General features: G+C 38.9%; 6 protein-coding genes and 1 long non-coding RNA gene across 15 annotated transcripts; 4 read left to right on the forward strand and 3 right to left on the reverse strand.

Moving 5' to 3' along the window:
- Positions 1-689: 689 nt before the first annotated feature.
- Positions 690-13804, forward strand: LOC128508168 (uncharacterized). 2 transcript variants are annotated; one of them, XR_008355885.1, is made up of 7 exons: positions 690-4075; positions 4987-5062; positions 5178-5231; positions 8228-8377; positions 8640-8711; positions 9141-9355; positions 13427-13804. It is a non-coding gene; the product is annotated as an uncharacterized LOC128508168 (long non-coding RNA). The 2 variants fall into 2 exon arrangements; XR_008355882.1 differs by having other exon boundaries at positions 690-5062.
- pex3 (peroxisomal biogenesis factor 3) lies at positions 7060-18328 on the reverse strand. The gene is made up of 12 exons (XM_053479375.1): positions 17478-18328; positions 16871-17002; positions 16679-16760; positions 12189-12232; positions 11968-12089; positions 11784-11850; positions 11631-11685; positions 9173-9323; positions 8578-8648; positions 8208-8333; positions 8014-8110; positions 7060-7922 (listed from the first exon to the last, which is right to left on the reverse strand). The coding sequence occupies exons 1-12, from the start codon at positions 17548-17550 to the stop codon at positions 7839-7841; spliced, it is 1104 nt and encodes a 367-aa protein (XP_053335350.1). The 5' UTR covers positions 17551-18328; the 3' UTR covers positions 7060-7838.
- Positions 18329-18672: 344 nt separating this feature from the next.
- adat2 (adenosine deaminase tRNA specific 2) lies at positions 18673-22747 on the forward strand. Its single transcript, XM_053484609.1, has 7 exons — positions 18673-18790; positions 19514-20624; positions 20721-20825; positions 20926-21076; positions 21397-21503; positions 22205-22277; positions 22356-22747. The coding sequence occupies exons 2-7, from the start codon at positions 20517-20519 to the stop codon at positions 22454-22456; spliced, it is 645 nt and encodes a 214-aa protein (XP_053340584.1). The 5' UTR covers positions 18673-18790; positions 19514-20516; the 3' UTR covers positions 22457-22747.
- Positions 22748-26378: 3631 nt separating this feature from the next.
- On the reverse strand, positions 26379-39988 carry aig1 (androgen-induced 1 (H. sapiens)). The gene is made up of 6 exons (XM_053485954.1): positions 39842-39988; positions 37554-37709; positions 34599-34700; positions 29078-29193; positions 28354-28517; positions 26379-27053 (listed from the first exon to the last, which is right to left on the reverse strand). The coding sequence occupies exons 1-6, from the start codon at positions 39980-39982 to the stop codon at positions 27019-27021; spliced, it is 714 nt and encodes a 237-aa protein (XP_053341929.1). The 5' UTR covers positions 39983-39988; the 3' UTR covers positions 26379-27018.
- Positions 39989-44099: 4111 nt separating this feature from the next.
- hivep2a (HIVEP zinc finger 2a) lies at positions 44100-91369 on the forward strand. 3 transcript variants are annotated; one of them, XM_053488103.1, is made up of 9 exons: positions 47370-47486; positions 47790-47849; positions 76361-76465; positions 82169-87113; positions 87286-87437; positions 87858-88033; positions 88213-88308; positions 88390-89309; positions 89446-91369. In XM_053488103.1, the coding sequence occupies exons 4-9, from the start codon at positions 82404-82406 to the stop codon at positions 90115-90117; spliced, it is 6726 nt and encodes a 2241-aa protein (XP_053344078.1). In that variant the 5' UTR covers positions 47370-47486; positions 47790-47849; positions 76361-76465; positions 82169-82403; the 3' UTR covers positions 90118-91369. The 3 variants fall into 3 exon arrangements, with proteins under 3 accessions (XP_053344069.1, XP_053344078.1, XP_053344060.1); XM_053488094.1 differs by lacking the exons at positions 47370-47486; positions 47790-47849 and adding an exon at positions 44100-44361; XM_053488085.1 differs by lacking the exons at positions 47370-47486; positions 47790-47849 and adding an exon at positions 58712-58889.
- A 5750-nt stretch (positions 91370-97119) lies between these two features.
- Positions 97120-114476, reverse strand: coq8aa (coenzyme Q8A, genome duplicate a). 5 transcript variants are annotated; one of them, XM_053479464.1, is made up of 16 exons: positions 113826-114043; positions 112756-112792; positions 111578-111777; positions 111052-111378; positions 110813-110879; positions 108155-108229; positions 105938-106063; positions 104266-104351; positions 103575-103715; positions 102914-102995; positions 102631-102724; positions 101552-101693; positions 101094-101201; positions 100238-100303; positions 100046-100132; positions 97120-98467 (listed from the first exon to the last, which is right to left on the reverse strand). In XM_053479464.1, the coding sequence occupies exons 3-16, from the start codon at positions 111734-111736 to the stop codon at positions 98174-98176; spliced, it is 1854 nt and encodes a 617-aa protein (XP_053335439.1). In that variant the 5' UTR covers positions 111737-111777; positions 112756-112792; positions 113826-114043; the 3' UTR covers positions 97120-98173. The 5 variants fall into 5 exon arrangements, with proteins under 5 accessions (XP_053335439.1, XP_053335456.1, XP_053335443.1 ...); XM_053479481.1 differs by lacking the exons at positions 112756-112792; positions 113826-114043 and adding an exon at positions 114389-114476; XM_053479468.1 differs by lacking the exon at positions 112756-112792.
- A 10456-nt stretch (positions 114477-124932) lies between these two features.
- itpkb (inositol-trisphosphate 3-kinase B) lies at positions 124933-142856 on the forward strand. Of its 2 annotated transcripts, XM_053486938.1 has the most exons (9): positions 124933-125339; positions 127058-127111; positions 127321-128511; positions 136541-136640; positions 137735-137948; positions 138058-138262; positions 139909-140010; positions 140334-140405; positions 141076-142856. In XM_053486938.1, the coding sequence occupies exons 3-9, from the start codon at positions 127510-127512 to the stop codon at positions 141280-141282; spliced, it is 1902 nt and encodes a 633-aa protein (XP_053342913.1). In that variant the 5' UTR covers positions 124933-125339; positions 127058-127111; positions 127321-127509; the 3' UTR covers positions 141283-142856. The 2 variants fall into 2 exon arrangements, with proteins under 2 accessions (XP_053342913.1, XP_053342922.1); XM_053486947.1 differs by lacking the exon at positions 127058-127111.
- Positions 142857-144179: the final 1323 nt, after the last annotated feature.

The following is a 144179-nucleotide window of genomic DNA, read 5'->3' on the forward strand; positions in this document are numbered from 1 at the left end:
TAGATAATAATGTAAATAATGAATCGTCATTTGGAGAAAATTGACGGTTTAAGAACAAGGCTGCTGTAAAACTATATATGAATAAAGGAAAATGTCTGACTATTAGTTTATGACCTCAAGCTCAGGTTCACTTGGGTTAGGGTGCAGCAGGACAATGATTTAAAACACACCAGCAGGTCAACCTCTAAATGACTGAAAAAACAAAATAAATAAGGTATTGGAGTGGCCTAATCTGGTTGCCTAGTCTAAATTTAGTCCGGACTTTGAGGCTGAATTAAAACAATGCAAAGAAAAGTGCGGCAAAATTCCACCACAGCAATGTGAAAGACTCAATGACAGTTATCGCAAAAGCTTGATTGCAATCATTATTGCCAAAAGTGGAATTTAGTTTTGACAGCCTTTTTTTCCTTTATTAAATGAAATCATCATATCAAAAGCTTTGCATGTATCTATGTGTAATATTAAATTTGTTTGATGATCTGCATCATTGGAGTATGACAAATATGTAAAAGAAAAAATACAAAATCATAAAATGAGTGAATACTTTTTTACGGTCCTGTGTGCGTGTGTGTGTATATATATATATATATATATATATATATATATATATATATATACACAGAAAGAGAGAAAGTCCTTTAGGAAAAAAAAAGGAATCTTGTATAAGTATTTTTTTATTTAAGTTTAAAATTTAAAATAAATGTTTAATTATACATTATACATGGTAATAATATAATGACATTATTAATAATACATAATAATACTATAATATTATAATAATATAATATACATCATACTATTTTTCTTTTCCTGAAGTGTGTATACATAGTTTAAGGCTGATTTTTTTGTGCTGGAGGAATAATCTATAGGCATGCCATAGCTACTCTCAGATGCATCATGAAGTAAAAACACACTCTGGTTGGGGTGCTGTTGTGTTAGACGAGTTACCCGTTAATATAAACCTATCCCAAGATAAATAAACTGCAAATGAATCAGCAGTTGTGGATGCCGAGCGTCACGGTTCTGGAATCAGGATGAGCGTTCCTTCTCTAAATAATAACTGCTCAGGTCTCATTCATTTGCACCATGCACATCAGCTCTTGTCAGAGTTATTTATAAACCCTGCGCTTATATCAGCTCTGCCTCAGACCCCAGAACAGCCACTGACACCCTTTGTGTTTGTTTACTCCTGGCTTGAGCCATGGTTACAGGCTGAGTAGAGTTTAAGCCCAGACATGCAGACAGAGGGAAAGCCATAGGCAGGACTCCCGATCCCCACATGGACTCTGACCTCATTTACTTCTGCAGCTGTGGCCCTGTGTTCTGCTATATCTGGCTTCAACAGCTCCATTGTCAATGCAAGCCAAGAAGTGAAACATCCACAGCACCTTCCGCCCTAATTTACAAAGGTTTTACATCATTCCAGCTGGGTTGGAATTATACAGAAGTGTGACGAGATGCTTTGGCATGTTTCTTAGGAATGTGGAATTTGAAGCAGTCTGGGTTGCATATGCATCAGTATCTTCTCTGAATAGCATTTCTGTTAATGTTGCAACAGTTCCCTATTTTAATTTTTGCCACATCAGCATATTTTAAACCTGTGCTGATTGGGGTGTTCTGAAGAAAACTCAGTCGAACAAGGTTCAGAATAGGAACAGAAGACACAGATCCTGGATCTGATACATTAATGAGCATGTAATGGGGCCAGGGGTAGCTTGGTGGTTAAGGCATTGGACTACGGTTCAGAAGATCCCAGGTTCAAACCCCACAACCACTGTTGCCACTGTTGGGCCCTTGAGCAAGGCCCTTAACCCTCAACTGCTCAGATGTATAATGAGATAAAAATGTAAGTCGCTCTGGATAAGAGCGTCTGCCAACTGCCTAAATGTAAATGTAAATGTAATGAAACGTATCTTATATCAGATGTATAATAAACATGATGACAATTTACAGAAGACCACCTGCAGATGATTTCCATCAGTGTACTGTAAAGTCACCCACTGAGCCTGCATCACATTGGGAAAATCACATGACTGCTTGTAATGCTTGCTGTTTCATGCAGAATTGATACACTGAGCAGGTAAATGATGCAAGCCTCAGACCAATCAGCTCGATCGACAGAGATGAGATCTTCACCCTGTTCTGTGGTGTGACTCCAGCATGCGTCATAGATAAATAGTTCATGCTAATCCTTTCAGGGCTTTCAGGATCTACCAAAAAAAAACAACAACAACAAAAAAAAAACCAGAACAATATGATGTTCTGTCAGTATTTGTTATTTACTGCGATGAAGCTGAGGCTTGTGTGTCTTCATGTCTTTTTAGTAAACATCTGGAAGTACTTTTTTTACCATTTATAGTAAGTGGAATCTCATCTCTTGCATAACCTGTGATCTTTAAGAGAATGCAAAGTAGGCATAGTTTCCCCGAGGAGTGTTTCCTGATTGTGTGCACTGTGGCATTCCGCTGTGTCATGAGCTCATGCTGATCCTCAGATTAGGCCATACTGTAATGCTAGAAAAGCTGACATTCTGTGTTACAGGTCTAGTTGTGTGAGTCATCATTATGAAATCTGATCTTGCAATTGGATACACCATTATGGCATCACTGACTACACTGGGTTTCAAAAGCCTCCAGACCTCTTTGGATTTTTGAAGATTTCACGGCATTGGAGATTTATAGCCAACTAAATAAAATGCCGTTTTCTCGTTCTTATTTTTACCATTATTTATACTGTTTGTAGAAGGACGCAATTATAGTCTCAAATCTTCTTGGGCGAGTCTCTACACAACTAAATTTGGGCAGTTTCCCCAATTCCTCCTGGCTGATCCTCTCTGGCTCAGTCTGATGGGATGTGGAGTGCCTTTGAACCTCCATATTTAGGCTTCTCCACTAGTTTTAAGCACTACTTGGTGATTACCAAATGTAGCTGCTTGAATATTTAAGAATTCTTTTCCTTATTATCTCAGAGTCCTTTAAGTGCATGTTATAGGCCTTTTACCTGAGTAATGGCTTACATCTTCTTGCAAGTTCCGTTAAGGTGTTCTTGGTGCTTTCTCTGACTGAGTTTTTTTAGGATGGTTACAAAGTAGATTTTGAGGTTTCATGGGAGTGTAGGTCTTGTGACTATCACATCTCACCCACAATCTCACCTTTTCTACTGTCCATCACTGAAGCTATTCAGGTAAAAAACACGTAATTTAAGATGTATTTGAGATCCTGAATCAATCTTTTCCAGACTGGAGTAGCTACTTGGAAAGACATTAAGGTGACATGACTTAACTTTAAGACAACTTCATCTGGAGACTAAAAATCTTTGATATACTTTGATATTATTGATATATACACACAGGTTTGTGTTTTTCTAACTAATATTCAATCAGTTGACTTTGCTGCAGGTGGACTCCAGACAAGTTCCAGGATCATATCAAGGTAAACCAGAGTAAACATGGTGCACCTAAGCTTGACTTTGAAGCTAAGACTTATTTAAATAATAGAGTTCAGGTTTATATCATCATTTTATATTATCTTTACAATAAAGGACAATAATTATACACAACAAGAAGAGGTATAAAGATGTTCTTGAAGTCACTGTAGGTATTTTTTGTTTTACCATGGGTTTACCATGATTGAATCTTGTACTGCTTCTCAAGAAAGAAATTAATCATGCATTATTTAAACAGGAGTTATTAAAGTGACTCCTGAATGTGTTGTGTCATGATATACAAACAAAAAACCTGATGCAATAGCATGTTTGTGATTGCAAGGAATCCATATCAAGAGTTTCAGTTACTAAAACACAAAAGGTTCCAAGGTGACGTCATGATTACAGATCATGTGACCAGGTAGAATTTCCTGTTTGTTAGAACCTAAGAGAGAAGAAAAAACATATTCAGTACTCAAGGGTTGGTCATGTGATAGTGTTGCACCAGTGGAAAACACGCTCGGTGTGGTGTTTACACTCAAAACACAGCGTCAGCATGAGCACTGCAGTTTCTGGGATTAGTCAGACTCCTTCTGAGTCATCTGTATTATCACCTGACCACAGAACTAACTGGGACAAAAGGCTTTTACTGGTAAAACATTAATATAATGATTATCATGTTCTGATAATCTTAATTTGTTTTCTCTCAGGGATAGCTAGGAAAAAATTTAAACAAACATCTAAAGGGCACACACATCCAGACTGTGCAACAGCTTTTTTCCACAAGCCATCCGTCTCCTCAACAAAAAGGGACTGAACTGATAAACACACACACACACACACACACACACACACACACACACAAACATTATCACTCAGCTTAACTCAACTACATCAATACATCAAAACACTGTGACTGGACTGACAAATCAACACAAGCGCAGACACACTGACCCACACAAACTATCGTACACACATCTGTAAATGCCTCACTGTTTATCTCTTCTGCACAATATTCATTACTTTTTTTGCACAAATATCAATTCTTGCTGCTATGTTTTACTACCTCTTTACCATATTTTATGTTTTATGTTCTGATATGTCGTTGTTGTCGCACTGTCACTTTGTTGTTGCTCGTTTTGCACATCTGCACGTGCACTTTATGTTGTTGTCTGTTGTCTGGATAAAAAACCTGTAGATAGTCTTTTAGTTAGTTAGTCTTTTTTTTTTTTTTTTTGTTAATTTATGTTGTAATTTATGTTAGGAATATCTGTCTTGTCCCTGCTAGCCAGCTAACTAGGCCCCCTAGCTAGCTAGTTTAGCTTCCCTGTTAATTTATGTTGTAAGTTTATGTTGCATGTAGCACCTTGGTCCTGGAGGAACGTTGTTTCGTTTCACTGTGTACTAACTGTATATGGTTGAAGTGACAATAAAGCCTACTTGAACTTGAACTTGAACTAAAGAATATTTTGATGTTTGCGTAAACGGGCCTTACTCAGGAAAAGAAAGTGGAACCTGACAGACCTCCTGCTGCTCATCCTCCTTCTGTTCATGCTTCCTTAGGTCAGACCTGTCAATAATTATTAAAGCTTCAGGTGATCTGGTTAATATGGAAACCTGCGACAAATGCTACAGCTTGGTAAAGTGGATAAACTTCACTGGATACACTTCTCCTGCATTACCGTTTCTGGACATGAACATAATCTGCAGTGCAGATTTATTAATGTTAATACGTGTTAATTATTTTCTTTCAGATATTAATGGTGAACTTGCACAATGATTTAGCCCATATTTGACTCTGCTGCAAGGTAAAACACAGCCACACTGAGACAGACATACCAGATTTACCAAAAACACCTTCTCACCACTCTCTAATGAATTTTAAGACAGATCCACAGGCAGTGTTTCTAAGGAATACTATTACACTTCAGTGAATATTAAAAGAAACAACTGATTCGGTCACATTCAGTGCAGCCATATACAGTGGTGTGAAAAACTATTTGCCCCCTTCCTGATTTCTTATTCTTTTGCATGTTTGTCACACAAAATGTTTCTGATAATCAAACACATTTAACTATTAGTCAAAGATAACATAATTGAACACAAAATGCAGTTTTTAAATGATGGTTTTTATTATTTAGGGAGAAAAAAAATCCAAACCTACATGGCCCTGTGTGAAAAAGTAATTGCCCCCTGAACCTAATAACTGGTTAGGCCACCCTTAGCAGCAATAACTGCGATCAAGCGTTTGCTATAACTTGCAACAAGTCTTTTACAGCGCTCTGGAGGAATTTTAGCCCACTCATCTTTGCAGAATTGTTGTAATTCAGCTTTATTTGAGGGTTTTCTAGCATGAACCGCCTTTTTAAGGTCATGCCACAACATCTCAATAGGATTCAGGTCAGGACTTTGACTAGGCCACTCCAAAGTCTTCATTTTGTTTTTCTTCGGCCATTCAGAGGTGGATTTGCTGGTGTGTTTTGGGTCATTGTCCTGCTGCAGCACCCAAGATCGCTTCAGCTTGAGTTGACGAACAGATGGCTGGACATTCTCCTTCAGGATTTTTTGGTAGACAGTAGAATTCATGGTTCCATCTATCACAGCAAGTCTTCCAGGTCCTGAAGCAGCAAAACAACCCCAGACCATCACACTACCACCACCATATTTTACTGTTGGTATGATGTTCTTTTTCTGAAATGCTGTGTTACTTTTACGCCAGATGTAACGGGACACGCACCTTCCAAAAAGTTCAACTTTTGTCTCGTCGGTCCACAAGGTATTTTCCCAAAAGTCTTGGCAATCATTGAGATGTTTTTTAGCAAAATTGAGACGAGCCTTAATGTTCTTTTTGCTTAAGTGGTTTGCGCCTTGGAAATCTGCCATGCAGGCCGTTTTTGCCCAGTCTCTTTCTAATGGTGGAGTCGTGAACAATGACCTTAATTGAGGCAAGTGAGGCCTGCAGTTCTTTAGATGTTGTCCTGGGGTCTTTTGTGGCCTCTCGGATGAGTTGTCTCTGCGCTGTTGGGGTAATTTTGGTCGGCTGGCCACTCCTGGGAAGGTTCACCACTGTTCCATGTTTTTGCCATTTGTGGATAATGGCTCTCACTGTGGTTCGCTGGAGTCCCAAAGCTTTAGAAATGGCTTTATAACCTTTACCAGACTGATAGATCTCAATTACTTTTGTTTTCATTTGTTCCTGAATTTCTTTGGATCTTGGCATGATGTCTAGCTTTTGAGGTGCTTTTGGTCTACTTCTCTGTGTCAGGTAGCTCCTATTTAAGTGATTTCTTGATTGAAACAGGTGTGGCAGTAATCAGGCCTGGGGGTGACTACAGAAATTGAACTTGGGTGTGATAAACCACAGCTAAGTTATTTTTTAACAAGGGGGGCAATCACTTTTTCACACAGGGCCATGTAGGTTTGGATTTTTTTTCTCCCTAAATAATAAAAACCATCATTTAAAAACTGCATTTTGTGTTCAATTATGTTATCTTTGACTAATAGTTAAATGTGTTTGATGATCAGAAACATTTTGTGTGACAAACATGCAAAAGAATAAGAAATCAGGAAGGGGGCAAATAGTTTTTCACACCACTGTATGGCTATTGTTATTCCAACTCACCAAAGGACAAAGGGTCATTCATAATTTTTTTATTATTCTTCATTAGTTTCAATAAACTTAAGATTGATTTAGTACATCTTTCTCTTTCGTTGTTCTACTGAATGTATGTGCTTTTCACATTAGCTGAAAAGCATCAGGTATTTGTTATTACAGTCAATAACAGGCATCTTGAGTGACACCTATCCTCCAGTGTCGCTTCAGTTGGATAGGTAACCCAGACTGAGCTTTGTCTCAGATTCCAGCTGAAGAAACCATACTTTAATTGGAGATGATTTATTCAGTCCAGAATTTTCACATTTGTTTTTTTAACCAATCATTATGTGAGCTCTGGAGCTGAAAAAGGACAGAACAGACCAGGATAAAAAATAATTTTTTTTTAAAGAACTAGGAAGACTTATTCGTCAGACCGTTCTACATTTTAACTGTTAAAAAAAAAAAAAAAAAAGTTTGGCTTCAATGAGCAGAAAAGATATTCTCATGGTGTCTGTGAGCTTGTGCATGCTTTCCTCCGGGTGTGCTACATTGCCCCACTGTGTTACATGAGCCTTCCTCTACGGGTGTGGATAATGTGTGGGAATCGGCCAAATCTTGTGAAGTTAGGAAGTAAATTATTTAGGATTAAAAACAGATCTCCAGGAATTTACAAACAGTATGGGGGGAAATAAGTCCTCCAGGTTTATTGGGAGAAACTGAAATGCCTCCATGACACTGTGTTTCTCCATGTGTACCTTCTCCCTCCAAGAGGTTAAGGCAATAAAATGACTCTACCAAGATCTCTTTCTAGATCCTCTGCCTACTTCTGCAGCTCATGAGGGTTACTGAACGCTTCATAAACGTTGGCTGCAAATTCTTTTACTTGCTCTGTCGTTAAAAGATCCTGCAACATAATAAAAAACAAACTGTTAATGATGACGCAAGATTATCATTTAGATTACAAGGAACTCTCAGATTGGGAAGGACAACTGCACCTGAACAAACTGACTGGGGGTTTCGCTGCATATCGAGTGGATCTGTCCATTAGTAATGGGGATTATTTTCGCCAGTGGAAGACTTACATGTAAAAGTCTGAAAGAGAGAGATATTATAGGATATTATAAATAAAAACAATTTTTTTTTTTTTTAATGTGAATAAATAAGTAAACGCACAACTGATATTCCTGACCCTTTGTGTGTGTTGCTCAGGGTGGGGTCTGCTTGGGTGTTAGGACAAAAGAATTCTGCCATGTTGTCAAGAAAACGGCTGAAGCCCTTGTTCAGACACGCACTGAGTATCGTACTGAAGTCTGGGCTAATGGGATGAAATTCACAACGCTCAGAGTCAAAATCACACAGGTATCAGTATCCAGACAGAAAATCACATAGGTCTTAGCACTCAGAGAGAAAATCACACAGGTATCAGCACTTAGAGAGAAAATCACACAGGTATCACTACTCAGAGAAAATCACACAGATATCAGCACTCAGAGATAAGAAAGTAAGGTGAATAAAAACTACACTGAGTGAGACATCACAATCCTTCTAGGGTTACGTACTTCTCCAGCATGTCCCTGGTCTCGTTCAGTAGTTTTATCGTTGTCTTATCGCTCTCCATTAGACCACAAGCCTGCAATACACAGAACGCGTTCACTGAACTATGGGACTCACAGACCAGGTGAAGATCTCAGAGGTAAGTGCGCAACACTTATTGCTTAGACTACTACAACACACATACATTGGAGGGGTCTACCTTACAATTTATCATTCTCTCACTCCCCCTTCTTCCTCCCACTTTCACTCTCTCTCTCTCATGCCCTCCTGGGAGTAAACTGAGTTTGGGGATAGAACGATGAAATGAGAATTGGATCGAATGAGACTCTATTCACTCAACCCACAGAGCACTAAGACACCCTAATGTGTATACTTATCTACATGGAAGCCCTATACTTGCAGGGGTTTTTCCACAAAGTTAAATTAATTACTTCTAATGTTGTTGGTACTTCTAACAAAAACACTTAATCTATTGTTATATTAAGCAACAAAACCTGAACAGAGACCGTGTCAAAACTCTGGGCCAGAATTACAGTAATTTTAATAGTAACCGCTGCTCTTCTTAAAGTGTCTTGCAGCATGTAACACTTGTCTGAGTACCTGCTCAGGTAGCGGGTTCTCCTCATCCGGCATCATGTAGCAGGACAGCGCTCTGAACCGGGACGGGTCTGAGTTTTCCTCCACCAGCTGTCTGATGTGAAAGATGTGCTGCTCGAGCTCTTGCAGAGACATACTCTGCTTCAACGAGATCCTGAAACCAGAGCATTCAGAATGATAGACTGCGTAAGTATTCACTCCACCTATTCCTTGTGTCACAATGTGGAAATTAAACACTGGACAAAAACAGCACATAACATTAAATCAAAGGAGAAAATACATCTATACTTTTTCTATAAACTGCACAGGTTTTCACACCATCTGAGAAAGGAGCACAGAGTTCAGCGCTGTGTAATTAAAGTCTTATGTTATTTAATGTTCCAGGAACAGCCCCAGGGTTTCTTAATGTGTTATTTAAGCTTGAGAGAACGAAGAGCGGAAAAGACGTTGTACTGTAAAACCCTGACTGTACAAAACATACATAGCACCATTCTCGCATAACTGACATTGTTTGAGTAAGGACACTAAATTTCTAATGTCATCATGGCCCTTAGTTTTTTAAATGTGTTTACATAATCGTCATCATAAACACATACAACAGATTAGCGGGTACCTAATGAAGAACACCTTTTTCACCTCAATTACACTTTATGCTTATCAAACATGACCTCACATTACCCAGGGATCCTGTCCCTTGGTTGCCTATAAAAATTTCATACAAGCATCCATGAGTCGGTTACACTTATGTACAAAAATCGGAGTGTTTTGAGGCTTACACTCTAGGTAGTTTGATAGCAGCTTTGTGAAAAACAGAGCTCAAACGTATTTGTAAAAACATGATTTCTGTATTATGCAATGAGAAAAAATTAAGTCAATGAATAAAAGGGAGAAAAATTTCCAGTATTACCAGTACACTGGCAGAATCAGACTACTAATCTCCACTAATGTTCCACATATAAGAAAAAATCAAAACATGACATCAAAAAAGTTACTATATTACAATAACACTAAGTGATGGACAGTTAAATGTTATACAACAGTGGCTAATAATACTTTTAATCAGAAACATCTGGAATGAGAAACAGGAATTGGAATAAACGGATTGATAAAGTGGTGCTGCCACCTTGTGATGTAATATTGCATTGCAGTTTGTATGCGTTAGAACACGTCCGTTTCACAGTTACAGTAGAACCTCGGATTATGAGCATAATTCGTTCCGAAAGTGGGCTCGTATTTTAAAACACTTGTAAAACAAAGGGAATTTCTCCATAAGAAATAATAAACACTAAAATTATTCGTTCCACAGCCCAAATAAATAAATACATGAAAATAATTATTAGAAAAATATAAAGTAAAAATAAAACAAATTAACCTGCACTTTACCATTAAAAAAAGTAAAAATGGCCTCCAAGTGGCGCAGTGGTAAAGTGCTCGCCATATTATCCGGGGATCGTTGGGTCGAACCCCGGGTGATGTTGTTTTCCTCTCATAGCCGGAGGCACAGAGAGAGCTGAGAGCCGAGCTCTCTCAGAGGGGAGGGATGAGAGGTACTTGCGCTCCCACATTAATCACGGCTCTACAGCCAATCAGGGGCGTCTGTGAGCTCGTGCACGCGGAAGGACCTTTCCTCCGAGTGTGTTACTCCACCCCTAACGGTGCGTAAGCAAGCAGTTCGAAAAGATGCGGTCGGCTGACGTCACACGGTTCGGAGGAAACACAGGATAGTCTTCGCCCTCCCGGCTGAATAGTAGTAGTAGCATTAATGTGGGAGCCCCCTAGTGGCCCCCAGGAATTGGACAAGACTAAATTAGGGAGAAAATCGGGAAAAAAAACAAAAAAAGTAAAAATAAATCCCTACAAATAAGTGTTTATGCACGCAATCGCTGTCTATGTGTGTGTTTGTGTGTGTGTGTGAAGCTAAAGTAAGGGAAGTGGAAGAATTAGAGTTTTATGAGTTTTTCACACACAGCCACACACACACAGACACACACACTAACGGAAACACGTTAATGACACTCGCATAAATGTAAAGTAAAAATAATACAAATTAACCTGCAGGTTACCTTTAAAAAGAATCACGACAGAGCAGTGTTTCCGTGAGTGAGTCAGTGTGTGTGTGTGTGTGTGAAAGCGAGGAGAGGAGGGGAGTGTGCGCGAAGGTGAGAGGAGGTGTGTGCTTGTGTGTGTGTGAAGGGACACGGTGTCCAATGACAAAGTGCAGGCTGATACAGAGAGGGAGAAGGAAAATGGATCTTTAACCTCTCTAATGAGACTTGCTCTTGCTTTACACACGCACACGCACGTGTTATAATAAAGAACACAGACGCGCTGTACACACACGCATACAAACACAAAATGAAATATGTTTTACGCGCACACACGTGGTCACAGTGTTATAGTATAGTAGAGGTTCTACTGTATACGCAAAATAAAAAATAAATAATAATAATAAAAGCCTTACGGTCCCAGGATCTCCTGCACTGCTTTCTTCACCATGGTTATCAGCTCAATCAGACCTGCACTCACAAACAGATCAACACACATCTAAAAATTATCTAACAGCAAAAACAAATAGAACAGGTATACTGATGAGATAACAGCCAGGCGCTCTCACCATCTCCTAGAAGGTGCTGGATACTCGACAGGTATTTCTGTTGGACTTCAGGAGGAGCCAAAGGAGTCTGAGACGGACACAAAAAAATTCACATCTAACTTCACAAAAATACATCTAACTTCAAGTTCTTCAGGGGAATAAAGTAAATAAATATATAAATAAATAAATAAAGGGTCAATTTTACCGTTCCATTTTTAGTGAGAGAGTTGTCCAGGTACAGGTAGCCTCCGATGATGTTGAGCTGAACGCGGAGTAACACCACCAGCATGCAGGTGCTGTAGACGGCCACGATGCTCCGGGTAAAACCTGGTTGGTGAAGACAAGGCAAGGACAGCAATCATATGACTAAAAGAATTGTTGTGCATTTATTCAGGGATTCATATAGTAGAGTAGATTTAAACTTACTGATTGTCTTAAGATCTTCCCAGATCTCAAGCTTGTTAGCTGGCCTGTAATAATAACAATAACAAAGTGTTAAAAAAAAATTTAAGCTTTAACTGGGTCATAGTGTAAAATAAAGGTAGAGTGAAATGCTCAGTATGGATGCATGACTGATTAAGTGATCAGATACAAATATAATATTAAACATTAAATTATGTTAATAATTATAAAGTGTGTATATATTGTACAGTGTTTGTGTAAGCACATTTACACCAGTTTACAAACAATAATGTACTTTCGCACTTGCATTAAAGGTGCAAAGAGATAAGGCTCACTTACAGGAGCAAACCTATTGGGAGCCAGGGCACTGGGCATAGCAGGTATTTTCAGGGCCTTTGGCCAGCATAGGTTTTTAAACATAGTACATGCTGGAGCTAACAATATACGTCTTTAATCGGTCAGTAGTAACTTTGTAGGGGGGTTTAGATTACAACAGATTATAAACTCTGAAGCACTGGATGTCTAGGTGGCGTTTCAAAAACAATGCAGGCTTTATAGATAACTGGAGTACATTTGATTGACTGGCCTGTAAGTCCATCATTAGTGTCCATCCCACTGCTCTCATTTCTAGCAGTATAACTCATAGCCTCAGAACTGCCTGGTTAATCAGTGACTATGCAGCGCATAGGTCAGGGAGCAGACAAACAGATTAACCCAATCGTCTACTAGGTGCAGGTACTCATCAACTCCAACATCAGGTTCCACCAGATTAAGACTGTGTCTATTCTCTAAGCTAAACAAAAATATAAAAACACTCAAAGTCTGTTTTAGTAATTTAATCAATATAAAATTAGACCACACCAAATACACATACAGCACCTGTGATCTTAAATTAGGACTGTTAATTATTAACTATAACAATTATTATTAATTATGATCTCTCGCATCTAAAGCGCTCATTGTTTATGAAACTATCACTGATCAGGACTTTTAACAGAAACATGGATTAAACTGAATGAGTATATGGTATTAAAAAAAGCTAGTCCTCCTGGATACATTTGCAAATATCAACCTAGGCTTAGCAGTAGAAAATGACCTGTCACATCTATTTATAATGATAATTTAACTCACTCGCTTAGCAGGAGGTAGTCTGAAGTCTGAAGTATCTCAGATCATTATTTCATTTCATTCTAAGTGTGTCTTATTAATAACGCTTATACAGTGCCGCGCTACCACATCAAATGCACATTCTTGTCATCTAGAGCACAGAGCTTCAGTAGAGTTATCACCCAAATCACTGTCTGATTGCACAGAACTCGATCAGAAGACTGCATGTCAACATTCCATTTCATTCCATCTTGGATAATATACAATGGGTAAAGAAAATAATCATCCCTATTAAAATAATCATATTGTATTGTTTGTAGCTCCAGTTAAACGAACATTTATCTTAGAGAAAAAAAATAGCAGTCTGGAATAACGATCAAACACACAAGGATCCTAAATTATGGAAAAGCTCGATTCTTATGTAAAACTGTAGCCAAATTACTCAGGAATAATACCACCACAAAAACCTGCATACCAAACCATGTAGTATTAAGGACGTCATGATAAAAATTTGTATTTATTTATTTATTTATTTTATTTATTAAATATGACTTGAGACATAAAATTTAATGATTAATGATTTAGCCACGCCTACTTCGAGGAGACTGCTTGTCGTTATCTCGTATTATAAAAACTAAATTGGGCAGATCTTCTTCTTACAAAGCCCCAAAGTTGAGAGATAACATTCCAATTAATGTTTGGAAATCTGACACAGTTTCAATATGTACATTTAAGCTGATACCCTATTTACTAAGTCAAGCCTTTCGTGAACAGATTTGTCTTGAGGGATTCACAGACGTAGAGTATTACAGTGGTGTGAAAAACTATTTGCCCCCTTCCTGATTTCTTATTCTTTTGCATGTTTGTCACACTTAAATGTTTCTGCTCATCAAAAACCGTCAACTATTAGTCAAAGATAACATAATTGAACACAAAATGCAGTTTTTAAATGAAGGTTTACATTATTAAGGGAGAAAAAAAACTCCAAATCTACATGGCCCTGTGTGAAAAAGTAATTGCCCCCCTTGTTAAAAAATAACTTAACTGTGGTTTATCACGTCTGAGTTCAATTTCTGTTATCACCCCCAGGCCTGTTTACTGCCACAACTGTTTCAATCAAGAAATCACTTAAATAGGAGCTACCTGACACAGAGAAGTAGACCAAAAGCACCTCAAAAGCTAGACATCATGCCAAAATCCAAAGAAATTCAGGAACAAATGAGAACAAAAATAATTGAGATCGATCAGTCTGGTAAAGGTTATAAAGCCATTTCTAAAGCTTTGGGACTCCAGCGAACGACAGTGAGAGCCATTATCCACGAATGGCAAAAACATGAAACAGTGGTGAACCTTCCCAGGAGTGGCCGACCGACCAAAATTACCCCAAGAGCGCAGAGACAACTCATCCGAGAGGCCACAAAAGACCCCAGGACAACATCTAAAGAACTGCAGGCCTCACTTGCCTCAATTAAGGTCAGTGTTCACGACTCCACCATAAGAAAGAGACTGGGCAAAAACGGCCTGCATGGCAGATTTCCAGAGCGCAAACCACTTAAGCAAAAAGAACATTAAGGCTCGTCTCAATTTTGCTAAAAAACATCTCAATGATTGCCAAGACTTTTGGGAAAATACCTTGTGGACCGACGAGACAAAAGTTGAACTTTTTGGAAGGTGCGTGTCCCGTTACATCTGGCGTAAAAGTAACACAGCATTTCAGAAAAAGAACATCATACTAACAGTAAAATATGGTGGTGGTAGTGTGATGGTCTGGGGTTGTTTTGCTGCTTCAGGACCTGGAAGACTTGCTGTGATAGATGGAACCATGAATTCTACTTTCTACCAAAAAATCCTGAAGGAGAATGTCCAGCCATCTGTTCGTCAACTCAAGCTGAAGCGATCTTGGGTGCTGCAGCAGGACAATGACCCAAAACACACCAGCAAATCCACCTCTGAATGGCTGAAGAAAAACAAAATGAAGACTTTGGAGTGGCCTAGTCAAAGTCCTGACCTGAATCCTATTGAGATGTTGTGGCATGACCTTAAAAAGGCGGTTTATGCTAGAAAACCCTCAAATAAAGCTGAATTACAACAATTCTGCAAAGATGAGTGGGCCAAAATTCCTCCAGAGCTCTGTAAAAGACTCGTTGCAAGTTATTGCAAACGCTTGATTGCAGTTATTGCTGCTAAGGGTGGCCCAACCAGTTATTAGGTTCAGGGGGCAATTACTTTTTCACACAGGGCCATGTAGGTTTGGATTTTTTTTCTCCCTAAATAATAAAAACCATCATTTAAAAACTGCAATTTTGTGTTCAATTATGTTATCTTTGACTAATAGTTAAATGTGTTTGATGATCAGAAACATTTTGTGTGACAAACATGCAAAAGAATAAGAAATCAAGAAGGGGGCAAATAGTTTTTCACACCACTGTATGTTGAACTGGTATGTTTGAATGCGACCTTTCACACTCTCATTATTTCTCTATCTCTGTCTTTCTGTGGAGCTACACATGACAGTTCTGTGCTGACAATGATCCTAATCCCTTCTGGCCTATGGACCTGTCTGACTCATCCTGGAGCCCCACTTCTGGTTGGAGTTCTTGCCACATGGAGGCCACTGGCTTGCTGCTGAGGGTAGTTCTACTTTCTGACCATAGGCTCGGCTAATGCAGGCAGTTTTTCTGTGATGCTTATTACTGCAATCACTCAACTGTTTTATTACTAAAGTTCCTAAAGATTTTTACCCTAGTGACCAACAAAGAAAGATGACTTCCTTCATAGTAACTTAAACATCTTTCCCAGTATAATAAACTTTCGATAGTTCTGTTTCTGACAAACTGATAGTTAAAGTCTATACTATTTTCTGTTTTAATGTTTTAATTCATTTCTATAAATGTTTGTTACGCTGACCACTTAACAATTACAAATATTATTGTATTGACCACTGTCAATACAATAATAAAACAAAAATTAAATTAAATTAAATTGATGTATTTGCATGCAGCACCCAAAAAACTCCTTACAAAGAAAAAAGCTAGAAGCACAAAATGAGCAAAAAAGTGGAGATTATTTCAACCCACTAAAATGAGAATAATAATCAGCAAGTGCTAAATCCTAAATCAACTGAGGCGAGTATGTTTAAACAGAAAGGCCAACCAGCCCATTTATACACAGCAGTTTTTTTCTTTTTCTTTTTACCAACATCAAATTTTATTCGTCTTAACTTATTGCCTTTATTCATATCATAAATAAACAAATAAAATAAAACACTAAATGTTCTGGACAGTGCTCCGAGTCCCCTGAAAGTGATCCGGTCGAGGTTTACATAAGTTATTTGTGTAAATGACTTGTGCAGGCCTTAAACATGTTTGATAAGAATGGCCAGGCCAACATCAGGGGACGTTTCTCACCTTGATTTCAGCAGCGCCGTGAGACTCTCCGAGTTCAGGTGATGTATGATTGCCTCTCTCAGTGTAGGGAGCAGGGACAACACTGCAAACAAGCAAGCAAGCAAGCAAGGAAGTAAGGAATAAAGCAAAACAATCAAGCGTTTATAGGAGAAGGCACACACAAACAGGACGTCTGCGTGGAGCGAGTCTAACCCGTCATGTTGCATGTCCTCTGGTTACTTTCGAAGTGGAACTGCCTCCGAGCCTGAGCGATGTACTCCGCCGTCTCCCGCTCCTGCATCTCCTGGAGCTTTCTCTGGGCGAACTTCCCAAGCAAGTACACACCTAACGAGTAAAGTAGCAATAAAGAATATTTATTTTTCTTGTACATAATATCCAATATTAAATAAATAGCCTCAATTAAAACCAGAAGCCACAGAGTATCAGCTCATAGACATGGCCTTGATAGTTACCGCCATTCCTGAATACAAATACTGACGTCACAAGTGTATTAAACGTCATACTGTTTTAATGTCTAGAATAAAAGTCTGCACTGATTTTCCCACGTCAAGATAGAAACAGGGGATTAAGTTCATTTTGTAGCTATGTCAAGAAACACACAGACGCTACCTAGTAATCCTTGCAGAAGTCAAAACACCAAGTTACACCTAAAGCTCTTTATTATTTCTATTAGGACAGGACAGTATATTTCACCTTAAACTAGCAGAGCAGTTAGCGACATGTAGCACTAAGCTTTTATAGGCTAGCTAGGTAGCTAGCATTCCTCAGTGTGTGTGTGTGTGTGTCGGGGGTGTGTTACCTCCAGCAAATGCGCCAGCGAAAATAAATTTCCTTTTATGGCGCTTAATAAAGTTCCACGTAGAAGACAACATTATTTTTTTTACGAAATAAGAGTTTCTGTGTTGTTCACACAGAACTAGCAGCTCATCTGTCACCTCGCAACATGAGCAGAGGGTTGCCAGATCCCTGTAAATCCGAAACACACGTTTTTAAAATTCGTTTTGGAGGTCAGTTCATAGGAAATAATGTAAACGCAGATAATCTGTTTCAGGCACCTAAACATATTACCAATATTAAAAAAAAGAGTTGAAAATCACATGGCTTTGTTGGTGTCAATTTGCTTTTTTGTCTACTAACGCAAGCAAGTTTTGAATGGCTCCCAGACATGCGCGCTACTTTGGTTCGGTTCGGATGCCAAAAATGCTTTGTATGCTGATGCAAATTTCTTGAAAAATTTATAAGGGAAGGCAGTCGTATGCCGAGGTCCCACAGTTATTCCGAAACTAAAGTGTAACTTGTATATCTCCATCTAGTTTATTTTGTATCTTTACAGTTTTCCCCTCTCCCCAAAAAAGATGTGCCTATTTTATCTATACCAAAAATACTGAACATCTGAATATCTTCATCGTCTATAGTGGCTCCCAGGAGATTTTGGACCCGTGGCAGTGTACACGCTGAACTCCACGCACACCCCAGGGGGGACTCGACCCCCCAAATAATTAAATTATATTCCTCACAGGATTGATAAACTCTATCTATCTATCTATCTATCTATCTATCTATCTATCTATCGGACTGTCTGTCATTGCTAAAGACACTGGTTGTTTACAGAGCTCAACATTAATTTTTTTTTTGTAAATATAAGTAATATTCTCATTTTCGGAGATACTTAATTTGTTTTTTTTTAACCTGTATTCTGTATACCCCATTACCTATATTCCTTATAATCATTTAAATTAAAAGGAATAAAAACTTGAAATATCAGTCTGTGTGTAATAAACTTAGATAATATAATAATAAAAAAGTTTCACTTTTTAATTAAATTAATGGACTTTTTTGATTATATTCTAATTAATTGAGATGCACCTGTATATGTGATAAGTAAAGGTGTAAGGAAAGATTTGGGGAATTATTGAACTACCCTGATCTGGCAACCCCCCAGTCACCAGTCTTTTTAGCTCCTCCCTTACTGTGAATGGTGCAGCATGCAGACTTTTAAGCCGGGTCTCACTACAGAAAATGTGTGCTTTATACCAGATATTGCGCTAAAAGCAGAACGCGCTGATGTTCTTTACACATATAGAACTCCTGATGGATGAATTTTGACTTTCAGTGAGTACTTTTCTACTTTTTATAGAAAAGTATGTGGACCCCATGAGCATACCCACATGTGTCCATTTCAAACCCATGGACACTAACACAGAGTCTCTTTTCTACTTACTGTATGTTACCACATACAACTCTTCTGGGAAGGTTTTCCATTAGATGTTTGGATTTGCATAAGCATCAGTGAGCCCGGACACTGATGCTGGAATGTCGAGGCTGATCCAGCTTCAGTTCGTACCAAAGGTGATAATTGGGGTTGACGCTTAATCTTAACAACCCTGACACACTTTTGTGGATCTCACAGGGGTGTCATCACCCTGGAAAGGGGTTTGGTCCTCTGTAAAGTTACTGCACATAGAGACATTCTATAAAATGTTGTGATTACAAGTGTGTAGTAAAATGTTTGCACACACACATACATACATACATACATACATACATACATACATATTTTCTGATATTCCAGTAAATATATATATATATATTGTTAACTCAGAAATCCACCAGGTGAATTTGTTTATTATATTTGGTGATTTTAATAAATCGTTTGGATTTTTATAAGTTGTTTTGTTAGACATTCCGCTTTTAATATGTATATTAATAAAGATCATATTATAATAAAATGCTGCTGCTGGTTTCGATATAAAAGTTTTGGAATTATGTTCCTCAATCATTTATTGTGACTTCTTCATAGAGTGGCTGCGTTCCATTTCTATGTGTGCTTTACAGGGTGCTTCCTACTCCCTGCTCCGTTTGCAGAAAGTGTCGGTGGACTTCCCTAGGCAAAACTTCACCATTCGGAACATCCTGCGAAGTCACCAGTGCAGACGTCACTTCCTTCGTGCGTTACCATAGTAATATAAGGCTATATTGGATACCTGTCGCTGCTGCTATGGATATTTCACACCACCGACATTTAATATTGAATATTTCTTAAAACAAAAACTGATACCATTATGAAACATATACTACTGAAACTAGTATACCTTATAAATACATTATTGATTAATAATAATAATAATAATAATATATTAATCTTTTTTCGAGCTCCATTTTTTCAAGCTCCAGCGAGACGCAATGACTGATTTTTCATTTCCTTTTCCGGTAAAGTGAAGACCTGATGTTCACTTGTTCCCTACACCGTTCGCAGTTCCCTTTGCTCCCTGCAGTTTGGAATCACACTTAACATGGCTTAACAACCTGTGAAGTATCCTTCGCAGGGTACTTCGGGCCGATTGGAACGCACCTATCTACTACAATCGCATCTTCCGTCTCTACAGCAGCCGGATGATGACGCAATAAATGTGCGACGCTGTAATGTTTGGAGACTAGGCTCTCCTGTGTGTGTGTTCATTGAAAACAAACAGGGTTTAGATAAACTGCATTTTCCATGCAATTATCAGTGTTGTATTTAATTTGACGAGTAATTAATTCTTAAAAACTCACCTTTTGTACTCTCTATTTTTCTATTACGCAGCTACTACAAACAATACCGCGTTCGCTTCATAAACCCAATACATGCGGCATGATGTTTTATTTTACAGCAGGATACATAGTAGATGCATTCTGTACATTCTATTGGCCTTGTGTATGATATGACTGTTTTGTGGTGATTAAGCTCCATTGACCTGTCCCCGAGTGGAAACGCGTCATAGACACTCAACGTTCCTCTTTCCACTGGATCTCGCACACATTAAATTTATAATTTAATGCGTAAAAGAAGTCTATTCTAATGTATATAATTAAAATGCGACCAGACAGCACAAAAAATGATGTAAAAGATTTCCTCCAGCCCTCAGACACAGAGCTTCAGAGATGGATGTCCAGTGCGTTTACCATGGTACTGATGTCCAGTTTATTACATTTAACTTAAAACTGAACTTTAAAAAATTATGATCTATTTAGTATTCAAACTTCATGGGTAATCTTTAAACAGGCGAAGGAGGCTCTTGAAAGTGGAGAGGTTCCTGTTGGATGTCTTCTGGTGTACAACAATATGGTTTTAGGCAAAGGAAGAAATGAGGTGAATGAAACAAAAAATGTAAGTATTTTTCTTCCTCAATTGAACATAAAGATTTACTGCCTCAAAACACGAATTCCACAGATTTGCATTTGACCAAAACTGTTCGGTTTGGGACAAGGCTACACGCCATGCTGAAATGGTGGCACTGGACCAGATGTTGGACTGGTGTTCCCACAGAGAGCTGGACCCAAAGGTGGTGTGCAGGAACACTGTCCTCTATGTGACTGTCGAACCCTGCATCCTGTGTGCCGCTGCTCTGCGTCTGCTCAGTATCTTTTATCATCTGTGGTCTCCTTTATATTACTTTTTTGTCTTTTATTTATATTTTGGTTTGCTGAGATGTATCATAATACTGGTTTTCTTACTAAATCTTATTTGAAATTTGTATAGTAAGGGTATCATTGATCACTTACACAGGAGTTTGATTGTAAATTATAGAGATTGTTTGTGATCGATACACAGTGTCGCTCATGTTGGCCCAATATCATCCTGATTAACACATTTTTAATCTCTCAGCCAAATTCACTCACTTGTACGTCTCTGTTGTCACGTTTAAAAACCTACACTTCCTTGACGCTGATGTTAATAGACATCCCACTGGTTGTGTATGGATGTAAGAATGAAAGATTTGGGGGCTGCGGGTCAGTCCTGGACATCTCGTCAGGGGATCTTCCCCACACTGGAACATCATTCAAGGTAACAAGATTTTTTGTTCATTCCCCTTGTCTTTTCCTTCTTTTTTTTTCATAACAAGATCAGTTGACCTCTGTTTGTAGCCCTTCTGTAAGGTCATCACAGGACTTCGGTAGATTTTTTTTAAATCTCTTTCTCCTGACAGAAGTTGTCTGTGGGCCTCCTAATCTTTCTAGCTCTTATCATTGAGATGTTCCTTGCCAGTACCATTTTTACTCCATCTAAGCAGAAACTTTTCTAAATGAATGGTGATGATGTCCACACTTCAACCTAGCCTTTTTATTTTACCATTTTCTCAGTGGTCTTTCTAGGCAGGACTCTCTTTAAGTTGGAAGAGTCAATTTTGATACCTGATGCTTCAGCTTGGAAGTTGTCTTGGGCTTGAGGTGAACTGTAGTGCCTCTTCCTGAAAGATGCTCTGCCTTTGTCATACCTTCAGCTTGTTTTTGAAGGTCTCTGAAGGAGAAATTGCATTTGTTGTGTTTTTATTAACTGAAGTGCCTTTAGTGACTTCCTAAAACAATTTCTAGGAAATATCTGAATAAATGTTCTTACTTTGCTTGTGACTGTATTTATTTCTATTTTTTATCAACCATGAACTATTCAATCATTGAGCTTCGAGGCAAGTTTAAACCAAACCAAATGTAACCATAGAGTCAGAATCTAACTATTATAACAATGATGATTCACTTTTCATATTCCAGTGTCTACCAGGACACAGAGGCGACGAGGCTGTTGAGATGCTGAAGACGTTTTACAAGCAGGAGAACCCTAACGGTGAGTTTGTCCCATACCTTCAGAATGTTGAAGTTCTTATTCTTCTGAGATATTTAACATCATTGTTACTTGTTACAGTGGTAAAGCCTAAAGTAAGGAAAGAAGTTGTCGGTCCAGCAGGGGGCGCCATCAGCACGCACACAGAAGCAGCTCCTCTCGAGGTTGAAATGGAAAACTAAATAAAACTCACACTTCCTTTCCTCCAGCTGTGACAGACTGCACTGTGTGGTTTACAACAACTTTCATCTTTTATGCTTCGACTCCTCCTCTTCTGTCTGTCCTTATCTAACCCTGAGTCACATCGTTTGCATAAAACTGAGTGTTAATGCTACAGTAGCTGTAAACACATACTGTAAATGTTTTTTAAAATCTTGCTTTCTTAATAAATTATTTTAAAAATTTATTAAGTTATTTTTGTCACAGTTTTAACATCTTTTGTCTAATCAAATAAATCCTGAAGTTAATCTAAATAGGCTTGAAGACTGCTTTCTTTCTTTCTAGCCAGTAATTATATGCTCACCTTCCAATGGTTAGATACTAGAGATGGAAAAAGATCTATTACATTAATTGCCACATAAAAGAATTATTGACTGCACATTCATGATGTGAATCTCCTGTTCCACCACATCCCAAATGTGTGCTTTTGTTAGAGATCTGGTGACTGAAGGTCGTTTGAGTACAGTGAACTCATTGTCATGTTCCAAAAACCAGTTTGAGATCATTTTAGCTTTGTGACATGGCGTGTTATCCTGTGGTCATAATGAAATGGACATGGTCAGCAACAATACTTAGGAAGGCTGTGGCATTTAAATGATGCTCAGTTGGTACTAAGAGGCCCAAAGTGTGCCAGGAAAATATCCCCCATATCATTACACATCAGCAGCCGGAACTATTGATACAAGGCACTAAGAATCCATGTGTTCATGTTGTTTACGTGTTATGTTTGTTTTAGTGCATCTGAAAGGTTATAAAATGCAATGCTCGTCTGGTCCCACCATCCCTCAGGGATTAAGGAAAACATTCATCCAGACTCTTTTCTGTTCTGGCACCTAGGTTGTGGAATAAACTTCCTCTAGATGTCCGTACAGCTGAGTCTTTGACAATCTTTAAACGATGACTCAATCTGTTTTCTTCAGTACTTGGACTAAGTCCCCCTTTTCAACTGTGTTTGACTGATGGCACTTAGTTAGTCATCTAGGAACCCAGTGTAAGTATCTATCAATGACGGAAATTTCTAAGCACTTTTTGTAAGTTGCTCTGGATAAGAGCATCTGCCAAGTGCCTAAATGTAAATGTGCATGTGATCAAACTTTGTAAGATTGATGTCAGTTGTTTAAGAGGTCCAAATATTCAAGTATTACATAATAAAGAAACAAACAAGCATTAATAAAAACTGACCAGAATAAAACAAGCAATGAAGGTGAATTAATGAACAAATGAATGAATGAAGACATACTGTAACCTAAAGTCCATAGGTTAAATTGAATGGCTAAGTAATACCAGAAAAAGAGGAGACCTGTTAGGGACAGTATGTGTACCTAAGGTGAGTGTTTAAAAAATGTTGCTCTCTGAAAGATTTTCAGATTACGATGCTAATTCATGCGAGAGAAGCCTTCATGATCGCATTCACTTTGCCACCTCTGCGTGAGGGAGCGATGGTGTTAATAAGAAGACTATGAGGTGTTGTACAGCCGTTAATGTGCTGACGGAGTGAGACCCACACACGAACACAGACAAGAAACGTATGTAAACATTAGGACGAAGAGATAAAGTGAGAACTTACATGCAACGTTTCCTAATGTAACCATAATTAAATCACTGCTTTTAGTTTTTTGTTAACCATAAGATTATAGAACAGTATGGGGAGAGGGTGACGATTTTGACAGTCTTGTTTCGGGATGTCAAGTGTTAGCACTTGATTTTATCAGCTGGAGCTGTTTTTTCTCATCTCATCTCCTCTTCTGCACTTTGACAGACACTATTAAACTGCACTATGCTGACGTCATGTGGATGAATCCGTCACGAGGTGATCCATGAGTCCTGGAATGCATATATTTCGCAGAAGTTTTCCTGGAAGAGTTATTTTTCTTAAAAGACTGTCATAGAAGCATCCAAATATGGGACTGAAACACAGAACTGGTTGTCTCATTGATGTCTAGGAAATCCCAATAAAAACATTTAAGGTACTTCTACAGCCTCAGATGAGCTCAGCGTGCCACCTTTATGAAGAGATTGGGCAAAACAATATATATGGGACAGCTTGGATGCAAAAAAATACTAACCAAATTAAACCCTCATCTCACATTTGCCAAAAGCAATACCCTGTTGACCCACATGCTATTTGGGATAATGTCCTGTGGAATGATGAGTCAAAAGTGGAAGACATGTAACATCTAGTCTAAAGCTAACACGGCGTTCCACAATAAGAGCATTATAGCAACAATGAAACATAGTGGGGATGCTTTGGTGCCTACTGTAATTGATACACTCTGAAGGAGAATATCTGGGCATCATTCTGTAATCTGATGCTCCTAGCCAAAGCACTATTGAAGGTTCATGTCCTGACAAGTGCTGCCTCAAACCCCATTAATATAGACCTTATCCAGGCAGCTTGTACTTAAAAATGTAAATTGAAGCAGTTCTGCTAAGAGAGTGTGGACCCAAATGTCTCCACAGGAAAGTAAAAGACTGAGCTCCATATACTTAGGTTATACTAAAGGTTGAACAGCTATTACATGTAGGGGCAATTTTTATAAATATTTTCATAAGGGGACAAATGAGACCAGTCATTCAATTAAGACCATGACGCTGCAGTAGATGAAAGTCTTTATTTGTCCTATATACATTACAGTACAGTGAAACTCTTATTTAATGCTGCTGCATAAATGGATGAGGAGCTGCACCAGTTCAGATGCTATATGCTCAGTACTGCTTGCCATGGCAACTTCTTTAAATGCTGTGCAACACTTCAGAGGCAGCATTAAGAGAGCAATAACTTAGCGATCTGGTGTATCTCAACCTGGAAGGTGTTCTATGCTACCTCCTGTGCATGAAGACATCAGCATGCCCTACAACACACTTTCCATCTTTTCCAACAGAGTGTTGGGGAGAATAGTTTATTCAGCAAGAGGGTGAAATGTCCAAGAGGCTGATGTGCTCAAGGTGCTGGAGTGTGGGAGAACCTTCTGTGTGAGGGTCTGATGTGTGCAAGAGGCCGAAATCTGCGAGAGGCAGATGTGTGCGAGAGACTGATGTGGGCGAGAACCTGATGTGTGAGAGTCTGATGTGTGCAAGAGTGTGGCTGGAGTGTGCAGGAGGCAGACGTGTGCGCGAGGGTAATGTGAGTAAAAGGTTGGTGTGTGTGAGAGGTGGATGTGTGCAGGAGGTTGAAGTGTGAGAGACTGATTTGTGCGAGAGGCTCATGTGTGCAAGAGACTGAAATGTGTGAGAGGCCTATGTGTGCGAGAGCCTGGAGCAGGTGAGAGGCTGATGTGTGCAAGAGACTGAAGCGAGTGCAGGGCAGGGCTAATGGGTGTGAAAGGCAGATTTGTGCAAGAAACTGGAACATGTGAGAGGCCGACGTATGACAGAGCCAGATTTGTGCGACGGCCTGGAGTATGTGAGAGACTGATGTGTGTGAGAAGCTGATGTGTACGAATGACTGAAGCATGTGAGTGGCTTATGTATGTAATATGATGTGTGTGAGAGGCTGAAGTGTGTGAGATGCTGTGTGTGAGAGGTTCCACAGTATGGGTAAATTCTAGAATCTGATTGGTCAGAAGGTGTTTATTATTTTTCATGTAATAGCCCAGCTTGGAAAGTAGTTCTGGTTGAACTTTGGGTTTATATTCTAATACATTATTGTTTCTAAAGTAACAACTCATACACAGGCTGCTCCACATCAGAATAAAACAAATTATATATATATATAAATATATATAAAATTTATTATATGGATATTTCGATAGGCTACCTATATATTTCACAACATAAAATTGCAACATATAAACAGATCCAGTTCCTGTTCACATCCTGGTTTGAGACTACAATCTAAATCAAGACTAAAACCTACCATCCTCAACAAACTAAACCAAATGTAGAGTTTTTGTTTACTCTTCTTTGGGATTACCCTGCTGCTTTTGTTGTTCTTTTAGATCTGTAATTTTGGGACTGTGTTTATTTCTGCTTTACCTGAATTCTGTAGTTCAGCTCATTTTTTCAGCCTGGTCTGTGTTTACATTTCAGAACCTTGTGCATCAAATATGATGCATTACATGCATATACATAACCAGTACAAACTGTATACATCTAGTAACCCATTCATCTTGTATAAGCACTTTTTTGTTCTTGGTCATGGTGGATCTATATGGATTCATATCCTCTTGTATCCTTTAAGGCTGCATCTAAGCTATGAAGTTTATAACACAAAATAAGGTTGTACAAATACTTGATTTGTGTCTGTAAACGGACACATTTCCTCAGATTAATATGATTAATATCTTAATCTTTTAAATCTAATAAACCAAAGTTTTCTCAAAATGCTGTGCTTTCATCAAAGTGAGAAAAGTAAAAATCAGGAGCTAGACTAAAATCAACAAGGTGTTTAGGGATTCTCAACAACATCAGTACATGTGTTGATTAACGAGAAGGACCCAAAGCTTCAAATTTACTGCTCAGTCCAGACTCACTGTCCAAACATTAAGAGCTGCAGCACAGCTGAAGTCTCTCTTCCTCAGGTGGTTCACTCACTTTTATCCTTATTTGACACTAAAGCACCTGGAAGGCAGAAAAAAATACAATAGAATCAAATACAATGGATTTAAAAAAAAATTGAATATTGTGAAAGTAGACTTTCTTTCACAATTTAACATAAAAAAGTGAAAACCTCATATATTCTAGATTCATTAATTCATGTACATTTAAATATTTTAAGCATTTCGGTTTTAATTTTAATGACCAAAATATCTTCATAATATATCATGATAACCAAAAATCCAGTACCATTTACATCCTGTGCCTTTCCACTTTTCCTATGACTTCCAAGTGAAGAGCAAAATTGACTTTTAAAATCAATTGACGTTTTACCTGTGTGTTCTTGATGCACTGACTCCAGCCTATACAAGGTCCACTACTTGTAAAGCTCTCCAAAGTTTTTGAATTGGTTTGCTTGACAATCTTTTTCAAACTATGGTCATCGATGTTGCTTATCCCTCTTTTTCTTACAACACCTTTCCCTTCCAGTCACCTTTCAAAAAATATGCTCAGTACAGCACTCTGCAAACAGCCAGCCCTTTAGTGATCACCTTCTGAGGCTTAACCTATTTGAATAGGGTATTGATGATCATCTTCTGGAAGGCTTCCACCATGCGCATACTGAACTTGGCTGAGAGATACATAATATTTATACTGTACTTATAGTAATTACTTAAACTTGAAATAAATATTATAATATTTTAAGATTTTGGATTTTTGATTTTCATGACTAAGCCATAATCACCAAAAAAGATTGAAAACAAAAAAATGCTTAAAATGTTTATGCAAAATGTAAGTTTTACTTTTTAAATTCAATTTCAAAAGAAAACAAACTTTTTCATGATAGTAAATTTTTCCAACATGTGCCATATAATGCGTCAGTGTCCAGGTCTCAGCAGATTAATGATGCGCAAATATAATGATGATAATAAGCTCAGTTCATGCTCAGCTATCTGTTGTTAACTCTTAGTCATATTACCATCTGAAATGGTGTAACACTGGAAGTGTAGAATTCCAGCATATGTTTGCAGCACATAAGTTTTGTGTGTTTGTGTGTGCACAAACACTCAGTGATTTGTGGGTCGTTGTCAATCAGGTAGGAGGGCAAGAAGACTCCACCATCTGCTGTTCTCAGACTGCCCAAACTCCCGTCTGTTCCTGACACCCACCCTACTCCATGCTCCTCAACACTCATGCTGTGTGGGTGCTGACCACAAGACCACATGCACGTTTAGAGAACATGACTCTCTTCTAGGAGTGACACCTACAGTCTGATACAGTGTCGTGTTAACACACACACACACACACACACACACACACTTACTCCTTGAAGAATCCCAGATGTAGTTGTTGAGGATCTCACCCATGATGTAGTACACGCTAGTGAGACCTGTGAGAAGGATAAAGAAGACGGCTCTGGCCAGCGTGTCAATGTGCTCTAAGAATGGGTACACCCAGACTCCGGTCACGTTGTACACCCAACACATCCTCAAAGAAAGACAAAGAGATTGTTACAGCGCATGTGATACATACTTGTAGGCTTACAACACTCGTTTCTGTCTGTCTCTCTGTCTGTCTGTCTGAGCTGCAGAACCAATAACGGCAGTGTCAATGTGTCTACCAGGACCTCTGCCTCGCAGACACTGCTCCTATTGTTCGTCTAAAGAACCTCCGACTCTGAGTATGTGTATGTCGTTATGACGTAAATTCCACTCCAGGATTCCTGAGAATAGTTTAAATTTATTTAGAGAATGTGAATGATTTGCTTTATAAATCATTTTATTGCTCCGTTTTATTAAGGATGATTGTAATTACTGTAATCTGAGTATCTATTATAGATGTAGAAATTGTACAATGATTAACAGATAGTGTATATGTATGTGTGTGTGTGTGTGTGTGTGTGTGTGTGTGTGTGTGCGCGCGCACCTATGTGTGTTGATTTTATTTTAAGCCTTTCTGGTAAAAGTTACAATGAATGTCAAAGTGTAGGACATAGTGTATATTTCTGGCTACACTGATTAACAGGGAGAGTAAGTGAAGGTATTCACCAAAGCACATATCCCACACAGAAGCTGCACACGGCCAGGAGTCCACACAGCCTGCTGGGATAGAAATGACGGGTGGTTCTCATCTCAATCAGGATGAAAGGAAGCACTGTCGTATGCTAGGGATAAAAGAAAGAAATTACATTCCTTGAACAAACACTGGTACAAGGGTTATGTTCAGGTTATCTGCATCCTAACTCATTTCCATCTCCTTCAGCTAGAAAGCAAGATAGAAATGCTATCAAGCTTCCTTTCAGAGTCAACTGAAACCCTTTTTCCATCAAGGTGGATACAAAGCTAGTTCGTAGCATGTGCCCAATTTTGAATCAGTTCTTGTTTTAGACGGCCAAAGCACCGGCCATCAGACAGAAAACCCGGTTCTGTGGCACTTTGCTGGGCCAGAACAAAGATAAAACCAGGATAGTTAAACTAGGAGAACGGCTTCGCAAAGCCAGGGTAAAGTTCACCACTACAGTTCTTGTTTTTGCCGCTAGCATTTTTTGCCGTAAGCATTGACCCCAACATTGCTGCTAGCGCTAGCATTTCTGCCAACATTGTGAATAGCATTGCTGCTACAGTAACCATGCTGGGAAAGGAGAGGTGTACATGGACGTATACAGTAACGTAATGACGTGACTTTCTAGCCCATGAAAAAACAATGCTAGTGCTTAGGAAGTTTGCTATTGACCCGGCTCTGAACCAACAGCACCCCACATGAACTATCACCTGGTTCGATTTGGGGGAAAAGGGGCTTAAGTAAACGTTCCATTTGTGCTAGGAGAACCACTAAGGCATGATTTAATTAACTATCCATTGGCCATGACCTGTCTATGAACTTTCACAATTTACCTAAGGAGTAGGTACACCAGTTTCCAGAGATGTTTATTCTTGTCGTGTCACGTCAACTGGACGTTTTCAGATCCCTGCTTATTAACTACTCTTTTTATTAACAGTTTCATGTCAGCATGACTAGAGAAAAAACTAGGGCCAGACACTTCATCCTCCCTCCCTCACTCAAGGGCACTAGGTTGTTGGTCGAAATAAAGCAATTGACCTCCCAAGATAATAACAAAAATAATCGCTTTAAGTTGCTATGTCATTGTGAGGGTGAAAGTGATGTTCATATCAGCAATGATGGCAATTTTTAACTAATCAGGAGTTGAAATTGTGGTGCTTAAGAATTTTTCTTAAGAAAAAAAAAAACATCTACAAACTGTACCATCTTACAAACTGCTACAATGTTTTTAGTCATCGACTACCATGCCTACAGTTGGCAGCAATTTTCCTTCAGCAGTACCAATCAGTGATGAAGTTCATCACAATTTTTCTAGGATCTTGAAGTCCTGGTCTGCAAACAAATTTGGGAAGATGGGAACACCCTCTACCGTAGTGAATGCACCAAGCGAGGACACATTGCCTATTCTAGTTGGAAACCACCAGTTCTGTAATGAAGGTTGAGTTTGAGCTATATTATGTTTTAGCAGTAACATTACAGTCTAATCTGGCCATGATAGTCTTCCTGATTCATTCCCTGATTCATATATCCCGTACTACATTTCCACAGGCCTTCTGTCTGTCCTGACCTGATGAGAGGATTACCTGGCTGCAGAGGTGGAATCTGTAGTGTACATATGAAGGCTGGAGGCAGAATGCTCCTGGAGGGGATAGTGTGTCAGAGAGAGTGCTCCCAAGGTCAAGGCTTATATTTCTCTAACTGGCCTCCTACCAGTTGACAGAAGAGCTGACATGATACCACAGGTCCATCTCCCCCTGCTATCTGCAATGAAATCCCCACTAAATACCTCTTGGTGGGTCAGGGTTGGGTTGAGGTTACATGGTAGTGTTGTTTTTCTTAGATGGGTTTTATCATAAACGTTAGCTTAAATAACAGAATCATATTTTCGGAAATATGTTGTTTTGAAACATAGCTCGCTCAAATAGTATGTGTTTGTTGTCATTTTTCAATAAACTGTGAATAAAAAACGAGAGTTCTTCCAGCAATAATAGGGGAAAAAAATCTGGTATAGACTCTACCAATTTCTGGTTTAAGCTCTGAATTGTTACAGGTCTAGATGTGCTTAATCATATGCTTAATGTTATCCCCCAGTTTGTGGGCTAAAGTTGCAGGTAGACATGTTCTTGTGGTTTAGCTGTAAAGATTTCTCTACAAACAAACAGCATGGTGTATCCAGATGACCATAAACTCTACAGGCCCATGTTGCATGGTTTCATTTGCACAACAATAATAGAGCAAAAAGGCAATTTACTCCATTTAGTACTTTAGCCGCTTTGGCCAGCATGAAGTTTACTTTTGGTGACATTAGAGGTGGGTTATTTTTGTGCTGTGATTTCACATATTCATTTTAAAGATTTATCACTAATTTTTCCATACACAAAGTGAAAGAATGTTACTCATTTGTCAGAACGCCATGTGTAATAATGAATGATTTTGCAGCTATTCCAAGTCCTAGCCTTTGTGTCCTGTGTTTTGGCCTTTGTTTTTAAAGCCTTATATACATATAGGGTTCCCACCTCGGGTCTGTGTGCATGAAATTTGCATGTTCTCCCCGTGCCTGATGGGTTTCCTCCAGGTACTCCAGTTTCTTCCCACAGTCCAAATACATGCAGATTAGGCTAATGGGCGTTCCCAATTTGCCCGTTGTGTGTGAATGAGTGTGTATACTGTATGTGTATGCCCTGCAATGAACTGGCACCACATCCAGGGTGTATCTCCAGGGATAGGCTAGCCCCCCGACCCTGTATACAGGATAAGTTGGTATAGACAATGAGTGAGTGAGTAAAAGTCAATATTATTATTTATTTATTATTTATTTATTACTTAAACTTAAAGGTGGTTTAGCCTGACACTGAATTTTAATATTTCTAAACTAATATGGTGTCCAACTGTGCTTAAAACATAGTGATTTAGGTTATACTTTTATGCTCTAGGGTTCCAAGCAATCATAGATGTGATTGGATGCTGTAACCTTTCTTAACATACAAGGCATGGTTTCTTAATGTCATACATAGATTTGCTAACAGTTATGCAATCCTGTTTTCATTAAATACATTTTTTTAAATAAATTAAATTACAATCATAAATAGTGCTTATTTAACAATGACTCTGCTTACACCAACCCAAATATACTCTCATCGATCCCACACCCATGAAAAGATCTACAGATGTAAAAAAAAATTCCTATGCATAGATGAGCAGGGGATTTTTCCACCCCTTTATATGACATAACATTCATCAAGTCAATTGGATTAGTAACATTTCCCATTGTCCCAACAAACCTGGACTCACCTTTTGATTTGCTTTCCTTGTTCCTGGCACCTAAACAGCCCAAGCTCATCAGTTATTAATCTGTTTAACTGACTGTGATGTGAAATGCAGACAGACAGTATTCTACAGGATGCAGTAGAGCTCCATGGCAGATGTTTTTTTTTTCTGAATGCTGCCATCACTTATCAATTTGCAAGGTTTAAGGAATCCTAATGTTGTAATAAAGATTTCAGTCAAAATACAGGTTAAATTAGCATGTAGTGTAGTGTATGGCAAAGGGAACATCGAGGAGTGTGTAGTGGTGTTGTGTACAGTATGTTCATACTGACGACAACAAGGTGCCATATGTCAAGCAGGAGAAAGCTGTTTGACTTCTGGCATAGAGATCTGCTCACTCCTGCAAGAAGCAATCACAGCAGAAGTGTGCAGTTAGAAATGATTTTGTGAATCATTGCCATGCATGCCATCCAAAAACTCCACACCACAAAGTCCAGTCCTTATGCCAGAAATGGCCAGGTTTACCCAGTGTGAATTTTTCTTTCCTGGCATGTGGAAAATGATGTCAATGACAGAACGCACTTCATTAGCTCAGGACCATCATGGTCACCTGATAAGATGAATAAACAGCTTGGGAAGTAATCAACACCAGCCTGAGCACTGGGAAAAGGATAAATAGGTGGAGCGTGGGGCTTAAGAACAGCTACAACTAGCTCCATAAATAGTTTATGGTGCAGAGGGCTGCACCGGTGGAATGGGCTAGGACAGCGTATCACCTTTGTCTCACCGAGTTCCAGTTCACTACACGACTAAAGGCTGATGTAGATATACCTAATTGTTTACCGTTGGTAATTAGTCATAAAGGCCTGCATACAAGTACACTCACATACACACCACACAGTGAGCTTTGTTGCCCACTGCGTCAATTAAAGCTCCTATGAACTAACCTAGTGAATTAAATATGATTGTGGCCTGGCACGCTCTCGCCAGAGACAGATTCAATTGCCACCAAGTCTGATTTAGGTTCTGTTGCACTTGCGATGAATAAAAGTTTGACCCAGACACTGTCTAAGTGCAATTTGGAAAGGGATAAGATTGAAGAAGTTATCGTGAAGTTTCTAAAAACTCTCAGCTGTTTGAAGCTTCGCCACATGTGCACTGCTCAATTAGGCATTATTTTATTTTATTTTATTTTATTCTGTCTTAGTACCATACATTGACAGATAGGGGGCATCCTTTTATTACTCTTAGACTCATTGGAAGATGTGAGTAAAAAAAAAGGGAAAAAAACGTTTTCGTATCTTAAGTTGTTTTCGTTTTGTCTGTCTCTGGTCACGCTGGTCTCTCAAGACGATCACTATGATATCTTTACCACCTCCACCATCATGATTCCTAAGGCTCTAATTTTCATGATTGGAAGAGAACGAGAGAACAGCTCTTATGTTGCTCGCATTTCTAGTGCTTCCTGTTCAACCCAAACCCTTGACAGATGTTTCCTCAACATCTGTAAGGTTTATTGTGATCTTCTAGCCTTCCCCCCCTTCCCCCGCTCTTTATCCAATCCACAGCACAGTCATCTTCATATTTTTTTTTTCAAAAGCAGGCTTTCAGAAAACATGAGTCATTTTAGCACTTCTAGTCTAGTTTCGTCTTAATCAACACCTCACAGTCCTCAGAAGAAATTCAATCCGGTTGTTATCCTCGTAAGTGAGGTGTAAAGCCCGTGTACGAGCCTAATTGCTCTGCTGTAGGTAAGCAGTGAAAAACCAGGCAGGCAGAATTGAGGACTGATCCAGGGTTTTTAGAGGAACACAATCGAGGAGTGGAGGACTGTTGCTGTGGAAGCAAGGAGAAACAAACAGACGAGGTACCATGGAATGCTGCAAAATATTTACACTGGTGTAATGGTATAATAATCCACCGCAACCGTCAAGACAGCTCACATATCAGAAACTAGTCCCAGTCTCAGTTCTCTCTGCGACTCATAACGACTTGTTCAGTCGTGTTGGGACTGCGCTTTAGCACAGAAACAACATTGCTGTTCTCACATTAGTCAGACTTACCTGTCATCAAAACAAGAAACGGATGTTCCAAATCACCTCTTGCACAACTTCACCTTTTTTTTTTTTTTTTTGCATTTGACATCAGGATAACCCCCGGCATTGAAAAAATATCTCACCTAAAATATTACAATAGTTTATTTAAATAGTATTCAGGTCTTGTTGTTGTTGAAACTCTCACCATTCCATGGTTCAGCCACTGAGGGATGAAATTATCCAGGAGTCTTGGGTACACCAGATCTCGGTCATAGAGGTACAGGATCCAGAACATGGTGACTACAAACTGTAAAATCAAACAAACATAAAATAAGATCTGTAATCTTTATATGAGCTTCTCACCATAAACAAGCTTTCATGGTGCTCTATGTTGTTATCTGTACTGATTGCACTGTGTGGTTCAGCACAGGTTACTCAGAAAGATTAAACATTACATTGCAGTGCCAAATATAGATTTACTGTCTTTACTGCTGTTATAACATGACAATCATTAATTGTGTTTTTTCTTTGTTTCCAGTTTGTTTAATACAAATTGTCTTTTTGCTCAGGTTGCTGGATAGCACTCCTTATACACTGCCAAAACTCCACATTCCAAACAAATTACAGGTCAAATAATATTAACACCGATACTGTAGCTCAATTATTTATGCACATTCCTTACCTTCACTTAAATTAGCCTAATGTTCACTTATTATACACCCAAACCACATTTTCCAGCCTTATTTCCAGCCATGCCCCTAATTATGCATACTTTTAAGGCTTTATAGAATTTTAACTGATGAATTACATTTTTTTTTTAAATTACACCTGTACAGTTGTCATGAATGGAAAATCTAGATATGGAGAAAAAAAAACTATTTTTGTACCATGCTGCAAATGTATATATCTGTTGTAACCTCTTGGTCACACCATGCCAAAATAAGTAGCGCCTTTCTTTAAAAAAAAAAAAAAAATCATAAATTTATCTATTCATATAGTTATTTTTATTTGATTAGGTTGACACAGACTTTTTAAATTAACGTTTGTTAAAAGAAAGAAATGTCAGTGTCCAATTAAAAAAAAATTAATAATACTTAATTTGCATATTATGTCAGGATGGTAGATTAGTGGTTATCAGTCACCTAGCATCAGTCACCTCCAGATCCTGAGTTCGATTCCCACCTCAGGTCTGCGTGCATGGTGTTTCCTTCCACAGTCCAAAGACATGCAGATTAGTGATATTAGATATTAATTGATGTTCCCAAACTGTGTGAATGTGTGTGGGAATGTTGACTGGAGGTCCTACCACAGTCATACAAAATAGGACTAAATACAATGGTCACTATTATCCTCTATGGTCCCTGGTTGGACTACAAAGGTTCCTAGATGAATGGATAAAATTGGATATTGGAGTTTAATATAACAAGTAAGTCTTGAATATTTTCAGTTATGGTTTTAGTCATTCAACATCTTCTATAAGTTCTATTACTTAAAAACAGAATGCAAGATGAGAGATACTTAGTGCTCCCACATTAATGACGGCTCTACTAGCCAATCAGGGGCGTCTGTGAGCTTGCGCAGGCGGAGGGAGCTGATAGTGGTGTTCCTCCGAGTGTGTTACGCCGCTCCCAACGGTGCATGAGCGAGCAGTTCGAAAAAAAATGGTCGGTGACGTCACGTGGATCGGAGGAAACACGTGGGCGGTCTACGGCCCTCCCGACTGAGTGGCAGTGGAAGCTTAATGTGGAAGTCTACAGGGACTGGGACGAATTAGACACGACTAAATTAGGGGAGAAAATTCTGAAAAAAAGGGGGAAAAAGTAAAAAAAAAAAACAGAATGCAAAGTAATATTTGTCTTTTTTTCTGTGAAGATGTGGACATGACATCAAGCAGCAGATCGAGCCTACATTCAATATTTTTATAATTACAGATTTTATAAAAATCCAAAAAATCTATGAAGTGTAAAATAAGCATGTGACTCCTGTTCAAGGTCCTCGACCCTAGTTAAGAGTAGTTCCATGTGAGCAAGAAGTTTCCGTTCTGCTTCCTGTGTAATACCTTAGTCATTTCACTTTCCAGGAATAATCTGGCCATGGCTAAATAAACAGAGCCCTGTCAGAAGGACAGGTTTGGTGAATAAACACCACTGATGTGGTTTCTTTCAGTTATTCAAGAGTTGCCAGCTTCCTGAGTGTAGAACGCCCTAAAAAACGCAGGCCTCAGCGAGGCCACACTGCTCCCATAAGGTGTGGAACAGCCTCCATACATGGTCCAATTCAAAACCGATCCAATCTGCTGAGCAAGACATCTTCTTCTATTAGGAACAACATTGGAAGAACACTGGAACAACATCAAAAAATCAGCATGCTTTTGGGGGCTAGGAGGTAAACTTGAATTAAGGAAATGTGAAATTAGGAGAACAACAAAAGAAAAATACAGAAATAAGGCTTGGACTTAATGAAGATGGAGGCAGTGTTAACGTTCACAAACACACAACCACACACATATACATGAAAGGGTATGAATAAAAAGACGAATCAGGAACTACTCAAAAAACAGATGGAAATCAGAAAAGCCAACTGAGAGCAAAACAAGGGGTGGAGACAAGAATGTATAGTCATGTCAAAATTTGAGTCCAAGAGCCAACATGTGTGCTGGAAAGGAAAAATTACATGACATTAATTAAGTCAAACATGGTGTATGCTCTTTTTCATTGTTTGCCACTGTCCGCTTAACTGAGCTCTAAACACACAGTAGAATGCTGCCAAAGTTTTGTACTGCTAAAATAGGAATACTTTAAAAATTTAACAATTTGCAAAATAGCAAATTAATTAACAACCCACTCTATGCTCAATGCTTTCTGATGTTAACTAGTTATAACAAATAAGACAGGACTTCTTAACCTCGCACAGAAACTTTTTTTTATTATGTTAACAATCATTACCTTTACTTATAAATTACAGAAATGTGGTTTAGACTGAGATTTAATAATAATAAAAAAATTTGCTCAACTGCACTAAAAACATAATTTAAGTCTCAGCTTCATGCTCTGGGTTTCTAATCAATCGTAGACAAGGATATAGCCTTATAATCGCTATAAAAATCGCTGACTAATAAATAAATACAAATGAACCTAGGTACTGTATGTACTGTACTTACTACTCCCACAGGGAAAGCTAGCACAGCCATCATCCAATCCCGCAAACCAATCAGCTTCCGGAGTTGTCTCTCTTGCTCCATGCTTGCTGTGCCCTTCATCAAGAGGCTAGAGAGGTCTGTCAGGACGCACACTCCAAAGAACACAGCTTGAATGACCTGCAGAAATAAAAACAATAATGAGCATGAATGCTACAGTAACGGCAGATCTATGCTTATATCCAAAAAGTGTAAATCTTCTGTTTTACTATGCAGTGTTGTGCATAGTAAAAGAAAAGCACTCATTTCTGATACTGCTTTGGAGTGCAAGAAGGAAAAATCTGGTAAATTTAAACATCAACTTTGTGCTACCAACATGCCACTCTTAGTTGTGCTCTAAAGGATGCCCGCAGATGCACCGCAGATTGTTTCCTAAACTCTGGGCATAATTGTGTTCGGGGCTATGTTGTTAACAATGTTGTTCTGCTTTACCAAAATCTATGGTCACATGCTGCTGCAGAATGAATCTGATGTTTGCTCTTTCGCATTTTCCTACATTGCCTTTTTTAAAGTAACTGCCCTGTAATATTATCCCCAGTGGGGGTAATTTTGACTTAAAGCTACACATGCAGCAGCCCTTTTATTGACTCTACTCATTAGTGGCCTCCTTAAGTGAAAAGAGATGGACTCCCAGTTTCATAAGTTAAGCTAGACATGACAGACAAGCCAATAGAACACACGCACACTTTCCAAATTAGGAGACCTTTTTTAAGTTTAAGCTAGCTCCTTATACTGATACTGTAATTAGCAAACCAACACAAGTAAAGGAAGCCATGGCACAAACCATGGGAGCTAAAATATGTCTTCGACCCTTTCACTGCATCCATACAAGAGACATGCTGAAAAGATCTAAAAAATGAAGTTATCCCCATTCAGTATTCATGCAGATTGAGGATGCCCTGTACACACTGCAGACTGCCCACTCTCTTATTGCCAAAGCATCGCCAGATCATCACGTTTCCACGTCCATGATTCAATTACGGTGTAAGGCAGGCATCTAACATCTTTTCTTGAGCTCTGCGTCTGACCACCAGTATGTCCACTGTTTGTACATCTTGCCCACTACAACCTTTCCTTCTGATTTGCCTATATGGGGGTATTTTCTTAGCAGCTTTGCCCATAAGGCCAGCTGACCTGTTTGTGCACACTGGTTTCTATCTTTTTCGATTTAACATTGCAGCCAATGAAGAAGCAGTGAGGTGTGTCTTTCTCAAGTTGGACACTTGTAAGTACTTGTTTTCTTGCAAATCTTCTAATGAAATCTTTGAGTTCTTGGGTATATATCACAGAGAATAACATTCCTTTCTCAAGGCAAATATAGACTAATGAGTTTAAAAGTGAAGCTGTTTATGTTTGCCCATTTTGGAAATGAAAATGACAGATCACTCTCCCTTTGTAGGGAGAGGCAGAAAAACAGGTCTGGAAAAAACAGATCATTGCAAAACTTTCAAAGTATAACACTGATTAAGAGCAAATAATCATTGTTTTGTAAAATTTTATCTTTGAAGTTTTAGATGAGTGATGAACATGTTTTCTGTGTTTTGATATTCTTTTTTACATGTCAATGTAAACATCCAATAAGTATAGTACACTAGTACTAGTATACAGTAGTAGTATAGCAGAACAGTAGTTCGATTTTTTTTGCCAGTGTAAATATAGTTTTGGAAGACTTTTTAATGAAAAAAAGTGTTAAGTTTCCCTTTGTGTGGAGACTTTTGGGACAGTGTATATATTTTAACAAGAAAATCATTAAAACTCAAAGAAAAAAAACGTGTCTTAATGTTTTTAAAGCGCCAAAGTAGAATGTAAAAAAAAAACTTTGTTACGTGACCACACGCCATTTCTATTAAATTCTTTGTATAACTGAAAAAAGGCGTTTATGTGGAAAACATGAGTCATGAGCTTTTCGGACAAAAACACAAGGCGCATCTTTGCGCATGCGCAGATGCCACCTGACACAACCTACATATGCTACGTTGGATATGATTTGCGCAACTCCTGTATGTTCATGCAAATGAGATGATGAGTTATTGTAAACTCTGTGTGTGTGTGTGTGTGTCTGTGATGGCCTGTGTTTTTTAGCTCATACGGTCGTGTTGCTATCTGATTTAGTCAGGAAGCATCATCTCTCTCTCTCTCTCTCTCTCTCTCTCACACACACACACACACACAAACTGGGGCCGCATGGTTTTTCCCTGTGGGTTTTAGTTATTAATAACCAGACATCCTCTGGGTTTATGAGGAACACTTACCAGATCTATGAAGGTGAGAAACTTCCAGCTCCCGCCGTAGGTCTGGTGCGCGGGCATGTCTATGGCTTTGTAATTGCAAATGATGGAGAAATACGACAGCAGGATAGCTACTCTCAGGATTTGGGAAGGGATAAGCGCCATGTTGTTTTATTTCCTGTCCAGGATGCTGGTACCTCCCGCGGCGAGGAGGAGAGGATGCTGGACGCGAGGAGAGAGGAGGGGGAGAAAGGATGCTGTTGCTATAGTAACATCTAAAGCTGCCACGTACCGTAAGCGCGCGATGTTTGCCGGGATTTTCAGCGATGACGTCAAGACAATTTTGGAGCTCACAGGACCGTTTCTAAGCAAGAATGCACATCACGTGAATGTGATCTCTAATTAGGATATACACACGCATATCTTTCCGGTTGTTATGGACAGTACCTGATTATATCCCCTTTTCCACTTTATAGCATTATCTATTTTGTACTTATTGCATACACTCACTGCATAGTAATGTTGCACAATATTTACTGTGTTACTGCATTTACTGTATATATACTATGACTCTATGAACCTGTACTATGCAATGGCGATAAAGTTGTACCTACCTACCTACATATTGATAAAAGAATATGCAAAAATATTCAATCATTTTATTGTGGTCTATTTTTGTATATAATATTTCTATATTATACAGTATGTAACAAAGTTAAACTGTCATGCAAATTTCTACAAGAAATGCAACTTTTAATGGCTCTAACCTGATTCATCTAGTAATTACTTTTTTTTTTCATTTCCATTAGCATGCTTGCCACTGATGTTATGTAAACTACGCTGCCATCCACTATATCAAAGTGTAACGTCACGTCATGAAGAATAGTGGACATTAAGCCAAAATAGTCGTTGGTTTCATCGCTAAGCACATTGAACTATAACAGTAGAGCACTAAAAATTATTTTATAAAATAATGATGCATTATCATTATCTCCTGGGGTGCTAAAATTTAATTTCCGAGCATAAGCTCCTTCCATACAAATTTGCACCCTTGTTCTTCTGGATTCAAGGTAGTAAACCTAACAACTTTTTTGAGGGCAAATAACGTTTTTGGCACACATAGACCCGTCCATGATTCTGTTTCATTGACCCTGTTTAAAGCCTACTGTCCTATTCCCATGTTTCTAAACTTTCACTCTGAGACAGCAAGGTCGTGCTTTACCGCCAAATAGAAACAATAAAACATGAAGGCACCTCTGTGGGGGAGGTTTTACAAGCACCTTATAATCCAGTCAAGACTGACCTTTGTCAGGTGAAACCTGTTCTTATGTAACTTCCTGGCAGCGAAGCAAAAAGGCGCCGGGATTCCAGAGAGTGACGTGTTTCTGAGTGTTTTGTTTAGCAGGAATACGCTGAGGGCTCTACAGTAGGGTATTGCTGAGGGCAGAAACATGGGGTGTGGAAGATAGACAGGAATTTAATGAATTTCCTGTGAGTAATTGTTGACAACTTCTGGGTACAGAAGAGGCCTCCAGTTTCACATCATGCCATTTTCTTTTCATCCTGTATTCTTTACTGAAACCTATCTCTCTATTGTTCCAATGATAAATAGTTCTTCTGGTGTAAAAATTTGTAAAAATTGCATAAATCGCACCTGTCTTTCTGACTTTTATTTCTCTTGTCAGGCATAATTTTAGTGTTTCTATCATTCTTGAAATGAGGTGTATAGCATTGTTATGGGACATCTCATTAAATGATAAGATGACAGGAAGTAAGCTCTTTGGTAACTAAGTCTGGGCATGTCACAGATCAATCTGGTGCCCAGCAGAAACACAAAGACGTTGAAAGACAGGTTACACTGGTTACGGGCTGCATGATATGCTATTAACTACAGTTGTTTTCCTTTGTACACGAGACAGAAACACAGGGTCCCATGATAAGGGTTGTCACACCTCTAAATCCTTTAGCAGCAATCACACTTTTGCAAAACAAAATATCACAAGCAGGTATGTGATAATAGCTTTCATGTCTGTTTTTTTTCTTTATTTTACTCATGTGTAGCTCGGTGGGAATATCCATAATATATATATATATATATATATATATATATATAGAGAGAGAGAGAGAGAATCCAGCTCACAGAAATATCATAGGTAACACAAGGTCAAGTCCAACTGAACACAGATGCTCATTTTTTTATCATCCAATTAAGGAGTTGAGCAACCTAATTTCATGTATAATTTATTGCATTAAATGAATTAAAGTAAAAAAAAACTCTTTTTTTAATTTCTTTTTAAATGTGTATCATAAATACTGTATGATTCTAAAACAATTATCACGAGCACCTTAAAATATCAGGAAGATGTGGGCAGGCTGTGTAAACATTCAAGAAACATTATTTATTTATTTGACAAACTAGTGTTTATTGACATCATTGAATATGGAACAGTAAATTAAAATTGCTTCATTTTTATCTGAATTTCATTAATTTTATTGTTTATTAAACAAACTAGTGCTGATTGAAATAATTAAACATGGGACACCCAATTTTTAACTGACTTTTATGTTTGTTTGTTTGTTATTTTGGATTTTGGACAAGTTGTTCAAGATAATTAAATATGGTGCATATTGAATATGGTCTATCTCTTTGTTTTTGTTTAAGAGTTTAAACAAACTAACATTCTTAGAGGTGACTGAATTTGGTTATAAGACATAATAGTTCATTTTTTTGTTTGTTTGTTGGTTTAACATTCACAGCTATTCTGATACATAGTGATGTAAAACTTTTACATTCCAATATGCCATGTAAAAGTATTTGCCCCAACTGATTTCCTCTATTTTGCATATTTGTCACACTCAGTGGTTTCAGATCCTCACACACAGTGTAATATGAGACGAGCCGAACACAAGGAAACAAAAACCGCAAAGAAATCACCTGTATCACCTAGATATCTGTAGCACCTATATCACCTGTGTAAAAAAGGGTCTCTCCTAAGCATTGCCTCAAGATTAATGAGCTAATCTGGAGATCAGTCTTTGACATCACTATAGAGGAATTTCAGGAAAACTGCAGGGCTTTGCAGCATAAGTTCTCTATTTAAGGTCCTGCAGCTATCTAAGGTCAACTGGTCAAAATGTCTCAACTTGGTCCAGCTTAGGACTTTGACTGGGACAATCCAAAACCTGCATTTTTTTTGCTGTTCTTGTTCTTTTGCTGTCATGACACATAATCTTACTACACTTTAGCTTCATATCGCAGCCTGGATCTTCTCCTTTTTTGGATTTTCTAGAAAAGATCAGAACGCATGATTACAACACTTATGCAAGCAGTGAAGTGTCCCAACACCATCACACAACCCCCACCACATTTAAAATGCTCTTATTGTGGAATGTTTTGTTACATTTACATTTAGGCATTTGGCAGATGCTCTTATCCAGAGCGACTTACAAAAAGTGCTTTAAAGCTTACATCATTGGATACATACTTACATTGGGTTAACTAAATTAATAACTAAGTGCCATTAGTCCAGCACAACTGGGAAGAGTTTTTTTTTTTTTTAGCTTTTTTTTGTTAGCTTCCAGATACAACAGGTCTTCCACTTTTAATTCATCATTCCACAGAGCTTAATCCGAAAAGGCTTTGGGGTGTCATATGGTACTGTTTTTGGCAAAGTTAAGACAAGCATTTATATTCCTTTTTGATTAACGTTGCAGCTCATTTTGAAGTAAATTTTAATAGTATGTGTTAAAATAAAGTCAACTGAATTGTTTGATATGCTGTCATCGCTTAATGGAAGTTTAATAGAAGTTGAAGGTTAGGGTTTGCAGGTACATTCGCTTATTCGAACGTCACAACCGCAAGCAGCACACAAATTTTCGTGATGTGTGACGTTTCCGCGATACAGATCGGGCAGCAGCTAGAGCAGCATGGCTACCCGATGCGCATCGTGTGTCTCGCGGACGAAGTTCGGGCAGGTGAGGCGGATCTGGTAACCACAGGGTCGGTGTTTCGCTCTCGTTATGCACTCTGGGACGGACGCGTGCTGGGGGATCCGATGACGTCACGGGCCAAACACACTCACACACACACACACACACACGCGGACACTGACGCACGCGCGCTCACACCTTCTTCACGCTGTCGCTTTTATATTCTTCTGCGCTCGCGCTCCCTCCCTCTCCCTCTCTCTCTCTCTCTCTCTCTCTTCTGTAGCCGTTTTTCTATTCTGGGAAACGGTGCCAGGAATAACCCAGTCTGTTTCCCCCTCCATCCAGGCTTCTTCTCTGGCTCCAAGCAGGAAGCAAAAAAACACGACACGAACCGGACTGTTTACTCTTAACACACAGTAAGGTTCCCGGAACGGCAGCGCGCGCATCACCTGTCGGACCTGCGCTCGCGAGTCTTTTCTTATCCCCCTGAGACTGTGTGCAGCTCTGCGTATCCTGCTCCGCCCGGGTCAGGAGCGGCTCTCTGCCCGGCCAGGCGCGCTGACATTCCCCGGGATGTTCTCGGACGCTCCGTGAAGAGAAGAGCAGTGAGCACGGTAAGAGCGCGAGCTGCTACTCTCTCTGCCTCCTGAGCGCGAGCTTGCTCAGATCAGTTCCGTAGCAAACGCGAGTACGCTTTGTGCTTATTGGAATAATCCACCTTTTTGGGGGGAATACCCAGCTGCTCGCGCGTTGATATCGGGAATGCTGCGTAATATCCTGAGGAATGTGCACAGGCAGGGAGCGGCTTCACCGGGATAGCGCGTAGGTTCGGTCAAAGAAAAAAAAATCATTATTGTTGTTATTATTATGACAGTTGCTTTCTATTTATTTATTTATTTAACTTGGAAGTGTGTTGTCAAGTACAAGGTGTACACAGATTGTCAGGTGTGTGTGTGTGCGTGCGTGGGTGTGCGTGTGCATACACATCCGCGTGTGTGTGTGTGTGTGTGTATATATATATATATATATATATATATATATAAGATGTATATGCGTGTGTGCGCGTGCCTGGGTGACGGTGGGTGGGACGCTGGCTCGTTCCGGGAATGTTCCATGACGTGTTCTCAGTCAGTGAGCGGGGGGACACTCTAGGGGGACTCTTCAAACGCATCTGTCGCTGCAACCCGAGTCTATTCACCTTCAGTTAATTTCTGTCAGAACAAGCGCGCGGTTTGTCTTGGTTTATGATGGATTTTCCTTTTGCTTTGCAGCTGTGTTATTCCCAGTCATTATTTCCAGTGAAGCATGTTAGAGTTTTATTTATATTAACTGATTAAAGATTTGGGGCAACACTGTGACTTAGTGTTTAGCCCAGTCGCCCTGCACCTCCAAGGTCTGGGTTCAATTCTTGGCCAGGTTCGAGTCCCGCCTCTGTGTGCATGGTGTCTGCGCCCTCATACACAGTGTTTGGCAACTTTCTCCCGGGTACTCCGGGTTTCTCCCCAAAAACATACTGATTAGGCTAAGTGGCGTTCCCAAAATGCCCATAGTGTGAATGAGTCTGTAACTGTGCATGTGTGCCCTGGATAGAGTGTACCCTGCCTCGTGCCTTACGTCTCCTTCATAGACCCTGTATACAGTATAAAGCGGTATAGGCAATAAGTGTGAGTAAAGATTGATTTAAATTATTATTATTACCTCAGATAATAATAAATGTAGCGGGTGTGCTGTATTAAATAATAAACATCTTAAACAGACAGAAATAACTGTTTTTTAATATGTGAATTTTACAGTCATGTGACCAGGGCTTATTATAACAAATGGGGAAGGAACATGGCTGACATTGAGCTGAACAGAAATAGCGAACAGTAACAGATTCTGCAAAGAATAGACAAGAGCGGAGTGTATCACATAGGACAGCAGTTGTAAAGTTTGCTGCGATCATGTGATTGTGATAAACTTGCAATAATTCTGGGTTTGCTTGGTGCTGCAAATTGTGCATATTTTAAAACAAATATTTCCACTTTTATACATTTGTATCCTATTTATAGCATTTCCTTAATAGCATTTTACCCATCTTGTTTTATGTAAAGGTTTCACAAAATGTGACTTTAACAAGAATACATGATCTCCTCGTTTTTGTACAAAGGTTTACTAAGGATCTCCAGATGAAAATGGAGAGTCTCCAGAAAAAAATTACCTTGTTTTATTCATTTTAAATTTTTGTCCATAAAAACATGCCATAAGATTTTTCTTACCAGGTATGGCATCATTCCATGCATAGCCTTTTTTTTGCACATAGCTCATTGTCTGGCGTTACACCTGGGCAAACTTTTCTGAGAAGTCCTATCTCCTGCATTCTGTTAGGCAGAAAAATGCACTTCCACTAAGGGTGTTTGTGGGAATGGGGGGGAGGGGGGTGTTTTGGAGCAGAAGCTCATTTGCATTTAAAAATACTGACACTAAAATGGCACATTTAAAATATGAGTGAATTGCAGGCATGCCAGAATGCATGATATTTCAGCTTGGAACATTAACACACTTTTTGAGATCTTTATGATTTTTTTTAGTTTAGATAAATTCACAAAATCTTAAAGATCTCAAACATTTTGTGAATATTCCTGAGATAATGCATTCTGTCATGCCTGCAATTCACTCCTATTTCAAATGTGCCATTTTAGTGTCAGTATCTTTAAATGCAAATGTTAAAGTTAAAGGTGAACCATCTTATATAATATTTGTATGTTGGTTCACCTTTAACTATAAGAGCCTCAATAAAGACTGCATCATATGCCATGCTTGCAGTGCAGCCTAGTAACGCCTCACGGATTTGCATCGTGCCTTGCATTTGCGGCACCCTATACGACTGCACAAGGCTGTTGTCACTTTTTACTCAATGCCTGATCTCTGCACTTCATGCTCTCCACAGTGACAGTGCAACGAAAACATACCCAAGTGCACTGCGTTGCACCAGTTGTGGTTAACTCTGCTGAACTATGTGGTGCTTCTTGAGATCGGGATATGGAGTGGTTTGGTAAACAAGATAGTTGAGCTTGATTGTATCATTGTATTGTATTATACTATTCTAAACTGACCTCATATCTCCTTAAATTAAATCCAATAAGTGTGTCCACAATAAGTGTGTCATAAAATTAACAGCTGATCCATTTGGTATATTTTTATATAATATAGTCTACAGAGTCCACTGTGTGTGTGTGTGTGTGCGCGCGCGCGCGCGTTTTCATACGCGCGCATGTATGTGTGTGTGTGTGTGTGTTTCTGTGCACTCTTACTGAGAGCGTCTCAAGTTTGTTTTTTGCGCATGGTTTGTCCTGACACCTTGACGACTGCTGCCTATGACGTCCTCACTCAGCTCACCTCATCCGCACATACCACAGGAAGTGCTCGCGGCCTCCCCTGCTTCCTGCTTCATAAATGAGGTAGTCTTTCTCTCGTTACCTGGCTCTCTTCTCTCTTTTTTTACTTTCTTCAGCAGCAACAGATACAGAGGGTATTTCAAAGGCATATCATGTAAAAACACCCCCTCCCCTACCCTCCCCCTGCCTGCTTTAGCTTATACTAAAGAAATCATGATGGTTGTGTTTCTTCCTCTTATGCAAGGGCAGCTCGGGTGAGTGAAAGTGATGGAGGGCTGCATCATGCATATCGACAGGACTTGTGTCTTTTGGATTCCCTTTTTTTTGCCCTTTTTGGAGGCACATGGAGAACACGGTGTCAGGTGGGCCATCGGGTTTGGGTACAAGAGAGACTAGCGATAGGTGAGAGATGTCAGGTCAGTAGATATATCGAGAAGGTTTAGAAGTGGATATGGGACACAGGACTGAGTCAGGCACCGGTTTGGGAAATCAGGACGATTGTGTGGTCATGTTTCTGTAACACTTGATAGTGTAAGCCAAAAGAGAAACACACTATGAGGATGTGCATAGATATAGATAGAGATATAGATGTGTGTGTGTGTGTGTGTGTGTGTGTGTGTGTTTATTTGTTTAACACTCCCTTTCCTGATGCCTTTTGGAAACAGGGTGTGTTAGGAGTGTGTTTGCCTGGCTTAACTTGCGAGACAACTAAGAAGAATCCAAAGGTAATATCCGACTTTCATATGTGTGAGTGTATATATACACTAACTATATATAATTCCCTCTGGGATTAATAAAGTTATTTAAATATTATATATATATATATATATATATATATATATATATAGTAAATGGGTGTTTTTTATCGATTGTCCTTTTATTATATATTTTTATATAATAAGAGAAGATTCAGTGATATTTCATACTGTTGTTTCCAATTCAATCAGAATAACAAGTAAAAAGTTGCTTTCTGGTTGATAGTATTGTTGAATTAAAGTGATATTTTTTACTAATAATGTTTAGCACTATGGATAGCACTGCACAAAGCAAACATGTCCTATTGAAATATGAACACTTGTTATGAGGGGATTTTTCCTCCAGAAAATAGAATGAAAAAAAAAAAAGCTTTACATATTACACCCACTTTAGTCGAAGGCTAATCCACAGTCCCCTTGTTTAACCTGTATATAGTTCTAGCATGCTGTGGTGTGTGCTCAGTCTTGGCTGTTTATCTTTTGGACAGTGTCTCAGCAGCTTCTGTAATTTTTTTGTGGATGCACACAGTCACAGCCCGGGCCATGGCTTTTTGAATAAGGGCTGCAATGTAGCCACATACAGAAATAGACATGCAAAGTGCTGATAGCTATCAGGGCCTTGGGCTGAGAGTGGCTCTACGTTACACAGCTGCGAGCCACTCGTCACGGCGTGGAAACCAGATATAGATGAAGCCTGTTTTAATGTGTGTGTAAGAGAGAGAGAAAGGAAAAAAGAGAGATTGTTGTGACATAAAATATAGATATATACAAATGGTGTTGAGCTAAACACCTTGCGATAGCGAAGCTGTGTGGGTGACTAGCCACATAGAATGCTGACAGTCGCACCAAATGCATAATAAACAAACGTGTCAGCTTTTTCTTTTACTACAGCATTCAGTTTAAGTTCTGACATCAAGCAAATGTTAGCATAGTTCTAACACAGCTTTAGCATAGCGCTAGCAGCATATTAGCATATATTAACTTCAATATTAACTAATAATAACTTCAAATTATTACCCTTATAACAAAATGCAGTACTCCGATCTGACTAGTATTTACGTTTGCTCAATTCACTTTAGCGGTGAAGTCATGTTTCTAGCGGCTAATCAACCTGCTAGGTTTACAGGCAGAGCAGAGCCGGTGGTAGAAAGGAACACAGTGTTTTTACATTGTCTAAAGGTGACATTTAGGACTTGTTAGTAATCGTTGTATTAACAATATCCCCAGAAGTCTCTCAGGGCAATGGATAGCTCAAAATATTCTACAAAGTTAGCATTCAGTAAATGAAAGTTTTAATTCTATTCAGCTTAGCAGTTTAGAAATATCGGATATGGCATCAGGACAGGTACAGGTGATGTTATTTTTTTATGTTATTTCTTTAATCATTTTGTTATTGTTGTAAACTTGTTTTAGGTATTAATATAATACCTTCTGTAATGCTTTGTGATAGTAGGAAAGAGGAATAGCGCTTCTCCCATTAGCATGTAACGCCACCCCCGGAATGAACAGATGACCTGCTGACCTGCTGCAGGGATTCCAGACCTTTTAACTGTGATCATTTCATGTGTTTAGAGTGGTGTCTATGTGTGATACACAAAACCCGCCTGGAGAAGCAAGGCATTCTTTGTTTCCATGGAAACCATGTTGAAAACCTTGCTTTGTCCTTGATAGAATCAGGTAGAGTGAAAAGCCGTGCTAGTAGAGATGAGGTTAGAGAAAGACAAGGGGAAATGTAGACGGAGAACAAGGACAGAGATATTGCTTGAGAGAGAACTGCTATGTGCCTGCATGAGTAAACCCCCCCACAATGTGGTTGGTTCAACAAAGCGGCGGTGGTGGCGTTCCTGCTGACTGGCACACGTGGCAACACCAGACAAAGAATCTGCTGCTAAATTTACCACCACTTGTCTTTAAACAGCAGTTGAGTGTTTGCAGGTGTTTGCTAGGTGATGGGACACAACCCACAAACACACATACACACACAACATGCTTTTTCAAGGCCATGCGTACCAAGCTATCTTTTGAACATATACCAGATGTTTTAAAGGCGAATCATTTAGAAAGTATTTGACCGTGACCTTTGATCTTTCATACTCAGGACCTTTTATCGCTAAACAATAGAAGACTTCTTGAAGTGTGAACAGGATTGGATTGGGCTTTACACCAGTTCGAGAGCTTTTACAGTGAGCGATGATTACACATGTCTTATGCTGAAACAGGGTTAAACGTGGCACTAAAAGAGGCAAGGGGTCATACACAGAAACGACAACACAATTGGAGTCTAGTTGGTTTGTGTATCAAGGTGTCCATAAACAGGAAGTGACTAGGGAACAGGAAGTGTGTGCTCTAGATAGCTCTCTGTTGGCATGGTGGTGTCATTACACACTCTGCTGTGTGTCAAGCTTGAAAGGGCTTACTCTCCTCTTCTTCTTCTTCTTCTTCTTCTTCATCCATCTCTCTCTCTCTCTCTTTCTCTTTTTCTCTCTCTCTATTTCTCTTTCTCACGCACTCTCTTCCTACTTTCCTGCCAATGCTGGCTTCCTGATAACAGCCTAATTTGAATGTGAATAGCACGGCTGTGTGTGCTGCTGCTTCCTGTTGGCCAGGGGCTGTGCTGGGTGCCATGCGTCTGTAGTCAAAACACATGGAAAGCAGCAGGGCAAGGCAAGGAGAAGCAACACGGCTCGACCAGAAACACAACCTGCCCTGCCTTTTTTCTCCCCTGCGGACCGAGTGGCTTTCGCTTCCTCTTCTCTGAACCATGCAAATGACTTGCTGCACGCTCTGCAGCACAAGACTGGGACACTTCCTGTTGGGAATGAGCATGAGACAGTTGCAGAAATTAAGTGTACACACAAGTCCAGCCAGCCTGTTGTCTAAAAGTATGTGCACCGCATCACCATCAAACCCATAACCTAGAAGGTCTCTGCCAGGTGACACTCTTAGCTAAGATGGATGGATGATTTCATGTTTTTTTTTTTTTTGGGTCTCAACTTGACCCATACAAATGGCTTTAATGCTGGCATGTCAGGTTAACTTCCACGAATTGCTGTGAAAGTTCATAATAATATAAAAATGCAGATTTTAGCAATCCATCTTAGTCATGAGGTATCACAAGCTCCTTTTAATTAACACAAAGTCTATTATAATCAATCCAGTGTTCCTGCCTGGGACAGACAAAAAGCATTCTTCTCTAGAGTACTCCGTATCCTTGTAGGGATTGTTATTTTTTTTTATTATTATTATTAACATTCCCACATGGACTCTGGTGAATAATGACCTGCCTCATCTTCACCCTGCTCCAATTTACCATTCGGATTAATGGTAGGTGAGGTTTAATTATGGCACACATATTAGATTAAACCTCATTGTTCTTTCATGAACATGTAGCACTACAGGGGTAAGTCACGACCACCAGGGCTTTGAAGGAGTACACGAATTATTGTACTGTATGCACAAATGCTTTTGTTGCCATATCTTGTTTTATATTGTCTTATCTTGTCTGGTTTTGTCCTTTGGTATATTTTGTATTGTGTTTCTTATCTTATCTTATCTTATTTTGTTTTGTGTTTATCTTTTTTTCATCTTGTCCTATCAAGGAAATCAAGTATTTTCTCAAGATTATCCAAGGAGTAGTTATAATATAAGAGAGAGAGAAAGAGAAAACCTATAAATATGCATGAGGACATCATATCCTGTTGCAAACGTTTTAATCTGTAAAACGAAATGAAAAGAATGGAGAAAGGTGTAACTGTAGATCACTAAATAGTGCAAGGCTTGGACCTGTGGTATTTTTCTAATGTGTTTGGCACACACACTTTAAATTTTTATTTTTTTTAATCTTTGCTCTAGGAAGCTTTTCAGCAGGTTTCTTTTAGCTTCATTTCATATTCCAGTAAAATTTCAGTAAAACCTTTTCTATATGATGAATTTCATGGATGTCATCACAGGCCATGTTCACAACTGAAAGGAGAGAAAAAAGGTGAAAAATAGAGTGAAGAAGTGTAGACAGGAAGTGGTGCAAAACTAAGACACCATGCATTAAAGTCAGGCATTAAGTGTTCTCACGTGTTAATACAGTGTCTTTGTACACTAAAGGAGCCTTCTGTAACACTCTTTATCCGCTCTCGCTTTCCTCCTGTGAAAGGGGCGCCACCTGCGTGGTGTGATGTCAGCGGCGTCTCTTTTTGCCTCCTCTAAACACATGGTGTGATGTAGTGCGGATGAGCGGTGAGGAGGTGTTGCTGGTGCTTTTGTTCATGCACACATGCGCACACACACACACACACACACACAGACATGCAGAGTAGTGCGAGGGCTGAGGAAGTGTGAACCGCCAGCGTCAGGTCTCTAGTGCTCCCAGCGGCCCACGCTGCATACACTCACATCCGAGCCTAAGCCTGCAATCTGCTTGCTGTTTGCTTATTCCTGTGCTCTCCAAGCGTGCGTTAGTGCTGTGCTTCAGCTGAAGCAGATAGTGTGATGCAGAAGAAGACCTGAGGTTTACTGAGGGAGGGAGGGAGGGCAGGTGTTCTGCTTCATTCCTGCGCTCTTCACCCCATCTGTGTGCTTGACAGCAGGCTTTAAACTGACGCTGCCAGTCTCTGAGTCCCCTTTTAAAATTTGCTCCACATCTACTCTTTTGCTTTCAGTGACACTCGCGGCTAAGTTCCAGTACTTTTCCTCATGACAGACAGAAATTTTGTCCTGTATAACAACTCTAACCACTTCTAAATTAGAATGAATGGTTTGTATTATTATTATTAGTAGTAGTAGTGGTGGTAGTCGTAGTATTATCATCATAACTATCATCACAGAGATTCCTACAGTAGACATTAAACATGGTGCTAGCACTTAATTGAAAATGATCAGATTTGGTCTTGTCTTGTCTTGCTTTTCCAATGTATTGCAGCTATGGTTAAGAGTTTACAGGGCACCTTTTATACAAAATTCATAAGACAAATCATGACAAGGAAAAAAAAAAACTTTCCTCCTTTTTTCCCCTCTTAAACATGTCATTCATAATTTTCACCGAGGTCATTCCAGGCAAAAACGGGGGTAAGGGTGGGGGACCCCCTGCTCCAGACCGCTTTTTCAGGGACATACATTTTCTTAAGTAGAACGATTCACTTCCATAATGGAGGAAATAGGAGGAAGGGGCATTAGCTCATTTGCATTTAAAGTGCCAGACATCGTTTAAGTAGAAGAATCATATAGCAACTTTAACTTTACGGGACACAGGAGCAGAAGAAACTTCCCACAGATGCACAAGGAGACACAAAAACAGGATCCAACACTGGGTTTTTCCCTGATTACCTTAAAAATCGTTGTAGGAAAAGGGATTCTGAGGAAAGTTCTCCTCATTTGTTTGCAAAATGAGACATGGAGCTGGAGCTGATGAGAGAACTGAGACAGCTGCATTCTTCTGCATCTCCTGAGCTGCTTCAAGGCTCTAGCTCCTACCCTGCTCTACTGTTGCATCCTTCCTGCTCCATCTTCTATTACAACATTAGACTATTGATTGTTGATTGTTTACTTATTTTTGCATCCATTTCCTCCAGACGGTCTGTCTGTCTCCCTGTGCTTCTTCTGGCCGCTTCATTCAACCAATTCAGCATTTACAGATGAGTCTTGTTTTTCTGCGTAGCAATTTTTGTGTTTTTGCAATTCTCCATCATTCTGCAGATGAGCTTCTAGAAAAAAAGAAGATAAGTTTGTCCCCCGCAGCACGTTTCCTTAATTAGCTGTTGCAAAATGCCTGCGTCAGGGTTGGTGGATACATTATATAATGCCGTTTTTATAGCTCAGTGCGTATTTCATGTCGAGCAGCGTCCTGTGCTGCAGATGGGAATGTGGAACACAAGAGAAAGAATAAGATGGTGTGTCAATCAGTTTCAGTTTCACTGAGGGCTTAAATCTTTAATTTGTGTGACTACAAAAAGACTTACCTAACTAATTATCCCTATCCCTATTTATTGCTGGAATATTGCATAAGGTTGTCATGAAGAGTGTAGACACAGTCATTCTCTCTTTTTCTCTCTCGCACCTGTCATGACGGGTCCCCGACATATCAGAACAAGATATCTTATTTCTGTTCATCCTAACCGAACTCTGTTGGATGAGGAATGGTTAAAGGCATCACTGAGTCATTTCTCTTCCCATAAGTGGCTTGGCATAGCTCCAAATTGCACAAACCCTGGAATGGAACAAGCATAAAAACAATCACACAGCAGAAGGAGCATTGTTGTCAGTTATATATGATGATGTAGAGCAGCTTTGAATCTGCTGTAAGATACAATATGTTATGGGTTGTTGGTGATGTTAAGGATACTGTTCTGGAATGCACAGGAGGTTATGAGGTCAGGGACTAGGCTTAACCCTGTGTGTGGAACTTTTAGCACTGTCTTCTCGCACCTCCAGGGTTGGTCTTTCGAATTTGGTCTAGTGTGAGTACGTGGGCGTGTGTGGCTGTAGGTTGTGAAAAGTTTAAGCTCCTCAGCAAAGTGTCTTCTGCTTACAGTAATGACTGATGGTGTCAGGTGAAAGGTCATTGCATTTGACCAGTACGCACTATGACAGCTTAAATTCCAGAAAGGCAGAAAGCATCCTTGTGTCAAAGAACACACAGCCTTTCTCAGTCCATCCATCCATCCAGACAGTTTAAATATCATTTCAGGACAAAAGAAGAGACTTTATTATACAATATACAATATATCATACAATTATACAATATATATATATATATATATGTATATACTGTATATGTAAAGCTCTTGGGAAAAAAAGCTTATGGAAAAAACTTCAGTCATTCCCTGTACGCCAAAGCATCACGCTGTGTTTGTTGTGTTTGTTCTAGGAGTCACACCAGCCGTCACATGCTTTAAAGCTGGAGGCATTTTGGGGGTCTTTTCTGTGTCTGGGAAGCCCCCCGGGCCTCAATCTTGGCATTAAACCTGCTGTGCTCGTCTGGCTAATCTCTGAATGCTGGCTGGGGGTTGGGGTAGTGGTTCTGGAGAGGTCAAGCGTCAAGGGGTAGCTCTGCCTCGGCATGCCCGACTTCTTATCCAACAGGTGCCATGGGGCAACATGAGAGTTCATGGACTGATGGGAATTTTTAGCGGGCGGTGCAATTTTTGATACCTGACCAAGAATTTTTTTCCCTATTTGTGTGGATGAAATGAGAGACAGCTGTTTCAGAGGAAAACACAGCAAGTTGTGTAATAGGCCAAAGTCAGTCCTGTTAGAGCACAGATAGGCCAGTCCCTTCCACGCGTGTTGGCCACACACGTGCTTGTTTCTTCTTTTTAAGTAATTGCTTTTACTAAATGAAAAACCCAGAATAGATCCCTGACACTTCAGTGGGGCATAATGCTCCAATGTACTAGTGGACATCAAATTTTGCATTGTCTGGTTTCATCATTAGCTTCCTCCATTTGCTGTCCACTAATCTGAGAGGCGAAAAAATGTTGCTATGAAACACTGCGTGAGGGGAAACTACACAGACGCGTAGCCGGTGTGATGTTTTACGTTGAATTGATTTTATGCTAGGTAAAAAAAAAATGGACTGCTTTCTAAGATCTTACACAGATGAACTATTAATCTACAGTAAGTTGTGTGTGGGTGTGTGTGTTTGCATGTCACTGTCCCTGTCCTACATTTTAAACATCACCTCACACATTGCCGATTTCGCTCCTTGAGCTTTCTCAGGAGCTGTGAACTGAACTTGAAAACTTTTGTAAAAAAAAAAAAAAAAAAAAATAGATCTTTGTCTTTATTTAATTATAAGCTCAAGACCAAATATGGACATACATGGTTGTCACTTATGCTAGTACATGTTAGAGTGATGTGGCTAATCATAATGCTAACAACCTAACAAGCACTAGTCAATATAAGCTAAGAAGTCACAAACAAACACACAAACAAACAGTGGATTAGTCATAACTATACGGGATTGTGATTATAAATTTTTATAATGTAATAATAAATTATAATAAATGTGACAAGCTGCTTTACTGTGCTAGCAAATTTGCTTATTGGACTTTTGGCCAACAAAGTGTACTATAATAATAATAATAATAATAATAATAATAATAAAGTCTAGGGCTGTAAGAAACACAACGGAAGCAAAACTCAGGTTTATTACAGTGTATAGAGCACATATACAGCATACAGAGATACTTATAGAGGCATTCTTTCCAGCAGTCTGTTTGACGGACGTTCTTCGTTATTGAGAAATTGTTCATTATTATTAAGCATTCATACAAAACCACTCCGATACCACATTTTCTTTTTCATGTGTCCAGAATTAAAAATGGATGAAGTGAAGACATACTGAAGGTCTGATAAATGAGCTAGTGCAGGAGGCGTGGAGGATTCCAGCATTCTTAAGAATTCGCAGCATTTCATCTAAGTCAGAGAATATGACTGAAACTATGTGCACCCCTGATCATTAAACTCATCAGCACTTACAACAACATTGTTTATAATCATCTCAATTTTTCCCCTCTGGGAAGACTGTCTTATAGATGTTGTGGGAATTTGTGTTGATCCAGCTACAAGAGCAAAAGTAAGATTTGGTTTCCTTTCACTCTATACCATTGTGTAATTACAACTTGAAGGTTTGCTGAAGAAGCATATACAGGTGTCAAGCAGTGCACAAACTTTTGCCCACACGCTGTAAGATTTTGCAGAATTCGGAATTGATACTATACCAAGTAAATATGGGGCAATATCACCGACACCAGTAGCTATAATTTCTACTTTTAAAGTATGCATTTGAACTTGCATGTACTTTTCTATAGGGAAAACCAGTGTATTGTAATAGTTTTACTGTAGTCTATATTTAATCAGTCTGCTAAAGTAAGAAATGCGATGTTTATTTACACTTGGAAGATTAACATTAACTGATGCTGAACATCTGACGTGACTACAACATTACTTTCACCTATATTCATAAGCTGCCAGGAGATTCTTTGCCTCTCTGAAACAACTCCGCCGGTGACTTCTATCTCACTGCCGGGGGTCTGTCTGGGGGATTTCCCTCCTCCTCTCTTTGTTTCTTTTGCAGCTTGGAGTCCTCTTTTCCGTGTTGTTTAATATGCTTGTGTAGTTGGTGGCGTTGCCACAGTAGCAAATTTCCTTCCTGCACACATTGCAGTTAGCAATGTTTTCATTTACAACCATAAAACTGTAAAAACTCCACACAACGCTTCTCTTTCTCTTTGCATCTCTCACTGCAGCCAACAGTGTCTGCTTAACGCCACTGAGTCACATGAAGGCAGGACAACAAAACAAAGCAGAGCACGGGAGGAGGAGCATGTGCGTAGAAATGTAAAAGAAGCAGTGGATGCACAGACCTGTCCACTCTGATGAATCCAAAAAAATATGCTGACCGGAGAGGAGAGAAATATAATCACACTAGTAATGACTTATACCAACACCAACGCTGGAATCATTATGATCAATATTTGGTTTGATACACTAACCCTAGTTTTGACATGACGTAAGTGCCCAGGGTCAAAAGGGGATTGTATAGTCCATTAGTTTTTTCAAGATGCTTTCTTTCCAAAAAAAAAAAAAACACTTGATCAATTTCTTTATCTCTGAAACCTATCTTGTCTTCTCCCTGAGGATTGTGTTTACAGTACCATTTTCAGCAGCTCGCTATACCACAAGATCATCTAGGGCATGATGCTCTGGAGGTATCACATGCTTTTTCGTGGCAGCCCTGTCCCTCAGGAATGCTGTTTACTGTAAGGCTTGCTTAAACAGCGAACATGAGCCCTGGGGAATCGGAGGCTATGGTTTGTTTTTAGTTTTTTTCCCTTCTCTCTTTGTGCGTGATCCACATGGGATCCCAGCATCCCCTCTGGTGGGCAGGAGAGGTCATGTATATTTAGCTGTGTAAATTGGATTGTAAGAGAGTGCCAGAGTGCCTCTGACAGCTCAGGAACGAACATGTACCGCCAATATAGCAGAGTAAACTGGTACTTCTATGGCTGTTTGCATATCCGTTACCTTGATTATTAAATCTATTTTGGAAGTTGACTTCATGATAGATTTTTATCATTCATTCATTCATTCATTCATTCACTCATTATATACTGCTTATCTTGTAGAGGGTCACAGCAAGCCTGGAGTGTATCCCAGGAGACTTGAGGCACCAGGCAGGTACTCCCAGGACAGTATACTGCCCTTTTTATTAATGTTATGATGTTATTACAATATTACGTTATCGTTTTTTTTTGGACATCCTGTGCATGTTATCCTTATGCAGGAGCAACCTCTGACACACACACGCACATACACGCTCACCCATACCCCCGACCAAAACTCTTATACGAGACATTTCTATCATCTGCATGTCTATCATATACTTGTTCAGCCAGTAATAGTACGAAAAAGAGGACGTCTGCAGAGGAATGTCGCACACGTTATTTATAGCGCTGAGGGAGAGCTATAAATGATGGAGGCCAAGAAGAGGAAGTGGTGCCTTGTTGTTATGCCCTGCTTGGCATGCCTTGGACAACCCCAGGTCAAAGGCATTGAGGCCAGATGGTTAAAGTTCGGTCTGATAAGGCAGGGTGTCTAAACCATACACACACACACACACACACACACACACACACACAGTTTGCACTTCCATCCCTAGCGCTTTTAACCTGTCTATTTGCAGGCATTTTTCCCTTCACAAAAATGTAAACGCGAGCAAGCAGAACCAGCCTACAGGCTGCGTGAGCGCTGAAAATGCTTCTCCACGTAGCCTGTTGTAGAATCCCTAGAGGGGCCCCAGAGCTATTTTTGTTCCTGGATATGCGTCACGACTGGGTATTTTCTCTGGTGACTAGCTTACATCAGTAGGTCTCCTAGCATACGCTCGATCAGTGAGTGTCTTCTGATTGATGGGAGTTTCACCAGGCGCTCGTATACTCGACTCCCTGGAAATGGACAAGGGAAGAGTGAGCACCCAGGAATGCAGCAGATGACTGAGGGGCCAGTCAAGCCAGGCTGGTATGTAATGTAATTTTCTTTTAGGCAAACCTTTCCCTATGTGTGTGTGTGTGTGTGTGTGTGTGTACAGAGGCAGTAAGAGCAGGGCTTGTTTTCGTCTGTGGGCGTGAAGACAGACAGAACGGCATAACCAGAACGGACAAGTCCGGAAAGGAGTGGCAGTGCTAGACAAATTGCTTTCTGTCTTTCTTTCTCTTTCTGTTTCCTACTGCTGCAGTAAGCACCGAGTTAAAATTTTACTATTTGATAGAGTTTCTATACCAGTAACTGTCTAAACTGCATGGTTTATGATGGGAACACCTGGTCACTGGGCCTAGCTGACATCCTAAACACTTCTCAATGCGATGTCAATGTCCGTACTTATTTCCTTTTTTAGAATAGCTAACTGCATGTGACATGTCTGTAAAGCATTTCTTCCGTCATTCGCGTGAACACGGGGAAGCCCTGGCAATGAAATTACACTGACCTTGAACAGGTTTTTCCTGCTCCTCGTGTCTGTCTGGCCATCAGGCTGGATGTCTCAAAGACTACTATCTGATAGCTGTGGAATGAAACCTGGTTCTCCAGCCAATCTGCTGCATCTCTGGCATACCTGGAATCTTTCTAAGGATCAAAACAAGGGAAATGTCTATTCAAGTGTTGTCATTAGAACTGTTGTCTTGGTTGTACTTCCTGATTTCCTAAAATGCTCACATCTGCTAGTACGACATCATCATTATCATCAACAACAACAGCAGTAGCAGTTTTAATTATAATGAATAGTAGCCCAAGCACTAACTGTGTGCAGGCACCTTATCGGCAGAGTGATGAGCAGTTTTTACTGAACACCACTTTACATACAATACTACGTCATATAAACCTGCTATCATTTACCAAGCTAAATTTGGCTGTGGGAAGTTGCCACATTTCGGGAAGTTGAAGTTGCTAAGCTAATGTCATTTTTCTTTTTTTTTAGTCCATGATGTAAAAGAAATGTCTCAGAAAACATCCCAGTCAGGGAGCATTATCTGAAGGACTTGATCTTGAACTCCGTGACTGTCTTGATTCCTAGTATTGTAAGAACAATTTCTTGATTCTGATAGCTTTGAGAATTTCCGTATATAACTGTTTGTTACACATGTCGTATTCATCAACATTGCCTAATGCTAATACGCACACACACACACACACAGACAAAAAGCATTGCAACATGCGAGGGCTTCATCACTTAACACGCTAGCTACATTTATTATTACACAACAGTCACATTCTTTGTGCGATGTAAATACCCGTACAAGCAGAAGCTTGTAAGCAGAGAAGTAATGAAAAGCAGAAAGTGCTAGCCACTTACTGTAGCGTGCCCAGCACTTACACTTGACTCTCATTTACAAGGTACATCCCTTTACTACTTCTTCATCTGCTGCTCTGCCCTGGCAGGAGAACGAGACCTAATTGTGAGCAGATTTGGCTTCTGCTTATTTTCCTGGTTGCTATTATTTGATTAAGTGTATGCTAATGATAATTGTGTGTGTGTGTGTGTGTGTGTGTGTGTGTGTGTGTGTGTGTGTGTGTACATGTGTGTTACATAAGCTTCTGTCTCTCAGAACCCTGGTGTTTCTGTAATGTGCTCTGTCGAGCATTTTATGATGATACTGTAGAAGCGGTATAATGAAAAATCATGCTTCATGTAGGCTTTAAGAGCGCTGATGGTTACTTCATATGCAGAAGAAAAGATAACACATTATTTCACATATGCTCACATTTTTAATATCAGTCTAATTTTTCTCAATAGTTGTTTGACTGTTATTACATTTTCTATATTTTTATTTGCCTATAATTCGTATAAATTCCAGCCCGTCTTGTTTTACAGACCAGAAGTGCAAACTGTTCATATCTCTTAAATATTTCACTTATACATAGTTTTGTATTTTAGCATGTTAACATTAGTGTTAGTTTTGTCTAACATTTCTCTGTAGCTCACCTATCTGTTAACACCACACCACACTTCAGCTAGTATGTAGTACTACACATTATATTTCAGTGCTTTTTTAAAAATCTGTTTAAACTGATAAAGTGTTTTTTTTATCGTTAATGATAAATGATTAATTGATTATTAATTGTTGCATGTTTTACTATCTGTTAAGAAAAATGTTGACCATTAAGAAAAGATTTTTTTACTCTATGATCACATCATAGCCCAGGAAACATCTAGGTGACCAAGTTTTATAGGACCATATTTGTCTGTCATCAAGAAAAAAATAGAAAATGTCATTATATTTGTTAAATATTATTATCGATTTGAACAGGCCTTTGAAAATATCACCAAGCTTAAAAATAAAAAATAAAAAAATCCTGTGGTGGAACCATATGTATCTCTTCTGCAGGTTCGAGTCAGATTTATGGATAAATATTTATATAAATATCTATTTGTATTCTAACTGTATAACCAGGGGACTAACTTGAGCTTTTAAAAACTCGAGCTTCTTTCTGTTCTATTTCTAATTAGCAGATTCGGAGAAGTTCTATAATATGGTCTTTAATGTATGCTCATAATTCCTTTCACATAATTGTTGTTTTTTTCCTTTTAATTCAGTCTGAGTTCTGATGGCTCTTCTGTGTTATGCTAGGAAAAGAATGAGACATTTATTATAGTTTCACAGTAATTGGGTGTGTCTAAACTGCTCTTGTCACGAAAAGAGGTGACATGTAGATCTGAGTCATAACAATGAATAATTAAAGGGATGTTTTGCAATGTCCATATATGGGCTGTTAATAATATCATCATGTCATCTATCTTACAACATGGTTGTTATTGGTAAAGAATAGTGAGCTGTGAAAGACAGGCAGAGAGAGAGGTTGTATCACACTTTACACCTCCATCCATGGAAAGTACAGAGTGTTTCTAACACTCGTTGTGTGTTCTTTAACACCATGCATGCTCGCCTTGTCATGTGGCACAGCCAGCCAGTAATTGCAGTAACGATATTATAATTCAAAATAAGATATCAATGTTCTGAAGCTGGAGAATGAATAATTGATATGCTATGCTCAAGTAAATATTAGTCTTGTGCATTTTTTATTCGTTTTATCTCGGTAGCGAGGCTGTAAAATGTACAAACTGGAACTTCAGGAAGAGGGAATCTGCTGCAATTTCTAAATACCGGACACATACTCTACTTACATCTTATACTTTTTTTTCTCCATGTTAAAAAAATATTTTATTCGGGAGTCAAATTACTGGTAACACCACATGATCATTTTGAAAAGCATAGCCAGATCATTTTTCTTGTCTTTCTATTTTTATATCTGCCTTATAAAATGTTTGCCCTTTTGTGACCTCATATACGAAGAGTCCGTCTCCCCGGCTTCTTGCTCATCTCTGCAGTTGTCTGGGTTGTGTGGCTCAGCAGGAGCTTCTTTTTAACAATGTAACAGTATGTTTGGAGGAGGAGTGAAACAGGGAGATTAGGATATAATTTAGAGATATCACACGAGACAGAGTGCTATACTGCTGGATATAGCACGGCTGTGATGCAGTTGTGGTTATGTGGTTATCCCAAATAGTGCTAAATGGAAAGCTAGTTTGCTATTAAGGATGTACAATCACTTGTCACACGTATCAAGTAGGGCCCTTGATGAGGGGTGGGGGAGCAATTTGGAGTTCAGTCTAGTATTAGGAGCTGGTTAGCTTTGTAGCCATAAAAACAAAAACATGAATGGTTCAGACGCTTTTCTGAATGACTTTGAAGCAGTTATTAAAGAATCAAAGTGTTATTTAAGATGACAGTGTTATTAGATGTGTTATCTTGTTGAAAGTGCTTCTGTGACTAGTTTTACATGTGGTTTTTGGCAGGCAGTTGCTCCGTACAGATCTACTTTCACCCATGCCGCGACCGACAGTTAGTGTAATTGACGATCGTAGAACACCTGGCATGCGGAGTGATTTATACTGTACAGTGGTGTTTTTCCTACATGAACAGTCATCTCCTGATCCAAATCAATGTTCACCTCGTAAGCCCCTGGTAGACACTGAGACAGATAAGACCTAAGTTAAAGATCCGGGTACATTTGACTAATTAGCTCATGGCTTTGACCAACAGTTTAACTCTGACACTCGGACAGAAACTATTACTGTGTTGCTTTTGCTGAGCTGTGGAAAGTGCATGAGTCACATGAGACTCGGTTTGCTTTATCTGTCTTTTTTATTTATTTATTTATACTAAAAACACACACTATTTTCATACAGATCTCAAACGTATTATTGAGTAGTGCACTGTATGCCTTGGCTCTACGTTACGGCGTGACGTCTCTGTTCCTGGCAGTCATTAATAATCTGTTGAAACCCGGTGCATCACGAGTTGGTTGCTGACGCAAACCGAACAAACCCTGTGCCAGAGCACTATGGAGGTGTGTTGCTGCTACGACAGCGCTGAACCAGGCCCCTTCCTTCCCTGCGAGTCTGTGAGTGTGTCTGTGGCCTGCACTCGTGCTGGGATAAGCCCTCCATGCCTTCTGTTGTGCACACAGCCATGCCAGGCAGAAGCGATGCCATGCCCAATGTGCACAGGCCTGGTCCTGCTTCGGGGTAGGCAGCAGATACACAAAACCATAATGATATATTAATATTATTAAAATCTTGCGATTATTCCGACTGTTATGGTAAACTGGTGAGTTCAGCAGGCAGCACGTGTGCTGAGCTCAGGAAGTGGGCAGACAGGCGTGTAGACCCCAGGATCTCCGTCACAGATGGCCCAGGTTTGGTTTTAGGCCTGATGATGAAAAGAAAGCCTCTCGTTTGGATAAAACTAAGGCGTGGGGTGAGGCATCTGGCTCTCCCTTAGGTAAAAGGGCACTTGGTGTTGGCCAGTAACTCAATTTGTGCACAGGACCCAGCCTTGACTCCTTGCAGAGCTGCAAGAGAGCACAGCCGGAAAACCAGGCTTAGATCGACTGTGTAACAGTCAGCCTGCAGGTAAGCCCACCTGTCTCCACTGTCTAGAGCCATGTATTTTTACTGTTAGCTTCCAGACGTGAGGAAACCTGCTCACTTTAACCCGTAGATGCCCATGACTGTAGGTTTTTTCCATTATATATAAAACATGAATTCTGTAGAACTTCCATAACCATTAGTTTTTCTTTAACATGTTCCTACGTACTGTATGATAAGATACAGAATGAGGAACATCTTAAAGCTGAGTCTTATTACAGGTTAAAAGATGGCAATTATGACGGGTATGTTTTAAATAGAAACATACCCGTCATAAAATAAAACATAAAAGAAAACAGAATGTCAGCCCTCTGATTGGTCAAGCAAATGGGTACCAATAATAATTGTTTTCTTAACAACTACATTGATTATCTGCATGCATTAGTACTAGGAATGGGAATCACCAGTCACCACCCGATACTATATTATCACGTCACCTCGGTGCATTCGATTTGGATCACAATTTTATAAACAACCCAATTCCTTATTACAGTTCTAGACAAGGAGCCATTATACAGTGCGCCTGGAACAGACAGAGTTGAGGGCTTTACTTAAGGGCACAATAGTGGCAACCTGGTAGAGCTGGGGCTTGAACCGCCAACCTCCCGATCAGTAACTCAGAGCCTTAACATGCTGAGCCCCCACTGCCCAAAAATCTCATGCACTTTATTTCTCTGCAGCACATGTGTGATTCTTATTCTTGGGTAGGATGACTGAGGAACTGCGACATTTTAGCATTACCATTAATGTAATTACTATTACATTTTATTATTCAAGGTCGTTTTTACTCTCACCTTAGCATATTTTAGTGCTCAAGCCTGTAGCGCTTTGGAATGGCTGACTTTCCATCTGCTCCTCACCCTTCTCTCTGCTTTAGTTCCAGGAAAATCTCCTGCCCTGATCATTAGTGCTGGAAAAAAACAGAGCTGGCTTTACTCACCAGGCTGGTGGCCCGTGCCATTCAATTATAACGCTTGTTTATGTGACTTATTTTCATCACTGACTCGCAGACTTTTTGTTTTCCTCTAAGATTCCTCCTTCCCTATTTGATCGGTGTAAAAAACGTTGAAGTGAATTTGCCCACATTGCTGTTGCTCTAATTACACCTGAGGGGTTTTTGTTGTTGTTGTTGCACAATGGCCGTGGCAGTATTTTTAGTCACTGAATACAAAGAGCGAATGACCGAGTCAGAAATAAGGACGAAGTAAGGATGGAAAAAAGAAGGGAAAGGAATAAATAAAAGTCACGGCGTAGGAGCAGAGGTGGGAGTTGTGGGATGCCAAGGACAAGGACTATTTAAAAACCCCTGCTGTCAGGGGTATGTGTGTGGAGTGTGGAGTGTGTGGAAGGAGAGACAAGGGGTGTGTACTGTAAGTGTGTGTGTGTGTGTGAGTCTGTGTGTGGCAGCGAAAAGGAAATAGGAAACCACCGCTACCATCATACTTCTTATTACAGTGCCATCCGGTCTGACCACATACTGCATCAAACATGACAGAAAGGACAGCCAGCCGCTGGGACACCTTATCCCAGGAGTATTGTGTTGTATTGTATACAGTATGTCAGGAACTGTTTCGTTCATAAAACACATATAATAGTCCTAATGTTTTCATGTTACATGACACAGTGTGGAATTCAGTTTAGTGAGACCCCGACCATGAAAGGTGCCGTATATATACCTATATATATATTTTTACACTTATCGTAAGTCTTAAAAGTCTCCAAAATGACTGTTAACATTCCAGCTGAAATACCATTCCGATACTTTACTCTGGCCTTAATGAACCTGTTTCTGCACCTGTAGCTTTAAATGCAAATGAGCTCTGAATCCACATTGCCCCGCCCCCCCCCATGCCCAACCCCCAACCTCCGTGCCCATTTGCGGAGGTGCATTTTATTGTACCCAATCAGAACGCTTAAAAAGGGACTTTCTTGAAAAAGTAGCCTAGAAGTAGACTTGAAGGGTGCGGCTTGGCAATTTTTCCTGATGTCATACCAGGCAGTACATGTTTAAGCACAATTGTGGAAAAAACTGAAAAAGAAATAAAAAAAATAATACATTAATGTAATGTAAATATTTATAAATGATAAAGTAAATTTTGCATGGTAGGAACATGCTGACCATGCAAAGCAAAACTAAAATAACTCTAAGGCCAGAGACCTGAAAGACCAGTCTGCTACTCATCAGAGCACTACTGATCTCATCACTATCAGGGTCACTTTGGGTCACTCTGAGTACAAAGCATGCAGAGCTAATAAATTCGGGAGCGAGAGAGAGAGAAGGAGAGAAGCACTTGCCACTCATCCCGGTACGATCACCCAAACAGACTCGCCAAACAAAAGCAGCGTAGGAAGCGTTTTCGGCCACTGTGAGAAACCAGATCTTTATTTGGTTTCTGTCTGTGTTTATCGCCCGTGGATACAGTCAAGGCCAGCCAGGTTACGATGAGAGAGAACAGTGCAGAGCAGGACGAGACACCGCGCTCGAGACATTTCATTGTGCCAGGGTCGTACGTAGGTTGGTGGGTATGAGAGTTCAGCATGAGAGTGAAATGAATAAATTATTCACATGAAGACTACTGTACTGGTGCACTGCCATATTTATAGACATGATATTCACATACAGTACATTACGATATGTAGTTTATGTTGTAAATTTATGTTGCGTGTAGCACCTTGGTCCTGGAGGAGCGTTGTTTCGTTTCACTGTGTACTAACTGTATATGGTTAAAGTGACAATAAAGCCAACTTGAACTTGAACTTGAACAATACAGTAGCGTGAGTACAAATGAGCAGGGTTAATTGTTAATTGCGGTTATTTTATAGCTCGTCGTTCTCGGTGGGTAACTGTTGTTCGTGCTGCTTTCAGGTCATCATGCAGCTTTATTTATGTGCTACCACTGCTTTCTCCCTGTCGTTGCTTATCATCAGTCTGAGTGTATGTTATGAAATGCTGCATGGCTCACCTGTTCAGGTGTGATTCCATGAACTTTCAAGTGTTGTTTATAGCCTGTGCTTAGACTGTCGCTTTTTCCATTCTGCTCGTGTTTCTTAGTGTTGTCCCTGACAACTTTGCCTGTATTTGGTATTTTTCCATGATTTTTGCATGAAATCTTTCCAATCAGTAGTGGGAACTTATTGTTTGGAGACAAAAATGGTATATATATAATGTGTGTGTAGTAAAATAAACAAAAGTGTTAAACTTATTTCCCCCTGACTGTACACACAAGCACACAAACCTCTGGAACAGATGTAGAGCATTTGTGTCTGGCCCGCAGGAAGGCAGGAATGTGGAAACCTCATAAGGAACCTCAGATTTTTCCATTCCTGCTGCGTACACATCTCATTATCAATTTTATATGAGCGCTGGAAACTCCTCCAGCCTGGCAGCCTGTGTGAGTGTGTGTGTTTGTGTGATCCTTCGTGCTTTTCTACCTAGTGCGTGCATCCATGGAGGACTGATTTAGTTCTATGGTTATACTACGGGATGCAAATATAATTATTCATTTTTATGAAGCTGTATGTGATGAGACTTTGCTCTGAGTCTTTATGTCCTGAGAGGGTGAATTTTGGAGAGTCTTGCCTCCTTTGCTTTGTGTGTATTTGATGATCTGTCTCTTGAGGCACAGAGTTCTCACAAAACAGCACTAATTACGTGTCCCGCTCATGCTCTGTGTACACCCTGGGTTTATGGAAGAGCTGTCACACTTCCAGACAGACAGTGGACTTTAACACAACCTAGTGACACCAATCTACTTTCTCTTGAAGGGAAATGTCCTGTTTATGACTAGGTTGATTATCTATTCCGATACTGCTTAACTAAAGATTGCATAAAGGTCTGACACCAAAGAAAAGGGCTAGTTTTTTCATGCTACATCCAGATGTACATGTTCTGATCTGTTTTATTTGATCATAAAAAAAACAAATGTCTTTAATGTGGAGCAAAAGAAAGAATTAGAGTTACAGAACTGTTTAATGATGACGTACAGGCAAAATAAAAATCCCAGGACTGTTATTTTATCATAATGACTTGTTTATTCCAGTTTGTAGTACTCAAACAGTACAGACTGTAAGGCATGACTGGTTCAGTCTGTAGTATAAAACCTAAATACACTGCCTGACCAAAAACCAAAAGCCCCTGTTTCAAAATGGTCAGGTTATTGAGCTGCATTGCCAAAGAAAACAGGGAGATTTGAATTTACTGGCACTGGGTTAAGAACTCTTCAACACATTATCAAAACCTAAAAGGAGAATGCTGACGCATCAACATTCTGAATAAAATGTTTAAAAAAAAAAAAAGACTGAAAAAGAATCTTAAAAAAAATAATAAAATAAAAACAATCACTATGCTTAATAGTGAAAGTAAAATCATTTCCATACACACAGTCTGTGAGAACTACAATAGGATTGGGTCTAAACAGCTGTGCGGACATAAGAAAACAAACTGCTTGAATTTGCTGGATAAAGATTGGACATTGGGGCACTGCAAAAGGTTCATGTGGTCTGATGAGTCCAGAGCGATAGGTGCATTAGGGTATGAAGGGAAGTGCATGGAGTGATGCACCCATTACACATAGTGGCCACTGTACAAGCCTCTGGAGGCGATCTTATGATCCGGTTGATCTGGTCTAGACTCAGCAACATTATGTGGCAATAAGTGAAGTCAATTGATGACTTGAATGTAGTGAGTGATCAGAGTATCACCTCAATGGGGAGATTCTTCTGCGATCTCACATGCGGATTTCAGGACTCAAATTGTGAGGACTAGTTCTGGGAAACATTTTCACACATGAACTGGCCACCACATTGTGTGTTGTTATCAAAGTTAGATGATTCAATGAAATCTTGGAGTGTGTGATTCTTTTTGACCAGGCAGTGTATCTAACGTGTGGTGTGTCATGTATCACAGGCACTAAAACTGAAACTGAGACTTTTTGGTTGTGTAGAGAGCCATTACGCAGACACCGTGTTCTACGTGTAAGAGAATGTTTTACCGTGGAATATTAACATTTAGGAAGATGTGAATGCTGTCAAACAATTTCTGTGATGGAAGCATGCATAACTGGCTCATTTGGGCCAGTCATGTCTCTCCCTCTCTCTCTTTCACACACACACACACACACAAACTTTACATGTTTTCATACAAGTGACTGAACCTTATGTTGAGGACTTTGTTTTAGATTTATGCAAGTTGTGAGCAATACTAAGTAAAACCCGTAATCTGCTCGTCAGTGATACAGTGATATTTAAATCCAGCTCTTTAGACATTCTCAATCATGGCTGTAAATCATGATGGTTTTCTCAGTAATTTCAATCCCTGCAGACCTCATTACTGCAAGTTACCAGATGGAGAGGTGGAGGCAGGAAAGTGACTGCGGTGGGGAACACACTACGCAAACCAAACACAACAGGAAGCACCAGGAGGCTGTGCTGCATCTCAGTGGAGCTGAAAAAAAAAACAATTATTAGGTTCTTATAAAGATCCTTTGACGAGGAACAATTCAGCATCCTCCACGGAGGCTCTGCAAATTTTTAACCACCTTGTCTTCTCTCCATGTCTGCAGCTTCTCTAAGTCATCATCTGGAAACAAACATTGTTCATGTGGAGCACATGATGGAAATTCAGCAAGGTTTCCCTTTTCCTCTGAAAAAGAAAACGCTCAGCCAGTAACGGGAAATGTGTGTTTGTGTGTCGGTGAAAAGGAGAGGGTGTACAAGTGTGCATTGGTGTGTGAATTTGTTCCACGTCGTTGAGGGGAAAGGAAAGATGGGCTGAGTTCCACTTCCTCCACCAGGGAGCATGTTGTTGAGGATGTCATCTGAGAAACTTTCCTTCAGTGGAACCCAGTTTCCAAGCCTGGAGGGAAGGAGGGAGGGAGGGAGGGTAGAAGGTGAGGGAGGGAGGGTAGAAGGTGAGGGAGGGAAGGAGGTGCTGTCTGTTTGTTCCAAACCTGAGGCATGTCTCTAAGGCTGAACCAGGAAACTTGAAGCTGACCTTCTTTCCAAGGTGCAAAAGCAGAGGAGGGAAAAAAAAGCTCTTGTGGGTTTATACATAGAAAATCACACCAAAAAAAACTGTTGACTGTCTTGCTCAGGTGTCTGATATGTGTGGCTCTACTTGTTCCAGAAAGAAAGGTACAGCTATTTTTTCAGCTTGAGAATTCGCATTAAAAAGCAGCAATACATTTTAGAAAATCTACAGGGCTGAGAAAACTCTGATAAATATCCTAAGCTATATTGTAGAAATAGCACCACATCTTGTCTGATCTATATAAAAATAATATATATTTGCTCGCTTGATAATATAATAGGGTTGCTAATGAAAAAACAAATACTCAAAGTCAAACAAAAACGGCACTGGAGCAGCTTAAAATGTGCAGAAGGTTGGTATAAGCCCTGCCTCCATGAGCTCCGAGCTATCCTGCGACTGGCCGGTGGGTTACAGATCTGATGATTACAGTCTGTCTTGTTTCTTCTTTTAAATTTTCTCTGAATAGCTTGGCCAAGAATTGACACGTCCATTGACACATGTTCTTCACAGAATGTCACATGTATGTGTTATTTTGCCACAAGCATTGCTAAATTAGCTTAATTCATTCCATAAGCGCTTTGCGATAGACAAAATCATTGTGTTCTCCCATTAGGGAAGCAAATAAAATATACAATTTATATATTCCAATAAAACTTTGACTCATTGCTATAAAAAAGCAAAAGCTATTTTGTCATTGGCTGTTAATTCAGCTTGATTTATAGGTATATAATTACAGAGTTAGCAAAACCAGACTAGCCGGTGTAGTCATGGCTGAGTTTTTTTTTGTTTTGTTTTTTTCTAAACTGAGTTTTTATTGTTCAGGTGTTAGTAGAAGGTAATTTGGTGTAGATATTGTAAATGTAAGCTGAGAAATTTACTCATTATCCCACAAAAATACAGATTTCCAAAAGCAAATAGAGATACTTTCTCTGAAGAAAATGTGAGTGGTGGTTGTCTTGACAAAACTCTTATAAAACGTTTATAATGACAGTCTACGGGATCAGTTGCTAAGGTGTTCTAAGTGGTTGCTACGGCGTGGCTTGCCAGGTTGACAATGATCCTGAGAGACTGACTGGTTGCCGGAGTGGAATGAGGCCACCCCACGTCTCTATGGTTAGGTTAGGTTCAGTTTTAAAGTTCCTATGGAAGTTACTATAGCAGGGAATGCAACTGTGAGCACTTCCTGTTTCAGTGAGTAATAATCATAATCATAATATATCATATATATATATATCATAATATATCAGTGGGTTAGATTTGGTTATACCCTCCTGCAGGGTATGTTCTGACACAGCTTGCAAGCCTCTTAAAACAGGGAAAATTGATATTTCTACAAAATTCTTGCTCTGCGCTAGAATCCGACAAAGTGGTTTGTCATGTGTATATTATCAACGTTCCCTTTTGATCATTAGATAACTCTTGTATAATGCTCTATGGAAAATATTAAAGGACATACCAGGATGAGTAAAATTTTTAGACTAAATAGAAATGGTCAAAGTTTGTAAACTGTACTGTAGCCAGCCAGTAGAGGGACTCAGAGATATTTGTGGTTAAGGAGAAAAAATTCATGGTCAGTATCATGACAGCGATTATATCAAACAGTACCTTGGTAATTTCTCAGCATTAAAAGATTTTTTGCTTAAATTAGAAACGAAATTGCCATTCGTTCTGATTACACTCATGATGAGACCTTGTCATGAACTTCCCTTTTTGCATGTAAAAACTCGCTGACCAGTTGGTTATCTGGTCACATCGGAAAGTGTTTGTGAATTTTGTTTCCCTTTTCTCTAGTAGATGCTTCATTTATTGTAGTTTGAAGTTTAAATTCTGCTTAGGAACCGTAGGAACTGTGAAGTTTCATTTCATTGCTTTACCTTATTAGCATAAAGTTAAACTGAATAACTGGTTAGAATTAAAAAGAAAAGAAAAAAAACACAGCCAATAAACAAGGGTCAAAGAGTTTGGCAAGCTTTGAGTTGGACATTCCATTATAAATCTCATTGCCGTTAGAGGGATGGTCATGTCATGCAGGAAGTTCTTAGACACTAAGAATAAAAATAAAAGTACTAGTAGTGAAAACCGAGTTGAGTTTGTTGAGATTAAATAAGGGACACGATACCATGTTCTTGTGTTACCTGATCAATCCAACAGTGAAGAAGGGGCCAGGGGTAGCTCAGTGGTTAAGGCATTGGACTACGGTTCGGAAGATCCCAGGTTCAAACCCCACAACCACCAAGTTGCCACTGTTGGGCCCTTGAGCAAGGCCCTTAACCCTCCACTGCTCAGATGTGTAATGAGATAAAAATGTAAGTCGCTCTGGATAAGAGCGTCTGCCAAATGCCTAAATGTAAATGTAAATGTAAGAAGGAGGTATGTTATCCTAGAGTGTTTTGTTCCTCAAATATAAGTCACTGCCTCCACCTCAGAGTCTGTGGATTTTACATTGGTGTTGTTCTTTCTGACTTTGTGCCTCACTCTTTTCAAACTGTTTTCGTTGAAGTGTGTTTAGCACAGGGATGCTATAAAAAAAGACACCTCATACAGCATATGTCGCTTCCAGTACGTCTGTGTACATGTGGGCTACTGGAGGACATTAATTACATGCCTATAAAGCTCTCATTATGACCAGGCACTTTTGTGCCGAACTCCTGGTGCTGTACTTAAACCCGAAAAAGAACTGTGTGTGTGAGAGAGAAATTGGAATGAGGGAGAAAAGAGAGAGAAAGGAAGAGAGAGAGAGAGAGAGATTGTGGAAAATGAACAGACGGGACTGGATGGTTTTTACAGACTGACTCAGAATGCTGCTCAGCGCCAGCTCTGTTGCCTTGTATAACAACCCCAAAGATTGGCACGGATGGTACTCTTGACTCATGCAGAGTCTGGTCTTGTTCTTTGCAGAAGAGTACGCCAGGAAGAGAAGTGGGCAGACTCGCTTCACACTGCTGAACTCGGTGACCTCGGCATGTGAGATATCTCCATATATACTAGAAAGGGGAAAAGCTGGCTAACCTTCTCATCATCCTGGTACGAGTGTTAGACGTTTGATTGTTTTGCACCATGTGATGGCTTCTTCTGAGTGCTCACAGTGCAGACAGGAAACGTGAAGAAAAGCAGCACTTGAGCTGCACATCGTGTCCTGACGCAAATACCACTTCCCCCGTTCAGTCTGGGTCGCAGAGCTCGCGTTACAGTAGCCATAGTGTATGTGGAAGGGGAGGGGAGTGGGGGGGGGGGGTTGTGACGGGGTGAGAAGATGACACTGATTAACCCACACTGGAGGCAGCCATCGTACTGCCTTGTACTGAGTGGTTGCGGCTCTGTCATTAACACCCATTAAGCACCATGTGTCTCTAAGTTGTCACAGGCCAAATCCTGTTCCCTAACATGCTGATTACAGGGTGAGTGTGCCCGGATCTTCTCCTACACCTGCTGGACCCTTCTGTGTGCTGTGCGGGATTACGTGGGATCACATTTTATAATTGTAATATGTGGGGAAACTCAGTTTCCCAACCAGCTCGTACTGGGGTCATGTGTTTTTATTAGGGCTGTCTGTGTTATTGTCTATGGTGTTTTGAAATGCATTAATGCAGGTGAGTCTGTACTTCCTCTGTGTGATGCAGGGTGAAAGTCAGAAGGATGGGAAATGCAAATTCTACAACCGGAAATCAGAAAAAAAGGGAGTACACAAAATTCGAAAAGTACACTAAAGTACAGGAAGTCTGAAGAACAGAAAGTATAGAAAACAATTCTAGCTCCAGTAGTTGGAAATGCTGCACAGGAAATTCTAGGACCAGAATGAAAGGAAGTGAAGAGTCCTACAAGTCTACTAATAGTTTAGTGTAATACTTGTTTTTTTTTTTTTTTTGAATGTGTTCTCTGATATTCTAAAATAAGTCACCGATTATTAAAATAAACAATGAGGAGAACACTACAGTGTTCTACTGTCTTCTTGTGCAGCGTTGGCCCCTGGATGACTTGTGGAGCTGAGAATCCAAGAAGCTGCGGTGTGGGTGAGGCTTAAAAGGCTCTCCACTCTGGGAAAACGGAAGAAAAATAATGAATAAAAAAATTCCTTTATAAAGTGAGACTTTGCTTTCTTCTTTCAGCCCAGTGCAAGTTTTATTTCAAAATTTGTAACTCTGTAACTCTATTCAGCCTCAGATTGCTGAAGTTGTTTTTCGCCGTTGTTACAGATCCTGTCCTAATATTCGGTTTAATATTACCAAGCAAGAGACAGTATTTCTAGGAAATTCAAGTTCCCAGCTCTAGCCGGGAGTAATGTGACTCTAGAACGCCGGCGGTTGGGAAATCTCGCCAGCTCATAATAAAACCCGATCCTCTGATGTCTGCTGCAAATTCCACTCGTATGAATTCATCTCTCAGCTGTGCTCTTTCCATTGAGCTGGGAGGGAGGAAGCAGAGAAGTGTGAGGGAATGGAGGAGAGGATGGAGGGTGTTACAGTACGTGCAGCTGGAGAACATCAGTCAGCTGATCAGATTGTTGTGATGCTTGAATAGAATCTCAGCACAATCTCTAGCTTTAAACACAGTTCAGAAGGATAGCTGTCTCCTGGGTCGGCCAAACCGTTGTTCAAAATGGTTTCCTGATATAAATTATTAATGGGAGTCATTAATTGTGTGGTAATTACACTGTCTCAGAACACCTAGAGCCACGAAATGTATTAATGTGCCACCCAGGCAGTGGGGTCTGGAGTATTTATTAACACAAGTTAATTATTCATTATGAAGAAGGCAGATGGAGTGAATGCAGAAGGTTGTAGTTGTGGGTTAAAGTTTTGAATGGAAGACTGGAGCGTGGTTGGATTCTGTATAACGTAAGCACTAGAATGCTAAGCAGTAAAGAAATGGAAAGATGGTGAGAAAGACAGCCAGAGAGAGAGCATTATGAAGACATGAGGAGTCAGGTGCATTTGACAGGCAGCATAATGGTTCCTATGGTTGTACTGAGAAGTGAGGACACATTCATGGCAGCGGCGGCTCACCCCAGGGCTCTTCCTGTCCTCTGATACAATTAGCCAACTTTCCTGTAATTACTTCACGTTAAATTTTCATCAGTCTGAATAATGTTGTGGAAGCGAGGCACGAGGAACCTGGACACCATGATGAATGGTTTCCATTGGAGTTAATGGAGATTCGGTATGGGATCGGAACTGATGTTCTTCATCAGGAAGGTGAAAGGATGTTCGTGTTAGGGTAGACAATCCCACAAGACATTTTACTCAGGGATTATTATGCCCTTTTAGTCGTAATGATCAATACAGGTCATGATCATGAACAGTGCTGTGGCATTAATCACCTACGTGTGACTCAAGGTGAAAGATGTTCCAGTCCTGATAAACCCAGTTTCCTGTGTTTACTCTGGCTGAGCGCCGACGCAGATGGTGATGCAATGCCACAGAAATCTGGTGTCTTTTTTTTTTTTTTTTCTTGGTGCACAAGCAGCAGACTGCACTGATCTTTGTAAGATCTTTAATCATGCAGGAATGTTCGAACTGTGGCTGGATGAGGTGACTCTGGTTCAAGAAGATCAAGAGGAGTACAGGCTGGTTGGAGAAAGTAAACCAGATTAGGGAAATGAATGATTTATCTTGATTTATCAATATATTGATGAAGAAGGCTTTTTGGTCATTTGAAAGGTTGGAAGATCTCATGTAATTTGCTGCACAGACGTGTGAACAGCCCACCAGATGACAGATTTTAAGTATTAAAAAGTTAACAATGATCAGCGCTGCAATGTTACCTGCTGCATTCAGCGCTCCAGCACTCCAGTCCATCTCCACTTTATGATGGACTGGTTTTACACCCAGGATACACTCCTGCCTTGCTGAAACAGGATATTTCTTGTCAACCATATCTCTTTCAAATAAGCTGAATAATAATGTGCACCTGTGCTAAAGTCAAGGTCCTATTTTTTTGTAATTTGTTTAACAAGTTAACATCTTCCCTAAAGTGTGTGTTGAAGCTGCATATTTTACTATTTAGTATTAACCCTTAAAACCCAAGCTGCACAGATACATGCCGGCAACTCGGCATAGGTCAGTGATGATTAAAAACAACGTGGTTGTGTGAATTTGTGGTATTTCTTTGCCTGTGTGACCCAGTTTCTAATTTTCTGCGTGTGTTAATGCCCCTGCTAAAATAACCCTTAGATAATACATTTTTCACACCGCCTCTTTATTTCATTACTTTTCCAAATGAGCTATATGTAAATGGACTACAAATGAGCCATACCCCTCCGGAGAGCAGGAGGCCTGAGCAACAAGCTAGGGGAGGGGCTTTTCTTATGTGACGTCACAAAAAAGGGACAAAACCCAAGTCAAAATAACCTGCAAGTTCAATGTAACAGCAAAGTCAAATGTCTTCAATAACTTTCATATTTAAAGAGATTTTTGCTCCTTTTGAGAGGGTCATTTCTGCCTTTTGATGAATAAATCTTCTCTCTTTGTCTCTCTCCAGTGGTCTGCGTAGTCTCAGCATCCTGGCTAAAGGAACCTTCCTGGCCTTTTCTGGTTCCTCCACGTCACTTGTTTGCCCAGGACTCAATCACACAGTGCTCTTCAGGTGAGTTTCTTAAAATGGTTTCTTCCAGTCACAATCCAAAGCCTACATTATGAACACGATCATAGAGAAGGAACATGTTCCAGAACATCTGGTGAGGCTGGTAGCTTAGACCACATGCCTGCCAGATGCAGAAGGGCATTGTTGATAGACTATGATTTGCTGATGATGATAAAACTCGTGGTTTATTTGTTCGGCATGGTCAGGATTCATTTTGAAAAGGTTTTATAGATGTAAAATATCACAAATCATCACAGAGTGCGGCTCCACTTTTAACATAAAAGGGGGAAAAATACAATAGCCCTTTTATTATGAGATCTCGCAAAACTCTGAGAGTGACTCATATCCATACCTCCTGGTCTTTTAAACTGCACATAAGAACACAGGTTAAGACCAAACTTCATGCTCTAGATTTCGAAACAGCGATAGACGAATTCTTAGAATTCTTTTAACCAATCATAAAACCAGAAGGTGGGATTTCTTATCCTCACACATGGGAGCTTGCTAACAGTTTTGTGATCTTTTTAAAATGGCTTTGACAATAATCATTATTATTTATAAATTGCTTAATTATCTATAAATCTGGTACACAACGATTTGAGGCTTAGCACCGTACTCTGGGTTTCTAACTAATCCTAGTGAGAATGAGTTCTTGGAACCATTCAAAATGCAGAATACTTGTGATTTCCTAACCTTACACACAGATTTCCTAATTGTTTTGCAACTCCTCTACTATGTTTGAATAGTAATTTTATTTACAAAGAAATCAAATAAGCAAAAAGTAGTGGCTCTTCTTACACTGACCTAGATATACAGTACAGTATCCTTTCTTATCTCTTTTACTTCTGTTATGTCTCTCTTGTATTTTTTTTTCCCCTCATATGTCTCTTAAGAGGCTCGGTAGGATTCAGAGCACCAGGCCACCAGACTGTTTGCTCACCAGATCTGTAGCTGTTAACCTTGGACAGTGACTACAGCTGTTTATTTAGTCTGCTCTGGGTTAGAGGAGCGGCTGTATCACCAGACACTAGAACTTTTCCTCTTGAAATTATGGAATTTACCTTGTCTTGTGGAAATCCTTAGGATTTGTCCCTCGGTTATTAGTCCACTTTTGGGTCCTTTTTGTTTTTCTCTGACAATGTTAGGCTGATTTTCTGATTTGAGGGAGGAATGTGTGCCCTGGCTTATCAGGGGTTAAACATGTGTAGCCCACAGGCTAGACATTGTGTTTGAAAGCATTCAAGGCTGTTAGGATCAGTAGGAGTCTTTTTGATCGTTCTTTCAGGGCTACATGCTTTTAAAAGTTTACAACCATCATTCTAACACCAAAAAAAGAGAGAGTTGGATTTCATGTCAATGAAACATAGTGCTAAAAGAGAGCCAGAGAGAGAGAGAGAGAGAGAGAGAGAGAGAAAGACGGTTAGTCACTGCCTTTCCAGCTGCTTCCCGACATTTCTGCAAAATGTTGTGGAAAATTTAATGAGGGCGAGCTGCTTTCAATGGCTTCAGTCTTACCCAGTGGAAAGTCTTACCATATACAATTAAGACCAACATGAAGCCTCACTTTTTCCTGCTTTCTTTTGCCCCCTCCCCCCCCCCCTTTTTTTTTTTTGTTGAGCGATGCTCTCATGCTTCATCCTGGCAAAGTGTACGTTTAACATGAAACAAGTACACTGTAAAACATCAGTTTTATTACAATTGTCTTTAAGACGTCACTTAAATAGACTCGATTAGCAGTAAGAACATCTCCGCGCTCTCTTTGCACCTGAGCAGGCACTTTCTGAATAGTGTTAAAGTGTTCCAGTGTTAAAGATCCATAACTATGACTTATTAAACTGCAAGCCAATCAACCTGCAGCACGACAACAGAGACACTTCTGGGACTTCGTGCCACTTTGTGTCATTTACAGACTTACGGTCCTTCTTTAAAATGTTCAAATGTTTTACTGCGGCTAATCACTGTACTGTGCCTGAAGGCTCCTACAAATGTCAATCGGTTTCACACCTTCAGAAATTTCATCACAAGTCCTAGATTGACTTGAATGGCCCTCGTATTATTAATGTACTACAGTATATACATTCCTTAAATCGCTTTTTATTGCATATTCATTACTTCTACACTGATACTCACCTGTCTAAAAAAATCCTTTATGCTAGATTTTCATCTTTTTCTTTAAAGGTGTGTGTGTGTGTGTGTTAATGCACCAGCATTTTTAATACCTTCAGCTCTCATTATTTTCCTCTTTTTTCTGAACATGTTGTTACAGTGTCTTTATAAATGAGCTACTGCTGAGCAATGCCCCTTCAAAGCAAAATTTGTATATAAGTTGTCCTATAACATGATAAAAAATTATGTTTCAGTACGATTGATTTGTCATGAACATTAAAGACAATTTAATAAGAAACGCTGTCAGTACTTCAAAGACATTCATCAAGAGAATGATGAGTTCAAAAGAACAAATAACATTAAAACAAATCTTACTGTATATACAGTAGCTCTCCTTTACCAGGTTTTATCTTCAGGACGTCCAGGAACACATATATGTACAAGTGTAAGCCTTCCTGTCTATCGAGCAGTGTGGAAGTCTTCTAATGATTTACAGACCTAAAGAAACACCACAGTGTGCAATTGTTCATAGCTAATGAGATAGTACATCTCATCTTATGTTATGGTGGAGAAAGAAATGTCTATATCATCATCATCATCATCAATGACAGAGTATAATCAGAAACAGAATCGGTTTATTGGCCAAGTATGTTGACACACACAAGGAATTTGATTCCAGCTGTTAGTGACTCTCAAATGTTCAGTCATTTATAACAACACTGTACATTTTGTTTACAATACATGACACTATCTACAGGAAATACACAACATTTAAGAGCTGTACAGTTTGTTACAGGACAGCAATGTACATAAAGCATGATGAGGATTCCATTACTTGTCACACGCACCTTACAGCGAAGTTTTTTTTTGCCCAGTCCCAGTTCGAAAGCGGGGGTCAGAGCGCAGGGTCAGACAGGGTTAAGGGCCTTGCTCAAAAGCTCAACAATGGCAATTGGGCGGTGCTGAGGCTCAAACCCCTGACCTTCCGGTCAGTAACCAAGTACGCCTTAACTGTGAGCCACTACTGCTCTGAGTGTACATGGTAGTGTAAAGAACAGTGCTCTCACATATAAAATGGATTTTTTTTTACTATTTGTATAATACACAATACACAGTACAAGAGTAGCTATGAATCGCACAAATAACAGTATGCGAATCACATATTGGGAGGAAGTGATGACTGACCGTTCTTCCAATACAGTAGAAGAGGTTATCAGCATTGCATCATATCTCTGCACAAATCCCAAGCAGATCTCTATTTTCCCCCTCCTCTACGTGGGTATTTAGGCGTCTTTTGAGAGCAAATGTCCATCATTTGCCTAAATGCGAGCATGTTGATGTGCCCCTCTTCCGGCACATTCACTCTTCTTCCCTCCTGCCTCCTCCTCCTCCTCCTCCCAGCGCCTGGCATTGCAGCTGGGGGATAATTGTGTATTCGACCAAATGTCTTGAAGGGCTGTGTGGTGCGCTGCTAATCCGGCTGACATCGTTCCCGGCCCACTCTGACCAAGTGTTGTGTAACTCCCCCCCTTTCATAACACAATTCATCAACAGCATAACTCTGCGTGTTATTCATGCCTTCCCCTCCCACACAGGAACTGTCACCCACGCTCCTCACCCCATCTTGAGATGGCTGTGGATGCTTCCCACGCATACTTTCTCTCTCTCTCCGGAGCGCGTACACACAAATACAAAAACGCTAATATGGTACACTCTCTCTCTCTCTCTCTCTCTCTCTCTCTCTCACACACACACACATACACACATACATATCCATGCTCTCCTGGCCACGGCGTTAAAAATACCTCATCTTACTTAATTGCTTCCTTTCTGCTCCACATATCTCACTGCGAGTTCTTTCTCGAGTTTTTTTGTCAGTCTGCTTTGTAGCTAAGGAAATAAAACCGAGGGCTTTTTGCATGGAATGTGCAATATTTTTAGTTTTTTAACTGCAAAGGTTTGTAACGTCCAATAGCTGACCATCTGGATGTGATTAAACCTGGTTTCCCTATCTGTGCTGGTCTCCCTCCCCTGGTGCATGCCATGCCTCCTCTAGCCTAGCCTAGCCCGGGGATAGGTTTGTGCTTCATCTTGCGGGTTCTAATGAGGACTCAGCAGGACACTCCAGGTGGCTGTCCAGGTGGACATCCCACAATAACTGCAGTTTTGGGGTTGCTATGATCCAATCCTCTAGCTATCACAATTTGGCTCTGGTCAAAATTAAAGGATACCTTAAAGGATATTGTTAATATGTAGGCAATACACGAGAGTCTGGATAGTGTGTTGTTACAGCACAGGCAGGATTGCTGCCTCTTGCAAACCTCTTGCAATGATAATTGCATAAAGAAATCAAGTTCCCCAGTTCCCTAATAAAGTTCCTAATGCCTGAACTACCCCTCAGATATAATACATTTTTATACTTCACATTCCCTTAATTTTATTCCTTCTCCAAATGTACCATTTCAGTGTCCATGTAAATAAGTCACTGCCGAGCCACCCCCCCCCAGAGAACAAACGAGCTGAGCAACAAGTCGAGGGAGAGGTTCTCATGTAAAGTCACGTTTTAAAAAATCTAACTGGCTTGTTTAAACCCCAGCCAAAACAAAATTGGAATAGCACTTTTTTGTTTGTACACCCACAAACACACACACACACACACACACACCGGAAACCCATCTGAATGTCAAAATGTGACTAAAAGTCAATATGTGTATAATAGGTCACCAAGAATTGTTGGTTTATTATAAAATTGAATGTGGATGTACACACTGCATTTCCTTCCCCTCTCTTTCTTATTTATCATTTCTAAAATTCAGTATGCACAAAGCACAAAGCTGCTATACATACCGAAACCCACTACTTTGTGGGTTCAAACTCATGGTTCTTGGTTTGCAAAAGCATATTTTCCTGTGTCAGGAATGGAAGAAACTGAAAACAAAACAAACAATAAGTTAAAGTTTCAGGTACTATAAAAACCACTGGCTTTTTTGCTGTGCTATTTTTAGTACTCCAGCCCCCAGACATCGCCGTCACATAGTTTCCTCACTGTTTCACTGAGAGGTGGGGGAAAAAAAGCAAGTAGAACATGTTCAGCACCATGCCATCACAAACACTGGGTGTATGTAGGCTTTCAGGGACTTAACATAACCCGAGAGTTTAGAGTAGAGTGTAATATGTGAAAAAAAAAACTAAAAAACATTCATTCCGTGTTTACTTTTAAACCTTTGAGGAGGGAAAAAAAACACAACCGAGAAGTGAACATGGCATGGTTTCTTCATAGCTTTGCCTTTAGACACCCACACACATCTGACATTAACGTCACTTGTGTTCCGTTGGCTATTTTTAGCCGTTTGTGTCTTTTTAGAAAATGAGTAGGCACGGGTGTTAATGGTGAATTGAGAAAGAGTGTCAGTTCCTGTGTTTCATTTCATTGACTAGATGTAACATGCTCTTTAGAAGAGCAAGCTGTTCACAGGACATTTAATATATTTAACTTTACAAATCTGCAATAGCATTCATATGTTAACATATCTTTAAATGTTTAAAATGTTGTTTTGATATATTAAAAATAATTTTTCTCTCTGTTGTTATTTTTTGTAGATACTTAAGGAAAACTTGAAGGGGCGAGAACTCGGCGTGGATAAAACTACATATATATTCAATATAACCATGCCAAAAGAATAAACTCTGGAAAGAGCTTTGGCTGCTGGTTAGAAAATGGAAACTGAGGACCTTTTGTTTACATGGCATTGTTAGTAAATCACCTGGAATGACGATATATTTGAATGTGATTGAATAAACAGTACCTTGAAAAACTCGACAGAAGGACTAAATAATGGAGCCACATGGAGCAGCTGCTGGACAAAAATGCAGCAAGGAACCACGTGAGAAAACCTCCTTACAAAGAAAGTGGGTTTCGGAGCCCTGTGCTGGCACAAAGGGAAGCGCTTATGCAGAAAGTTTGCAGAGCGGTATCACTGGGACGGTTATTGCAGCTTCTGGAAAGCTGCACATAAGCACCGAGACTCAGTCATCTGCAGAATTTTTCCCCAGGTCTTATTCCTATCAGTTACAACACTCATACCCACAGCAGCCCATGCAGAAGCCGTTCCTTAGTGGTACAAAGTCGCAACCTGGTTTGGAGCCCCATGCTTGGCCTTTCCCAGGCAAACTGCAGTCTCTGCCTCAAGATGATATGTTTTCCGCACACTCACGTTCTCATGGAGCATTCCCCCGTCAGAAGTCACCCAGTTTACCTAGTGCTTTTTGCCAGTATTCACAGTCAGGTTCTGAGCAAAAAGAGGAAGGACATAAAAAGGAACAGAAACCCAAAAAGCCAGGGAAGTACATATGCCAGTACTGTGGAAGGGCTTGTGCTAAGCCCAGTGTGCTTAAAAAACACATACGATCGCACACAGGGGAACGGCCTTATCCCTGTGAGCCCTGTGGCTTTTCGTTTAAAACCAAGAGCAATTTATATAAACATAGAAAGTCTCATGCTCATGCTATTAAAGCAGGACTGGTTCCATTCTCTGAGCTGGCAACTCGCACAGATATAGATCAAGCATCTTCAGTTGGTGAAACAGAGGTACAGTCAGATGGAGATCAAAGTACTGACACAGATGAAGAAACTGCAGAGGGGGCCATGTACCCAGAAAAAACTAGCTCCATACCCCAGATATCATTTGATTCTGACAAAAGCACTTTAGTCAAAGGTGGAGAACCAGCATACGCAGACTCAGCAGAAGAGATGGCCGTGGCATCGATGAAAGTGCCTATCTTAATTGTTCCTAAACAGGGGCTAATGTCAACAGCCATAGAGTGTACCCCTTCCAATATGAGAGGAGTGGTCCAGGGAGATGAGTCGCATACTGTCAAACAGAGACTTGCTTTAAGACTCACTGATAAAAAAGGCCAAGACTCGGAGCAATCCCTTAATCTGTTAAGTCCGCACAGTAAAGGTAGCACCGATTCTGGCTATTTCTCTCGTTCTGAGAGTGCTGAGCAGCAGATTAGTCCACCCAACACCAATGCAAAGACTTACGAAGAGATTATGTTTGGACGATCTTGGTATTACAGACCAATTACCAGATCTAGACATCCAGGGACAATTGGAATTCCTGCTACTGTTAGTCCTGACCAACAAAACAAATCTGCCATGATAGAAACAGACATGGGAAAGATATCAGAGGATCGCATATTCTTTAGAGAAACTTATGCAGAATCGCAAATGGTTTCAGGGTTTGACCCAAAGCAATACCCCCGAGGCTCCTTCCTGGAAGCTCCTTCTGAGACAGGTCCACTATTAAGAAGTAACTCAATGCCAACACCATCCCCTACTAATCTTAATGTTCCGTCAGCTCTGAGAGGGAGTCACTCCTTTGATGAAATGATGTCTCCAGACGATGTATTTTATCCAGGGGCAGCTGGTTTAAGAAGGCTGAGGAGACAGGCCGCTTTTGAGCATGGGGAATCCGAGAACTATGGAAAGATGGGAGGTCAGTTTTCAACAATAAAGATGGGGGAGAGGGAACAGCTGATGTCAGAGTTCAAAGGCTCAGGATCAGAACTTTCCTGTCCTGAAATGCGGACAGCATATGGCAGCTGCGGTACGAAGTTCGGAATGCCAGAGGTGACCACAAGAAAACGTCGGAAAGAAAAGAGTGTTGGTGATGAAGAGGACTGCCCTGGACAATATGATGACATGAAAAATGTCTCTCTGGAAACTTCTGGGGACTATGATATAAAACCAGGAAATCAGGAAAGTATACACACAGGTAGAGGACCTATGTATAGTGGTTACAATTCATTGGAAAGTTTTGATAAATCTGGTCCAGAGGATGTTGTACTTGTTCAAGATACAGACCGAAAGGCTGCGGGCAATGTAATATCTGTTATTCAGCATACTAACTTGCTAAGCAGGCCAAGCTCATTTGAAAAGACTGAGTCCATTGAACATCAATCTTATCAGCCAGATAAGCCTGTCAGCCAACTCTCTGAGCAGTCTGACCCTGAGAACATTGATGATGTGCAGAGTCCTGATTCTTTTTTGAGGTCTGAGAGCATGGAACATCAACAGCAAAGTGACAGTGAATTAGCATCTATTTCACCCAGTCAGCAATATCACATGCCCCACAAACTTGTACGGCAACCCAACATTCAAGTACCTGAAATTAGAGTCACAGAGGAACCGGATAAACCAGAAAAAGAACCAGAGGTGCCAGCTAAAGAGCCAGAGAAACATGTGGAGGAGTTCCAGTGGCCACAGAGGAGTGAGACTCTGTCCCAACTCCCAGCAGAAAAACTGCCCCCGAAGAAAAAACGTCTGCGTCTTGCAGACATTGAGCACTCATCTGGGGAATCAAGCTTTGAGTCTACCTGTACCAGTTTGTCCAGGAGCCCAAGTCAAGATAGCAACCTGTCTCATAGCTCAAGCTTCTCAATGTCATTTGATAGAGAGGAAAGCATGAAGTCAGTGTCACCAACCAAGCAAGATGATTTCTGCAAGCAATCAGAATTTTTAACTGTACCAGGGAGTGGTCATTCTTTGTCAATACCAGGTCATCACAAGGAGATGCGTCGCTCCTCATCAGAACAGTCCCCTTGTGGTTTACCTGTTGAGGTGCCAGAAACTCGTAGCAAGTCATTTGATTATGGAAGTTTGTCAACCAATTCAAGACAAGGGGAGTTATATGCCAGTGCATCATCCATGAAGGAACGTAGACGTGGATATCTGGTTAGACAGGCATCTTTAAGTGTCTATCCTGAAGTTGTACCTCAGGAGCAATGCTCTGAAATAACTATTAAACAAGAACTTTCTGACCGCCATAATTTACCTTCTTCCTGGCAAGGCACCACACCTCTACCCACTCCACCCTATCTTGTGGCTGGAAGTGATCTATTAAGACAAAAAAGAGGATCGTATCAGTTGCTACAGCAGAGCATCAGTGAAGACAGCCAGTCAGACGACTTGCAAAAGTCACCACGTTTGCCAGGCCAGCTGTCAACAGACAGTGAGGCTTCAATACATGAGCACATGAGCCAGGATGTAATGCAACACTCATCACTTCCGAGTAGCTTGGGATCATTACCGTTTTGTCAGACAGTTGTCTGGTATAGTGACCCTACACGACCCAAGCAGCACCAGGGTATCCATCAGCTACAGAAAGTACATATTCGCCCACCAACTTTAAATAAATCCCACCATCCTCTTCATCAAATACAAGTACACAATGAATCCAATAGTGATGGGGTAAGTCAGACTTATCCTTACGTCTCAAGAGCTTCTCCACAAACTATCAGTACTTCATCAAAACTGCTCACTACAAACTCAGTTTTCTTAGAGCAAATTCATCCTGGCTTTACCACTCAAAATATAGGTTTACAGTCATCACACTCTGGAATGCAAGTTCCCGTTAGAATTCAAACAAATGTGCCATCATATGGTAATGTTATGTACACAAGTGTTTCACAAGTTGTTGCAACTCATGCTCAGAGTACTACTTCTCTCAGATTAATAGGCTCAGACAACCCATCTGCCAGCTCACTTATGGGCATATCTCCAAAACACCCAACGGGGTTCAGTTTATCAAAAATATTGGGCCATACAGAAGGATCTTTGCAATATCCACTTTGGAAAGTTCCTGAAGCATTACCTGGAAGACTGAATACTGGCATTCCATTGTCCTTGACATCAGGAACCATTTCAACCACAGATGCCTCATCTAGTATTGGAGGAAGCAAAAGAATGCTCTCACCAGCCAGTAGTCTTGAACTTTTTATTGGCACCAAGCAACAAAAACGGATTAAGGAGGAAAAGATGTATGGTCAAATAGTGAAAGAGCTAAGTGCCGTTGAACTAAGTAATTCAAGTGCACCAAATGATGGAGATGTTTCGCCACAGCCTGATGTTTTAAAGAGAGACGACTCAGTAGATGATCTGGAGAGGATGTCCTCATCTCCACCAGCTAATTACCCATCTATGTTGTCCTCTGCACCTGATGTGCCACACAAGGAAAGCTTTACCCCACCTCTACAAATTGTGATGAAAACATCTAAAAGAGCGGAGTCCCCAGAGGAGCTTGATGTAGACAACTCCACTGCAGAGGACACTCAATCAATGATCTCTTCAAGCGACACTCAAGATGAACTGAAGCAGACCAAGATCCCGGTGAACATGTTGGTGCAACTTGCTGGCAGTCAGGGTGGTGCTGTGTGTGGGAGCACGCTCCTGCTGACTGACCTAGCAGATGTTGATCAGTTCTTTCAGTTTCCCAGTCTGCGTACAACAACAAGTGTCAGCTGGTGCTATCTAAATTACACCAAGCCAAACAATGCTCAAACAACTCCCTTAAACTCTGTTTATGGTTCTTGGTGTGTGAGCTCCTATAACCCAAACCCCCTCAGCCTCAGCACCAAGGCAACTCTGGCATTACTCTGCTCCAAACAAAGGAGAAACACTGAAACGTACACAATGGCTGCTATGTATCAGCCAGGGACTGGAAAACTTGTCTCATCCTTGTTGTGGAAGCAGAAGTTTGAGCAGGTAATGAATTCCCAAAGCTTGATAAGTCCAGACAACAGACTGAATTTAAACTCCACATACTTGAGTGTAGATAGTAAACATGCACACCAGTTCATTATGTATTTCTTAATACTAAATTATTCTTGCTAATATTTGGAATTTCTTCATGTAGTAATTTTTGTTACTTTTATAGATGAAGCCAGAGCTTGTGAAGCTGGATATCGGCAAGTTGGGAAAGAAAATTAAAGGTGTGATGTCAAGGGACAGAGTGAAAGAAGACCACGGAGAGAAGGAGGCTTCGTCAAAGCAGGCTGAACCCACACGCATAAAAATTTTTGAAGGAGGGTATGTTAAAATTCATGTTATTATTATATAGCCTTATACAGTGGAACCTTAAATTGTGAGCATGATTTGTTCCGGAAGAAATTCGTTCCATAAGGAATAATGTGGACACATGGACACACACACACCCACTAGCTTGCAGGGGGGTGGAGGCGGCTGCTGTGTAGGACAACTTTCACACACACGCACACACACAAACACACACACTTAGTTTACTCAGTTTTAGAATTTTTAGTACTTCATTTATTGTCCTGAATACATTTAATTATTTCACAAGATATATGGAATAATTCTGGTCAAATTTTTCGACACATTAACGCATCAAAATTAAACATTTCAAATGGCTAAATAAACTTTTAAGATATTTACGTTATGTAAAAGCAAACAATGTAATATTAATGCATAACAATATGTTAATTTCAGGTACAAATCAAATGAGGACTATGTTTACGTGCGGGGCCGAGGTCGGGGGAAATACATCTGCGAAGAGTGTGGTATCCGCTGTAAAAAGCCAAGCATGCTGAAGAAACACATTCGCACACACACTGATGTTAGGCCATATGTCTGCAAGTTCTGCAACTTTGCTTTTAAAACAAAAGGTAGGTCTTCCCTTTCTGTGTATGGCAAATTCCTTTTGATCCAGATGGGTAGTTTAAAGGGCATAAGTGTTTAATTTAAAATAGTAATGCAGCTTTTTATTTAGAATCTTGCCATTAATAATATATAAAACTACCATATAATCTCCAAAGTCTTTAAACTTCTCAAACTCTGGTTTTAGGAAACCTAACAAAGCACATGAAGTCAAAAGCCCACATGAAAAAATGCTTGGAGCTTGGGGTGTCCGTGACGTGTATAGATGACGTGGAGGGAGTTGGTATGAATAAGTTTTTATTCTGCCATTATGTGATGCATATTAAGCTCTAGATGCCCAAATTTACTTTTTTTTTTTTCTTAGATACTCCTGAGGAGATCCAGAAGGATCCTGGAAAGATTGGCCTATTGGAAATCATGACGGAGCACCAATTTTCGGATGCTGATGATTCAGAAGGGGCTGAGGAAGATGGCGACGAGGTGGATGAGGATGAAGATGATGATGATGATTACGATGGTGATTCAACACCAAAGACATTGTCTCGAAGCACAAGCCCACATCCATATGCCATCCCTTCGAATTCTGTCACTGCAATTGCTGCATCAAATGACACTGGCCCTGATCTGCTAAGCTCAGCCCACAAGCAACCACTGCTTGGATATTATTCAAGTTTGCCTAGTATTCAAATCACTCAACTCATGGTGCCTGGTGAGAAAGCTAGCGAGAGCCAAATGGCAGGATACCAGAAACTGCTTCAAGGAGCTTTGGGAGAAGACCCTAAAACCAGGTTGGAGATGCCTCGGTCCATGGATGAAGCTCCTGGTTTGTCTCCAGACCATAGCTCATCTTCTTTTGAATTCTCCCCCTCACGTCTGTCCTCACCTAGCTGTGACTCCTCGCCTCTTCGAGAACCTTCACCACGGTACTTGTCCCCAAAACGCGACCTCTCCCCACGGGGTCGTCTGTCACCAGGAAGAGAGGCTTCACCCCTTAGACCTCTGTCTCCCAGGAGGGAAATCTATAGAAAAGATGTGTCTCCAAGGAGAGACATGTCCCCCAGAGGCCTCCTTTCACCTGTCTCTCATGCAGGGTGTCCAGTTTCGCCCCCTAGAGATCTCTCTTGCAGACGTGAGCTGTCCCCCAGAGGACGGTACAGGGGTGTGCTCAGACCATTGTCTCCAAGAAGGGCACCTCACAGTGGACCTTGGACACTGAATCAGCATCCTTACAGAGACATTGCTTTGGGGGCTCAGAAGAGCCGAGGCCACTCAGAAATTAATATGGTAAGTGACTGTTTTATTGAGTATTTTTTTAACATACATTGAGTCTAGTTAAATGAGCTTTCAGTTTTCAAGACAGTCTCCAAAAACAATTAATCATAATTTTGTAGCAGCTAATGCCCTAATGACTTTTTTTTAGAATCAGAGGAAAAGTTATGCTCAAGGAGACAGAAATAGCACAGAAGCTCTCTCTACGCACCAAGGTCTGTTTAGCCATCTTCCCCTCCACTCCCAGCAACAGGTTCGTTCACTTTTACCAATGATTCCAGTCGGTGGAATCCATATAGTGCCAGGCCTGTCCCATTCCACGCGCCTTCCTCTCAACACGACACCTTCAGAGGAATCTGGCGAGGGGTCTTTGTACTCAGAGAGTTGTGACCCTAACGCCACCCAAGGTCCAGACGATACAGCTCACCCGAAAGAGATGGCACTGTCCCAGACAGCTATAAGTTCAGCAGCCTCACCGTCTTCTCAGCAGTCCAGAGATAATGCTCACAAAGAGAGCAAGCAAGAAGAAGGCATCCTGACGTGCACTAAGGCTATTGCTTCATTGCGCATTGCCTCAGAGGAACCCTTAGGAAAGGTGGCTGGTTCCATCGAGCAGATCCAACAGCAGACGTCGTCTTGTTCTATCGCTCAGCCAGAGAGTGCGGTGAGCGGGGTACAGAAATTTAATAGCTCAGAGTTTAGGCACTCCAGCACAGAAACTGATGTGTCTCCTACATCCAACGCTCCTGCGGAGAGGTCACTTGGTCAACAGGGTCAGGGCAGGAGTCCGCAAACAGCACAACAAACGACTGACAACAGCTGAATAATGTTGCAGTGGAGGACAGTACATTACACTTGTATGTTTACACATACACAGTCACACTCATATATTTGAGTGTACAAGTACCGCGTAGCATGCCTTTTATAACCCGGTTTGCTCTTTTAAACTCTGGTTCTTTTTCTTATTTAAACTGTCAGAGAATAACCTATATGTTAACTTATACCTGTATATGAGCCTGACCAAAATTGCTTATGTCTGGTACTCTAAAATGTACAGATCTGTGTGCCTTTATTATTAGTTTTTTGTTTGTGTTTTCAAATTATGCTTATATTCTTATAAGCATATAAAAATGTAAATACGTCAAAACTTTGTGTATCAGCTTTGTATTAAATGCAGGTCACTGTCTTTTTGTCTTTTTTTCAGATATGATGTGAAGTATCAATATATGTATGGTTGCACTAAAAACATATTTTTATATGAGTGAAATGAAACAGCTTTTGTGTACAGCATCAATTCTATAATAATATTTATTGTATCTTGTTTCATAAATTGTAAAGAAAAGTTTTTTCTTAATGTTGTGAATGCCTTTGCTAAGTAAAAGCATGGATTTTACTATTGCATAATAAGAAGAACAAAATATGTATACTGTAAAATGGCTTTCTATTAGACATATTCGTATACGTCAAGCCAAACTTGTTTCAATGAGTGAGGTTATATATATATATATATATATATATATATATACATCTTTTTTTTTCTTTTACATTGGCAAACCAGATCACACAGTATGGTGGACGGTAGCTTTACCACCTCTTTTACAGTCAGCTAAATAGGCTACACACTAGTTGTGATATTGCTGCTCTGTCACGTAGAACTGTCAAGCATTAAAGTGAATCAGCTTGTTGACTTGTTCACTTAATTTGGGAAAAAAAAAACATTCTGAAATGGTTGCAAACTCATCATCATGTCACTTTCAAGTATTTGTTTTATCAATTACAATGGGGAACATTCCAACACACACACACACACACACACACACACATACATACATACATATATATATATACATATATATATATATATATATATAGGATTTGAGCTTTGAAGGAGTTCATTATGGCCCATGCCATTAACTTTTTTTTTGTACAATAGTTAAAAGTTGGTAAACTCCAATTGCAACTCTTTACAAATGCACTTTATATTTCTTAAACCTTTCAGAAAAAAAATTATGCTCATACTATATTAAAAGAATTTTTAGAATCAAGACTGATTAAAGAGGAAGCGTTTAACTGGAGCCAGAGCACTCCCATGTGTAAATGTCTCATTTGTACTGTGTGTATTTGATCTATGTTATTTACTCCTTGGACATTTTTTGTCAATAGTACCTGCTATTCACTGTTAAGTGTATTAATATGTTAAAAGATACCTGAGGTATCAAAAGCATAAATCATTGTAACGAAAGAAAAAGACATATGATATACATCAATAGATTACTTTGTGATGTCAGTGAAGAAATACATTATCATACACAATTGACAATAAATGATGATACAAAAATTATAATAATTACAAAAAAAAAACTTCTGGATCGTGTTTTTGAATAAATGCAAAACTATAAAAAAAAAAAGTTTGTGTGTATTTGATGCTACTACTATAAATTAATATCTATTAGTCATCAACTATCAAGCATTCTTGTGGTGCATATAACTTTTTTAAATATAGTTTTAATATACATATTAAATATTTATATTTAATATTTAGCAGTCTTTATTTGATCACTTTTTAATTCAGTGTCTTTTCTGCAAAGAGAAAATAAATATATAATTTAATCTAGTCACCTATTGTATGTGGAAGTGTGTATATATATTTTTTAAATAGTAATTAAATAATTTTTTATTAATAGTCATAACTGTTAAGTGACTTAGGTTTTTTTTTTTGTTGTTGTACAAATTCTGTACTTTAGTTAAAGTAGCTGTCCTCCATTCCTACTCGTGAAAGTGTACAAAACTCAAAACTCGTAGTTAGAGTCCATTCAAACGCCCCCCCCCCCCCCCTTTCAATCATAAAGCAACCATATGGTATTAGACATATTCAAACCAAACTTTGTAAAAACCGGGCTAGACTGGAACCAAAAAGCCCTGGTATCACTACAATCCAGACATGGTATAGTCAGACACCACTCAGTGCATGTCAAAATATTTAAATATCATGGATAAGTTGAATTTTTTTCCTAATTTAATTTTAAAAAGTGAAATTCTTATACTAAAGGTATTCATATTCTTCAAAAAGTATTGCTCTCGAAAATAGTGATTTGTCTTTCTCTCAGTTCTCTGAATGTGAACCTTATGTAAAAAAGGAAAGAAACAGGGACTTGACATACAGGATGTCACTTTTAAATGTAACAAAAATATTTTCTCCACTTTTTCTACTGTACATAGTGACCACCTATCAGAGCAATTTGGATCACAGCATAATGAGACCAACCCAACCAAAACATGATTCGCAGATTGATGCAGGAATTTGACAGCAACATGCACCAAACAGCTTGAGAGCGTATGGTAGATCTCGGAAAAACTTCAAGTGGATCAGCTTATGAACACATTTAAAGTACTTTTTAATAAATCTATAGATACAATTTTGACATGTCAATTTTCATGTGTTTTTCAAAACCAGCACAGGATGGAAAGATTACTAATGAAAACATTTGAAGGCTAACGTGCTAGCTAGAACAGCACTACAGGCATGGAAAAGCATGGAAAAAATACAATATTATATAGATTAGGCAATCCTTTTTTTATCAATAACAGTTTTCTCCTTCAATTTTAATTAAAATGCAATAAACAACAACCAAAGCAAATTTATGTTTTTTATTTATTATTACAAAATATTTCGGTACAAGAAAAAATTATTGATCGAAAAACACATAAGAATGATTGTCATTTAAATATCATGTGTTAATACACTATATGCAGTATGTACAAGCAAAACTTCTAATTGCTGATATGTTTAGTCAATAAATTTCTTCTTTTTCTTGTTTCTTCGCTTCTTATTGTTCCTGAAAATTGTTTTCAACGTTTTCTGAAAAAAAAATGGAGAGAGGTTTTACTTCACGTACATAGTGTGTGTGTGTGCGAGAGAGAGAGAGAGAGAGAGAGAGGGAGAGATAGCTTTGCTTTGCTCTACAAATGTAAAATTTCATAAACCTTTTGTACTCTTTATTCCTAAAACTGTGGTGTGATGATAAATCTAAACATGAATCAGTTATAAAATTGTTATTCTTGTGTATCTCTTTACTGATTATCAGCATATGTCCAGTTTTAATTAAAGATCCTTACCAGTTTGTGACCAGTTTCTCTCGCCTTCAGGAGAGCATCCATTTCGTCAACCTACAAAAAAAACACACACATTATATGCATATGTCACATATCTGTTAATTAAAGTAATATGCAAAATTGTGGGTGTTTGTGTGTGAGTGTGTGTGTGAGTGTGTACTGTACGCACCCTGGCACGCAAACGCTCAGGATCTCCAATCATGTCCATTATTTCAAAGATGTTCTCATTTTGCACCAGCATCCAGGTGATCTTATGGGCCTGACTGGGGTGGACTTTCTCAACCAGGGGTAAGAGGTGATTATCTGCAGAGAGAACAGAACGAAGAAAGAAAGTGTGTGGGAGAGGGAAAGCAGATCGTGATAAAGCAAACAGTCTGATAGGTGGCACTCGGGCACCAGGCTCTTTCTGTGTATTGGTAATGTCTAAGAAAAGCAAGAGGAGCTGAAAGCAGGTGCTTGTAGACGTTTGTTCAGGGGAGTGATGAAAAGCACATTAAAATGCTGCGCTGCAGAGCAGGACTGTGTGTGAGAAATATTTATGTTGGTGTGTGGACTGTATTTGTGTATAGGAGTGTGAGACTCACATTTTATCCGGACCTGGTCGTCTATCGGCGCAGACTCCAGCATGTAAATCGTCAGGTAGTGAAAAGTATCTACTGAAAGATTTTTCGTCCCAGTCCAGTTTTGCTTTTACAAAGTTTGTTTGGGATATGTCAAATATCATATGTTTGCTAAAATGTGTCACTTCTTTTAGTGGAACTTGGCCACCAACACAAGATTTGTTTGGTCTGGCCACATTACATTGATTGAACTTGTTGGTTACTAAACAAAAATTAGGACAGGGATAGCTTAGTAGTTAAGGCATTGCACTATGGTTTGGAAGGTCCGAGTTTCAAAACCTAGCACCATCAAGTTGCCACTGTTAAGCCCTTAAACTAGGCTTAAAAATAAAACAATCTATAATTAATTTATATTGTGGAATTGTCTGTTCCTTAGTGAGAGTGGGATGCCTTAAAGTGAGAGTGGTGGTGAATGCCACTTCTCAAAGGTCTCATGATATGCATTGAGATGATTGTTACATTAAATTTTCTACCGTTTACATCAAATGGTTGCTACATAGATGTGCAAGGACTCACTTAACATGAGTTTCTATGGGAGAATAGAATTAAATTGCAAATAAAGCAAAGTTTTGGTTTTCACAACTTTTCCAAGCATTTCCCTCAAGGCATTACTTATGAGGCAGTGGAAGAAAGAGTGTATGCAAAAACATCCATATGGCCTGACACAGTACCTGAGGTGGCCATATGATGTGAATTAGTTTGCTGGCACTGCAGTGATCAAGCTATGTGAATATACTGATTACCTAAAGTAGTTTCAAGACATGTGGGAATGGGTATCGATTTCAACGGCTACTATAGTGGGGAAGTCTAGGGCATATTCAGGTGCAAGTTCTCTGTCCATGGGTTGCAGCAAAAAGCTGTCCCCAAATTTCCTTGCCTTTGTGGGAATGATTGAAAACACACTAAAATTTCCATGACCTGCTGTAGCCCAAATCAGGGCTTTTATGGTGAGTAAGTGAACGTGTGTACAGTCAGGGCTCTCGCAGAAATGGCCAGAAAAAGCATTGATGATCATGAGTAACTTCGCATCCAACTTGGCAAAGTGCTGTTGGTGTTCTCGCTCTTCGGCTGCCATGGCGTTATACCCACGCTGCTCTCTTGCTGCATCCATGGGATTGGCAAAATGATCGGTCATGTGATCTCGGTGGAAGTAGATGCAAATTCAGGTTAGCATTATTATTACTAACAACAAATAGTGAAAGAAAACTTATAAACAAGAACAGGCAGAAAGTCTGGGCAAAACTGTGCAAGTTTAAGACCCAGAATAGCGAGGCATAAAGCATAAGGCTTGGTAAGTCAGTTATAAACACACTAAGCATTACTTTGTAACAGGTTTGTGTATATAAAAAGGGTGGGTGTGAATGTCAATGTGATAGTGTTGTTCTTGGGCATTGTATTTCATATACGTCTAATGTTTGTAGGCCATTGTAGGTTTTTTAGGCCAAAATTAGATGTTTTGGATAGTACTATAGTGCCACCGTGTGGTCAATCATGATTCTTGCCTAATCATTTTTGCCTAATATAGGGTAAAATTCAGTAAAGCTTTCTTTTTTTGTAACATTTATTGAAATATAGATGACAAGTTAGCATCACCTTTCATAAAGGCCTTCAAATTTTTTATAAAAAATAGAAAATATAATACATAAGTAGTTCGATAAAACATGTAATACCTAAGTGGCACTTTAAATTTTATTAAAGGCTCCAGTCATTGCAAAATGACTAAAAGAGAAGCATCCAGGGATGTATGCCATTACTGAAGGCATAGCATTTAAACTAAGTGCCAAGCTTTAGATATTTGATCTATGAGCGTGAAGATGGTAATGTGGCCTTGTACCAGTGATACAAATCAAGTCATGTACCATCATGCTTGGCCAAAAGGAAGTCACTCTCTAAGATTTAATTTAGATTTGATTACAGCACACATTGTGGTACCACCACATTCATGTGTGAAAATTATTCCTCATGCTCCAAGAACCACTCTTTGTGAAACCAGTCCTGGAATATGCCTGTCAGATGTGGTGACTTTTTTTGGCCGGACAGTGTATGTGACTGAAGTAAGTTGTTGTGGAACTGGTAAGGGTTTAAAAAGTGCCTTCAGAAAGGACATTCTCTCTCAAGGTTTGTTGTACGAACAAGTGGACATACAGACAGAAACAAAACTCCGCCTTTCTCTCTAATGACAGCATCCATCCACTTCCAGCGTACAGGTGCTATATAACAGGACTCGGGTATAGGTTTGTCTCGAGATTTACTTGTGAACCTTTCTACAAATAGGATAAGACATCATCTTAAGCATTCTGACTAAAACAAGAACTACCAGATGACAAACTGGTAGTGAGATGAGAAAACAAATGATATAAAACTCTGGCAGTATAGGGGAGAATTGCCAATGACTACGGTCACAGCAGTCTTAATCCTAGCTTTTAAACTTTATCTAAATCCTTAAGACCATCAAGGGTTCATCAAGCAGTTTTTGGTGTATTTGGATTTTTTTTTTGAAGAAATCCTATAAGCAGTTAGGAAAACTAGATTTTGTATAATACAATTTATCTAAATCAGAAATGAGCAGAACTAGATGTACCAAATTGTAATTTTGTGGCATGAGACAGTAAACATACATTTTATATTTAGACATTTGGCAGATGCTCTTATCCAGAGCGCCATACAAAAGAACTTAGATGTTTCTGTCATCGGATAGATCCTTACACTGGTTACTTAGTTACTAACAAAGTAGCATTAATCAAACTGTTGAGAAGTTTTTTTTTTTATTATTATTAGAACAAAATATCAAATAAGCTTAAATGTTGTTTGTTTATTGCCTGTCCCAATTTACAAAAGATGTGCTTGTTTTTATGAGACATTCTAACACTGACCGATTTCCCCTTTCCCCTCTTTTCTAGGCTTCAAAATGATTTTCTTTTCTCCCATACACAACTTTCTGATCCTCATGTTGGTTTATCCTTTTTAACAGCCAATGCAGTCCTGACAGGTGAAACCCAAGCCCCAAACCAAGAGAAGACGTTAAGAGCTATGACTTGTTTAAACAAAGCGGTGTAACAAGGCACACCTGGACAACAAGAAGCACCTGTCAGTCAAGTGTTTCAATATTTTTAATCACTTAAGAATGGATGGTTTCAAACAAAATGTGCAATGTTCCAAGTTGTTGTCAGAAGGGATTAATCTTAAACCCAAATGCCTTTGGATGAATTGGCCTTGCAATGTTTTTTAAATATTGACTAATTTTATCTTTTTCTTTGATGCTGATTTGTTTCTAGATCAGTACTGTTTAAGCTATATGGTAAGAAAACACAATCTACTCACATATTTTGCATGAGAATATTTTCTTACATTAAACGATCAAAGATTTTTTAAACAAACAATACCACTGGAAAATAGTACAAACTGACTGCAAAAAATGTTTAGGTTACACTAAAAAGTGACCAAGTATAATCACATACTAAAAACTGTAATAACGCAAAATAATTTTTCATTTATAAATCTAAATTAAGGGCTTTAAAGAGAACAGTAACAATTTAAATACAAAATGAATACAGGTTGATTTCAATACTCTAGGTTTTACATCAAATAGTCTTATCAATCAATATATCTTTTTTAATTCATTGCAAAATGATGAGTCAGTACAAAAACAGATTTCGTACATGAAACTACTGGCCATTATCTGTGCGCATGGAGGACAACACATCAGGGAGTGCATAGTGTCCTGTCTGTGGAGCCGAGACCTGGTCCTGACTTTATGTTTGTGCAAGTAAATGCTAATCTTAAACAAACTTATGTGCGTAAGCATAGTCTGGAGATGAGCTATAAAGATCAAACGTTATTCATCAAATGAAAACAGTGAAGCAAATTATTACACTAAACGAATACACAACATTTTGGAACTCTATCCACTTCTACTGCATTCTCATTTGCAGTAGTATATCCTCCCTGTTATTAAAAGCAACCATAAACATGGTTATACCACTGCGTAGGCACATTGCACATCTGAATACCGACATGGACGTGCTATTAAATGAGGAAAAGAAACATAATCATGGATACTGTACCCCTTAAAACAGAATAATTAGGATTTAGCCTCAGCAGGCAGGGGGAATCAACTGGCCTGCCCAAATGTTCACATGTAGTCCTTCACTTGCTGGATGCATTCTGCCGTTTGCTCCAATATTTGCTGTACGCCTCTGTGAACATGTCCTTGCAGCTCAGCTTGGCATTCAGGCGTGAGCAGATCAGGAAGGAGCCACCCATCTTGCGATGGAGTGAGTAGGTTTCTTCAGGAGGTGGCGTAAGCCGCTGCTTCAGCATGACCGGGATCAGGCTGTGGATCCGCTCAGTGGTGCTTTGGGCACCGAAATCGAATGGCTCCTCCGAGGCAAACGCCTCACCCAGAATCATCACTGCATCCACGTGGGCTTTCACCATCGCCTAAAGAAGAGCATTAGCTGGTGTCAGAAGCTAGGCTTTCATTCAAATGTGGAATATAGTCTCCTCCGATGATAAAATGATTAAAATACCATGGCAGAGATTAAACTGAACAGATTCGTCGTTAGTAACATCTGAGTTTTATGTTGTTACCGTGTTCAGCTATAATGGACGATGTTGAATATATTATACTATACAGAGGAAACCTCGGATTACGAGTAATGCGGTTTACGAGTGTTCCGCAAGACAAGCAGAGATTTAAAATCAAATTTTACTTGAAAAACGAGCATCGTCTTGGTTTAAGAGCACTGAGTATCACGTATCACGCATACGCTTCTTGTTTTAATGCCGAGTGTCACGTGATCACAACTTAGCCAACGGTTTTTTCCTCTCTTGTGCTGCGGAATTGTAGGTAATCGACTCCCCTGCTGGGTCTTAGTGCTCGTCTCTTACTGGTATAATAAACATTCACGCACACGTGTACTGTTTACCATAACAAGTGTGTGTGTAAAACATATTTTATTTTATGTTTGTAAGCGTGTTTGTACTGCGCGCATGTGTGTGCACGCGTATGAAGCAAAATCAAGTCTAATTAGAGGATAAAAATCCATTTTTTCTCTCCTTCTCTGTATCAGCCTGTCGTTTTTCATTTTACCTTTGAAAACAATCGTGACAGAGCAGTTTCTGTGTAAGGCAGAGTGTGTGTGTGTATGAGTGGGAAGCCAAGAGGAGGAGGAGGGGGTTGTAGGGGGGCTGTAGAGGCAGAGGCAAGTGTGTGTGTGTGTGTGTGTGTGTGTGTGGAATTTCACACTGAGCTCCTTCACTCACAACAACACACACACACACACACACTCTCTCTCTCGCCTTTACAGTATCCCTCCCACCTTCTCCTCCTCCTCTTGGCTTCCCACCAACAGCGCCAGACACACACTTTCTGCCTTGCACACAGGAACTCTGCTCTGTCGCGATTCTTTTCAAAGGTAATGTACAGCAGTGATTCCGTTAGTATGCGCTCATGTGAGTCTGACTAGCGCTCCGTTAATGTGTGTGTGTGTGTGTGTGACGGTGTGTGTGATGTGTGTCACACACACATTAACGGAGAGGAACATCGCTAGTCACACTCGCGTGAGCGCATACTAACGGAATCACTGCTGTAAAGTAAAAAAAAAACAAATGAACCGGCACATTACCTTTGAAAAAAATCGCGACAGAGCAGAGTTTCTGTGTGTAAAGCAGAGAGTGTGTGTCTGGCGCTGTGTGTGTGTGCGTGCACACACACACAGCACACACAGCGCCAACGTGCACAAACGGAAACACTTATCTGTCGGGATTTATTTTACTTTTTTAAAAGGTAAAGTGCAGGCTAATTTGTTTTATTTTTAATTTAGATTTTGTATTAATTATTTTACTGTATTTATTTTTTGGGGCTGTAGAACAAATAATTTGGGTTTTTTTATTATTTCTTATGGGAAGATTAAATTTGGTTTACGAATGTTTTGTCATACGAGCCCGCTTCCTGAACGAATTATGCTCGTAATCCGAGGTTCCACTGTTCTATCTTCTTCATGTTCTAGTGCATACCTTAGACTCAAGGCCCGTGAGAAACTTCATATCTACTGAGTGCTTCATGACTCCTTCTCTGTCGCCGGCCGCAGCCGCCATAATGACCTGTTACAACAAAATCACATCCTGAATGCTAAACACAAACAACACACTCCAAAGCGGCAGATGCTGTGTTTAGAATTGTTTGCAGTAACATCGACATGTTTTTACCTCTATGTAGGTGTCTGTAAAGCTCTCATCAAAGCCTCGTGTTGCACCGAAGTCCAACAATGCAACCTGTACACAAAATCCTCATTTACAATGCCTGATTTCTAGGAATTAATCCTTTTACTATGGCTACGTTTACACTGCAGGTCTCGATGCCCAATTCTGATTTGTTGCCTATATCTGATGTTTTTGACCGTCTGTTTACACGTTCTTTCAACTATGACTCATATCCGATACACGTATTTACACTTGCCATGCCATCTGAAACATCGCGCATACTTAAAGGGAGGTTCTTGCGCTACACACTAGCCAAGATAGACGAAGATGAAGTATGCTTTATGCTCTGCGATATATGCAAAGTTCGCAAAACGTCACCATGGTTTTAAAACGTAGGAGGAGAAAAAACGGCATAATTGTATTCACCAAATACTGATTTCTTAATGTTATTTAGCCCAAATAAGCATTAAAAAAGGGGGCGCTAAAATTTTTTACCTTTTCCATGTCACCTGCGATATTATAATTCCACACGCACCTCCATCGGAGAATAATATTACGTCATTAAACCGCGAAGAAGTCGCAGTATTAATGACGTACAGAACGCAATGCCTCAGGAAATCCGATCTGTCTGTTTACACGACAATTACATTAGTACATATCTGATTTATTTCCACATATGAAGGAGGCCTGAAACCGATCTCGAAATATCAGAATGCATGCGTTTTTTTTCCGTTTACACAGACATAGAACATATCCGATATGTGTCACGGAATTGGGTCACATTTACCTGACAGTGTAAACGTAGCCTAAGAAATTTTATTAAAATGCTGCCCGAAATCACTGTATTTATCAGATTTGGTACCTTGTGAGATTGTGGGTCATACAAGAAATTGGACCAATTCGGGTCTGTTTGCATGTACTGGAATTCAAAGAGCTCTCTCAGGCAGAGAGTCAGAATGTTCTTGCAAATCTGAAAGATACAACATAGACAAAGCTAATTTAGTGCACTCTGAAATTAATTAATGAAGTAATTATGAAATTAATATTAAGATTAGTACTGTGTGTATTACGGAGTTTTAACTCAAAACGTTTTAAAAACAGAACTAGAGTGCATTTATAGGGAATATTTTTAGGGGGTGCCAATATGTTTTTGTAACCAAAAAGCAGTATTTCCTGATAAACTAAAAAACATTATTTATTGTACTGTAAAATTTTCCTGAATGTTGCCAATAATTCTAGAAGTACCTTAAGCTAACTGTAAGTAAAATTGTGTGTTTAAAAAATAAATAAATAAATAAAAATGGAGCAGAACACAATCACCTCATTTTTGAGCTCCTGTGAGAGTCCCTCAGCCTGGTCCAGAGGAAAACCTTGTACCATCTCAGTGGTAAGAACATGTTGGCTGCTTAGCTCGTCGATAACGTCAGGCACGTAGAAGAAGGGATGATCTTTTAAGAGCTTCCTGTTTAAAAAAGATTTGCTTGTTAAATCGTTTTTGCAGAACATTAGGAAATCATTATCAGGCTGGAACCCATCTCAAGGTTGTGAACTTCAGCAGGAAATGTCACAACCCAACATGTTTATAATGTTATGGGAACAGCATTGAAATGTGTGACTACATGCCTCACTCCACATTCCAGGCCACATCCCAGGCCTATATTTTCTGCCATACTGAGGGGACAGCAGATACATACTACAACTCACATTCCAAACCAGTCACAGTCGCACCAATCCCAAATCCCTCTTTATCCCCTACTTGGGATGTGGGATAATTAATTAATTTAACATTATTTAGAATTTTCCTGTGGATCCTAGAAGTAAAGGGAGGTGATATTCTACAGACAGACAGACAGAACTGCACAGGGTGTATCTATATAAAACAAAATGCAGTTAAGCTTCTAACAGAAAGGGAAAAAGAAGTGTGCATATATCAGTGCAAACACTAGGATTGTGCAAATTATAAGATGCAGGTTTTATGTGGGATAGAGACTAAGGTGGTGGGGAAGGGGGCATTGAAGTAAAGTTTTACGAAAATGTTTCATACTAGAGGGCATGCTGTTGCTTTAAACATTACATCACAACAGCATTTTTTTTCGTGTGATATTGCTTAAGTAGCTAAATTTTTTTAAATGTTCTAATAATTAACTCAAATATTGAGTTATTAAGCTAGCAACTACTTTACAAAAAGTGTAAACTATGACAAACTAGTACCCTTCAACCTCGCCTACTTAACTCATTTTAACAAGCACCCTTGCAAAACTTTTCCTCAAACCACAACAGAAACCTTGTTAAACATCTAAAGGATAAATGCACCATTTTACACTGAACAAACCTTTGCTAGTTTAGTCTTTAGTCTTTTGCTAGTTCATTCACATTTGACAACTGGATCTAAGGCTGACCTGAATTTGCGAGCGCACTCAGCCTCCCGGAGATAATCGCACTCCAGGACCAGCTCTCTCCTCATCACGTCTATCAAGTGCTCGGGAAACAGACCTGCCCAGACAGGGAATCAAATATAACAGCCTTTAAGCTATCTATGAATTACTTTTAAAAACAGACTTAGGCTCAGCAGGCCTTCTAAAGTGCTAAGGAACAAACAGCATCATCACTCATATTTCATTTAACAGAGTTTTAGTTCTAAACACAGATCTAGATTTCAGTAAAACAGACAGTAGAAATCACCTTCAGGCAGGGCGTTGCTCATGCTGAGCACCGTCATCAGGTTGTCCACGTCGCTGTTGATGCTCTGTGCCACTCCGGGGTACTGTATTCACATACACAACTCGAGCAATTAAGTAAAAACCCACGTATGCTTAATTTGTATATACCTATAAAAACATAACAAAGAAGTCAACAGTGAAGTCATTGGGACAATTATAAGCCAAACATCCAAATACAAACTGTTACTTATTTTAAGAATTTCTGATCCAATACTTCTGCTCAGCTACAAACTAGGTCGGCTGCCACTAAAGGATCCATGTTAGAAGTTATTAAAGAAATGTAGAACTAAAATATGCAAGTATGTGAAAGCTGATACTTTGATTCATCATTTTAGATTTAGGTTTTGATTTCAAACCCAGATGTATCAAGTCTAAAGTGATAAACAATAGACATGGTGTAGCTGTTCCACGTGCATGGAGAGAACCATCTAAGTTGTGATCATGTGATAATCGGCAGACAAAGCATATGCGTGCTACAGTACTCTTATATCAAGACCTCACTCATTTAACAAGTTCAATTTTTTTTTTTCTCATCTTGGAAAACGCTAGCAGACCATGTTACTTGCAATACAAGATTCCACTGTATAAAGTAAAAATAAAACAAATCGTCATAAGCTCCTCACCTGGATTTTCATAGCTACCTCTCGGCCATCCTTCATCCTGGCCAGATGCACTTGCCCAATGGAGGCAGCAGCAAAGGGTCTCTCCTCAAACATCTCTAATTTGTCCTTCCAGTTTGGGCCCAGGTCATTATTCAAAGCTTTCTGTACACATAGTATTGTATACATACAGTCAGGTACATACATTTTGGAACAAACATATATTCTTTTGCAGTTGGCCACTATACACCACCAGATTTAATATGCAATGGATCATTCAAGATGTAAGCATACTTAAGACCTCCAACTTTAATTCACAGAAGTGTGGCATTAACTCTTCATGAACTATAGACACTTTCATACATACACATCAATTTTGGGTAAAATGATGTGACAAGCAGTTGCTTGAAAATCCCAACTTCACACACATCTTGAGCATTTTAAATTCAATATGGTGATGTACAGAGGCCAATGACCACTGTATGGATACTGACAATAATGTGAGAACAGTACGTTATCTGATGCTGGTAGAATAAGTCTTGTAAGTCACTAGTTAAACTTTAATTGCTAGCTAAAAACCATACTTATCTATAACAATATAATTGTTACTTCTAATGGTGGAGCTCTCAAATCATATTATCCGATAAATATATTCATGACCACATACATTATGTAAAAAAACAAATAACAAATAAATAGTTGTTGTGTTCAATACCGTCATCTGCTTGATTGGCATGAAGTCTGCGCTCTGACGCACCCGATCAAAGATCTTTGATAGCTGAGGATTGATAAATGCATCGTCTAGGGGAAAAAAATAATAATAATAATAAAAAATAAATAAATATATATATATATATATATATAAATAAATGATTAGAATGTACATGCTTCATTTTTGTAACACCCACTCAGACTACTTGTAAACTACTTGTTTTACATATCTAAATCTGTAGATGCTTTTTAGGAATTAAAACAAAAGGTAAAAGTCAAAGTGCAAATCTAAAGGATCGTTGTCTCAACCTGTCAAATGTTCTGTTTACACAGAGTACATAAGCTACTGAATATCACTTAAAAAGGACTTTTACAGAGAATCCATTTTTGTATACGAGTCTAGCACAAACCAGGCAACAAACCAGTGATGCGATGTGAAAGTCTAGTAATCATGGCATGCAGCTGCACTCATTGACCACCAGAGGTCTTTAAATCAATCTGCATATCCCACAAAGTTAAAACACCCTCAAGCTCTTTCACTGAGCAGATAATCTGCACTGACATCTGATATACCCCAGATTTAAAAAATTAACACATATTATACCATGTTATAACAGTTAAACTCGCTCCTTTTTAAAATACATTTTTAAATGACACCAAATTATGCAGGCCTTTTAGAGGACCTTTTATTTAGAGCATTTATATAAAGGACAGTAAACCTATAGTGTGCTCTGTTTAAATACACTTAATAAATGATGCACTGTTTTTGACATTTTATGATTTAGAAGGAGTCATTTTGATTATTCTTCAACTTAAATTAAAAACCATAAAGCTAGTACTATGAATCAAATCAGTTCGCTGGCACCAGATACAGTATTATCGTTATACTTCTACAGTACAAGGTTGTTTATACGGATTTAGCCCAGTTTATATTATGTGAGCTCTAACAAAAGATGTGCCAAGGGTGAGAAAAATACAGATAAGAGAAGGAGAGAGAAGAAGAGAGAGATACCTTGGAAGGTGTGAGAAGAGCAATAATATTTAACAACACTGCTTACAAGCTGAGCTGCTGATTTGCGAACTTGTTGTCCTGGTTATATTCAATAATCCTATGACAATCTTCATTTGTTGAGTAAAACTCTGTGTGGAACATTTTTTAAGTTAGAATATAATTAAACTTTTGCTCTTAGGTTGACCTTTGTGGATGATGCACAGAGACTTTAAAAAGGTTTATGTGAGCATCTCTCAGCTATTTGTTTATCACAAGCCATCTGTGCGTATTGTGAGCAACCGAAAAATCTCACAGCACATCAGAGCAAAAGGTCAAACGTCTCTGTGTGGCTGCTGGTTTATTTAAAGCGCAAGTCTGTTCAAGGGCAAGGGGATTTTTAACACTGCTGTGTGTCTTTAATTTAATGTCCACTAATGCAAAGCTACATGTTAGCAGACTGAGAGACATCAATTTTGAAACGTCATACTTTTAACTTGTGCAACACGCCACAGCTAACAGTAACACTGATGTAAGAGGAGTATAGCATGTCAACTTGACGGTAAAGATGAGCACAAGTCATGACTGCCAAGACACTGAAAATGAGCAGGGGTCATAAAATCACAACGGCATGTTATGAGATGTGAGCTCCTTCTATGAAATAGAACTATTACACATATCCACCAACCTTGAATGCTGAGCATCTGTCCCAGCTTTAGTGCCGCCCCGCGGACTTTACACAGCGTCCTGACGATACGCTCTGCGTTGGCCTCAGATAGGAATGGGCTGGAGTCTAAAACTGCCTTCCTGTCTCCTATGACGAGAGATTATATAAACGAGGGCTAAAGAAAAAAAATTTAATATCTAACTTTTTAGAGTTCACAAGGACTAAGGCAGAAGCTTCAAAAGTAACTAACACCTCACAAGAAAATTTACAGCGCACACAGAAACCTACACACACACAGTTAAATCCACGAAGTGAAATAAAAAAATATTTCAAGCCTTTTTATGATTATCTCAAAATAATATAATGTTTAATTTTGAGTCCAAATAAATTACAGTTTTTACAGTATAAATACAGCACATCTCTTTATCTATTTCAGTACGCACAAGGGGAAGAGTGCTAACTTGACAGTTGTGCAAAGGATAATCATCAACACCCTCCACAAACAAGGTAAACTACAGAAGGTCATCGCTGAAAGTGCAGGGTATTCGCAGAGTGCTGTACCGAAGCATACAGGTATTTATTGAAGTTTACCAGAGGGGACAAGGTAGAAAAAAAAGGTGCACAAGCAACAGGGATGACTGCAAGCTTAAGTAAATCCTACTTCAACTTGAGAGAGCTTCACAAGGAGTGGAGTGTGGCTGGAATCAGTGCATCAAGAGCCACCACAAAGAGACATCTTCAAGAAATGGGCTACAACTATTGCATTCTTAGTGTCAAGCCACTCCTAAACCAGATTCAAAGACAAAAGCGTTTTACTTGGCTAAGGAGAAAAGGAACTGGAAGTTTATTGGTGTTCCAAAGTCCTCTTTAAATTCAGAATTTTATTTGGTAATTAGAGTCTAGAGTCTGGAGGAAGAGTGGAACAGAATCAGAGTAGCTTGAAGTCCAGTGTGACGTTGCCATAGTCTGTGACAATTTGGGGTGCCACTGTTGGTCCACTATGTTTTATTAACTATAAAGTCAACGCAGATATCTGCCAGGTAATTTTAAAGCAAATTATGCTCCCATCTGCTAATGAGCTTTATGGGAATCCTAATTTTCTTTTCCAGCACCTGCCCACACTGCCACTTACTGGTTTGCTGACCATGGTGTTACCACTGTTGCTTTAATTAACTTAAACTAGCGAGGTCTATGAGCAGTCCATGCTGTATACGCTTTCCCAACTGAGCACTACGTGATCCCAACTGAGACAATGGTTCTCCTTTCTCGTGCTGTGGGATTGTGGGTAATTTTATTTCATCATCTCCCATGCTCAGTCTCAGTGAGCATGCCTGACTCGTATAGTCAACATCCGTGCAAGTGTATACTGTTTACTATAATATTGTGACCATGTGTGTGTGTGTGCGCGCACATAAAGCATTATTTTTTTTATTTGGTGTCCAAGGGTCCCCATGAAGAAAAACATTTAAAAGGCTGTAGGAGTGCAGGGGTGGAAATGTTTGACAAAACAATGTCACATTTCCGCGAAATCCTCAAAAGCAAGTGTCATTGGATAGGTTGCTTGTTAAAGTCACACAATAAGGTAAAGATTCCAGTGGACCCACAGATAATTCTGTTAGTGCAAGCACTGATTTGATTAGTGATAGTGAAAATTGTTCTACACAGTAAACTCCCTCCCCTCCTCCCCTCCTCTCTCCCCTCTCTCATCTTTCTCCACAATTCTGTTTTAAGGTAAAGTGCAGGTTAATTTGTTTCATTTTTACTTTATATTTTGTATTAATTAGTTTTAAATAAATATTTTTGGGTTATGGAACAAGTCATCCGAGTTTCCATTATTTCTTATTAGGAAAATTTTCTTTGATATATTAGTGCTTATATTAGTGGATTACAAGTATGTTCCTCGAACAAATTATGCTCATTATCTAAGGTTTTAGTGTATTACTATTACTTCTTTTTTTATATTGGCTCGTACTATTTACAGTACTATTTAGGAACAAGTACTGTGCCTCTTTTGAGTTACATTTTACTTTTATTTACTTTGTTACTCCACTAGATATTACTCCATATGCAAGAGAATCTACTGTATACAAAGAATTTACGTAAGAAATTATGTAATTTAAGTATGGTCAAGAAGAAGATAGGAAACATCCTACCCAACAATACAGTTGAGCTATCTGATATTCAGTTCAAAATCCCACTTTTTTCTTTTAACAGCACTTGAATTAAATCTCTCTTTACCATTCTTTTCTTCTGACCGCAGACTTTTCTTGGCCACCTCAGCCAATGCTCCAATGCCCAGACCCACTGCAAGACCTGTTACACGCACACACACACACACACACACACACACACAATTGTTTATCCTTCTTAACCACAATTCAAGAAGAAAATCAACATTTTGACAGATTAGTATTTCCGGTGGTCCATGTTGGTTAATGTTGGTTTCACCACAGTCATTCAATAATTTTCAATAAGAGCTTTATTCATCCTGAGCCTATCCCAGTAACAGCAAGGGAAGCCAGTGGAATTCACCCCTGAAAGAATGCCAGGCTGTTGCAGGGCAACTGAAGTGGGACAAAGAGCATGGCTTAGACTTTATATCTATTCAAAACCAAGGTGCAACCAATACTTGAAAGTGAAAACACTGTTAAAATTCCAAAAGCAAAACAACAATAACTCCCATCACAGCATTCATTCAAATAACTACTGCTTTCACAGCGTTTTTTTTGTCAATTTGCTATAATTATGTTGAAACACAGATTACACAGCTCAGAATACAGTAGGTACTTAAGCACTACATATATATCACACACACACACACACACACACACACACACAAACACACACACAAACACACACACACACACACAAACACACACACACACACACACACACACACACACACACACACACACACACACACACACACACACACACACACACACACACACACACACACACACACACAACGTAGAAATGTACAGGGGCCAGGGGTAGCTCAGTGGTTAAGGCATTGGACTACGGTTCGAAAGATCCCAGGTTCAGACCCCACAACCACCAAGTTGCCACTGTTGGGCCCTTGAGCAAGGCCCTTAACCCTCAAATGCTCAGATGTGTAATGAGATAAAAATGTAAGTCGCTCTGGATAAGAGCGTCTGACAAATGCCTAAATCTAAATGTTCCTAAAAAACAACGTTTTTAAGTACTACATATATACCACACACACACACGCATATACATACATACACAGTGTATGTAGAAATGTTCCTAAAAAAAACTATATTTTCTACTTCATTGCTACACAATAAAATGAATAACAAGTAAAAACAAAAAAAAAAGTTAGCATTTACCATAATAGAATTCAAATGTATTATTCTTTCATGATTATGAGTATTATGATGAAGTTCTGAATAGGCCTATTGTACAAATCTGTTCTCTGTGACGTATAGTATAATGAATAGTATAATCACAACGTTGTGGAACACATGTTTTGTTGAGTTATAAGGTGAGTTGTGAGTCAGGCCGAGAGACCGAGCATTAACTTAACCCTACTTTAATAACTTAACGAGGTTAAGCAGAAGTAAACAAAGAGCTCCTTCTTGGCAGGCTTGTCCAATTCTAGGTCAAATCTGGTGAATAATTAAACAAGCTGTTGTTTGTGGAGGGTAGTCTGCCGAGGAGCCAAGAAGAACAAGTGTAAACACATAGGTCAAACACCACATTACACTGTATCTCAACCAGAGGTTATACTCACAACAAGAATTATGCTTTACATTTGATTACAAAATAACGCCATAATTCTCTCACTCCCTTAAAACCATACTATACACCCCAGCTCTTCATAACCTCATAATACCTCAGCTCTTTACCACCTCCTGAAAATTAAGCTTTTGTTAACCTCATTATAATTAAACTATTCACAATCTTCTTATTATTGAGTTCTTCACAACCTCACTATACCACGGTTCTTCAAACACACATTATACCTCAGTTCTTCACAACCTCATAATACTATACCTCAGGTATTAACATGCCTGATTAAACTATGGTTTTCACAACCACATTATAGCTCAACACTTCATAACCTCATTATTCCTCATCTCTTCACAACCTAATTATACCATAGCTTCCACAACCATATTACATTATAGCTTAACACTTTAAAACCTCATTATACCTAAGCTCTTTGTAACCACATTACTATATATTATACATCAACTCTTCACAGCCTCAATATACCTCAGCTCTTCACAGCCTCAATATACCTCAGATCTTCACAGCATCATTATACCTCAGATCTTTACAGCATCATTATACCCCAGCTGTTCAAACAGACCACATTATACCGTAGTTCTTTACAACCTCTTAATCTTTACAACTCTTTATAACTTCATTATACACCAACTCTTCACAACCTGATATTATACCATAACCTTTTACAACGTCAACGTCAATATCTCAACTCTTCAAACACATCACATTATACCACCGCTCTTCAGGACCGCATCATATTACAACTTAGCTCTTCATATCTACATTATATCATAACCTAGCTCTTCATAACCACATTATACCTCAGCTCTTTACAACCTCATCTTATATCAGCTTTTCTCAACCTTATTATATTATACCTCAGCTCAGCATAACCTTTTAATTCCTCAGCTCTTCACAACCTGATTATACCTTGGCTATTTACGACCTCATTATACTTCATCTCTTTACAACCTAATTACAACTAAGCTCCTTCCTAACCTCAATTAACTGTAATTTCATTCTTTACAAGCACATTATACCTCAGCTTTTCACAATTGCATTATACCTCAGCTAAAGTAATAAAACAAATCATTAAAGATTATACAATCACATGGCTGTGGTAACATGAATGATTTATTCTACCTCCAAAATTTGCCAATCTTCCCAGGCGTGTCACAGGAACCTTCTGCTCCCTCGCTCTTTCACTTAGCTAAAAACAAAACACAGCATTTATAACGTCCAGGAAGGCAAAGGACTATGTTTTTTATGGCACTCAATCCTAGTAAGTAGGTGAGTATATAAAAAAACTAAATACTTTAACTATTTTAAAAACTTGAATGTATTTAAGCAATAAAATGACTTTGCGCATCTGCCTTGTTTACCATTTGTTTATGGGGTTTGTTGATGCTCGTCTTGGCCTCCCTGGCTTTGTTGATGTCTTTATTTGTGAGCCCTCGTACAGAAGAGTGATCTTGGTGATACGAGCGAATCCCTGTGAATTGCTTTGTTGGATCCTTATAGCCTTTAAAAAGGTTGCCTGCTGAGTGATGAGATGTCCCATTGCTGTCCACAGTGGTCCCCCTGACTGTGTTATCAGACTGCTCAGTCTGGGCCATGCCCTCGCCGGTATGCTCCTCACTGGAAAAAGCGTAATTCTCATCTACACCTGTGCTGAAGTCTGTCTCACTTTGCTGCTGACCAGTGAACTCCTGCAACCATCACGGGTCAAATGAATGAGAAGGTTAATAACACTTTTTGGGCACTGATGGATGACCAATCATCGCCACAGCAACACAACTTTGCCCAATACAGTTTGCAATTTATGAAATTTTAAGGAATACTTAGTAACTTAAACAAAGCTCAAAACCTCAGTATCTAAGGTGGATGTTAATAAGATCAGAACCTCACCTGTATTTTCTGCATGGCCACACTCATGGCCTGCTCAGTTGTCATCTGCATGCTTTGTGTCACCCCTCCTCCACTTCTCAAAGCAGTCATCTGGGTCTCGAGCACCGCCTGGCTCAGCTTGGCCAGACCCTTCATTAGCAGGATGATGTCGCTCGACATTTCAACGCCTCACTACTCACTTTTCACCTTCAAGGGTCAGTCTGGAATCATTTAATAAATATTGGACCAAGACCTGGGTCAGAATGTGATACAAAGCTAATTAAATTTTTTATTTTTGTATCTCGGTGTCTTAGGTACCTGAGCTACTTAGTTAAATTGCACCACGTTTTTACTAGCTAGAACTAGAAATATGCTTTTTGTAATCAAATGTATAAAAGATGTCATTGTTCATACTTTAAACCCACTAAGACCTATTTTTTCCAGTTTAGAGAAGAAGTAGGTCTGTTGGTGTGAAGACTTTCTGAGATGTGTATGTTTTTGATAGAAGTACAAAACGAGAGTAATTGCAGAGGAGGGCAATGATTTGTATTTTCTACAAAAAGTATGGTGTATTTTTTTAAATGAATAAACTTGAAGTTTAAGTCATCCTAGATATGTTCGAAGAAACATGCATGATCAATTAAATAACAGATTTATTCTTAACATAGAAAGAAATAGCACAGATCAGGATGGATGGGGGTAGGTACGTATTGTGATTCTGTTCTGTGGTCATTCATGTATTTGCACACTTCAAAATTTTTCTTTTTATATTTATATGAATGTTTTGAGGAAGTAAAATGCTGTCATAATCCTGCAGTTGTCATGCTCTAAATCTGAAAAAAAAAAAGGTTAAATATTGAAAAGGGGTATTTATAAAATGGTGATACTTTTAAAATTTCAATACATATCAAATCAGCGCTGAGGCATCGTGATAATCCCCTGGTGGTTCCTGGTGATTCCCATCCCTACTTATCTGTGTTTACCCGTTCAGGGTCATTGAATGCCTGGGGCCTATCCCAGGAGTTTTGGGGCATAAGGGAGGGTACACACTGAATAGAGTATCAATCTATCGCAGGTGAAGCAAGCACTCACATACTCACACACTACAGGGACCAATTAAGCTACTCTATGTCTATTGACTGTGGGAGAAAACCAGAACACCCGTTGAAAACCCACATGCAAACATCATGCAGACAGACCTGAGGTGGGAATCGAATACTCGACCTTGGAGAAATCCTATTTAAGAAAGAAAAAAACTGAAAGAAAGAAAGTAAATGACGAGTGCCTGTGAAGGCCTGACTTCACCCAGAGAAATTTGTGCAACTGTTTGAACAAGTAACGGTCAGTGCTATATTTAGCACTGTTCCACTATGTCACGGCTCTGTTCGCACTGTACCAGGAAAGAGACCCTAAATTTAGCAGGAGTCCTTGCAGACAGTTTGTTTGGGGATAAAAACAGCAACAATGTGGAAGACCATGAATAAAGATCACCCAGCTGTTAAACTCCACAAGCAATGAACATGAGGCAAATGAGACCTCTGTAGAGAAATACCCCTGTAAAAACTGACGACTTGAATAAACTATTTTAAAATCAAACAGAGATTTATTCCTGGAGTGATAGAATGTTACAAGATTCCCTGTCCGCCTTATTAATCAAAAAAATGTAATATTAAATTAAACGAGTATTTAATGTATAAAAAGTTCTTCACAGATGCCAGAGAGCTGCATGTGGCTCTAGAGGTCAGTCTGAGGTGGATGAAATAAACTCTTCACAGATCATCGCCAAGAAGAAACTGATATCTGTTTAAACGAGATTTGCGAGTCGGCAGGTCACATTCGGTCCATTTGGTCATAATCCTTCTGGTAAAAGATGGAGCCCTGAGTGTGCATGCACACTTGACACCAGGAACCAATAGATAAAATCAGATAAGGGTGTGCAACACAGAACAACACAACACTGCAAGGACATATTTCCACAAGAGGTCACCAAATCCTTAAATTTAACAATATCAAAGTTTAACTAAAAAGGAGTCAGCATGAGTAACCAGGCAGACCTGACCCTCTGCCATGCAGGAACCTGAGCTTTTGCAGTCGTCATAGCTCAGGACGGGCAGGGCATGATGTTGTTTTCATCTCCTCTAAGAATTATACACTTTAAACAAACAAACATTTAAAGTAATGACCTATATATATATATATATATATATATATATACACACACACTGTTAACTATTTAATCTAAACCACACTGGAGAATACGCAGACCTACAGAAGTTCCCTGGCCAGGAAAGAGGAAGAGGAATCCGGACCAGCAGCAACTCCGCGTCCGCTGTCTCTCCTGTCCTTACCGACAATCACTCAAACGCGTCTCCTGCGCTTATTTCGTTATTTCTCAGCATTAAAATACACAAGCACTTCCACGCAAACTTCCTCACTGTCTCCCCACGCCTTTGCTCGTCAGCACCATGAGGCAGCTCATGCAGGATGTTTGTGATTGTTTTCGAGTTATGGGTCCGCCCACACGCGCCTGGCCTGCTATTGGTCGGTTCTCTAGACTTCGAGAACTTTTAGAGCCAATGAAATGCCAGCGTTGGAAGGGGCGGGACATCAGGGACGCAAACAAGGCGTAGAGGCAAAGCTGAGGAGAAGAGCGCTTCCTTCTAGAGTTTAAGCGAACAGCAAGCAGAGGTGGACTTTACCCGTGTAATACCAGGGAAATTTCTATACGTGTTAGGATACTAAAAATAAAATCAATACTGATACTAATATGGCTAAATGTAGGCCACGGCGACATGTAATTCTATACGTTTTAATATGGAGCTGCTACTATACCTGGCTCCAATCCTCTGGAAAGGCTTTCTCAACCAAAAGTGTTAACTGGCGCTCAAGTTCTTCCACCCCAAGTTCACTCAAAGCAAACAAAAGACAGAGGCGGAGCTAGACTGTCCGCGCAGAGGGGGCGGGGCTTCTTCAAGGGGCCCTTTTGATCTTTTTAGTCAGTTATTTAGCCAAGCAAGCTTAGGTCTAATAAAACATACAGTAAAGACATCAAGGGATGACAAAATGAGAAACACGATGCCAGACTTGTTGAACAGCGCCGTGTGCTGGCAGGCAGACAGTGACAGCTCATTGACAACATGGTGCTGAACAGGCCAGTGGCACTGTCCACTAAGTACCTCATCTCTCTTACAAAGAATGACATAACAACCTCTTTAAACATAAAATAGACACAGCAGTCTACAACAAATATTCAAATAAAAGTAACATAAATCTACAACACCACAGGCAGAGACACAGACACGGAGACCTGCAGAAATACCTGAGCAGGAACCATGGAATTGAGTCATCAAGTAGGCTTTTATAGTCATTTCAACTATATACAGTTTAGTACACAGTAAAACAAAACAATGTTCCTCTAGGATCAAGGTGCTACGTACAACATAAATCAACAAGAAACCTAATTAGCTGACTAGCTGAGACAAGACAAATTGTTTAAAAAAAAAGTTTACAAAAAGTTCTATACAAATGAGACAACATAAAGTTCATGTGCAAATGTGCAAACAAGAGCGGCAAAGTTACAACGCGACAACATGACACATTTCAATATTTAGTGGATAAACACATTAACATTCTAACTGACTTTTTCATAACCAAGATTTAAGTTCATAAAAAGTCATTATGTTTATGTTACTGTTACATTGTTACATTTATCCGTTCTATTATCTTCAATGTAGCATGGTGACTTAGTGTTTAGCACCTCCAGGTCCTGGGTTCGATTTCCATGCCGGGTTTGTCTGTATAGAGTTCAAAGACTTGCAGATTAGACTTTCTATTGCCTGTATTGTGTGAATGCTCATGTCAATGTTGACCAGAGGTCCACAGTAGTTAAAAAAAAACCTGCACAAAAGGAACAAAACAGGGTTTTGCATCATAGTGATGGCCAATTAACTCCATTATGCATGGCACTTTACAATTATATTTTCTTTCTTGAAAGTTTTTTAGTGTAGTGCTTATAGTGTGTATATTCATGATATAATAGTTTATATTTATAATCGTCACACTTTTCTTGCTGTCCCTAACTACAGCTAACTTTCACAAACTTCCTGTTGCACTATTTATGTAATGTAGATAGCTAGATAGCTAGATAGAAAGACAGACAGACAGAGTACTTTATTGATCCCAAGTAGAAATTGTATGTATATAGGCTGATTCTATGTGAGTTAATATGGAGCTGCTGCTATACCTGCCTCCATTCTTTTGAAAAGGCTTTCGCACCATTTGGCTATGAGGATCTTTGATCTTTTTATTGTGATAGGTGATACAATTGTAAGAGATTGAAAGTAGTGGTTATTATTAAAGTTTTTTTTTTTTTTAGTTTGCTTGCTTATCAGTGGGTTCTTCTAGCTAGTAGTTGTTATTCCTGCCTGTGAGGAGCCGACTGCCATTTTTATGTTAACCTGAAGAACAAGAATGCAAAAATGTGTAGGCAAAGGCTGAGAATCAAAGTTATAGTTAAATTGAAATCACCTGTGACACTTAAAGTAGTGTTACTTTAAAGTTACCTTTTTACTGCTTTTAATGAAAGCAAATCCAGTTTAGTCTCACCACCTGCCAAAATTGGCCAAACTGGTCAAACTGGCATACCATCTTTTCAAGCTGTTTTTTTTCTCCAACATCCCTATTACATTCCTAAATAAACATCACAACGAGCAAGCCTAGACCTGAATTCTTAGGTTGCTCTTGGCGTTCTCAACTTGCTGACAATGGCATTTACAGTGTTTTTTTGGTACATCAAATGTTTAGGATTTTTTTTTAAACAACAATCCTTAATACTTTAGACTTTTCATCTATTATATGTTACATATTGCCTCCATTTGATCTAAATTATTTCCGAGAAATAGTTGGAAATGTGAAGAACTCCTGTAGAAAATCCTGCAGGTTTATTTGTAGATTAGTAAAGAGAATAAACAGAATAAAGAGAATAAAGAGATTTGCTGAGATCCTTGTGAGGGGAAGTGAGGAGCTTTGCCTTCATTATTATAAGAGCACTCTGGGGCCCTCCTTAGATAATATTAGGGCAAATTGGCACCATTGGCACGATCGCCCATTTAATAAAAAGAATGTGTGATAAAAGACAAACAGTACTGTGCAAAAGTATTAGGCATTATTATCTTAAGTACAAATTTTGTATACTGTATGTTTATCATGTCTGCATAATCCGGTCCAAAATTAATTAAATGTCTTCAAACATAACTTAAAAAATAATGACTAAATAACATTACAGAAGAATATTTGTATAATTGTAAGGAAAGCAACATATTACATGTTAATGTTACATGTTGTTTCCTTCTTGTTTTTTTAGAAAAAAGCTAATGTAGTCTCCTGGGTTTTGCATGAAAATAGAAAGGAGCAAATTTGAGGCACTGTTTTACTGAGCGTGCTGGAGAATATGAGTTCTTAGGGGAATTTGTCACACTTGCTCCTTTCTATTTTCATGCAAAACCCAGAAGACTACATTTGTTTTTTGTTTCCATCTGAAAACTTGTCTGTTATGTAGTATGTTGCTTTCTTGAAAGGCATGCAAATATTCTTATGTTATGTTATTTAGTTTTTAGTTCATTTACATTAATTTTACATTAACAATGATTTTGTACATAATCATGGAGAGATCATAAACATATCTAACTTTTACTAATGATAATATGGTGCATATGACATTTTGCTATATAGGATATACAGTAGGTATCACAGAATATAGGTATATGATTTCAGAGCAAGTTTAAAGGACCTTATTAATGTTTCAAATATAATAAAGATACTCATGCAACTCAAGGAGGGAAAAAAATCCCTGGGATTCTGTGCCTTCAACTGGAGTTATTATAAGAGGTTAAGAATTTAAAATTGTTCAAGTAGCAGCTTCCCTTCATCTACTCACCCACTCTTACAGTGAGGCAAGATGGATATTGCACCCTCTGGTGGTAGAGTTTAACATAAGTCAGACAGAAGACTAGAAGAATTGACTGTAGTTCCTGGTTTACATCCTGTATGCTATGTCCTATGACAGTTTCAATGATTACAGACACAGGAGGTGTTTAAAAAGTGTACAAGAAGTATATAATGAGCATTACTATGACTCTTGGTAACATTTCTCTAATGACTGTGTGGGGGATGAATCTGTTTAGGAGAGGAATTTACCTTAGGTAAAGTGTAGGTTTATTTTATTTTTTTACTTTATATTTTGTATAAATTATTTTTAGATGGATATTTTTGGGTTGTGGACTGAATCATCAGAGTTTCCATTATTTCCTATGGGGAAATTCATTTTAATATACGAGTGTTCTGATATACAAGCATGCCCCCGGGACATATTATGCTAGCAATCCAAGTTTTAACTGTATATACATTTATATGTGTAATGTTTTCAGCAACATCCGAAAGAATCTCAGTGTGTTAAGGTCTGGACTCTGTTCCGCCCTATCTATTCGTGAAAATTATGTCTCATGTTCCCTAAACCACTCTTTCACCATTCGAACCTGAAGAATCCTTGCATTTTCATCTTGGAATATGTTCATGACATCAGGGACTAAAAAAATCCATTAATGGAAAAAACTGGACATTCAGTATTTTCATGCAGTCAGCTGACCTCATTTTTTGGGTACATAATGTTGCTGAGCCTAGACCTGACCAACAGAAACATCACCAGATCATAACACTGATCCTATGGCTTAAATGGTAGGCATTGGTCATAGTGGGTCTCAATGGGATTCATCTTTCTCTCTTCATACTTAGATGCACCCATCACTCTGGAACAGGGTAAATCTGGACTCAGAAGACCACATGACTTTTATCAAATGCTCCACAGTCCATTCTTTAAGTTCCCTAGCAAATTGAAGCCCTTTTTAATAATATTATTGGTTTTCTTAAGGGTACACAGCAGTTTAGTCCCAATCCATTGAGTTTACTTCACATTGAGAGTGTGGAAATGCTCTTACTTTAATTGGTAAACATAGGTGTGAGTGCTACTGTTGTTGTTTTTTTTTTACAATTTTATTTTTGTTTTATTATTTAAGCATTTAAATAATTTGTTATCATGCTCATTCAGGATGTTTTTCTGACCACATTTGTTCAATTCAATTCAATTCAATTTTATTCAATAGCGCTTTTAACAATGGTCATTGTCCCAAAGCAGCTTCACAAAAATGAAAGAATTTTTTTTAGAAAAGAAAATATTTGGAAGTGTGTATGTGTGAGAAAAATGTGTCTAGATAATAATGAGATGCATGAATAATGAATGAAATGTCTCTGATGAGCAAGCCAAGGGTGACGGCTTTGTTCCTCAAAGATGATGGTTCACTGCTATCTTTCCAAGTTTCATAACATGTTTTACAGGCCAATAATGTAAGCCTTCTGAAACAGAGTAACATCTTTGACATGACAACAGGACAGACCCTTTTAAGTTTTCTTATCATTGTAAAAACATCATTGATCTTTGAGATTATTCTACAACTTGATTGGAGTCCACCTGTGTCTACTGTAACTGAATTCAATGGACATATTTAAGAGAGGCACACATTATACATTTATAATTCATAAAAGCCCTTCCCTTCATCTACAAAACTACAACAGTTGCTGGAGAACCTGATGACTTTTCCTGTCTTTCTCACAGAAAGTCACAGAATCCAGTAGATCTGTACTTGCTGATGCTCTTCACTTCCTGAAACACACACTCTCAGGTTATATCCCATGTACCTTAACCCCAATACCATAAACTCTTTACAATATATACTGTATGTGGAAGAGTACTTGCACTCCACACCCATCTTAATTGTACATATCCTTTCTATTTCAATGAGTTATAGAGATCAGTATAACTTCTTCTACTTTCATCATTTTCTGTCATACTTTACTGCTAGATTTGCCAAACAATCTATACAATCACTTATTAGATATATTATTGGATATTTATCTTCATTAATATAGTTTTAAGGATAAATTTAATCCATTGACTTGTCAATTAGAATGTGGAAAAAAGAATATTACATTACTCTGTATAAGCAGATTGCCCAGCTGTATTAATACATAATCGGATTGTTATGACTGTCATGCAGGATTGATCCTAGGAAAAGGATCGCTGCTAAGATTTTCCTATGGAAATTAAGTATATAACCTTATAAACTTCCTGTTGCACTGTTTTTGACATGAGATCATCTTATCTCAACTTTATGAGCAACCCAAGTTCTCCCAAATCACAATTTCACAAACATCATGGTGTTACGAAAATAGTGGTCAAACCAGGGAATATTAAGCATAACCCAGAAAATAAGCACATATATATATATAACTTATATATATAAGTTAAGTTAAGTTGTTTACATTGAGGGCAAGGCTAGAAGGCATGTGGAAAAGACTACACTGAGAGCAATGGCATTCTCACTTACTCACTCACTCACTCACTTACTCATCTATACTCTTCATCCTGTTTAAGATCACAGGGACCTGGAGCCTATCCCAGGAGGCTTAGGGCACGAAGCAGGGTACACCCTGGACAAGGTGCCAGTCTATCAAACACACATACCCATTCACACATTATGGGGAAATTAGGAAACGCTAATCAGCCTACAGTAACATGCATATCTTTTGACTGTGGGTGGAAACCGGAGTACCCGGAGGAAGCAATGGCATTCTGTTTTTCTATAAAAAAAAAGAAAGATAGTCTTCAAAGTCTTTATTCATGACATTGGTTTGGAAAGCATTAACTAATACATAACAGCGCTCTTAGTGCTTAAGGTGTCATTTTTGTCAGAAAATGAGTTTATAACAAATTTGTCTATAAGTCTTGACTTCCACATCCTCTTCTCACAGAAATCACAGAGATGTAGGTATATGCAGCAATTTATATAAATATATATATATATATATATATTTTTTTTTTTAAGATTATAGTAACATAGTAACACCTGGGCCATGACCAGAGCAAATGATTTTGGTACTGATGCACATTGTCCAAGACAGTTCACAATCACATAATGGATCTATCCTAGGTATCTATCAACTATTGCCAGAGGTCAAAGGTAGCCAATTATATTTACTATGTTATAGTATTTAACATATACATATGTTAGGCAATAATACTGTACTTGAGTAGTTTTACTAAAGAATATTTAGTGGAAGATACAAATACCTGTACTTTTATTTACTTTTTACTTCACTACATGTCTGCATGGCAGTGCATTACATAACCAGAGTAGTATGTAGTATTTGTCAACTGTTATCTGTAATTGCATGATTTGCCTTACCTTGTTGAAACTATTAACAATGTAGCAGGTGTTTAAAATAAGTGTGTTTTTGCCCACAATAAAACAGAAAGAAAAAATATATAATACTACTACCACTAATTATTATTATTATTATTATTATTATTTGTTAATCACTGCCATCTACTGGTTGTCCATTGAATTAGCCTTTATCTGATTTGATGCAATGACAGTGCTCACTTCAGTCAAATATCACCTTAGTCTTCAGTTGAATAATAATAAGGTTATAGATTACTTAAAGTCATGGTCTGCAGGAACACTAGCTGATAAATTTTAATCATTTCTATGCACACTTAATTTTCCTGTTTATTTTTATTGCACCTTTTATTTGCACTCAGCTTACTGTGAATCCTGCTTTACAATATTTGAATAAGCTTCAGAGGTGTGCACGCCTATCCCAAACATCATCACAATTAAAAGACAAGACAAACTCACGTAATAGTTGTACTTTATATATGTATTGTCTATAATGTCTATATCTTATACAAATAAATATTCATTCATTTTCCAATAAAGTTTAATATATATTTAAAGTGCACTTACCACAATATCCTCTTTCTCATTTAAACCACCTTGGCCTAAAGAATTTTCATATAAGGTCAGAAATTTGTTTACTTGGAGAGATGGAAAAACCATGAGAGAATCTGCTGAAAGAGATGCTCACATTTGTAAAACATCTATCAGAATGCACTTTTAAGATATTCATGAGTACAGCATACACAGCATATAGTATAGCTTTACAGCATGTGCAGTACAATATATATATATATATATATATATATATATATATATATATATATATATATATATATATATATATTTAGATAGATAGATAGATAGATAGAAAGATAGAAAGATAGATAGATTGATGGATAGATGGATAGATCTATATAGCTACTTTAGCTAATGTTTTTGTACCAATGGCATAAAAAAGACAAAAACCAAAAAGATTTTACAAAAACTTATATATATATATATAATATATATAACATATATATAATGTAATAAGGCTTGAACTTTGGCCTAGTCCCTGGGTCAGGCCATGGAACATTAATTTTCATAAAATCCCAGCCAGTCAGTCTTATTCAAAGCAGACTGACCACTAGAGCAAAGCATTTTCCATTCATTTAATAGCTTGAAGTGAATAGGTCTCAAATTGTCCTTCATGCCCTGTACTTGGATTGTGTCCTGGTCAAACTGCAAAGGTTTTAAATACCAAAATTTTATTTGACAGCCCTAGGTAACAAAACAAAAACCTTTACTCATGAACACCTAAACAAGTGACAGGCTCCTTATTATTATTATTATTATTATTATTATTACTATTATTATTATACACCGAGTCTCAAAGTCCTTATGTCTGTAGGATGGTTAGATTTACTGTTGAGATTTAACCCCACTTTGTAAGTTTAAATGGGCAGGTGAAGGCCTGTCTGTATAAAGTAAAAAAAAAAGAAAGAACAATTATTAATAAAAGTGTAGTTTTAAGGGGCAGTTTCAGGACTTTAAAAATTCCTGGTAAATAAAGGTGTAAAACTAGTTGACATTTACAGCAGACCTTAAGCACAGTATGGTGATGAAACTCCACAGTGATAACAATGGTGCAAACATTTTAAAGAATTGGATCGGAACTTACTGCAGTGGTCAGCATGAACATTCAGCGACCTGATTGTCTGATCTATGAAAATAGACAGAAATCCTGTTGCCAGCTTGTGGAACAGATGCATCTGTCTACGAGAATTGTATTAATGAACTTCACTTGCACATTACAGGAACTTGACTGAGAGTTAATGACACATTCTCCATATAGTCCTGACCTCTCTCCAAGCAGTTTCCATATGTTTGGGGCATTAAAGGAGTTTCCAGGAGGCCAGGGTGTCAGAAGTGATGCATGCAGTTAAAAGAATGCTTTGCTGTTCTGAGAAATCTTTTCACGTTCGATTTACCAAGCACTAGTGAAACATAGGGATAAGTTCATATATATATATATATATATATATATATATATATATATATATATATATATATGAACTTATGGATAAATGATGGATAAGATATGATTATATATATATATATATATATATTTATATATATATATAGGTATGTGATTGTAAACTTGGACAATGTGCATCATTACCAAAATCATTTGCTCTGGTCATGGCCCAGGTGTTACTATGTTACTATAATCTTAAAAATATATATATTGCTGCATAAACCTACATCTTTGTGATCTCTGTGAGAAGAGGGTGTGGAAGTCAGGGAAGAGTATATGAAGAAATGAGGGACGTTTTTAGTTGTTAACGTTTGTTCTGTTATTCTGCACAAACAAAAGTCCTGGTTTGACTTGAACGACCCTTGAACTGTAAATGCAGGTGTTTAAACACGAGTTGATTTGCGTCTACAAAGAAATGCAAATGATGTAAGAAGTTTTTGTGAACAAAATAGAATTTTGCATGTTTGTTTATGAAGCACATTATTATATACCAGGAAAATAAATAAATATATAAAAAAACACACAGGTAAGGAAAAAAATTGCTAAATAATAGTAGGCATGTGCTCACCTCACCTCACCTCTAGGGTCTGGGTTTGAATACTGCTTCTGGTCTGAGTGCTTGGTGGGTTTCCAAAGGGTTTTGTCCCACAGTCCAAAAACATGCAGAGTAACCTAATTGGTGTTCCCAAGTTGCCCATAGCGTGTGAATGTGCTTGTGAGTATGTGTGCGTATGTGCATGCTCTGCGATGGATTGGCATCCTATCCAGGGTGTACCCCACCTCATGCCCTAAGTATCCTGGGATAGGCTTCAAGGCCCCACGCAACCCTGAATACACAATAAAGTGGTACAGACAATGAGTGAGTGAGTGATGTGCTTACCTAATTAAATATAAATACATACTTTACAAACTTAATTTAGCCGTTATATCAGTATTGGCCAATTTTTGTGGGTGTGTACAGCTGTGGCCAAAAGTTTTGAGAATGACACAATTATTACATTTCACAAAGTCTGCTGCTTCAGTGTTTCTAGATCTTTTTGTCAAAAGTTACTATGGTATACTAAGGTATAACTTCAAGCAAATGTATGATGGTGTGCGCTACCATTAGTCCTGTGTCATGGCAACAGTAAAGCATCCTGAGACCCTTCATGTGTGGCGTTGCTTCTCAGCCAAGGGAGTGGTCTCGATCAGAATTTCTATGAAGCATGATGAAGCACTTTGCAGTCAGGCAAAAGTGATAACTAAATGGCTCGGGAAACAAAAAGCATTGGTATTTTGGGTCCATGGCCAGGAAACTCTCCAGACCTTAATTTTATTGAGAACTTGTGGTCAATCATCAAAAGGCGAGTAAACAAACAAAAAAAAAACACAAATTCTGACAAGCTTCAAGCATTGATTATGCAAGAATGGGCTGCCATCAGTCAGGATGTGGCCCAGAAGTTGACTGACAGCATGCAACGGTCAACACTGCAAATACTGACTTTTTGGTGTCAAAGCCTTTATTAAAACTTCATGTAATTGTCAATAAAGGCTTGGACACTTATGAAATGCTTGTAATTATACTTCAGTATACCATATTACCATCTGACAAAAAGATCTAAAAACACTGAAACAGCAGACTTTGTGAAGATTGATATTTTTGTCATTCTCAAACCCTTTCCCTTGTGAATATATAAATCTGTTTTTATTCAAACTCGAATGAGTAATCCATCCCATGAGCAGGCCATGCATAAGGTTCTAGACAGTATACAGGGTGTCCCAAAAGTCTGCATGCATACAGGAAATGATCATAATGAAGCTGTTAGATAATGAAGCAGTTACATGGTGTACAATACCGGATGTGTTTACTAAAGAATGCAAACCATGTAGATGATGTTTTCGGTTAATTTCCCGAAAAAAAGTATTGAGACTTTTCGGAAGACAAATGAAAAAAATTCATACGCCTGTGGAAAGGAGGGGTTTTTGCATTACAGACGCAGTCCGGACAAGATTTAAGGTGTGAGTGTACAGTGTGTGTGTGTGTGTGTGTGTGTGTGTGAGAGAGAGAGAGAGAGAGACCCTGAGAGCTCTGGGATGCTAGGAGGCTGTTCCCTTCATGCCCAGTGAAGTTCCGTTCAGTTCAGTGTGACTGTCAGTTTCAACTTCCTTCCTGCCTTTTGTGCACTGCACACACACACACACACACACACAGAGAGAGAGACAGACGCCGAGGCGAGGACTCGATGCCCAAAAACCGCACCGGAGCGCACGAGCTCGCGCTAGCAGTCACCCCGCACACACACACACACACACACACACACACTCCGCATTACACCCCGAGGCTCCGCTCCTGTCTCCCGAGCCGAAGTCAAGCTGCTGGAGCGCTTTTTCTCCTCTCGGTTGTTCAACTTTTCGGGACGCGCTTTGATTGGACGCAGACCGGCGGCGGTTAGCAACCGAACGGGTTTACACCTCGGCCAAACAACAACACGACGAGGTAAGAACCCGACTCGTGTTCTTCATCTCTTCACAAAGCGGGTTTAGTGTTTAATCCAGAAGCAGGAGATCTACTAGACACAGTGGACATGAACGCTGCTGAAAGATTACTCTCCACTAACACAGGCTTAATGAGAGTCTAACAGTCTAATCAACCAGTCTAATTCATGCAAAGAGCAGAAGATTGTTTTCCTGTCGGTAAACATCACACCTGGCGTCCGTGCTGTATATCTATATCTATATCTATATATTTATATATTTATACCTATCACACAGAGAGGCTTCAGAGAAGATTCCCTTTACAGCTTAAGGAATCCGTCTAGTCATCTATTCGAATCATCCCTGTCATATTTGAAGTAAAACAAACAAACAAACAAACAAAGCAACTCCAAAAACAGCACACAAATAACAAGTTTAAAGCACATTTGCTTTGCTTCAGCCTACTCATTCATGGTCCTATTTTCACCCATCTGATTGTCACCACGTGTTTACTGGCTTTCTCTGAGTTGTTCTGTAGACTGTACTTGATAGCATGAGGAGACCAAACTAAACCTACTCTCTGCTTATTTAGATAAAATTTCTGGTATATGAATATACAAAATAAATGTTTGGTTTTTTTGGTAGACTAAAGACTTTAACAGACTGAATTTTGTATAAGCAACTGCAAACAAACTACAAACTAACAAACGTCAAGCGAACATAAAAATATTACAAACTGAAGCAACTTTAAACTAAAAAACGTAACAAACTAAAGGAATTTCGAACAAGCTTTACAAATCATAGCAACTGCAAATACACTCAACAAACTTTACAAACTAAAGAAAGTGCTCAGAAACTTTATAACCTAAAGTAACTGCAAACAAACTTAACAAACTGAAGGACCTTCGAATAAACCTAACAAATTAAAGCAACTGCAAACAAACTCAACAAACTCTTTTTTACAAACTGAAGGGATTCTGACAAATTGAAGCAACTGCAAACAAATAAACCAACAAACCGTAAACTGAACACAAAGGCTTATGAATTGAGAAACAGATGAACAAGACAAACTTCATAAACACAAACAACTGCAAAAAATGTGTACAAATATACACATACTAAGCAAACTAAGCCCAAACTAATTTTACACGCCAAACCAACGTTTTTTTTTGTTTTAGCTTTGTATTATAGAGAGAATAAATATGGGATAAGATGGTATATGTATGTATGTACAGACAAGCAGGGGATCATGTAAACTTTAGACAGCCAGTTTATGTCATTCCTGACCGATGGCTAATGGCACTTTTATTTTTAGAATTGTGTTGTCTATCATGAGGAGTGATTTGAAGAAAAAAACTGATGTAGAAGGGCCAAAATACTTAAGCTGACTGCTCATAGCATTCTGTATGCTTTTAAAAAAGTCGGAACAATGACTTCATTAGTTAACAACAGTGATCATTACTGGGAGGGTCTCCCAGAATAGTTTCTCTTTAATGCCTCAGATGATTAGCATCGGTAAAGGACAAGCCTTGCATTTTCCTTTAGTGGTTTAAAACATTTGGATGTAATATAATATTCCCAACTAAACAAAGGTTAAATTATTTGAGGCATTAATTGAAATATATTAACAGTAAATCAAAATTAAAACAGATTAAATCCACAACAGTTATATACTATTAGATTGATTGTTTATTTAAAACGGGAAGATTTGCTGATTAAGAGATTCATTTGTCTTTCAAGGTGTTTTGAGGTGGATCTAATTCATTACCACGTTGTTTTGGAGTTGGTGCCCAGGTATGTTGTATGTTGCTGCTTTATACTGGCTTTTATCAGTTAATAACTGTAATAACTGTGTAATTTGATGGTATAAGATAATAATAGCATCATGTTGTATTCCCAATGTGTTTAATGGTTAGGGAAAAGAAAACACCTCTTTACCCTTCTTATTGCAATAATCCATTTTTTAGTGCAAGTCTATAACCTTCTTGTTTTTCTTTTCACAGTTTGCACAGATACATGTATCAGGGGTGCACAGAAGAAGTGAATGACGGACCCGAGCTGGGATTATCTTGTGTTGTCCACAAATCTGCCTTCTTTAACCCTGACCACATGATGGTTGGCTCCACAGGCCAGAGGGATATCGATGACTAGACCTAAATGGGAGGGCTTATGGACAAAGCCAGCCTTCTATTATGGCTGCTTATGCCCTGAACTGCCTACTCACAATGAACCCTAATAACCTAACTGATAAGAGCAGCCCTAGGACTGCAAGGCCTGTTCTTCCAGTGCCAGACCGATCCACCTACAGCCCACTGCTAGGACGGAATAGTGGTCCATATAGCCCTACTAGCTTGAGTCCCAGCTCTTCCACCATGTCTTTTGTCTTTGTCTCTGGTGTGACCAGCACTAACAACTCCAGGACGCGCTCACCTTGTCGCCCGCCTGACCTGCTGGGGGTGAATGTGGGCACTCGTGTGCGCAGGCTTAGCGGAACAGACCCAGAGGAAGAGCAGGAAGAGGAAGAGCGGCGAGCTGCTCAGCAGCTCCTGCGCAGCAGGGAGCTCCAGAATGTTGAGGTCAACAAGAAGGTGGACCTGTTCGAGGCACATATTTCTGCTCAGGCACAGAGCAGGGAGCTCCAGCGCAGCCCTCGGCTTTCCCGGAAACAGGGCCCTCAGATACCTCAAGAAGTCAAGAGCAGCTCTGTCCCTGATTTAAACTTTACGGATGTCTGTAGCATCCCTCAGGAGCTGCAGAACGGAAAGAACTCACGAAGTCTGGAACGGCATGAAGAAAAAAACCATTCTATTAATACAAATATGGAAGACGATAGCTTGCAGGGAAACAATAGGTCAGTCAACAGCGTCACTATATCACAAGGCACTAGCAATGACTTGACTGCCACTATGCAATCAGGGACAACTACGAACGGAGCTCAAGGAACAGGAGCTCAGGTTCAGGCGGACACTGAGGAGAGGGCTGCCATCCCGGCGGTCATAGTGACAGACCATGGAATAGAGTCTGGCGGAGAGGGTCAGGAACCACAGGTCGGCCCACCGTCATTTAAAGCACTGCGCAAACTCTCGTCCTCATCTGCTTCTTCTACCGGCTTTTCATCGCTGGAAGAATCAGAGGAGGACCTTTCCAGCGACCCAGAACGAACACCAGCATTCCTCCAGCCGCAGCAGAAAGCAGTGAGTCCGAATTTTGTACCTTGCCCTTTGTTTTATAAATAACTTTTGGTCTACATACCTGCGACAGTTTAGCTCATTTCATCCATTTGATGCTAAGAATTGTCCTGCTCTATTTTATTTGTCTTTTTTTTGTCAAAACATTTTAAAGAATTTATTTCAGAAGAAACATTTTTTGCTCTGTTTTTTTTTTTTTAAAAAAAGCCATTACTATTTGCCAGATAATGCACAAGCATATCAGCAGTGTAATTGTTGCACTGTTATGTACCTGCATGCTTTAGTGCATGTCCTGGCTTGGGTTCAGACAGAGTGAGTGTCGTAGACTTTGCTGATAATTTTAAGGATGCTGGTGGTCACCACTGCAAATTTATTTAAAACAAATGTGACAATAGAACAAATTTTAATAGGCCTGAAATGTAAATTGCTAACGTTGTTTTATCCAAGCTACTTATGGTATTTATTCCACTCTGGATAGAAGAAGTCCTGCTTTAAATGTTTATACCTTAGTGTGTGTGGGTGTGGGTGTGTGTGTGTGAGCCCCTGACTAATCGTCTGCACTACTAGTCATTTTGTCATCAATGCATTGCAAAAAACAGCATCTTAGCAAATAAAAAAAGTCTTAAATCTACTCTAATTTTTCTACAATTTCTTAATATTAGTTTATACAAATGCAACCAAATATAAGCTTATTATGCTGATTTCTTGACATATTTTAAACAAAAATTTCTTGTTATATAAACAGATAATTTTTCTACGAAATGAAAAAAAATGCCATTTGTTCTTAAAAAATTGTGTAATATGTCATCAAATATTTCTTATTTCTAATAAGGAGAAATATTACACAAAATATTGACTGGATTCAAGATATGTTTACTTGCTAAGATTAATTTATTATATTTATTTTTAAAATTTATTTAATACATTTATTTATTTATTATTTAAATTATAGTGGTGTTTCCAGACACTTGATTTTCCCTAACCTCTAGTGATTTGATTAGCATGAAGTGAAATGGCACAATGTATTTCTGAATTCGCGCTGGTGTTAAATGTGTGCATGTTTTTTCTACTTGTATGACCAGTAGCTGTGAATGTGTTTTGTCATTACTGTGGCGTTTTGGAAACTTAAGCAATGTTATCAGCAGTTTTGGTCAAATTAAAAAAAAAAAAGTTTCCATTAGGGCTTGGCTTGACATTAAGGTTATGTTGTGGATGCTGTGTCATAGATAAATACACTACATCCTGAGACTTGTTAACAACACTTGTTAACAGTTTTGTTTTTTTTTAGAGCTCTCAGGAGTTAGTTTTAGCTTCAGTCTTACTGTACGTCAGTCATAAGCCCACATTAGGTGTTTCACAGTATTTACCAGATTGTTTATAGTAGCCAGGATAAAATAATGCAATGCTTTAAAATGAGAAATAAAATTGACCTGGAGCTGGCTATACAGGCTTAAATGGCAGTTAAAAAAAAAACTTAATTTTCTGCAGAAGAAGAATTTTCTGCAGAAAGTTCATAGATCATGCATAGAAAGCGTAATCAGTCATGCCTTCAAGGGAGGAGCTGACAGATTTAAATAGACCCTTTAGAACTTCCTGTTGTGAAGCTCTTTACAGGTAGGCACATGCAGGACTGTGAACTTTTCCTCTTCAGTGTGAAAAATGGACAGAGAGAGAGAGAGAGAGAGAGAGAGATAATGACATTGCGTAGCCCCTAAAGATATTTAGTTTTCTTTTCAGTTTCTGGAATGCACCTGGACAGGTTTTCTTATGTCTTGCCGAATATGGACATTTAAAAGAAGGGTGTGCATGAAAGTGAGGAACAGAGAATGAGTCAAATACTTCTTGTGCATTGGATTTATGCCAAAAGTTTATTTAAGTGACGCTTGTGCTCATGCCGTAGGCATTTTCTTTCTGCTTCGATCCAAGACTGAGCGTACTTCCAGTGTTTAACCTTACATGCTGTGTAGATCAGGACAGTGATGTGTGTCAGGGTGTTGGCTAAAGAGTAGAAGTGTAGTAGTGCATTTGCAGTGACATGTAACAAGCGTGTGGCCGCTTGTTATAACTGGTGTCAGCTCTGACCCCAAACACCAATTGCCACTTAGACACCACAGCCATTTTTTTTTCATTCACAGTTGCTTATAAAGGCTATAAACTGGCTCCTCATATCAGTAAAAACAATATAATCACAGTTTTGTAGTATTTTACTCTTACTGTACACTACTAACAACTTAATATATTATGGAATTAATATTTCATCTTTTCAGGCATTTTTTATTCAAATTTTTATGACTAAGCTTTAAACTCGTACTGGTTGTTGTTGTTGTTGTTGTTTTTTCAAAGCGAAAAAACTAACTCTTTCCTGTCCTAGTCTTGGTGCATGTATGCATACTTTACAAAGCACATGCCTAGGCCTGCCTGTTTTACTGAGACGAGCCCACGGCGAGTGGGAGGCTACAGGCGGTGTGCGTGCTCCAAATATTTCCTCACTCTGAGCGTATAGCTCGAACAAGCAGTAAGAAAACCTGATAATTAAGGCTACGTGCAGTCATGGCCAGACCTCTACATGGGATCAGGATGATTGTTTTTTCGTCCCAGCAAGGCACACGTCTTTTAAAGCATTTGTTTGGGTACCATGATGCTTTAAAAAAAAAAAAAAAGAAAGAAAGAAAAAAAAATTAAGAAATTTTTTTTTTAATGGTTGTTGTAATTCTCAAGAAAGTACTAGAGAGGATGCTGAAATTTAAGACTGATTTTAACATTGTTTTTTTTAATGTTAGGAAAAGTTTCAGGAAAAGTTCTTATCAAGCCAATACTGTCGATACTTTGACCTGTACAAAAGGCTTGTTTTTGTTGGAGGATCTGAAAACTCTGAGCAGTGGAAAATGTAACACCCCTGTGGTTGACGGTTGCCTAGCGACCAGCTGACGTCAAGGCATGCCTGCTTCAAACAGCTGGCCTTCTTTGCTACAGCAGCTCTGCTAGAGTGAGCTGTTTCATATGCAACACACAGGAAGTTCATCTGACTTTTTTTTTTTTTTAATGCGAGCGGTGCACCCCGTTGCACTACAGAGGATATCCACAGAGGGAAATTACCTCGTACACTGCTAATGAGGCGTTGTTTACTCGCGAGAAGATGCCGTAGCGTGCGTTTTTCAGACATGCTCAGACCATTGGGGAGTTTCTACTCACTAGGAAGCCACGTGCCGTGCATATTTATACCCTTTACTGTGTTTCTGTCTGAGGATCCGAGGACATCAGGGTTTCCCTTTGTCCTTAAAGGAGTCTTTCTTACGCACACACACACACACACACACACACACACACACACACACACACACACACACATATATTCATTGCTGTGCAGAAGTGTTCCCCCCTTCTTTCTGCATATTTTGCTTTCAAAGAGCAGACTTTCTCAATATTATTGTAATTTAGTCTGAATGTTTTTTTTTTATATATTTTTTCATATTTGGCAAGTTTTTGTCCAGTACCAGTACCCCACCAGTTTCAGGTCGGATCAGAAAGATTTTTTTATTTGTTAAGGCACATACTGGCTTCAGAAATATTCAAGCATAAAAAAGAATCTTCAGAAACTTCTTAAGGCATGAACCAGTGAAAAACTGGGATGCTTAATGCTGAGTGATTGGAACAGACATAAGAGGAAATGAGGTTGCGTCTTAAGTTTTTACATATACAACCAATTTTTGAATTGTATTTTTGGTTTCATTCATTTGATTGATTTGATTTGTTTCTTCAATAGATTTTTAGATCTATCTGTATCTCAGGTAGCTATGGCTGTAGGATCCCAGTTTTAGGGATACAGGTTTGAGTTTTGCTGTCGGTGGGACCATACAACTACATCCCACTACATATATTTTATTATTATTTTAAATGAATGTGTGTGCGTGTGTGTGTGTGTGTGTGTGTGTGTGTGTGTGTGTAAATGCTGTCAATTTATAATTAAATCTAGTTAATCTAGCAAAAACTAAAAAGTGTTATGATGGTATATATATATATATATTTATGTGCACTTCATTTTTTTAAACAATATAAATGATACTCGAGCGAGCCGTTTGAAAAGCTGCGGTCGGCTGGCGCTTGTGGTTCGGAGAAAACACGTAATAGTCTTCCGCCATTCCTGATTGAGTAGTAGCCTTGATGTGGAAGACCCCTAGCACCAGGTGGAAATTGGTCTAAATCAGAAAGAAAAATGTTTTGGGGGGGGGCTGGGGGGGCAAGACGCTGTTACTCAGGACCCTTATCCTTAACTCGTCCTTATCTATTTTATATCAGCATCTTATATCAGCTCATATACAGTACATTATGGTTGGGTTGTGTTGCACAAGGACATAACTTTCTTGTGATTCTTAAGAATAAAAAGAATTGAATGTCCTTATTGTTTTAGATTGTTCTGGACTTTATCATTAATCCAAATCTGAGTGTATATTATTAGACTGCTTTAAAACAGGCACATGAGAAAGTGTAGTTCCGGGGAAATTAAAACCTTCTGATTAGTCACTTTGTATTTGTTATATAGTTCAGGTACTGACAAAGTGATGCTCACTGATGATGATGTGTTATTTGAATGATTAAAATATGAATTAGTTCTTTTGTGACCTCATATTGTGTTTTAGCTGTACATTTCAGAATTCGTTTTTCATTGGTCATGGTGCATCTTTACAAGTGTTTGACGGGATCGTCATGGAGTAAAATCTGACGTACAGTATCACTACCCTGAATGAAAGCCTTAATGAGGATGAGGTCCAAGTCAGATAAACAGCGCAGTGGCGAGTGTCTTATGTGAAAAAAGAGACACAAGAGTCTGCATTTTTAGTGTGCTTTTTTTTTTACACCTTTGGTTCACAGATGTGGAAAGTATTGTCATCAAGTACTGGTGCTTTCCTGTCTTCACTTGAGAGGTTCCTCTCGAGGGGGGTTAAAAGCCACTTCCTCGTTCTTAGCAGCACTCAGTGGAAACTTAACAAGGCCAGAGAAGCCGAGGGGATGCTGCAAAAGAAAAAAAAAAATAGAGCACCATCCATTTCCTTAAGCTCAATATAGCTTGGCTGAGTTTTATCAGAACAATGGCATGACCAAGGGGTTACCAAGTGCTCTCCCTATGATACGGCACCATCACTTCCGCTCTACAGTTTTAGGCAAACCTGAAGCCTATTGATAGCGAGCGTGTACAGTGACACAATCTGGGTGGAGAGCTGAAGTGAGAGCTAGCAGCATATAGAATAGACCAACCCTCACTACAAGGTGAAGGGATTAGCTGTTGAGCTTACTGCTTCGTTCTGAAAAACTATGGAGATTTCTGCTATTTTCAGCGTTACTGCTGTCGCATGCCATTACACGTACACCACAAACTCTCACTTTCAGCTTAATGCCTGACCTGATATGCGTTGCTTAGGCGCACTCATAACCTTTGATCTTTGATTAGTGGACAATAGTATTCGGCAACAAATTGTTTAAATGCAAAGTTTTATTAATGTTTTAACAGCCTTAATCCTGCAGGGTGGTAATTGTTAAAGATAAGTTTTAGGCGTACCCTGGTTCCTGGTTCTAGGCATGCAAATACAGTGCTGTATGCAAACCAGGAATTCTGACCAATTATAAACTAGTTTGCATGGAAGCACTTCTGTTTACCATGGCAAACATCAACAATAACCTAAACACAATGCTGTTTTTGCATACGATTGCAGAAAATCAAAATGTTTCATTTAATCAATCATTTCTATTCATTTTGATTGTAGTTATATTAATAGTAATAATATTAACAATAAATGTTTCACCCTAACGTGACCCCTCTGTGTTTAAATTATATCTGAAAACCTTTTTAACATTCTCTGCAATGTCCACTGATTTGTCTTCTTCAATTTTAGGCAAAAAACCTCAAATGTCTTTGCACAAGTCTAAAAAAAGTCTGAAAACACTTCGTTTCCAGTTTACACTGTGTGTGCAAGCTTAGTTCAGGGTTAGTTGGACTTGAGAAAGTGACATAAGTTTTTCCTGCTTGTTCTGCATGATGAAGCTGATGGTGCAGATCTGACTTCTGACGAGATACTGATTAGGCAACCACACTTTCCCTTATACCCTGAGGTGACCTCCTGCTGAGGTTAAAGGACCTGAGATTTGCCTAGCCCTTGGGCTCGAGGCTGAAGGCTTTCCATATGGCCCCTGGCACAAGTGTGTACCACATTGGCACATTTGCATGGCCTGGATGTTTTTTTTTACTACTGTTGTGCAAAGAAACAAATGAGAGGCCCTTTTTGCCCTGCCTTCCATTCTCTTAAGTTCTGCTAGATAGTGCTCTTGTGTGCAGCACACTGGACTGGCACCATCCTGTAGACATCATGTCTATCGCTTCGCATATCTGGAGTCTCCTTTTTCCGGCAATCAATTTTCTTGCCACATCTATCATTCTCATCACAAAAGAGATTCAGGTAATCATTTGTTTGGCTGGTCGTTTTGTTTGTTTGCTGTGTCTTCATGTAAATGATTGTTAGAGTAATTATTATGGACACTAAACACATGAAGATGTTTTTATGTCCTGCTTCTTGCATTAGAAAGTCATGGATCCAAAAGATGATCAGTATGTGTTCAGGGAAATACAGGGAAATTGCTGTCAAGACTGTAAGATTATTGAATCCCAAAGCTGTAATCTAACTGAGCATTGATCCTGATGAATTGGTCACTGAATATGAATCCCAATTTCAATTAATCTAACTCGTCATCATCATTTTCATCTATATAAGATGTTAAAATTGTTATCCAGACTGTATAACCTCCTGTTTCTTGCAGTCGATATGTTGATATACTTCTTGTTTTTTTTCCTCTCTACACATTTCCCTAAAATCATCATAAAACATCACAAGTCAGATTACGAGTGCGAAACGGTATCCGGTGTTTCACGAATTCCCTAGGCCTATTGTTTATTTAGACGTATTAATGGACAAACTGGAATAGAGAGATATCAGCCTTTCAATGTTATAAAGCAGAGTTCAATAACACAGGTTACCAAACAAAAACAACCAAGTGCTCTACTCATGACTCTTGCTGCACATTTCCATGTGGTTAGTGGTATACTGTGGCTTAGCGTGTGAAAGAGGGCACTCCATATGACATCCTGTAATTAGAGCTATTAACCAGTGCATGATGGAGTTGATGACATAGAGTCTATGCATGTGTGTACCTTTGTTTACCTACTGTGTTCTGGTGAAGACTGTTTTCAATGCTTGGGGGAGAATTGTGTGTGTGTGTGTATTAGTGCACAATTATTTGTATGTATATAAGTGTGCAATGAACCGCAAAAAAATGCAATATATATTTATGCAATTATTTGAATGCAAAAAGATAAAATTTTTACCTTAGAGTTTAGAGTTTACCTATAATTTAACCACCAGTTTATTTTTTTATAATATTTTTGAGGTGAGTGAACAGTGGCAAGCATTTTTTTAATGAAACCATTTGTGCCATCATTTGCCATTAACATAGATAAATACATTTAAATACCAAATGGTATGTTTAATAATTACATATCTCAGTTTAAATATCAGATATTAAATCCTAAAATTGTAATATGTGTCAAAATAAATGCAATGTGATTAACCGGAAATAAGCTTTTCCTTAATTTTTTTGAGCACCAAAAATATTGTGCAATATTTGCTCATTATGCACAGACATCATGCAATGAAATATCCTAAAATTATAATACATAAAGGCTGCTACACTGGCTTTGCAGGGTTTTTTTCCCCCTTTTTTTCCCCAAAGCCATCTGTTGTCAAGCTGATCAAGAATAGTCAAAGTGATGACCAAATAGATGCAAAGCACATCTCTGATGTTTTTCCCTAAAGGTGGTCTGGGGTAACCTCTGGCTTTTTTGTGTATTCTAATCTAGGAAAATCTACTCCCTCCCTCTCTCCTTCCTCAGGCTCTCAAGAAAGCGCTCTTTATGATTACTGCAATAATTTCCATTATATACAGGTGTTGTGTGATTTTTAACCTATTTTTCACTCTGTCATCTGAACAGCATAAATCATGGAAGAAGATCAAGAACATGGTACAATGGTCACCTTTTTTAATGTCCTTTAAAAAGAAGTACCCTTGGATCCAGTTGGCAGGCCATGCAGGTAGGTTTTTAGTAAAGGCAGAACATTTTCTTTTTGCTTTAAGTTTAAAGTCAGATCAGGAATTATTGGCACCATGTCTTTGTGGTTAATTAGTTTTTCTTTTAAGGGGAATATGAACTAAATACATTCATTCCAAGACAAAAATACAAAAAATACAAATACAATTAATGTCAGAATGTACAGTATGGCCACCTTAAATAATTGGTTAATCCTGTTTTGCTAAGCTAACTGAGGTATATCCTGAAACACTTGTTAAACCTGAAGCAACTCTTTGCCGGCTTGCTGAGTTGTAGCTTCCCGTCAGATTTTCATTTAGAATCTCCTGGACACAGATTTTTTTTTTTTTTTTTTTTTGCCTAAAACCTAAATTTTTGTCTCATTTCACCACATAACCCACTGGATATTAACTATTCTATCCTTATAATATTCAGGCTTTCTGCCTTTCTAGTCCACCAGGTAGTTTGCTGGCACAGAGGTGGTATTTAAATGTAGATTTGCAAATTTCCAAATTTGTTCCTCGGCCAGCTTTGGATCTTTTACTCTTAGTTAGGCTGCTTTAATCTTTTCTAATTATTGTCCTACTGTGTGTACTGTATAGTAGCTATTGCCTGATTTACCTCTGTCACCTCTTGCAGTGTTGAATTAACAACGTACAGTATTTTTCTGGTTCCACTTATATGAACTCTTAATTCACATGGGGATTGAACTTATTTATACCTCATTGAAACAGGAAGTCAGGGATAGTCTTGTATTAATTCCAAAACATTTGAAGGTTAACTTAAAATCAGAAATAAAAAGAGTAAAAAAAAAAATGGTGGGCCCAATAATTATAACCCAGCCCTTAGAATGCATTTCTTATATATTTTCTAAATATTCATATACGTTTTGAATATATTATTTTTATGTTGTTCTTTTTCATATTTTTATACCAGTAATTATGGAGTTCATTGTATCTGGATTGTATATGTACAGTATAATTTGTATAATAAAGTGTTCTTGTGCTAAGAAACTCTTTGAAAAGTGGATTACAGGCTGTGTTTTAGTTTAGGGATTTTTCCATGAACTCTGTTGTGCTCTGTCTGTGTATCTCTCAGGTAATTTTAAGGCTGGTGCATATGGGTGCATCTTAAAAAAGCACTGTGAGTGTGAGCAGCGCTGCCTGATTCAGTTGATGAACGACGTGCTTAAGCCGTACGTCCCGGCCTACCATGGAGACGTGGAGAAGGATGGTGAGAAGTACAATCAGATGGAAGATCTGCTAGCGGAGTTTGAAACGCCCTGCGTCATGGATTGCAAGATGGGTGTCAGGTTGGTCCTCATCATATGCAGCACATACAAACCTAACATGTTTAAAGTATTTAGTGTGTCTAAATAGATGCACGATACACATTGATATGGGAGAGTTTGTGCCACACAGGACGTATCTGGAGGAAGAGTTAACAAAAGCCAGGAAGAAGCCCACTCTGAGGGCTGATATGTACCAGAAGATGATTGAAGTGGACCCAAACGCTCCAACACCAGAGGAAACTGAGCAGAAAGCCGTTACCAAACCGCGCTACATGCAGTGGAGAGAGACAATCAGCTCTACAGCAACGCTGGGATTTCGCATTGAAGGCATCAAGGTGAGACAAATGACAATAAATCATCCAAAAACATTTGACAAACTGTCTATAGTATATTTCTATATGTCTATAGATATATATTTCACTCTGGCACATATGGACACCTTTCTGATTCAACAAGAGCATACAAAGCAAAGAGCAGTTAAGATAGCTAAATCTTATTTATGATAGTTTCACTAAAAGTTAGCAATATGTATTTGTATATAATAACTTAATTAAACAGAACTTAACATACCTTAGCCATAATACACTATTACCGAGAAGCTTTTAAGAGAAGACTCAACTTAAATGACGACGAATAATAAAGGATGCCTTTCCGGTGAAGTTTATTATTTTCTCTGTTATAATAAAGTAAATAGGATCCATTACAGCCATGCATCAGCAGAGCTCTAGCAGTGGTGCATTCTGGACCACTTTGCATTTAATGATTGAACCGTGTGATACAACAGTGACAATGCCTTAAGAAACTTATAGTATTATAACTCATAGATTTAAAGAAAAAGACACGTTCATAGACATTTCTTTTTCATGACATTTTTTCTATGTAATCTTCATGTAGTCCATAATGGTAATGGGTCATTTCAAACAAACAAGGATTCACCTTGTACATACATCATATAGTCAAAAGTAAGTGCAGCCCTGACCCCCAACCCCATATGTGGTTCTTCCCCAAAGACTGAAGGACACAGTTGCCCATAATGCCTTGGTGTGCTAAATTATCATTTCCATAAAATGGCTTCAATCTAAAGCTCCATGAAAAAATCATTGTTAATAAATATATGCAGCCATGCTCCAACATCTAGAAGACGGAAAAGAGATGTTCAACAAGCATATATAGGGTGTGACTGTCGGGTGTCCGCATACTTTTGGCTATATTGTGTTACATTAGTGCAGACATGAAATGGGTTATCCCATTTTTAAAGAAGCGTTGTCTCTGGTAAATGTTCCTGTCATCCATATAGGCTGGTAATGGCACCTCTATTTTCACCACAGCATCAGTTAGTGACAGCAGAACAAGATTTCTCAAGCACAGTGCCCGTTGCCATGCAAACCCAAATAAATCCTCATCGGAAAATGTCAAAAGAACAAAATACTGGTTCAAAAGCCTCAGCTAATTAAATTAAACCATGGATTGGATGAGGAAAGGATTAAGAGGAACCTTATTTGGTCTTTAGCTTTCCAGGCAGCCTTTATTAATTAGTGATATGAGGAAAAAGCTCTTGGTCTAGGTCTCTTTTCAGACATTTCTCTGTTTTAAAACCATAAAAGGCTAGGGATATACCTCAACCTTGCACTCCCCCACACCTCTCTCACTCTCTCCCTTCCTCTCAATTATTCTTGCAACCTGTCCAACTTCAAGGTATGGGGATTCCCTGTGATTGTTAGTTTGAGGAATAGGTATAAGGGTCACTTGTTTGTTCTTTATATATATATATATATATATATATATATATATATATATATATAGTATAAAGAACAAACAACTGAAACTAATACAAAGTTCAGGTTCACATTAAAATGCATACATTATATATATATATATATATATATATATATAAAACATATGCATTTTAATCTAACATGAAAACTTTTCCCTTTTTATACATTCTCTAATGTCATGATGACTCTGACTTTCCTATTCACAGCAGGAAGATGGGACTGTAAACAGAGACTTTAAAAAGACCAGGACTCGGGAACAACTGACTGAGTCCTTCCAGGATTTTTTCAAAGGAAACAGGAATATCCTGGTGAGTGAGGGAGAGTGTGTATGTGTGTGTGAGTCTGTGTGTTTGTGTAACGGCCTTTGGCCAGTGTGAAACTTTTGTGGGTTTGCCAAGGAGCTTGGAGAACACCTAAAAAACCTCCCAAAGATTTCCTCTGGAATTTACTGGAAGTTGAAGACCTAAAAGCAAAAACACTGCAGGGGAAAATTGTACATTGTGCTTGAAACTGTGTTTTTATTCAATTCTAATATTTCCTGGCATGTACTGTACATTTATTCTATCTTATGCGAAGCTGATCTGTATGTTTATATCACACTGAGTAATTTTTTTTCCTTTTCATTTTGCAGATGAAATATCTCAGCCGGCTACAGGAGATCAAGGAAACTCTGGAAAAATCACCCTTTTTCCAGACGCATGAGGTAAACAAAACTGCGCTGTCTGTCTCAATGGCTTACTTAATCATTAGGAGACTACAGGTCAAGTTTCACTAAAGTGCTGCGTTTTAGCAATAATGACATCATTCTAAAGGACAGTGGTGGACAGTGTTGGCTCAGGACAGTGGTGGCTTAGCTGGTTGAGAGTCTGGATTGCTGATCGGAGGGTCAGTTGATCAAGCCCCGAAACTGTTGAGTTGCCACTCTTGGGCCCTTGGGCAAGGCCCCTTAACCCGATGGCCATATAAGAGTTGCAAGGTGAGGCAGAACGCAAAGGTTCAAGGGATGATCACGTAAATAGTGTACACCACAGAGTGGACACTGAAAACAAAGACTGGAATACCTAGAGACAATTGAATGAATAATTCTTTGGTCTACTCTCACTTGATGAGGATGGCCTGACAAAAAAATAGATATTTTTTTTACCAAGTAGACTTTTTTTTTTAGCTTTGGGTTTTGTAGGTGCATTGAAACAGGTAGTGGAAATGATCCTACAAAAGGCTTGAAATGTTTCCCTTTTCATCAAAGGATTCATCACTTTTTTATGGAAAAAGGAAGCAATGGTTCGGATCATAAATTGAAAGTGTTTTGTCAAAGAATGAGTTCTAAAAGCCATATTCCTGTCCAATAGAACTAACTCTTTTGTCATGTTTAGGTGATCGGAAGCTCTCTTCTTTTTGTCCACGACAAGCACGAAAGAGCAAAAGTGTGGATGATAGACTTCGGAAAAACCACGCCACTTCCTGAAGGCAAAGTCCTGAACCACCGTAACCCCTGGGTAGAGGGCAACCGTGAGGATGGCTACCTCTACGGCCTCGACCACCTCATAGACATTCTCAACAACATGGCAAAGCCGATGTAAAGACGAGGATACGGCTTGTATTTCAATTTTGTTTTTAATCTGAATCCCTATTTCACCTTCTCATTAGCTTAATTCTATACTCAATCAGCACTTAAGCTATAATAACATAAACAGTCTGATTTCACACATTTTACATTACAACTACACTGATCATTCAGTACCTCAAGAAGACTTAGAAGTCATTGTGTTAAAAGAAACAGATTTGTAACACAGGTCATGTCCTCGTCCTCTTCCTGGAGTTCTCTTTATTCTGTCCTGGCTAGATCACTCGCACTACAATACAGGACCTGCCTGGGTTACCACAGAAAGCTACCGCAATATACACACAGAAAGAAAAACACACACTGTTAGCCAAACAGAAGGGCTCTCTTTGCTGTGTGTATTTGTATGTATGTATGTAAAGATGCAGAGGCTGTACATATAGTATGTATACATGTATAGTATATATAGTGTAGAGATTGTACAGTGTAATGTTAATGGATGCCACTTACAGCTTATGTCAGATTCGCTAGCGTTACAATGTCACTTGCTCGTGCCTTCAACTCACAGATGGGACTTAAGTCAATAACTTATCTTCATTATGGAAAAAACAAAAGAAGAAACAGATCACATTTGCATAATTGAAATTATTTCTGAATTTGTTGTGCAGGGTTTTTTTTTCTCGAATCTAAACTTTGTAGGTTTACAATTACATTTATATTTAATTTGTTTTATATTTGGGATGTTTAGTGATGTGGATGTTGTGGTGATATAATATTTATTATAATGTAGTGCCTATCTGTAATAACTGACAATTGTTTTATTGTTATGTTGTGCCTTTGGTAATTTATTCTGATTATTCTGATTATTATTATTATTATTATTATTATTATTTTTAAAGATTGTAACAGGCCCAAATCTCAGCAATAACTTTACTGGAATTGCACAATTGTGCTGTATAAGAGGTGAGGTTATGCTAAGCTAAGCTAATACTGGCTTTGTGAAAGTAGCTGGTTTTTCTAAAAATGTAACTCACTGTGAAAGTCAAGCTAAAGGTTTTTGACATTAATGGCTCATTACTATAAGATACTGTAAGTGCTGACTTAATTTATTACCAGGGTTAGTCCATCTTCAGCTGTTAGACAGCTGTTTAGCTTGTTATAAAACTACTAGCAAAATGATACCTGTGAAAACCCAGTTGCAATCCTTCAACCCATCTGTAGTGTTTACTTCCACATTAACTGATACAGCTCAATAGTTTTTCATCCTAGGGGATTGTTAATTTAAAATTTATTTTTTAAATCTGTTCTTTCCTCCAAAAGTATTTGAACTCCATAAGACTGGAACATAAACCCCAAATAACATGAGAGGTTTTTAAGTCTAGAACAGAATACTTGTCTAGAGTACTGTAGCAGATAAACACGCAGTTTGGATTACAGGCTAGCTAGCTAGTTTAGTGGAGGTAGGTGCACAGGTAAAAGTTGTCCAATTTGCCTGCTGAGTTTCTGGTAAAATGGTGTGTACTAGTTGAAACTTATAAAACATTAGCACAACAAACACATCTTTGATATTTCTAATAAACAAATGCAACAAAAGAGGAGATTCTGAGTTTCTCTTATAACCCTATTTTTAAATTGAGCAACCTCATACAGAGTCGTGACCCTTAGTTTGGGAACACATTATAAGCTGTATTAATACAAATAATACTGATATACGTACTGTATATGAAGGTTTCATATTTCAAATGGGTGCATAAGGATTCTGAACACCTCTTTGTTTACTTCTCACCATGCAAAAAGTATTGGAACGTGTATAGGATTACCAGTCAAAGACTACAGTGCTCAAGGTGTTCTTCTGTTCGTTCATCCACACAGTATGGCCTTACTTTACACTTTTTTTCTCTGGTCGGCTAGCAATTTGCCCCCGACCTACGGTATAGTGTAATCTGTGTTTTGATGCTTTCCTTTAGTGGTGGTTTATGATTAAAACGTCACTTAGACATTCATTCCAAAAGCAGGTCAGACTGGTAAAACATCAAGTGAAGTGTGTCCGGTTCAAATCCAGGAGATTGCTGTTTTGCGTGGCTATTTGCTATTCAAATCTCAAAGTCTCAGCGCCGGCCTGAGCATTTGGCTGTGGTTCAACGAAAACAAATTTCTGAAGCAATAAAACCTGATTTGTTTGTGAGTGTCTGCTGATAGACATGTCTGAGTTCCACTGTTTATTCTGGTTATTTTATCATGGGTAAGGAACTGATAAAACTTATACTGTAGTTAGCATCATTGTTTAAAGTAAGTTGAACCTAACTAACCCTAATTATTAGGTGTCTATGCACCTTTTTTATTTGGCATCACCCTCATAAAAAATCCATTTTAAAAAACCCACTGTGGAAGTATGTAACCATTCAGCTTACATCACAGGCTGTCATGCAGAGGGAGGTTTCACTTAGATTTTCATTCATGGTGCACAGAAATGTGAAAATCATCCACGTTCTTTTCACCAACATACTAGCAACAAAGAATCTCACTGAACCCTGGATAATAGTGTAAAATGAAATGCAAAATGATTTTATCTCGGGTATGGAATTAAGACATAGAATGGACTGGTTACGATCGAGTGCAAATTGGAGCTCTGTGTGTTTTTTTTTAATGTCTGTAGTGCTAAGATGTAACTATGAGCTTTAAAATACTTTTTAAATAGGGCCAAGTCTTATTAAATAAATAAATAACTGATGATGAAACATACAGTAGCTGAAGGCTGAAGTAGGGCGCCCCCTGGTGGAAGGTGCTATTGTATAGATGCTGTGTAATAACACAATCTAAAAACACAATCTAAAACAGACTAATTTGGTCGTTCAGGGTGTCCTACACGATTCTGCACAAAAACACTAAATATATCTTCTCTTGATCATTTTAATC

This window comes from Clarias gariepinus, chromosome 2 (genome assembly GCF_024256425.1).
Source record: "Clarias gariepinus isolate MV-2021 ecotype Netherlands chromosome 2, CGAR_prim_01v2, whole genome shotgun sequence".
NCBI classification, from domain to species: domain Eukaryota; kingdom Metazoa; phylum Chordata; class Actinopteri; order Siluriformes; family Clariidae; genus Clarias; species Clarias gariepinus.

Bases quoted from the DNA above. Each gene is read 5' to 3' on its own strand.
- adat2 (XM_053484609.1), top strand. From the start codon at position 20,517: ATGTATATAATTAAAATGCGACCAGACAGCACAAAAAATGATGTAAAA. The intron at 20,826-20,925 runs GTAAGTATTTTT...GTTTGGGACAAG, and splicing joins AGGTGAATGAAACAAAAAAT to GCTACACGCCATGCTGAAAT. The intron at 21,504-22,204 runs GTAACAAGATTT...TTCATATTCCAG, and splicing joins ACACTGGAACATCATTCAAG to TGTCTACCAGGACACAGAGG.
- coq8aa (XM_053479481.1), bottom strand. From the start codon at position 111,736: ATGTCGAGCGACATCATCCTGCTAATGAAGGGTCTGGCCAAGCTGAGC. The intron at 102,725-102,913 runs GTGATTTCTACT...CTGTCTGGGCAG, and splicing joins GAGCAACGCCCTGCCTGAAG to GTCTGTTTCCCGAGCACTTG. The intron at 100,133-100,237 runs GTAAAAACATGT...TTGTTGTAACAG, and splicing joins TTACAGACACCTACATAGAG to GTCATTATGGCGGCTGCGGC.
- hivep2a (XM_053488094.1), top strand. From the start codon at position 82,404: ATGGAGCCACATGGAGCAGCTGCTGGACAAAAATGCAGCAAGGAACCA. The intron at 88,034-88,212 runs GTAGGTCTTCCC...CTCTGGTTTTAG, and splicing joins CTTTGCTTTTAAAACAAAAG to GAAACCTAACAAAGCACATG. The intron at 89,310-89,445 runs GTAAGTGACTGT...ACTTTTTTTTAG, and splicing joins GCCACTCAGAAATTAATATG to AATCAGAGGAAAAGTTATGC.
- pex3 (XM_053479375.1), bottom strand. From the start codon at position 17,550: ATGTTGTCTTCTACGTGGAACTTTATTAAGCGCCATAAAAGGAAATTT. The intron at 17,003-17,477 runs GTAACACACCCC...TTTACTCGTTAG, and splicing joins CGCTGGCGCATTTGCTGGAG to GTGTGTACTTGCTTGGGAAG. The intron at 7,923-8,013 runs GTGCAGTTGTCC...ATTATGTTGCAG, and splicing joins CCCCCAGTCAGTTTGTTCAG to GATCTTTTAACGACAGAGCA.
- aig1 (XM_053485954.1), bottom strand. From the start codon at position 39,982: ATGGCGCTTATCCCTTCCCAAATCCTGAGAGTAGCTATCCTGCTGTCG. The intron at 37,710-39,841 runs GTAAGTGTTCCT...TTATTTCTGCAG, and splicing joins TTCTCACCTTCATAGATCTG to GTCATTCAAGCTGTGTTCTT. The intron at 27,054-28,353 runs GTAAGTGTGTGT...TCTGCCTTCCAG, and splicing joins CATCTGGGATTCTTCAAGGA to GTGCTTTAGTGTCAAATAAG.
- itpkb (XM_053486938.1), top strand. From the start codon at position 127,510: ATGGCTGCTTATGCCCTGAACTGCCTACTCACAATGAACCCTAATAAC. The intron at 136,641-137,734 runs GTAGGTTTTTAG...TGTATCTCTCAG, and splicing joins CCAGTTGGCAGGCCATGCAG to GTAATTTTAAGGCTGGTGCA. The intron at 137,949-138,057 runs GTTGGTCCTCAT...TGTGCCACACAG, and splicing joins GATTGCAAGATGGGTGTCAG to GACGTATCTGGAGGAAGAGT.